This window comes from Platalea leucorodia (assembly GCF_965183815.1).
Source record: "Platalea leucorodia genome assembly, chromosome: 4".
Lineage (NCBI taxonomy): Eukaryota > Metazoa > Chordata > Aves > Pelecaniformes > Threskiornithidae > Platalea > Platalea leucorodia.
The window spans coordinates 77,319,608-77,463,786 of NC_138826.1; the positions used below are offsets into that span (position 1 = coordinate 77,319,608).

Genomic DNA, 144,179 nt, shown 5'->3' on the forward strand with positions numbered 1-144,179 from the left:
ACCTCTTCCCATCTTAGAGATGGAGGAAGAAAAAATGGGAAAGAAAACTTAAATGTAAGACTTTCTTGACATTATTATGTCTTTTCGTGGAATGGGCACTGACATGCAACGTTTATTTTCCTATATGGAAGATAGATTTTGATCTTGCTTATAGTTCAGGGGTTTATAAAATCAAATGGTAAGTGTTTAAGGTAGATGCATGAAAGATTTAGAGTGGAATGGTAGAAAATATTATATATTCAACTGTATATGCAAGGAAGGTGAGGCATTTGCAGTGATGGTGGAGATTTAACATTTTTCCTGTTTGAGTTTTACTTTGTACAAAGTTACACTTTGTCACTTTGAATTGCACTTTGTACACTGCAACCATGGAGTTCTTAGGCATCAGTCCAGTTATGCCAAAAGCTAAAATGGCAGAGTAGTTGGTTTCAAAGCTTTGCAACTTCCCTAAAATTCAGTTACAGTCCTCCCTCCCCCAGATCCTTTAGAAGTGTCAGTAATGGTCAGATTAATACATCTTGCTTCTAATATCGAAAAAAACTAATGAGGCATATTAGAATACTTCCCATTTCTCAGCATCTGTCAATTTGCAGCTTTCTCACACTAATCTGATATTGTCACATTTAGCAAAACTCTCTCTGGAAAGGTCACAAGAAACCACAAAATCAACTTTGAAAATGAGGAAGTGACATGTATCAATGATACATTTCAGGGCTGAACTTTGGGCAGGTATCTTCCAGACTGTCCGTGAAACCTTAACTCTTCTCCAGAGAGGGCTTGATAGGAATTCAACAGTGAGAATTATCTGCTCCTCTTCTAGCTGAAATGATGGTGTATTTAGTAGTACAACTTGTTAGGATAGCGTGACAGACTGTGACTGTGATAAGTAGTAGTAAAAGCGGTATGTGTCTGATGTCTGTGGCCTCTGCTTGAACTCTGGTTAACAAGGCATAATTAGGCATATACTAGCATCATAGTTTGAGTCTCAGTGTGCAGCATAAGTAAAAATAACATTTCATGTAATCTGTTGAATAGAAGTGCTTGTGCTTACTTTGCATTGACTCAAATAATCTTCATGTTTAACTTTATTCTTTGCCCCTGGAAGGGCTATTACTTTTCAGGACAGGCAGAATAAGCAAAGAGTTGCCCTTTCAGTAGAGGTTTCTAACCTGAGTTAACGCAGAGCCAGGGTTCTTCTGTACTGAAAGCAAAAGCAGTGCGTGAAATCTTTGAACTGTGAATGTACTTGACTGCTAATTATGTGTCCTTGTATTTGTTCAGGTGACTTGATCTTCTGGGATGTCAGCAGAAAAAGTGGATGGCGTTGTAGATTAGTTATCAGTTCATTTTTATTTTGTCTTCTCCGTACTCATCGTGAACAGTCATCACAAAATGGATGCTTTGGGCAGTCTCCTTCCTCCCGTGGTTGGAAATGGTGATACGGCTAATTCACAAGAATTACAAAAACTTCTGATTGATGAAAAAATGCGATGTGAACACCATAAAGCAAATTATCAAACTATAAAGGCAGAACATCTAAGGTACACTAATTTAAACAGGTTTCTTCATTTGAGCTGTTACAAGGTGAAGTTAAATGTTAGGTGCAAGGGATCTGTGTGTGTGTGTGTGTGTGTTAGCTATTTCTGTATTTAAGGACAGATTTGAGTGTTGTTCATATTGGAAAATAAACAATTCAAAATACCTTAAGACATTGCAGATTATGTTTCTGCAATACTTTCTATGCTTGCAAATATGGGATAACTTTTCAGTATGTTACAGGAAGAGGATATTAATAGCTTAGTTCTAACTTGGTATTTCTATGTTTGCTTCTGCACGTGAGTTTTTTGAGCTTTAAGATCTAATTTTAGAGGGTAAATATAAAATAAATATGTATTTTATCTTGCAGATTACAGGAGGAATATACAAAATCACAAGATGAACTGAAGCGGTTGTTAGTTGAAAAGCAAACTGTACATGACAAATTTCAGCTTCTTCTTGCTGAATATCGAGAGGAGTTGCTGGGTAAAACACAAGAGCTGGAAAAACTGAAGACGCAGGTGAGATAATTTACTGGCAGGACTTAATATGAATTTTAATCCTGTAATAGGGCCATGCATGTATTTCTGTTTATTTAACATGTATATATCTAGCTTGAATATATTTTGGATATCTTGAAATTCACCCAACCCAAGTAATGTTTCTTCTCTAGAGTGACTATGGATTGAAATTACTGTTTTCTTGTTTAACTGAATCTTCTAAATCCTGTCGTTATGTGCTGTGTTAATAGTAAGACCTTCAGTCTCTGTCTGTGCGTGCTCTCCTGTTATGGGGAGAATCATCTGCTCTGGAGGATAACTTAGGTGCCTAAACCTGTTAGGATAAGTGAATGGAAAAATAGAAATTTGTTTATCTTCGTGATGACAGCTTTTTCATCTTAAAAAAAAAAAACAAAACCAAACTCAAACACAAAACCAAACAACCCCCCCCAAAATTTAAGATAACTTGGATGACACTTTCTGTAACTGCTTGTTTCCTTAAACTAATGCAGGACATGTTCTTAGGAAACAAATATAGCATCTAACAAAGGATCCCAGACTCTGAATGGAGGAGATGTGCCTCGGTACCATAGCTAGAATTAGTTTTCAGGGACTTCAGGATACAGATAAGTGGAAGAAAAGTAGAATAAATTACAATATGTCACAGGCTGTGGATGAAAATTTTTTTAACATTCTTTCTTGGTAGATAGTTTGCTGTATTAACCATACCCAAGAAAACTTAACAATATACCATGCACCATGGAGCTTAAGGCAGGGAATCTTTCCTGATCTTAGTTTCATTTCAAACCAGTACCCATGTATCTGTTGGAGAATATGTATCTAATGTGTTTTACAAATAATTGGCTTGGTATTGCTCATTTTGACTCTTTGGGGTTGGTTCTCTGTTTAATTTTTTCCAAACGCTAATTCTTTATCTTTTATGTGAGACCACTTTTCCTTCCTCCCCTCCCCCACAAAGGAGATAAATCTCTTGGCAATTCAGCTTGACATTTGTATTGCTTCTACCAGTAAATACTGACATTTTAAATGCTTCTGTTGTCTTCCCAGAATATTTTTAGTTCACTAATATAATTTTTTTTGCTTCTGTAACTACTATTGAAAATGCTATAGAAAAACATAGAAAATCAAGCAGGATTCCTAAAATCATATTTGAAATACTTTATTCCTGGCTGTTTGTCCTATCACAGTGTAAATAAATAAAGGAATATGACTAGTTATTTATGATACCTTTCTGTCTTAAGGTGCTAACTCCTCAAAAATTAGAACTGTTAAAAGCACAAATACAGCAGGAATTGGAATCTCCTATGACAGAACGTTATCGGAAGCTAGAAAATGTAAGTAGTAAGTATTGAAATTCTATTTCATTTAGAGTAGTGATCACCAGTTCGTAGTTGTTCCTAAAACCTTAGGAAATTAAAACTGAAAGGGGCGCAAAGTATGACATTCTTTGGTACTGTTGCCCCAGGCAGTGAAGGTTGAAACCCTAGAAGAAGGAGAAGGAGGGATTCAGTTCATCAAATATAACTTGTGATGTGATAGGACATTGCATGGACATTTGAAGGAAATAAATCTGAAAACTTCTCTGACTGATGTTTTTGGTTTTTTTGTCTAACTTAGGAAGTGGAAAAATACAGAACAGACTATAACAAACTTCGTTATGAACATACTTTTCTGAAATCAGAATTTGAACATCAAAAAGAAGAACATGCACGTATTTTAGAAGAGAAGAAAATAAAATATGAGGCTGAGGTACATAGAATGTTACAGTAGCTTAAAATGTATCTGATGACGAAGCTGCTTGAACGTTGTGAAAACGTTGGTACTTGATGTGTTGTCAGTTTGACACCATTTCATAATGCAGTGTTTGTTTCCGTTCTCTTAATTCTCAAAACACTTTTATGACTTAGCCTAAAGCTGTCTCTGTAGGTTTGTTCAGTGATGTGTTGCAATATCATTTGTGCTATTAAAAGTAAGAATAGACTTGCCTTCGGATAAATGACAGCCAGTAGCTTTGCTTAATGCTTTTTTTAATCACATTTGTGATGGCATTTGAGACATTACGCCAATCTGAAATTAATAAGTTATCTGAGCAACCGATGTAAGTTTAGATTTTAAATTACTTATGTGGCAACTAATCCAAGAAGGCGGCAGCAGAAGATACTGTTAATACCAGACAAGGGTACATTTTGCAACTAAGTTGGATCATGACAAGGGTGGTCAAAAGGATACTGAAAACTTTGGTAACTTTATTCCAGTTGTATTAACTCTTGAATAAATCATTCATTAATTTTCTGTTTCAGAACTGAACTTTCAAAAGTGTAGCTAAATAAATTGCCAGCTTATTTATGTTTTAAATACATGCAGCAGTGTAAATGAGTGTTGCGTGTGTCATTTGCATATTCATTTAAGTATTTGTCTGTGAGTATATATCCTAAGATGCCAGATTTGAATGTATTAGTCCAAACATGAGGCACAAATCAGAGCAATCGTCGCTTTCAAAATCGATCCACATTTGCAAATGCAACGCATTAAAAACAGAACAGTTGTCCTTCTCGGAGCTAAACCCACATGCTGCTTTACAGCGTGCCTCTCTTGTGGGCTTGTTGAGTTTGTGCTAGTCCTGCAGCTAATTAGCACACTTACAGAGAATGAAACTACCTTGAGCCCACGGCGCAATGTGATCTAGTTTCTCTCTCTTAGAGCCTTTTTAACCTTCCATGCCATTTAGCACAACGAGGCTACAAAAGCATCCTAATTCTTAAATGATTGCTTGGGCATGTCATGCAGTAAGTGTTTGAATCTCCTCATAAAAGGGATTTGGAGGGCTTTTGCTGCAGAAATTGTCTTTGCTCCTGCCATGGTTTCAGCTGGGATAGAGTTAATTTTCTTCCTAATAGCTGGTATAGTGCTGTGTTTTGGATTTAGCAGGAGAATAATATTGATAACACACTGATGTTATAGTTGTTGCTAAGTAGTCCTTATACTAGTTAAGGACATTTCAGCTTCCCGTGCTCTGCCAGGTGCACAAGAAGCTGGGAGGGAGCACAGCCAGGACAGCTGACCCAGACTGGCCAAAGGGCTGTTCCATGCCGTATGACATCATGCTCAGTAATAAACTGGGGAGAGTTGGCCAGGGGGCAGCGATTGCTGCTTGGGGCTGGGCTGGGCATCGGTCAGTGGGTGGTGAGTAATTGCATGGTGCATCACTTGTTTTGTATATTCTTTTATCATTATTATTTTCTCTTCCTCTGCTGTCCTATTAAACTGTCTTTATCTCAACCCACGAGTTTTCTCACTTTTACTTTTCCGATTCTCTCCCCCATCCCACGGGGCGGGGGAGGGTGAGCAAGCGGCTGAGCAAGCGGCTGTGTGGTGCTTAGTTGCCGACTGGGCTTAAACCATGACAACTCCATAGAGATGACTGATGTAACTTCTTAAAGTACTGCTGCAGATCAGAGTTTTGACTAGTCTCCAAATATCAAGAGAACTCTTACATACCTCACTTTCTCACTCTTTTGCCCCCAATATTACATTTAGTCCATGTAACTCATTTTGAAACACTAGAATCTATATATTCATGTTTATTAGTTACAGTCTTGAGACTAGTTTGTACCTATTGTACTACCTTGTAACAAAATTTATTTTTTTTTTTGCTTTCTGTCTGACAGGGCCCAATCATGTTGACTGCCTTGAGTTACTAGCAGATTTGAGTTCTGTTGTGGTTATAGAATTGCAGAATCATAATATAAGTTGGAAGAGATGTCCTTCTAGTCCAACATCTTGCTTAAAATACTGAAGTGTAATGAGATCGAGTTGTTCAGGACCATATCCAGTTAAGTCTTGAACATCTGCAAGGATGGAGATTCCACAACCTTTCTGGGCAAACTATTCCAGTATTTAGCCATCTTCATGGTAAACTTTTTTCCTAATATCTAATTGGAATTTCACATGGTCCAGCTTGTGTCCGTTGCCTCTCTCCCATCACCGTGCATCTCCTCTTCTCCAAGCTGAAGAGGCATAGTTCTTTCAGGCTGTCCCTAGATGTCATGTTCCCCAACCCCCTGACCATCTTGGTGGCCATCCACTGGACTTGCTCCAGTTTGTCATTATTCTTTGTGTACTGGACACACACTCCAGATGCAGTCTTACAAGTACTGGAAGGGGACAAAGGATCACTTCCCTGGATCTGCTAGCTATCCTTGTGCCAGTCTGCCAGGATGCAGCTGGTCATCTTTGCTGCAAGGGGTACTCTGCTCACAGTGTTCAATTTGTTGTTCACTAGGACCCCCAGATCCTTTTTTGTGGAGCTGCTTCCTAGACAGTTGCCCCTAGCCTGTGCTGTTGCATTGGGTTACTCCATCCCAGATGCATGACTTGCTCTTGTTGAAGCAGTTCCAGCCTGTCCAGTTCGCTCTGAATAGCAGTTCTGCTTTCCAGTACACTGACCATTTCCCCCCAGTTTGGTGTCACCTGCAAGCTTGCTGAAAGTGTACTCCATCCCATCATCCAGGTCACTAATGAGGACATCAATCAGTATTGGACCCTATACTGGTATCAGAAAGACCCCACTTAGTTCCAGGCAGTCAGCTGGGCTTTGCACCACTGATCATCACTCTTTGCGCCTGGCAGCCCAGCCAGTTTTCTACCCACTTTCTCATCCGCTTTTCCAGCCCATACCTCACCAGTTTGGTCAGAGAGAAGATTATGGGAGACTGTATCAAAGGCCTTGTTAAAATCAAGGTATACAAGATCCACTGCCCTCTCCTTGTCTGCAGTGCCAATCACCTCTTTCTGGAAAGCAGAGAAGTAGGTCAGGCGTGATTTGCCCTTGGTAAACTCTGCTTTCCATCACCTTGTCTTTCATGTGTTTAGAAATGGCTTTTAAGAGGTTTTGCTTCATAACCTTCACAGACACTGATGTGAAGCTGACTGTCCTGTAGTTACGTGGATCCTCCTTCTTGACCTTTTTGCTCTTCTTGATGATGGGTGTGCTGTCTACCTCCTTCCAGTCATCAGGAACCTTCTCTGATCGCCATGAGTTTTCAAAGATGATAGAGAATAGCCTTGCTATGATACCAGTGAGCTCCTTCAAAACGCTTGGATCCATTCGAAGGACTTGTGTCTGTCCTGTGGATTAAATGATCCCTAACGTTTTCTTCTTCTACTCTGGGTACTGCTTTACTCCCGCAGACTGTTAGGGAGCTCAGGGACATCTGAGGCCTGAGGACAAGCCTTATCAGTGAAAACTCAAGCAAAAAAGGCATTGAAGAACGGGTCTGTTGATTTTCCTACTCTAAGAAAGAAAATAAATGTGAATGTAATTTCTTAATATTTTACATGCACACTGCTGCTATTCCCCGAATTGTGAACTGCTGTTTTTGTTGCTGCCTGATACCTAACCAATGTAAAAGCTTTTATTTTTCTGATTAATAACTATCAGATTGCAAGGCTGGATAAAGATAAAGAAGAACTCCATAATCAGCTGCTTAGTGTTGATCCCACGAGGGACAGTAAACGTGTGGAGGCACTCTCTAGAGAAAAGGCACAACTGTATCAGAAATTAAAAGGCTTAGAAGCAGAAGTAGCAGAACTAAGAGCAGAAAGAGACAATTGTGGTGTGCAAGCAGAAAATGTTCAAAGAGTACAAGTACGACAGTTAGCTGAGATGCAGGCCATGACAAGGTCTCTAGAGGTAAGATTCATTCTTTTGTTAAAATTCTGCCTCCTTGTAGAGTGTAGTGAGAATAACGCTTGATAGAACTGTCACTGAAGTCACTGATAATTTTGCCATTGACTCCACAATTTGAATTTGTACATTTTGGATTTAAAAACAAATTGTAAGTACATTGAGAGTCACGTACTGCCAATGCAACTTTGGAAAGGTGGAGATCTCAACTGAGAGATTCTGTTGAATGATCTCCTTTCTAAACATGGGAGTGCTATGCATGTTTGCAGCCAGTAAGATGCCCATGTCAGCACTTGTCACTTGTCTGGAGTTAGAAACTGATGACAATATGTTAATAATCTGCTACAGTAAATTTTTTATGCTTTTCAAAAATGTTCTATGATGCTCCCCTATTTCTTTAATCCTTTCCTTGTGTGTCATCTTCCTTCTTGCCTACCTTTGTCTCTCCTTTCTCCAACACATTACTGCAATTGTTTAGTTCTTGGCTGTTGCTCTCCCTTAAAGAACCTTTTGTATTTCTGGCCTGTTGTATGTTTCCCAGCATTCTACTGTATTCTTCATCTGTGGTCTTCAGTCCTCCTGTCAGTTCTTGCTGTCTTTCTAGGTAGTGAGTCTTTCTATGCAGACTTCTTGCACAGTTGCAGCATACAGATAGATGGTTCATTTTCCTTTTTACTGTTATCAGTGCTGTACACCTTTCTTACAAAATGCTCTGATCACAACTTAAAAAGAAAAGTGCTGTAATATTGTTAATTTAGAAAAGTTTAAAAAAAGTCCTGCTGGAAATAGGTCTGTTTGGAAAAAGGAAGGTGAAATCTTAGGTTTCATTACCTTTTTGATACTTAGTGAAGCTCCAGGTCTTGAGTCTATAATACTCACAGGAATTGCGTTTTACTTCCTCTCCATGATGTTAATTCTTCAGTTAGTATAACTGTACAGGCCAACAGATGACATCTTTTTGAGCACCACTTATAGCCGTACTGGTGTTTACAGCCCAGTAATTTACTGGTAGGCATACCTACTGCCTCCTAACCAAGTCAGATTACCTCTGCCTTTTGTGAAGTAGGATTGAAAATGTGTGTGATTCTGTGCAGGCAGCGCTAGTAAAAACAGTTGTGACTTTGGAGTAAAATTCAAGACCCTTGTTGTATTGGAACATATTGTTCAGCAGAGATAAATATTTATATATTATATTATTATATAATATGAAGGGTCAGTAATATCTGAAAGCCCAGATCAATTGAACCTTTCAAGTGAATAGCAAGAGACAGCCCTACTCCAAAAATCTTACAAATATCTCCTTTATTCAAGGCAGAAAAGAAGTCTGCTGAACTACAGATTGATCGAATTGAGAAAGAACTGCAGATGAGTCATGAGCAAAACATTCTCTTAACTAGCAAACTTCACAAATCTGAACGAGAAGTCAATTCCTTAGCTGCTAAAGTAAGTGCTTTTATGGTATCTGAAATACATTTTTCATATCCTGTTATGTTTAAGTTTTTCTGTTTATATTTTACATTAAGAATAAAGTAACAATGTCCTGCTGTGATGTAAAATAGGTTTGAATTTTTTTCCCAGTTTCAGTTGGAAGATACAGAATATGTAACTTTACAGGAAAAACGTCGTCCCGAAAACGATCTCTAAAGATCGAGGTTATGCTCTTTTTATTTGATATTCTAGATCTTTTTTCTAAACAGAACGGGGCTCGAAGAGGTGTCTTTATATTCATGTTTTTAGTACTCATGAAAATAGCCAGCCTTATTTGATGGAAACAAGCATTACTTTTCCATAAACTGTATAAAGTGCAATAGAGCTTTAAATGGATTTTTTTTTTCTTTTTTGTTTTAATGGAGCTATGGCTTCTGGAGATCTTAAGAGGTATCCTCTGAATGGACTGCGTTAGCTGCAGGAAGCAAGCTGCATTGGAATCACCTGCAGAGATTTAGGTTACATTAGAAGCAGGGTAGTCACATTAGCATAGCGTTCTCCTTGGGCTAATGCCAGCGTAGCTTGTACAGAAACATTTCTGTACAGCACTGCATCGTATCATTTTAAGTAGATCATTGTCTAGCAACATGTTTGTGTGTCTTAGTTGTTGGGTTGGCACCAGATCTTAGAGGTTTTGTTCTATGTTTGTATGCTTGGGGTTTTTTTAGATCTTAAAGAAATGTCTAGAAAAATATTTAAGAAAAAAGAGATCAGAAGGCTTCATGTTTAGGGAAAACCTGAAAGTGCTTAAGAAACTTGACATCAGTGTTTAGTATTTCAGCATAATTAGGTTAGTATGGATGCTAGATTCAGAGTTTTATCTGGTTGCCGTGACTCCTCAGCTACACAACTTAAAAAAAAAAAAGATCATTTATGCAATTTCTTTTGTGATTATTTGAATAAGCAAGAAAAACGAAACACTAGTAAACCGTTTTACCTTCAAATGTTGCAGAATACTTACATTACTTTATGTAAATTTGAGTCAGGATACTAGTCCTAATGAAATAGTTACTTAGCTAAATATTAGCTTTCTGCTGTCTCTTGTTCCCTCCTTTCTGGAGAGAATATTGGGTAATAAATTTTTATCACATCTGTCAGTTCCTGGTAGCAAATTTAATCCCCTGTGTGTTCTTACCTTTCTGGAGAGGCTTTAGTTAGTTCTGAACTAACTGTAAAGCCAGTAACTTTGGTCTTGTATATCTAGCTGAATGCAGAATTATTTTAAGCTGTCTGTTGACTTAAAGCTATCCTGCATTTCTGAATATACTTTCCAAAATAACACTAACATGCACTTTGTATGGGTATGACAGTTAATATTGCCATAATATGCCTCAAGAAAGATACAGTACAGGAAGAAAGCTTTAACTTCTACCATAGTTGTTCTTTAACCATCTCAGATTTAATTAAAAACAGGCTTTACAGTGCACATTTATGAGTGTGAAGTATTTCATTTTGGTCCTTAATCCAAAAAAGTTCTAATTTACTGTAAAAATAGGATATACCTGTAGCAGTATTTAAAGCCTCTTTATACAATGTGTCATACTTGTCTCACATGAATAATAAATAGGAGGGGAAAACTGTTAAACATTTTTTAATCAATTGTCTATCAGAATATGTAGAAGATTGTTATAGTCTTTGCTTTTTGTATCAACTGGTGTTCTCTGCTCACCTCCAGAAGCAGGAGAAAACTGAAATGTTCAGTGGTGTTTCTTGAAGGGAGGAAAGTAGAAACTAATTTCTATACTAACCTCCAACCGCTTCTGCACCCGCTCAAACTTATTCCTGAGCACAGGTGCATGCATTTGTCTTCCAGATTTTGTGCCTTAAAAAAGCCACCTTAAATCTTTGCAAGTTGCCATGAAATGTTCTCAACTTAGTATTTAAGGAACCAAATCCACCGTGTAGTTACTTAATAAGCTACTATGTCATTCTTAACCTTTTGCCACTTGTATATGCTAGCAGGTTGTAATTACATTTGTCATTGTGAATGGATTTTCATTATAAGTGCTTTCCTCTAGATATTTAATTCTCATTGACCGTGTAATTACTGCGTACCAATGCCTAAACTATAGAAAGCTTCCATGCAAGCAGTAATTGTCTTTGATTTGATGTTCTTAAAGCTCCTGCTTTTATGTGGCCATTTGATGTGTATGTCACAGTTGTAGAGAAGTATTTGGTTTAAAATGCACTTTAAAACTATGAAGACTTGGATTTTGAGAAAGTAGTGTAGCACTCCAGGAGGTCAGGGGGACTATAAGTAGTTGTAATTATATCTGAAATCTTATCCGAGTTCTCTGTTGATTTAAAGCCATCCTGCATTTCTGAATATATTTTCCAAGATAACACTGACATGCGCTTTCACAATATTTGAAATTCCTTGGAGGAGCAATGGATAATCTGATTTTGCATATCACTGTTTTGTTTTACTTAAGGAGATTAAATTTAACTTTATTTTAGCTTGACTCTGAGGGATCTTTAGTCAGGAGTGAAGTATGTGTAAACTGACATGCTAATGCTTGAGTTAGCAAGGCATCAGAGTCTTATGCAATTTGGATCAGTGTCATAGCAAGATATTTCCAAGGAGTAGTCTTTTCAGAAATACCCCAATATTTGGAGGCTAGCTTGTGGAATGTATAGTACTTACTCAGAAACCAAGTTTTCACAGGCAATCCTGCACATCAGTGGATGTATCACCAAGACTTCTTAAAAGTATAACTTTTCTACACTGTAGCTTGTAATAACTGGCTGGTTAAAGATGAAATATATGTTAATAGTCAGACAGCCTGGTTCCTGGAATATATGTTGTGTTTAATTTTTTTAATCAGGAAATATATAAAAATTGCATTTCAAGATGACTGACAACTCATTCAATAATCTTCAGTGTGTGACTTGAGGAATTAATAAAAACCTGTCAATAGCACTGATTATGATTTGGGGAATCAGATCATGTCAATAGCTTTAGTGTTACAGTATCAATATAATCACCATTAACAATTATCTACAAGAGTGGATATTCTTGATTGGCTTCAGGAAAGCAGTGGACGAAAAAAATATTTGAGGCACGTTTAAAATAAGCATAGTCTGTGATTATTTGGCAGATTTTCTTGCTAGCAAAGTATCACATGAAAAACTTACAGTAAAGCTGCAAATGTATGTATATTTATTTTAGTTGATTTGTTTTTTTTTTCCTAATTCATAGGTAGAAGAACTTAAACATTCACATAAATTGGAAGTAACAAATGTCAAACTGGAGGCAGCAAGAACAAAGAGTGAGGTAGAAAGAGAGAGAAACAAGATTCAAAGTGAAATGGATGGTAAAATGTGCAATTAAATTCTAATGATTTCTTTTGTAACTTCTAGTTAGAATACTACAATTATTTTTCCTACAAACATTCCCCAGCTTTCACCTTCTACTTCTGGTCTAGGTCAGAGATCTGACAATTCATTTTGTATCTGAAATAACTGTCTGGTCTACTAGGTTAAGAAGAACAGTTACAGAAAAATTTTGCGTTTATGTAAATTAGTGAATTTGTGACACAATTTGAGCATAATCTGTTTCAAATCATGTACTTCACATGGTTATTTTTTCTATTATTGCCAAATTCTAGAGTCTTTCACGCTCTGCTTGAAACCTTAAGGTACTATAGGGCTTCAGCGGTTGCTTTGTTTTCTGATTCTGTGTCCATGGAATTGATAACAATTGGGTAAGGCTGCCATGTGAAACAAAATACAATTTCTAGCTCGTTCTTTGAAGAAAATAGGCAATGTTCTAAGCTACCTAGTACAGCTGAGTTACGTAGGCAACTTGAAATAGCTTTCTAGAGTGAAAAGGCCAAAGCTTTCTAGCACTAGCTATGTGTTGATGATTTAAATCACTACACAGCTTTTAAGTGGACTGTCCTCACCAATCTGTCATAACCCCAAAATACAGTACCTTCATCTTCCTGGAATAGTTGTTTCTGTTCACTTGCTTTAATATTAAGTTCTCTAAGAGCAACTAAAAAGTGGTGTTTTCTGTATCGACAATGCACTTACAGTATATTGTGAACCAAAAATGTGGGACCCTATGAAATATGAGAGTAAATGCAAACAAGATTTAAGCTAACCTGAACTTGCTGTGGAATCCAGTTTACATCACTGAATTATTTAAGTAACCAGGAGTCATTGTTATAGCATGTTGGCTTATTTGCCAACGAATAGAGGTGTCTTGGTCAGAAATTTTTAATTTGCATCTTTTGTCCCTGCCTATAGAGTCATAATTTTAGAATTGTCTCATTTGGTAATATGAGTGGATTAAAATGTGAGATTTGTTGTAGCCAGGTTACTGCTGTTACACTGGTAACCAGTTACTGTTTACCATAAACTTTTCCATAAAAAGAAAATAACAAATTTTCTTGCTTGACCTTTTCGTAGCTATTGTGGAACACTTTTCTTCTTATTTTTTTTAAATCCACACACAACTGCTTAGCAGAAATTTCTTTAGAGTTTAAATCTATAATAATATCAACCGTTCAATTACTTTCATATGTTAAAATAATAAACTCTTGTAGACAGACATTCCAGTGTAACGGTTTCTTTTCAAAAGTTTTTGAAATGTTGCTGTTATACTAAGAAAGGCCATGTCTCTTCTGTTTTTCTTGGGTTTTTTCTCCATTCATTCATTCTATCACGCGAATTGTGATTTTTAGCTCCCTTTTATAATTTTGTAAAGTTATTTTAATACTGGATTTTATCAGGTTGATATCAATAATGACATTTTAACTTTTTTTAATGTATAATGCAGGATTGCTGTCAGACAAGGAAATTCTTAAGGCAGCTGTTGAACGTCATAAGGTGCTTTTAGTAGAAAAGGATCGGGAGCTAATTCGTAAAGTGCAAGCTGCCAAAGAGGAAGTTTTTGAAAAAATTGCAGCCTTACAGGATGAAAAGTATGTTTGTTGATTTACTGCTCAACTTCTAAAAGAGGAGTGTTTTGAGTAACTTTTAAAAATGTCATTCTTAGCAACTGTACACTTCTGGCATTGTTTTGTGATTCTTGTGTGCATGTTGAATAATGTCTCAGGTTAGAACTCGAGAACAGATTAGCTGATCTAGAGAAGATGAAACTGGAACAAGATACTTGGAGACAATCTGAAAAAGATCAGTATGAAGAGAAACTACGTGTTGTACAGATGGCAGAAGAATCTAGCAAAAAGGAACTTCAGCGTTTGCGGTAGTGTGGCTTTTCTAACCTCAATAAAAATTTCTCTTTTTTCCCCCCCTAATTTCTTTACAGTAGTCAGTATAAAAGTTTACTATTCATAGATACACAAATGTTCATTATGGTAAATTAAACTAAATTATCTTTTGCATTGTGTAAAAAGAGGGCAGAATTAAAAATGTGCTGTTAAAAAAAAAACCAAAACCAAACCATTTTTTCATCCAAACCTTTTAAAATTATATGATTTTAATGAATATTTTTAAGACATAATTTTGCAGTATTCATGTTTGTTAAAATTGGGCCCATGTTGGCTGCTGGCATAGCCCCAGCATTAGAGTAGACTGTTTCCCTTTCCACAATGGCACCGTATCAGCAACTGGCAAACTGGGACCCTAATACGGTATCTCTTTGAGCTGGTTATTATAGTTCTCAGTGAAGTTGTTTTACTATAGGATTTGTATGAAGGTCAGTATGATAAAATGAGCAAAATTCATACTCCAAAAGCAAACAAATCAACGTATTTCTTACTCCTATATGAATTCTAATAATCAATTAAAAATATTTTTTATTATTTAGTTAAATATTTATCAGCCTTTCAAATTTTGCAATATATTCTAGTGTCAGACTGATTTGTCCTAACTTCATAGAATCATAGAATGCTTTGCGATGGAAGGGACCTTGAAAGGTCATCTAGTCCATCCCCCCTGCAATGGGCAGGGACATCTTCAACTAGACCAGGTTGCTCAGAGCCCCATCCAGCCTCTCCTTGAATGTTGCCAGGGATGGGGCGTCTACCACCTCTCTGGGCACCCTGTTCCAGTGTTTCACCACCGTCAGTGTGAAAAAAATTTTTTTTTTTTTCTTCTAACATCTATATTTTAATTAGATAAAAATAAGGATGTCTTATACAATTTTAGATTAAAAATTCAACAGCAAGCTATTCAGACAGAGGAGCTGGAAGAAAAGAAACGTGAAAGTGCTGATCTGAAACAGGTAAGGTTTTATTGCACTGTAATGCTTTATAGAGAAATACAATCTTTCCTGCAGTTACCATATCCAGTGTTTCACGATTAGATTGAATTTTAAGGCTTTTTTTTTCCTGAGGGACAAAATGCATACAACAGATATTTAAAAGCAAAAGTGTTCAGAAATCAGTCATGCTTTCCTGGACCTTTATAGACGGATTACAGCTTTTTGCTTCATGCTTAATGTGGGTACCAAGGATTTCAAAGCTGAATGTTTATAGACTGGTATATTGAATACGGTTATGCACTATTTAACTGGAGATTCAGTTTCCATGGAGACTTATAAATTGTTTCTAGGTAATGCTTTGCATTTACACTGCATCTCTCATCTGAGGTTCTTCAAGTGCTTAACAGATGTTTCATAAATGAATAAACTAGTGTAAAGAGGTATATTTCTATTGCAGAGTGAATTGATGGCAGTGTTGAAAATAAAACCTAATTCTTTTAACTCCTGCTCGCCCATGATGTTATATTTAGGAGGTGAGAACATAGCTGTGCATCAAAGTAGCAAGCTGTTCAAGGCAATATTTATTTTTCCTCCGCAAATCAGAGCCTGGGGTATCTGAATGTACATGTGGGGAGAGGAAAAACGAAAGGGAAATCATCCTTTCCATGTGCTGCTGGCTGCAGCGGTTGGACTTTTCAGACTCTATGCCTGTTTTTGTGAACTGGTTGGTACAGCCACTGCGGCCTGTAGCGCATTGTGCGTTTTGAGAGGGAACAGTCTGGGTAGCTCCATAGCTCAGCTACTCAATGTTGTGTGGTGCTCTAGTTCTCTTCAGCCCTGGGGCTTAATGTCAGATTTCTTAAGTTCTGGGGCCACATCAACGACTGAAGACTCCTGCCTCCCTTTCTCATTTTAACTACAATAGAAAACCTTCCTTGTCTAGTAGTGATTTACTGTAAAGCTTCTGGAGAAGCTGTTGAGTAAGGAGAAGAGGAACAAATAAGAAAGGCTTACAAAAAGTGAATGCAGCCAGTTGGTGTCTGCATTTTGCTCTATCTCAGTATCTCAAAATTAGTTACTTGCATACCTTCTCAAATGGAAAAAATTCATTTCTTTGTAGCAAATGCACAATATGCAACTCCAACTTGCCTCACTTGCTCAATCAGAAAATGATTTACTGGAGTCTAATCAGAAGCTGAAGGAAGTAATAGAAAGATTGAAACAAGAATGTCAACATGCAAGGACTCAGGCAGAAAAAGCTCAACTGGAAACAGAGAAGTAATTTTTTTCTTCGTTTTGGCTTTACTTTTGCTTTTCATATTGCTTATATTCCTTGCACGTGGATTACTTACTATGGATTGTAGATTCTGTATAAAGTTTGAAATTAAAAATTAACAGGAAATATTGGACAATTGTAAAAAACGGCTGTACCTTCTGTTACGTTTGTGGTAACTTCAAAAACAGGAGTTTGTTTCCATTCATGTCTGTTACAATTCTTGACTAGTGAATTACACTATTTTTATAAAATGAGATCCTATGTATATTGAAGTGGATCCAGAGTTTCACACACAGTTCTTTTAAGAGCGTTTAAGGTTTGATAAGGTTTCAGGGACCCAGTCTGTATATGTGTGTATATACTTTTTCCCCCCAACCACTAGGTCCTTTTAGCTGATACGAGGCAAATAAAAGCTGATTGGATATCTTCTAGTTGCTCTCATCAAAATGAAAAATAATCCCTTTTTTGCACGATCTTGACCACATACAATCAAAATATGCTAATAAATGCTGAAAGAAACCAAATCTTGTTCAGAGCCCATACAGTAATGGACACTTTCCTGGAATTTCAAGATTAGTTTGTCAGTTAGTCTGAAATGGCTATTTAATATTTCCTAGACTGATAACCAAATACATGTCTAATTTGTACTGGATTATTGTGTGGTGGGTTTTTTAAAAAGTCAGCATCCTAGATTAAATAGAAAACTTCCAAGAGGCATAATGTGGCATTTTTTTGTTTTGACTTTGCTACAAATTGGTACCGCAATTGCTGCTTTGTCATTAGTTTAAGTATTGCTTTTCAGTTTAACATTTGAAGAAATTATTGCCTTAGGACTGCAGAATATGTTCACTTGTCAGCAGCATGTTAAATACTTCGGATGTTTACTTTGGGAAGGTGTATTCATATTTTGAGTGAGATTGTCATTGTTATTTGAGTGAGACCATCGATGTCATTTACATATTTGTGGGCCATAGACCAGTCAGGAGTAGGTTTTCCTGGGAAGGCAGTGGAAGGAACTTGGCAATCCTCAGAGATCATTGTATAAGTATGTAGATAACAGGAGATGCACCAAGGCCGATACTGCAGAAATGAAGCGGCTTTGCAGCCTACATGTAAGTCCTCCAGGTCTGTCCTGCTGTTACCCTGGGAGCCTTGGGCCGTGTTTCCATTCTTTTTCTGACTCTGTGGGTGATAGGACTTCCTTCCTCAGTTCAGTAATTCTTACGACCTTGAACTCCAAGAGTTAAGTTGCACCAAAGCAACTTGGCTTAAAGAGGAAGTGAAAAAAGGACGAAAAGATAAGAAAGCCTAAGATAAAAAATTACCGTTAAATGAAATAATGCCAGTTGAGCCATAAGTAGGCGAAGCAGCTGCCTGCCTGGCTATGTCAATCTTAGGCTTGGAAATGAAAATGTGAAATGAGAAAAAGGGCTGAAGGCAAACTATGAGACTGATACAGATCAGAGATGAGCTCAAACAGGCACTTGTTAAGCATTTCAGGAACAGCGTTAGTGGCATTTAAAAAAAAAATCTCATGGCATTTTTAACCACTGTCTCCGTTGACATTCTTTTACTTTTAAGCAGTGCTTTTCGAGAAAGCTCTTTGGGTCCTGGGAAGTAGTAGTTATTTACAGTCAACAGCAAGGTACAAACCAGACTGGGTCTACTAAAAGAACTGTGATGGGAACGAAGTGGGCCAGGATCCTGGTTCTGATATGAGAGTGGATGACTCCTAACGCTTCTACTGTAGGGAAGGGAAAGGCTGTTCCACGAGAAATTTATGGAGATTTATTCAGAGTCCCTGCAGGGAAACTGCCTCAGCCCAGGACTGGAGTGGTATGGGTGCACTGATACCAAGCCTTGGACTGCATTTCTTAAACACTGCTGCACAGAATCTCACCATTTGATTTCTTTTTGTAGTAATGTAGTTAAATATGCAGTTAGTTCTTGTCTACTTTGGCCCACAATGCAGATAGCCCAAACAAACAAGGCAGCAGAAAGAAACTGGCTCCTCTCCTATCCACTGCTAGAGAACACAGCCTAATTTTAGCATGTTTTAACCATGGAAAGGCCTCAACAGATAACATATGTTGTCGGTGGTGTGTGTTCAGCTGGATTGTTGTCTAGGAACCATATCGGTGGGAGCTTCCTGTTGCGTTGGCGTTTGTTCTGGTCGGGAGCACACACTAGTCAAGTCTGTACTTCTCTGTTACAAAAGCGTAGGAGACCGCACAGGGCAGCAACCTGTTCTCTTACATCTTTCTTACCCCCCAAACAGAGCAGGCAGTCGTCAGCTCTTCTGACTGATGTTTGGCATAGGTGTCTACTGTTGCATTCCAGTGTGATTATTTGATCTAAACGTAGAAATTTTCCATCGATGGCTTGGCAACATGCCAAACCAACAAACCACCCACAATTAACTAGCTTATTGGAATCAGGTTTCAAAATACGCTCCATAGTCAAACAAAACCTAGGAGGATGTTAATGCGCAGGTTCAATTTTGGCGAATCTTGAGCACAATCAAATTTAAATCAGATCCTTCAAGTATATAAAGGTAGGAGTTTTGAAAAAATGCCTCTATTTCAAGAGCCTTGAGGCATTAATCGAACACACTGCTTTGTCTATATAACCTCTTAATCTTTTTACCTGATTTTTTCAAAGGACTTTAGAATACAAACGTATAGAATGGCTGGAGGAGAAGCATGTGCTTACTCAGCGCATCACAGAGAAAGAAGAGAAATACAACGAAGTGAAGAACAAGCTATGTCGAGCTGCTGTTGCTCAGAAAAAGGCATGTTGACTCTTCCTTTATGAATGATCCAGCTTATGAAAAGTTCAGCTTTACTTTGGCCAGCTAGAATTGTCTTATTTTTACGAGTTTATTTGCAGTCTACTGAATATAGTAACAAAATATATCGGTTCTTCAAGAGTAGCATAGAAATATGAAGTGATGTGCAAAAGAATATTATAGCCAACAACTTTGTTATAATGCCATCAAAGATTTTGTGAGGCTTTGTGTGTGTGTGTGTGTATGTATATACATATATGGTTATTTAAGAGGTGGACTTCTTGATTAGTAAAGATGATGTTTTGGATACCAGACAAATGATGTTCTGTTTTTCCTTGATGAAATACTAAAATTTTATATCTTCTCCTAAGCTGATTAATTTTTTATAAAAGCTGGAGATCAATTGTTAGTTTTGTACATTGGACATATAGAGGTTATGAAACCTACCAGTAGCTTTTAAGGTTGTTAGAAGTTGAGGTCAACATGAGGAAAAAAAAAAAAGGCAAGCATACTCTATTTTTTTTTTTTCCATGTTTATACTTATTTATACATGGTCATTTAAAGAATGAATTTTGTAATTCTCAAGTACAGTTAGTGTTTGTTAGTACAGTTAGTCACTGACCAACGAGCGATTGACAGCTGTGCATCTTTCAGTCGCAGCTATGGATCGTTTCCCATCTGTTTCCCATCATGGGGATTCAGAACCTTCAAAACAACACAGCACTTCTTAAGGAAGGAAAGTCCTAAAAACTCTCACAGCTTTGAAACCATATACAGTGTAATTTAATTTTTACATGATCTAATCTATCAAGGCATTACTTAGCTCTGTTTGAAATGTCTGTTTGACAGAGAAAGACTCTCAATGATAATAAACAAAGGAGGATGCAAGAGAAACTAGAACTTTTGGAAGCCAAGATAGAAGAGCTAGAAAAAGAAAATCAGGTGCTAAATAGGTAATAAACTTTGCTTTTTCTTAGCTTGAAAAATTATATATGCCCAAGACGTGACTTACAAATATGAAGTAATTTTGAAGATACGTGACACTTAGTTTAGTAGCTGGAGTCCGATCTAATGACATTTTCAGCATTAGAATTCTTTGAATGGAGTCCATTTAGGATGGACAGCTAAGGGTCCATCCCACCAGAGAACTGCAGGGCTGTCTCTTCAGGAAGAAATGGAGGAAAAATATCTGATACACAGTTGCAGAAATCCCTTCAAAAGAAGGAAGTATGTAAAAAAGGAGGTGTGGCAGTGAAGCGGTGTTAGAGTTGAAAGTACATTATGTGAAAATAAATGGAAGGTGGGAAAGAAAAAGACTTCAGAATTGCAAGAGAAATAGGCTTAGCATCCTCTTTGAAAGACAAACTCCTATTTTTTTCTCTTCATTGAGTATCTGTGGAGGGCTTGATTCAAATAATTAATTTAATGTGGCTCCTGCGGCTCACTACTGTGAATGCTATTAAAAGCTTGATTTATTCCATGTAAATTCTAATCTGTAATAACGCAGATAACTGCACGTGTAGAGGGACTTCTAGATAGACATTTAGGCAGAAGAATATACGCAGATCTTCCACCTTCCCGTTCTTCTGGTATATCGTTTTCCTTTGTAGGCATAATAAACAGCAGAATACTCGTGGAGAGGTATGCTTCTGTGTTGGGATAAGAAAGATTTTGAGCGATAAGAAATTTCTTATTTCCTAGGCAGAATGTTTCCCATGAAGAATATTCACGCCTCCAGAAGAGACTAAAGGACTTGCAACGTAGGCACAATGAATTCCGGAGTTTAATTCTGAATCCTAACATACCGTCGCTCAATCCAGTCAGTATAATGTCATCATCTGCCTTGCCTCCTGGGCCTGAAGTATCCTTCCCCCTTCTTCAGGTGGTGATGTATTACAAGTTGTGAAAATAATGCAACGAAAGAGGGTACTGGTACAGTCCTTCGTTACAGACCTTAGTCTTATGGAAGGAGTATTTGATCTTTGAACGGAGGAGGGAAGCTTTGAGGAATCCTTCTGGTGATGTTCCCTTCCTCGCAATAGGAAGGAGTTCTTGGAAGACAAACGATACGTTACAGAATGTAACCAACGGGCAGTTTTAACCCGGTTCTCAAAGTTCTTTGTTCTTATCCTGAGAGGTTTTAAATGGCTCCTTCTGGGCAAGAAATACCACAGCGGTGTTCTCACGCCATGGTTTCTTTATTAAAAAGCAAAGCAGTATGGCTGCTCTTGATTTCTTGTGTGGTTAAAAGAGGTTTAGTTACTCTGGTGAGCTTCTGAGTGTGCAGATCTCTCTGGCTGAGGTTGACCAGGCTGACCAGACTTTACAGATTCTGGGTAACTGAGACCTCCGGCCTGCACGGCTCTTCAGCTGAGAGGAGGAATGCCTGTACGCGTATTTCTTGCTGATGCTGTTCATCATGAATGTCAGAACAATACCCACAGAACATTGCGGAGTAAAATGTAATGAATAAGGATAGTTTGGACTTCACAATTTCTATTTTAAAATCATTAATTAAAGAAAATGAAACGATTGCTCATTTTGGTCCCTTGTAGGTGTGCAAAATGTAATAAAGGCACTTTTTTTCTTTATTTATTTCAAGGAGGAACAGCATCAGAGAGAGCTTTCCCTGCTTCGCAAGCGGCTGGAAGAACTAGAAACCACACAGAGAAAACAGCTGCAAGATCTTGGACCAGCTCGAGAGCGAGTAACGGCGGGCGCGTACAGGGACTTGGCGAGGAACAAGATCACTGGAGAAGGCGATGCACAAAACGAGGACTCCAAATAAAATCTGCAAACTCCACATGCTGTTAGTTTTCAATAGCTTATCCTTTGTACGTGCTTTTAATATTTTGCCAAAAACATGCTCGTATGTGCCTGAATAGCATAAAATATATTCTGCATAGTTTTGTATTTATTTTTGATAGACTGTCATAAATTATCAAACATAATGGTTCAAAGCAAAAGCATGAAAAGATTAACTACATTTTGAAATGTTTTTATATAAAGGATGTAAAATTATTTGGAAGTCAAAACATATGAAATAATAATCTCATCACATGAAATGTTAAAAGAAAACACTTATCAAGGTTTCGGTTGTGCTGACATTTAAAATAAAAATTAAAATAAAACTTTTTTTGATAAATCCTTTAAAACTTATTTGATAATATCCTCTTACTCCTTCAATGTAGAAGTTACTGTATTAGCGTGGAGTTTTGCTGGGTTGCTGTTTTGATGGTTAACAACGCTGTAATCCACATTTGGATTGTTATTTTGAAGTTCCCACGCAGATAGAGAGGATGAAATGAAATGGAAAAAGTGCTGAGAACTTTTATTTGCTACCTTTGACGATGTGCCTCTTGTATTTTTATAACGGGAATAAGCAATAATCGGGTTTTTTTAACATAATGTAGTAGAGATGAAGTATAACGAATTGCCTTCACATTATGAGAATCTAAGTAAGTTTGTATTTGTTGCTACTGTAACTTGTTTACTTCACTACAATAAAATTATTTATTCAAGGTTGAATGTATTTATTGAAAATCTCCCCCCCTTCATTATCAGTTTTGTAACAGAAACTTGGAAAGGATCATTTTTTTGACTTGATAGTGGAAACTTTCCTGGAAGCGTAGGAATGATTTTATTGGGTTTTTTTTTGGTCTTTTGTTTGTCTTTTTTTTTTTTTTTTTCCCCCAAAATAGTGCAGTGAAATTATGAGAGCATGCGATATGCAGTGCGCTTTCTTTTAATAGCTTATTCGGTATTGGTATTAGACTGTAGTACTGGACAACTGAATAACTACAGTGCACAGGGTGGCATTGTCATTGATTCAACTTTTCTCTCTAGAGGCTGCATTTTTGATTTTTCCATACAGTACATAAGTATAAGGATTGTACTGCACTTTCTCGGGGAATTTGTTAGACGACTTCTCTGAGGAAAACAGTGTAACTGTTAGAAGTAACACAAGCTATTTCTGCTGTCTCCTGCAGGATTAATTTGGGAAAAGTAACTCTGTGCCTGAGCCGGCTTTGCCGAATGGGATCTTCAGGAAGGTTCACAGGTCTGTAATGGCTGCAAAGAGCTACCTCTCAGCAGCCGCCCGTTTCTGCCCTGACGCCGGGTAGGTGGTCTTCAGCAAGACTTCTGGCTGCCTCGGGGGGCGGGGGGGCTGTTTGTACCAACTGGGGAAGCCTTGGAGGGCAGAAGGGTACCAGCAGGAGGAGGAAGGATGGTTATCATCTACCGGTTTGTGGGCTCCCTTTTCTCCCTTGCGTGAGAGTTAATGTCCCGTCCCCGCAGCACCCTCTCCTGAAAGAGTGGTTATCAGGTTGGCCTCGTTTCTAACAGTTTGGGCTTTTTAAAAGCATCATCAGCCTCAGAGCCTTAAAGCAATGAAGTTGTTGCTTCACCACCCAAAGGAGGTGTAGCAGGCACCGCCTCTTCAGCCTGCCTCTGGCCTGCCGCTGCTTCCCAGAGGCGGGAAGGCTGCGGGAATCCTGCTGGGAATCCCCCACCCCAGGGAATCCCGGGCCCTGCAGGGAGGTCTCTGCTCAGCAGCTGCGGGGTGCGGGGCCGGTACCCCTCTACCCCCAGCACCACCTGCCGCTGCCCCGGACCGTCCTTTTTGCGCACGTCGCACGACGGCGGCGGTTTGTCCCGCCGGGCGGCCGCGTGCCTGGCTCTGCCTTGGAGCCTGCCGCGGTGCGGTCAGCGCCTCACGCCCCGGCCTCCGCCCCGCGACAAGCTGTGCTTGCTTGCTTTTAACCGTTTGCAAGTACACAAGTTAATCAAAATAACCTGCAAATGCATTTTATTCTAGACAAGCCCATACAAACACCAACATGTATTTGTCATTTGCACTTACTTTTTTTTTTTTTTCAATCATTCATTTTAAACAACCAGTTTAAACATTCAGTTTAAACAACAGGAATTACTTCATACATTAGGAAGATTTGACTTCAAACTAGATGACTGCAAAATAATGCTCTGTAAGCTAGTGTTTGTTAGAAAATACGCTGTTTGCCATAGCAGTTTGCCTGTAAACATGTGAAAATAAGTTAAAGACAAGTTTGCTTTCATTTCGGAGAATTCTATTAGAATTGTTGGGCTGCCGTAATACAGCTTTAGTCGGAGGCGGTCCCGTTTGTCCGTGTAACGGTAACAGCGACTTGCAGATGCGCAAGGTGTGCCAGTGTTTTGTGTGCTGACCCAAACCTACCAAAAGAGCCACAACCACTTAATTATACTTCACATCACTTCGTGAGATCCACTCGATGGGTTACAAAGTCCCAGCATGACTTTAAATGGTTTACTAACAGAGTGACGCTGCTTAGGAGGCTTGAATAAAAGGCAAGAATCCTACTGCAGGCTAAAGCTACAGGGCCTGCTTCAACACATACACGTAATTTCTAGAACGCATTAAAGCTAGTGTAGCAAACAAGCAGTAGTACAAATGCGACCGATTTGCGTTTCCTCATCATATAAACACATATAGTGAAGATCACAGGATCAGACCCACGCAAACAGATTATATTTTACAGCTTTTCAAGCAGAAATGTTGGTTTAGGTTTGTTTTTTTTGTTTGTTTTTTTCTTCCTGCCTGTACAGAAGGTTACTGTTGAACAAAACTATCACAGTTCACTCAAATGCACTGCCAGCAAACGCCTGAAGTGGCACAGGACTGTGGAGGCATCTAACTGGAAAGAGTAATCTGCTCATGCCCCTCCTTTAATATTAATTAATTACTGTGCTTCTTTTAAAGATTAGGTTAAGAATGATTAAAAATCAAGCCCTTAAGTACAGGTATGCTAAGCTTAAGTGCTACTCGAGCCCCAGTCCACTCCTTCAGGACAGAGGCCAAGATAGGTTAGGGTTGGGGTGGGTTTTTTTTTCCCGTTAAAATTAAACTTACCACAATATATTGTGCCAGGCAGAGAACTGCTGAAAGTACTGCAACACTGTAGTGCAGTTTCCTGAACAAAGCCATACATTCCATCAAGTATAAAGTGTAAACTTAATAAGAGCAAGTGTAAGACTTGAATTAAAAAGAAAAAACAAAAAAAAGCCATCACAGTATGAGTTGGTGGCTGCCCTCGCTGATATGCAAGAGGTACAATTTGTGCAATCACACGGTAGGGAGGGGGCAGACCGGTAGGCAATGCGTTTTTGTCTTTGCTTTTCCCCACGTTAACAGGCGGCCTCGCTTCTGCCAAAGCACGGTCAGCGTTCGCCCATGCTGGCCGACCGTGTGCCGTGGGATTGCGCCTGGTACCAGCTTCTGGTAGCCACTGCACCCAAACCCGCCAGCTTTAGTATTGTTGTACTGCAGCCTCTGGGCTCTTCCAAAGCAGCGGCGCACGCTAATAAATGTTTCGAGTGCTCCGCTGCCTGGGAGCCCTGCATGGGCGTCCCCGGGTGGCGACAGCCCCAGCATAGGCTTCCTGCGCTAAACTTGGACCACCTGTGCCGGTCGCAGCCCGTGGCACCCTCGCCACTGCCAAGGCAGGGGACAGCTCTTCCCCCTCCTGTGGGCCACTGCGCTACGCCGCTCGCCTCCAGCGGTGGGACCCTCTGGAAACGCATCTCCGCCTCATCAACGCCTTACCTCAAACCGGAGGGCAGGCTGCAGCCTCAGTGCCTCCGTGCGACTGAAGCAGAGCCCACGGCAACAACAGATGTCAGCTTGGAAGCGGAGGGTAGGACCGCGCTGGCGCGGTAGCGGAGCCGGAGCCACGGCTGCTCCTCCGTGGCTTTGCACGGCAGCCGCTGCGCCAGCCGCGTCTCAGCAGCGTGGCCGCGTGCCTGCTTTCCAGCTGGGCTAGCTTTGGCCACCAATGCAAATGTAACGGAGCCCCTTCTCTGAAAATGACCGAGCCTCAAAACGCCCCCCAGCAGGACTAAGGCAGTTACCTCCCCCTGCAACCCTATCGCATTTATATCAAGCGGTTTCTCATACAGCGTCAGAGATTACACCAGCCCTCCTGTGCTTACGTGTTATTAAACTAACCCTCTTTTGACAAAGCCTTTGTGTGGACAACCTGAAAAAGAAAAAAAATGCTGGCTTTAGATTTGTGAGGCCCTTGTACCCGAATGGCGAGACTGGCCTGGACCGTCAGCACCGGTGCGTGGGCCGATCACGCACCTGAGCACAGGCTGGTGCACCGGAGCGCAGCCATCGCCAGCTGCTTCATCAGCTCACAACCGTGTTCCGATGCGGCGCAGCTGCACGGAGGTTTCATGTGTGAAGCTGCTCACGAGTGTTTCACAGCCGATTTAAGGATGGAAAGGTAGAAATGTAAACACAGACTGATGGCGGCCTCGTGCCTTTCTCCAAAAGCCGCCTCCTCCCCCCGCCCCGCCCAGTGGTTGGCTTCGCTTTGCACGTGGAGCTCCTAACCTGAGGAAGAGAGGTCCCGCCACGCGGCATTTGGACTTCAGCCCTCAGACCCACTCTTTCTGCTAAACACACTTGTACCAAGTGTCACTTTGGTGCTGGTTGTTTTTTTTTCCCCCGAACAGGAACCAGCGTACATTTGTCTGGAAGGAAGGAAACAAACTGCAGCTGACCCGTATTCTGAAGCCAGAACGCATCCTCGCAGTTTGCCAAGGCTGCTGAAAAAGGATGTGGCGAAGCATCAGTTTTCTCTCTTAAAAAAAGAGCTAAGCAACTCTCCACTTGCAGTGTGTTTTGTGCATCCCCTGCAAGCTTGTTTTTAAGTAAGCGGAAGGCTTACTTAGGCAGTATTTTTGAACCAAAAGGTACATGTGTTCAAGTACCTAAAAATGCTGGCCCTGCCAACGCTAGACTCGCTTTCGCTTTCACATGCCCATGTTTGAATATCTACCCCTCCCCGTACTTCATTCCCAAACGTAGATATTACTTGGAATGGTCAGAGTGAAGAAGAGTGTCCGTATGTTTCAAACCCTGTACATATAGTCAGTCAAAACAGTTTTGGGAGCAGTAGCGCTTATTTAACCCCCCCCACAGTGACGCTGTGAGTCAGTGCTCTGCTCAAAGCCATTTGCATTTTTTCTTTTCATCGAATAACTCTTTTACTTGCTGGAGCTGTTTCTGGACTTCTTCAAACCCCCGTTCTCGCTCGAGTTTGCTGACAATCTGTTAACAATTATCAAAAAAGAGAATCATTTTTTTAGTGCTTATTTTACTTGCTGTTTTTTAAAGCCTGCTTTTCAGCATTCCAACAACTACTGGCAGAAAAATCCATCTGAATGCCTCCCTCTACGTAAACATTCTCTTCTGACTTTAACACTCTATTTTCGTAGTTTTCCTTTCAAGTCATTATAATTACAGGGTTTGCAACACTTCCACAAAAGAATGACAGAGCCAAGCAAAAAGAAACCCAAACAAATCCAACACACGTTCATCTCTTGAAGTGTGAGGCAAGGCCAGCGCTCCAGTTTTACCCTAGCGCAGATCTGCAAATGGTATTTTCTTTCTCTTCCTCTGCCCTATAAACTGAGGGCAATGAACTGCCTCTCTTCCTCTAACTGGCCCACTTGGCACCGGCCCAGGTGATAGGAAGGAGCACTACCGCTGTCTGAAAACTCTTTGCTGGCAACTCTACAAAGCGACGGAGGTCTCGGCAGACAATGAATGAGGTTTAGCTGCTCCCGGTCAAAAGCCAGAGGGGGAAGAGCAGAGGGAGGGTTTCTTTCTAAGGATGGGGTAAGTAAGTTTAGCCAGGACTAGCTTCAAAAAAGCAAAAATGGGCACTAAGAGTAGAAAGTATTCTGAAGTCTCCTGTGTCAACAATTTTAATGAGCTTAATAAAGCACAGTGCCACTCTGAGTATCATGCCAAGCTGCTTTTAAGAGGCAAAGATTTGATGCCGAACCCAGGTAATTTGAGATGTGAGAGATCAGAAGCGGTAAGCTAGCTAACAGGTGACTGAGAGCTGGATGATTACAGCAAGCGCTGACGCTGTGCTGCTGGGGATGAAAGAGAGAAAGGTCTGGTTGCTGGGAGACCCAGACAACCTGCTGGAAGTGGTAACGAGGCCTTCAGGCAACACACCCCAGCTGGCTCTTCTCTGCGTCCCTGCGCAGGCACACGCAGCCTCTGTTAAGGATGCTGAGCAAAATGGAGTGGAGAAGCCTATCGTGCAAAGCGCAGGGCAGGGATTTTCTTACAAAGCAGCTTAGAGGTAGCCTGCGACTAAGTGTTTTCAGTTGAGAAAAGATTTCTTTTGTTAGCAATAGCAGGGACTGGAAGCTATAGCTTCTTTTCTTTAAGACTATTAGAGCAGAGGGTAAGAGGGCCACGATGGGAAAGGAGCAGACGCCTCTTGCTGTAAGGCTGAGTGTGCTCTGCTGAGGTGTTTGTACTGACTGTTAACTCGAGATCCCTGGTGCTACAGCCTAATCTGATTTCTGAATCTCCAGGGAAATGGAGCGCATGCACAGGAGTTGTGACAGGCATTAGCAGATACTCTGCAACCACCGTAAAACAAGAAGTCTAGACTATACAGGAACTTTCTCAAAACTGCAGGGAGAATTTTATTGCTACTGTCTCTGCGGTGACAGCAAAGGTGCATGTACAAACCTTGGGCCTGCGACCCCTCCGAGAGGACGCACTGCTCTGGCCCCGCACAGCTCAGCGGGAGGAGCAGCCTGGGCTGCGGGGCTGCCTCTGGAGCGGCACCCGGTCAGCCGCGCACCAGGCCAGCCCTCGGTTACTTTGTCAAGCCCAACTGTCAAGCCTGAGGTAGCAAGTTGACATTAAGGGGTTAAGCAGGAATAGAAGATGTGCTTACCTCATCATAATATTTCACTATGTATCTGTAGATTTCAGTCAAGGCCACTTTCTCATTAAATTCATTTTCATGTTTCTAAAATAGAAAGCAGTTCTGATCAGATAGTTCTCCTTTTTAAAAAACTTAACATGAAAGCAAATGAAGTTGCCGTTTCTCAGCCATACCTTAGATTCCTGAGTTAGAAATTCTTCAACCTCTGAAGTGGTCAATGGAGGCAGATCCCTGATGGCTTTATAGTACGCTTTCACCTCCTTCTTGTAGAGTGGAATGTCCTTAGCATAGAGAAGTTTATTTGTTGGTGCTTCCTTAAAAGAAAATATTTGAAGCCTTGTCAATTTTCACAGCACAGATTTCCTGAGGTTCCACCTCCACATAGTTAATTGCATCTAATTGTGTCTGTTCTCTGTGTGACTCATTTCTCTTTGCGGTGGTTATATGCAAGGAATCAAGGTTATGAAATAAAGATGAAGAAGAGACGCAGGACCTCAGTAACAGTGCATTGGGTTTCATGACAGTTGCCATATAGTTATTTCTATTGGCATCAGGAGTGATGAACATTTGTCCCTTAGATATATTTTTCTTTCTTACTTCCTCCTCACCACTCCCCAGACCTGAAAGATTGTGAAAGCCGAACCAAAGGCCTTGAAGCTGACAACGTATTTGCATACAGGATACAGCAGTGCTGTGGGAAGTTCCCCTAGGAAGCTTCCCCTCGGGTAACATGCCGGAGAGCCTTGCTAGATCCTGTCCTGCTGAAAGGAAAGCCAAGATACATAAAGCCACTGCATCAAAATGCCTCCTGAAAAGCCTAGGGGCAAGGAGGATATTTAAATATCTTAAGTCACTTCACTAAACACAAGAAAGGCCTTTGTGATTTAGGGAGTAGTTAGAATGGTTGTAAGATAAGGGGGCTCCGGGATAGTCCCATCTCAGACAACTGGGCCTTGGGAGAACAAATGCATGGAAGATAGGAAGTCACAAAAGAATGACAACAGCCTTGAAGGACACCGTTTAGGTGATCCTAGGACTGAGTTTGCGCAGAAGCAAAGGTCAGTCAGCGAACACAGTGAAGAAGACTACGAGCCTTCATCTGAAGACCCCCAAAGACCACTTGAAGACAACCACGGGAGACACTGCGCATGCGGATCGGACGTTTGCACATGTTAAGTTCCAGGAAATCTCATGTTTATGTAAATGATTTCTTGGAAATCCTGTGAATATGTAGGATTTTATAGTATATAATCTCTGAAAGTCTACCAAATCGGTGGAGCACTTATGGTGGAGAATCCCCAGTGCTGCCCAGCGCTGCAATAAAGGATACCTGCTTAATAGTAACTTCGTTGCTATCGAGTTTCATTTCAGGGACTCTCTGAATACTCCTTTTCTCCCTTGGGGAGATTCAGACTGTGAGGAGAAGCATCCGTGAATTTTTGTATCACTGGCAGAGGTTCCCCTAAAACTCTTCGGTCTCTACTACTCCCTTCGCTCAGGGGTTCGAGAGCATGGAGAGCTGACTGCCAGCCATGCACAGCCAAAGGGATATTTTTTATTTTTCCCCAGGGCTTCAACAACCCGGGTCAGCAGTGACCTACCAGGCAGCTTTAGGCTCAATCGAGGAAATAAATGCTGATGTTTGTGGTAGGAGCCGAAGCCCCACCTGGAAACCGTGTTTTCAGAATGTAAAAGTGGGGGCTGGTAGTTTCCTGTCACTGCTCTAGTTTAAATTCTGGGGAATAAATGACACAACCGTGTGATGTCTTGTCACTGCTGTTTCCACTGTGTGATGAAATGATTTAAATGGTTGTTTTCTAAGTGGCTAAAGAATGTTTTATGATAAAAGGCTAAAAATCATGAAAGTAAATACGTTTTAGTACTAAAAGGCCACAAGATATTTACTGCACTGCAAACCTTTATCAGGTTTCAGCATCCCTTTTCAAATGGTTAATGGGAGCTGTTGTATCAACAGTACTTCACAATGGATGTTAAGCATAGAAACCTAACAGACCATGCTCATTTGCAGGTTTTCCATCAAGTAAGTGATGTGATTAGTTTTAATTCATGACACTTCACTCCTAAAATAAGATGAATAAGCACATTATTTGTTATTTACCTTGAACAGATGAGCCATTGGTTCAGATCACACAGGAAATTACTCCATTATTATACACTTTTTTTTAGGCTAAAAAATCTCTAGCCTGTTTTTCTTGGTAGTGTGAGCCTGAACAAATGCTTCCTGCTTTGGTCCAAAGAAAAGGAAAATATCCTCAGGAAAAATGAAGTATTTCTGATCCCCAGGGTTCTGGACGCTGTACTAAAGAGCTTTTGAATGTAAGATTTCTGAACTTGTTACTCCACCAAACAATTTTGCATATAAAAAGGGAGCAGCTAATACATGTGAAAGGAACTGTTTCAAACTTCAGAGCTCTTTCAAGTATTCTTACAGCTCCCAGTAGCTTACTATGTGTGCTTTCTGCACATTGGTGTGTGGCAGACAAAATTTGGACTACTTATCAAATAACGCTAATACTTTTAAGACTTTTGGTTAAAAATTCTTTTAAACCTCATTAAAATCTTACAATTTCCACCCTCTTCCACATATTCTATAAACACACTGCGCAGAAACTAACTGCAGAGAGACAAGCAGCAGTTCACTATAAATATGGCATTCTAGTAGCTGTATCTGTCTACTCCAGTGAATTCTTCAAACTCATGTGAGATGGAAGCAACAAGGAATGGAAACCCAGCTTAATTAGGCCCCCACAGTTTTGCCCCCAATGTCAGCAGATCCAGGAGTTCATCCCCTAAATCATTATACAGTTGAAAAAGACATTGGTTGAGAAGTTAGCAGAAGACTGGAAGGGCAGCATTACCTTCCCCATGGTTTGTTCTGCTAGAGAAAAGGCATCCATGAAAGCTTGTGCGATTACAGACAAACAGCCGTCTATATGTGAAGTCTTCTTAATATCAAAGACGAATTGGGGATTCTTCAGTATGTTCACCCAGAAGCGGAGAGGAAGACTAGACAGAGAAAGAACAAGCATCTTTAACCACTCAGGCAGCACAACTGCTTTAAAATGGTAGTTCCATTGCACTGCACTCACGGAAAGAAGCACATTTCTGGGCTGCTTATTCATGTTAAAAAAGGAATCAGGGAATAAAGGCTACAGAGCAAACACATCAGTCAGTCACCTTTCCATCTTCAAATAATGCTCTCAACCTGCAGATACTCCTTTCTGAGCGTGAATTCAGTACGCAGACTTAGAAGTCCTGGAAGCTGTGATGGTTTGTATCGATATCCAATCGATACACTAAAATTACTGGGATCTACAAAGCCAAACCACATCTTCACCCAGACATGCCAAAATCTTGTTCTTCTGACCACAGGTGAGCTCTTCCACTTTTGCAACTACATTTTCGGAGAGTGCACGCACTCCTGCGCATATCGTATGGGCATACCTGTTGGTTTTCCATATATGGACCACATCAGGGTCAGTAATTTTTTTGCTCTCAGCCTGGGCATCCAGAAAGTCAAAAAAGTACTTGATGGCAACAGGTGCTTTATTGTTGGGTAAACTCCAAATGCTCCTGAAAAGCTTTTCAACAACTGAATGAATTGCAACCTGAAAAGTAAGAAAATGAACAGTGCTATTATTACACAAGAAAAGGATTTCTTGTCTCGGAGAGCTGAGCATGCCCCAAAGCAACCACACACAGAAACTACAACACGTTTGTGGCAAACATCTAGGCCACAGGTTATTGGCAAACAAGACAGTCAATAACAAAAACGAAACTGCAAATACACCACAATGAGCTGCTTTCAAATGTCATGTGTCCTATCACTTTACCGACAGGAGAACTGTGGTGAACTTTGTGATAAATCGTAGGTGGACGGAATCACTCATTCCAACAAAGACAACATCAACTCTTCGGATACTGTTGGCACCGTTGCTAAAGGCGTTTGGAACTTGTGACTGGAAGCAAGAGGGAGGTGAGCAAAAGGAGTTTAACCAGTTTTCTAGGGCACTGGTCTTCATGGTGCCATCTGCGACACATGTTGAACACATGCTCATTAGCACTCCACAGCCAAGCGACTGTGGCGCTTGATCTAATTCTAGGATAACAGCTTTGAGTGGCATACGAAGACACTAATATTAGAGAGAAGAACTGAAAACTGTGTGTTTCTGATCCAGAGGTGAAACTGCTTGGCTCACACAAAAGCAAGGGCTTGGTTGCTGATGGACTCACTGACATCATAAGTAGAGGCAAACAAAGCAAAACACTGTTTTGTGCTTTTTTTTCTTCACATCTGTTCTGAAGCTCAGTTCAGCCCAATCTTCTCTCCACAAGAAGGATTTAAGTGTATCCCAGGGCCTTGGTGCGCTACTGGCCAGTTCATTTCATGTGGCAAACTCTGTAATTGTGTCTGTGTGCGGGTATGGGGGAAGAGAAAGAGAGGGAGAGAGAGGTGGTTCGATGCAATTTCCTTTAGCGCACGGCACATCATGGGTGGAATTTCACAGTGAAGGATATCACAGCACTGTTATTCAGAGCACTATCCTACTTTGGATAAGGAGATGATTAATTTAAAGCCCTTTAAAAGCACCATTTCTTAAGAGCCTGATCTTTCCTTTTGTACTTCAGTCTTCCACCATAAGATACTACTGGTTTACTCCAGCAGTTCCTAAGGGCTTATGTTAGCTTCCACAGCTAATGAGAAATGACCAGTCTTCACTCTCACTTTGGGCAGTGTCCCAAATTACTTCAGATGCTATCAACAATCTAATTAAATAATGATTGATAGATTTTTAAATGCAACGCGGCCATAATCATCATCCCTTCAGGCCTCTTGTATTGCACAGCTCTCAGTGCTGCGCACTGATTAATATTTTAAGTAATATGCTGTTGCAAAGAGTTTTATAACCCTTTTGAGTAAATCAGAAACAAGATGACATTACCGGAGGGAGAGAGCAGGGCTTATTCCTAAGGAATGAGCCTTGTATAAATTAGGTAATCGTATTATAAATCCTAAGGACCTTGTTTTCAAAATTAATCTAGTTATTTTGGATGCTTAATTTGAGACTCTAAAAAATGATACCATTTCACAGGCAGTATTTTGTGAAACTCAGGCCTTGGAAGTTGTCTCTAAGCTGGGCAAACTCTAGTAGAGAGTGAGGAGATTGTTGACTGAAAGCTGTCTCTCCAGAAGAGATCATTCTCACTCTATGGGACTCAGTAGCAAAACTCACTTTCTATAAGCTCAATAACTACCCTTTTTCTTTAACCCGAGGAAAAAGGTTGTGCTTACTGAGGAGATAGAGAGTGCGAGTAATAGACAATTTTAGAACCCTAGCACTAGGAAACCTGCAATGTGTCCGTCATTGCAAATGGTCATAATCCACAGCTAGCACAGTGAGTTTTATAGGCTACCTTTTTATTTAACATTTGACACACATACAGGAAGTCTGCGTAATTTCTGCTTTAATTTCTATTTCTGTTGTGCCAAACTAGCCAAGCCTAACATCAGCCCTCCCCCAAAACAAGGCCTTTACAGTTTACCTTCGTTGACAGAAGCTTTGTCAGATACATTTCTTTCACTTTGAATTTTTGCTTTCCTTTGTGACCTGCTCCTTTCACATCTTTGTTTGCTTCGGAGTCTGGTAAAATCTGTCGCGAAGAGATTAGAGAGATTACACAGATACAAATACAGCTCAGTAATAAATCCACCACTTAACAGTGTAATGACTGAACTCACCAAATGACAGTGTTCATCCGAGTAGTCCACATCTAAACAACAGAAGGCAGAGAGCAAACAGGCATTAATGAAACGCACAGCTACAAACTTGTGAATTCTGCTGGGCTCTGGGCTGTGCAGCGGGGTGCACGCCAGGATGCTGAGCAAGCAGGCTCGGCGTCACGCTTTCCTGCCTGCAGCGTGGGGGAAGCCTCTGAGAAACGCACAGCTCCTGGCTCACCTCCCCAGTGCCAACCTGTAGCTCGGACCACTAAGCTAGGGCATCATCACCTGCTGCTGGGGTAAGGTGGCAGCAAATCACGACTCCTCTGAAAGGAGGACAACAGACAGCAGATGAGGTGACTGCATTGGTTTTGTCTCTAGGGCTACTCAGTGCAGGCGGGCCGGGGTCAGGCTTGAAAGCAGTGGCTGAGAACAGACAACTGAAAGCAATGGCTGAGAACAGGCAACTCCTTCTTGCTGCGGGAGAGAGCAATGCCAACCCAGTGACTTGCACCTCAGGGACACATCTCTCCTAACTTTCAATGCCCACTTTGACGGTGAATCACACCCTAGGAGTGTCTGTTTCTCCCCAGGGGCTACAGAAAGTCCACCTCCCCTGAGCCACCAGCTGGGCTGGAGCAACCTGCATCACAGGGGTAGGTGAGATGAACTAATCCCTTGCAAGTACCCTTTAACTCCTGACCTGCTGTTGACACAGCCAAGTCAGAGCTTTTAGAAACACAGTCAAGAGAATAAGGAAAATTCCCAAACTGCATTTTTTTGTTATGCCTGTCTCCGGACAGTGCACTACTATGTCCGGGATGCACAATGCCGGGCACTGGAGCAAGGCACATTCCCTGTGTTGTTCTCACCAGTCAGCACTTTGTGTCACCTGGGCTTCCCTGCCCTGCTTTTCCTGTCCTTCATTTTCTGAGGACTATAAGTCCTTCTGTCCTTCTTTCCTTTGCCTTCTTCCCTCCTCCTAGGCCCACTGTGCCTGCCAGAGGCCCAGAGCCAGGGTAACATGGCTCTTCATTTGGCTCAGCTGTATCAAAGTGCCAATTTTTCTGACCTCCTATTGACCAAGATACAACCTGTCATAGCTCAGCTCTCTGCGTTCCCAGCCCATTCTCCACAAAAGATTAACTACATTGCAGTTCCTTTGTTACCTGATTGGGTATTTGCCTTCTTTTTAAACACTTTTATGGTTGCTCCATTTGAAATCTGAAAGCAAAAACAAACATATTATGCTGAAACAAGTGTCTAGAATTCGCAAAACCCTCAGTTTCATTTCCTCCGTCCTTAAGTCCGTGGCAGCGCAGGAGCGTGCCAGCCCACTTCGTTCTCACCACGGTGTGCACGGCTCTCAGCAGGCAGCCAGGGCTGGGCTTTCAGGCATGGGCAGCAGCTGCAGTTTGCTAGCCTTACCCGGCAAGGTGGGAAGGCAGCTCTTCCAACAAACCGGCCTTTAAGACCTCGTCCTTTCTTTGATTTTTCTGGTTCAGCCCCTATTTGGACATTTTCATTTTCATGTACTGCTTTGTGCTGCTTCTTGCACCCATCTTTCTACAGATTGCCCAGGCTGAATTCTCCGGCTCCGGTGCAATAGGATCTTACAGGAAGGTGAGGCAGGGAGGGGAACGCAAGGACGTTTTCTCTTCTGGTCCCCCTCCTTCCAGCTCAGTCCATTCCCCTCTATGGAGGGGCCATGTTGAGGGTCTAGCCTGGTGCTCCCAAGAACTATTTTCAAACTGAGCAAAATATTTACGCCCCATGGACCGTAAAGTCAAGATCCATACCTAGGTACCTTGGGATTTCTAGGAAAAATCTTCCCCCCTCCCTCCCTGAATTTATAGTGCTGCCAGGACGGTAACTATTATCTTTAAAAGAAACTGGCAAGTCATGTTTTTATTGTCAAAGAATAACTCGAAAACAGCTCTCACTGAGAACTACACCACTGCTCTGCTGTCAAATGTTGGGTCTTGCCAAGTGCTAGTGTATTTCGCTCTATAATTACAAAAACAACTGGCCAGTTCTAGGAAGGGATGTCTGCCAAAATAATTTAAGTGTTTTTTAAACCTTGGCAGCCAGCCTGGTGTGAGAAACCAGTTTAAACATTAAGATACTCTATCAAAAGCTCTGTCTTGCGCCAAAGAAATCTGCACTAACACTTGGTCCTGGAAAGTAAATCCAATCTATTTTATAAGTATGATTTTTTGCAGGGTTTCCATTTATCATACAGCGTGTCAGAGCTCTTTCAGATAACACAGAGCACTTTAAAACCACACTACAAGTGGGAATATGCTCGAAGGCTAGCTTGCGAGGTGACACAAACACCCAGACAGTCCTCCTACTTGGCCCTGAAGGTAGGTAAACAGGAACAGGGCTACCCAGCAGCTTACCCCCTCCCAGAGCGGCGCAGGCAATACGCTGCCTCCACTTCCTCTCCGAGAAGCAGGAGAGCAGCTCAACGCTGAAATGTGTTGGCTCCTGTCCTGAGGGAGACGGGCAGAGCTCGGAGGGAGAACCATGCCTTCCTCCGGGAACCAGAGGTGTTGGTACAGTGCAGGCATGGTCCAAGCCCCCACTTCAGGTTTTATTTCTGGGACAAATGATGCTTTTAGCATTGAATGGAACATGCTTTCCCTTCTTTATCATTATTGCAGCAGCCATACTTGCTGTTTCTTTCAGTGTGATCCAATAAAAACAAACAAACAAACAAAAGCCCTTCTTTTTGTGTCCTGCTGCCTAAATCACTTTTCATGGTGGGCTGCTCCCACGGGCACTGCAAAACATCTTTACTTTGTCAGGTGCGTTACTGAGGGGGACAAACAGGGAGAGGGGAGATCTGTTCAGATCCACATAACATGGAGTACATCCGCTTTGCAAAACAGAAGATATAGTAGTGCGGCTCTACATCTCTTCCTTGTTCGCCAGGCCTCCTGTCCTCCCTATAACCCAGTTCTTGTCAGTGAGGTCCCTGGATCACACATTCAGATTCACTCTCTGGGGCTGTGCCTGCTCCTGGAATGTGCGATGCTGCCGCAGGTTGAGAAATTGGAGATCTGTGACTGGACAGCAGATATGAAAGTGGTTCTCTAGCTCTCTTCTTGCGTGGAAAATAGGACATCATGACAATCAGCAACTTTCTTGTCAAGGCCTGTGGTTATTCTCGTGCAAACCATAGTGCAGACCTCATAAATAATCACATCAATAACCCTACTAGGACCAAAAAATTAGAGCAAAAGGAACACACAAGTCAGAGACACATGGAAGTCTAATAAGAGTACAGTGGATTTTTTTTTCCCTTCAGAAACACCACACAAAAATGCAAACATCCTCTACTTGCACATTTTAAAAATCAGCGTAGAAGCTAGGCTTGCTTTTTCAAGAGTGATCGATGATTCTGGGACCTTTACACGCAACCCTCATGCTCCAGTACCTGAAAAAGATTTGACGGTACTTCCCAGTTTCAAAAATCTGGTTACTTTCTAGCATTTAAGGCTGGTGAACACAAAGAAAAATTCAGGCTCGCCACAAAACTCTAGGCACTGTTGAAATGTAAGTTGGAATTCCTCAGGCGATGTTACTACCCTCACACTGTGTATGCAATGTTCCTTTTTCTTGCTAACTAGACACCTTTACATTCCTTTTCGCATTAATACGTATCCAAGAAAATAAACTAGATATGCTAATGGCTAGTACTTGCCACTAAGCCACTGCCTAAAATGCCACTAAGCTTCTGCTAAAATGTACATTATTTTGTCAGTATCAGAAAAAGTGAACTAAAATATCTAACAGAGATACACAGCACAATTTCCATAAGGCAGCTGCTAAGCTATAATTAGTGTAGTTACATCTTTGCAAAAACAACTGAACCTCCAGCCTAACTTCCATTTGTCTGCAGAAACCTCAGATGAAAACAAGGGCTGGGACAAAGATACCCAGGGATGACAGTGACCAACCGGAGCAGACTTATTTGCCATGAGGTATGGCACCCACGAACCACGGCACGCCATGAGCTCAGGAAGTGCAAAAAGCTGCCAGGTAAAATCAGGGAGCACTTGCAATAGCTGCCTGTAGCAAAGAGGGTGAGTACTATCACATTAGACAGAAGTTCAGCTATCTAATCAGACTCAAATCTGTGTTGACCTTTGCTGCATAGACTCTGACTGCAACGCTACAATGTCCTAATTTCTACAAAATCTTTACAAGTGGAGTGGAGGAAGTCTCACATTAATCTAGAGACAAGATTCAAGAGAGCCACCAGAAAAGCTGTATTTAAGACACTGGCTGGTGACTCAGGACATCTGGGTTCACGGCTGCCTCTCCAGGAGGTAAGGAGCAACAAACGCCTACAGAAATCTGTAAAGTGACTGCAAATGAGCTTGCTCCAGATCCGTGCAGCCTTGTGCTGTGCCCAAGCTACAAACAGTCCTGCTAGGAGTCCTTGCTCCTGTCTGTGGACAGCACTGTATTTGCTCATGCAGGCAGAAACGTGTTCAGGGCTGGCTCAGGTTTCTCAGCACCATACTGCATTGCATGGCACAGACCTACACTCACCAGCAAAACTTCTAAATAAATAAAAATTTACTATCACATTAAGAGCCAGACTTTCAAATTCAACAGCGAGGCATGAAGAAAGCTCATGAAAAACACCCAGCATACTAACCTCATTTCCAAAAATCTATCTGTAAGCATCCAAATGTGAGCTACCATATCACCTGAGGCCAATCATCTGTTGCACATTTTACCCCAGCCTCTCACCTCTATTTTGACTAGTGTCAGTGGAGACTTCTTAGCCAGGCAATGCTGCTTGCTATGATTTCGCAACATGCTACACCCAGAAGGGCTCTGCCACCAGTTGCAGCCTTGTATGTTGTTGCAATGACGGACAGATTACTGCAGCATTGAAAACAACTGGTTTACAGGTGGAATTGGCAGTGGAGGGGCTGGCGACAGTAGATGGAAGCAGAAACAGAGAGAATAAGGGAAGGAGACTGACACAGGAGGTCTCAAGAGAAGAGCGAGCAAACTCATCAGTCCTTTTTATTCTCTCAATGAGCTTTCACAAGTATCACTACCGCCTGTTCAGATAATCAAAATATGAGGTGGAAAGAGGTAAACAATTGCTCATGGTGCAACAAAAACTCAGCAGCAGAGACTAGAAAAGACTCAAGGCAATGTTTGTAGCTCAAATCAGATGCTGTTTTAACTGAAAAGCTCAACAGAAGTAACAGTTTACCTGGTATGCTTGAAGCAAGCAACCCCGCAACAAGCAAACCTCTGAAAAGTAACAGGAAACATAGGACTCATTGGCAAGAGAGTTGTGTGCCACACATTTCTTTCCTTCTGTTGATGATGCTCAGCTATCTCTTCAAGATTTTGATCAATCAAGATACTTCTGTGCAGACAGCATTTCGGAGTTGAGGAGAAACTGCTTCTCGATTCATTGGTATGGCTTCCGTGCTTACCTCATAATGACCGATGGTATTTAGCTTCCTTATCCCGTCCTCCATCACTTCTGAGGAACCATCAATATCTAACAATTCTCTTTGCTGCTCCTCAGACACAAGTCCTGCAGTATGACAGCAACAGAAAACAATTACAACCCAATGGCATTCTCACTGTACAGATGTTTGTAAAGAAAAACAACACCTCATTATTTTTGGACCAGTGGCTCCCAACTGAACTGTTTCTCTCTGTCCTTGTGCTAGGTCACATGAGAGTGGCTTTGCACTCCCACACGACAGATTCCTTTTCTGAGGTGACAGCCTGGGTGGCTTCCACTACCGCAGGCTATTGGTGCTTCACTTTGTGTTGGTCAAGGCCAAGTTTTTGGAGGTGCTATTGTTGCACAAGCATGCCCTGCTGTTATGGCCACGTTGGGACTGGAAGAAAGGTTTCACAAGCCACTTCTAAGAGATCACTAAAATGAGCTGTACAAGACTGACATAGTATTTGTGAAGGGTGGTCAGGCACAGGTGGTGGATATAAACATCAGATATGAAAGTAAATTAACATCACTTGCCGACATAGTGTCTGAGAAGGTGAGGAAATATCAACATCTTAGGGAGCAAGTCCGGGAGGTGACAAACGCCAACAATGTAGAGTTTGTTAGATTTCCTGTTGAAGCACATGGGAAGTGGTATGGTGGCAACTACAGGCTTTTATCTGACCCTGGGCTCTTGAAAACCCGACAAGAAAAGGTGGGTCGACTCATCTGCTGGAACGGCCTTATTTACATCTGTATTATACCTATCTTTGTGAGTCACATGCGAACTATTACATAAACCTAATCTGACTGTAAATAAACTATATTTGTGGATTCTCCTGATCAAGGGAAATGTAGGCCTGTTGGAAGGAAGGGCGGTAGGAGGGATCGTAGGTAGGGACTAAAGTACTTGGTAATCATGACACGTCATCTTGTCTGCTGACAAAATTTATCAACCGTCTGTACTTAGGTAGACAAGCCACCTTACTTAACCCACAAAAGGAACATATAAATTATACATGTTCAATAAATAATATGTGTTTGTTAACTGCATGCTGAAGTCCTTGCAGAAGCAAAGGAGACGTAGTTCCAGTGTTCTAACTGGCAGCATAAATGATCTAGTATTTCCCTAGAAATTCCTTATAAAAGCTATGTTCTGCCTAAGTGCTAAAAAAAAAAAATCAAAGCCAAAGGTAGGAATTCCTAACAAGAAAACTCCACAGACAGACCAGTGAACTCCATGAAAATATAACACGGTGACACTCTCTTACCAAGACCAATTTCATCCAGCTTAAGACCATAGAGAAAGCCATTCTTATTAAAGAAAGCCTGAAGGCTCTTCTCCTTGGCTTGGCCTATGCTGTCACAGTCCAGAACGTTAACTTGGATAGTTTGACAGGCATCTCCACTCTCGTTTTCTGGGATTTCTTCAAAGATAACGTTCACTGTCTGGGGAAAGAAACACAAGTTATTCTGACTTACAGGGAACACCTGGCATGGGAAACCTACAAAGTCCTGACAGCAAACCTGAGAGACTTTCAGCATATTTATTATTAAAGCTATTTCAAATGAAGATTATTTGAAGGAATTATACAATGAAGCATTTAGAATTCCTCATGTCTGAAGAATCAAAGATATATATTTCCAAAAGTGTATTTTGTATTCTACTTTTGTGCAAATCTATTTCAGTGAATTACCAAAAAAAAAAAAAAAAGACAGGAGACTAGGAAAAATGACAACGCACATCCTAAAAAAAGCAGATATTTAAAATGAATGCCTTAAAAGCAAAACTGTAAGCAACTAGAGATATGCTAAGGTTGATAAGTAAGTCGTCATGGTAAGCATGATTGATTTTGAGTGGATAGGAAGCAGTGTTAAAATGCATATTTACACCAGCAGATTATGCTGAGTGTCTTATATCATACAAAAAAATACACCTCCCCTGGAGACATCAGTGTCTGTCTGCATACAGCCATGTCCCTAGAGACAGCAGAGACAGCGATACTGCAAAAGCAGTGGAAAGGGAAAGCATGTTGCAGCAGACAGAACCCAAAGTGGTCCAGATCTGCACACAAAGGCCTGATTTATTCTATTAGTTATTACTCCAGGTCAAACACCCACACAACCTGTCCAGTTACAATGCTCACAGCTACTCTTAGCTGGGACACAACTCATCTGCTAGGCTGCACACAAGGTGAGTATGGACTGGACGGAGGTGCCAATGAGACTGGGCGACCATCTCCAGGGAATCATTTTAGTCAGGTCGTATTTCTGGTCAGGTCAGGCAGATCAGCTGCCAAAAGGCAGGGAAAAAGGGAGGAGGACAGAATTGCTAGTGCTGAGCAATAATAGCAATCATTCCCAGTGCCGCAGCCTGCTCCTTGCAGAGAAATCACTGTTCAGCTACATGGATACAGACGTTCTGCTGGAGATGTCTTGGGACAGAATTAAAACAAGTGTTTTAGGTGCTGGCACTTGACTGCAAGAGGCGTAGGAAAATCTATGTACACAAACCATTCTGGCTGTTGGACATTTCTGGTATAATACATATCTTTTGACTGAAATGAGATGACTACAGGTGTGACTCAGTGGAGTGATCACTGAAAGAGGAAGCAACTAAAAAGATTTTTTTTTTTCCCTGCTGTCATGTGAAGAACTTCTGTCCAGGTTGCTGCAAGGACAACTTTTCTCTCTTCTCAGAAAAATGGGTAGTTACTAATAGTTGTAGAATGCTGTTTTCTGCTTTATTACCCAGCAAATTCCGGCACGCTGGTAGTGAAAAAAAGTAGTCCAATGAAACATAAATTAACTTTACTGTTTCTGTAGAAGCCAATGGAGTATTAAAAACAGGGTTGCAAAACTATGAAGATCAGGGTTTAACAAAGACTAGGATGTAACTGAAGTAACTGAGAATAACTTAATCAGGACACCGAGGTCTTTAATTGTGAGGAAAATGAGTCCATGGAAAGGACAGACAGAACAGAAGAGGATGAAATGTGGGAACAGTGCCTGCAGAAGGAGAAGCAGACTGGATACCATGCCTCAGGTTGGGATTTCATGCAGAAAATTAGTAAAAAATATATTGGCACAGGAATGAGGGAGTCATGCTTGGTTAGGCCCACAGACCAACTGAACAGACAGCAGTTCTGTCCTTGACTTTGACTGCCCTGAGGTCATGGTCTTGTAGGATAAAAATGTGGACAGGGACTAACTGTATTTTGTCTTTGGAAAACTCATTTTAATCAAAGTCTCTGTCTCTTCTAGCCTCCAAACTGATCTTTCTGGAGTAGCTACTCACACTTAAACTGATGTTGATTTGTCTTTACATCCTTGGAAGCATTCCTTCCTTTAGTTGATCCTTTCCTCCTAACATTATCCCTACACTGCAATATTCATGTTCCTCCTTCTCCTTAATTTCCTCTTCCTTTCAGACTGTCAAGAAAAACTCTTTTTCTCTGCTGTATTTCCTTTTCAGCACATGCTCTCACACAGATTGCACATAAACATGCAGCCTCTTCAGTTATTTGCATGAGAGAGTCCTCCCATCCCCGCTCAACTCATTGTAGGATGGCAGGACTGTAAAAAGAGAGTAGTAGTCCTTTATGTAGGTGGAATACAAGTCATTTATGGACTCCTTAATCGAAAGTATCCACAATGTGAGGATAACAACAACACTTTATGACTCAAAGAAGTGGTCAGATGGGAAGAAATATTTAAACACATAAAAGTCTCTAAACCAAGAGAGCCAGACAGTTTTGCTCATATGATTTGCTGCAGAAGTTTATCTTAAGTGATGAAGCAATTGATGGGGAGCTAGGAAAGCCAATTATTATTAAGTATTCCCTGTGTAGCTGAAGTTTTCATAAATCGTATTTCAACCTGTCTGACAACAGGCTTTAGAAACCCTGGCTTTAGAAACCATTAATCAGAAGCTGACAGTCACAATCACTGCATTTAGACACAAAGTGTAGAACTGGAAAAAGAATCAGAAATTACTGTAGAATTATGAAAACCCTTTTATGATCAGCTCTGAAGGTCAGAAAACATTTAAGAGAAATCACAGGAGGACACATGGAAGTCATGAGGAAACATCAGGCCCTTTTCTAAGCTCTCTCACTTTGCAACGGAAACGAAAATACAAGTTAACTTAAGGAAAGATTCAGGAGGAAATTACAGGACATGTGGTTCAACCTAGTAATATCTAGAGTTGAGACTTCATGCACTAGAAATTACTGATTAGCAACACAAAGTCACAGTGCTCTTCAGCAAAGGTTTAACAGGGATTGCAAGAATTGTAAAAGGCTACTTAAGGAGAACAAGGCAAGCATCTGCAACTACTTGCATAGGAACTAGCTTGGAACCTAGCTAAAAGACAGGAACAAGTTTCAAAAATATTCTTTCACTCATGCAGTGAGTAGTTTTCTTGAAAATGAATTTCAAACAATGAATTATTTAGTAAAGCTATTAATAACCCCAGCAGATAATAAGTGAGATGTGGTTTAATAAAGAAATGTGATAATACCATATTTTCTTAGAAGTAAAGAAAAATCCTCTGGGATATTCAAGGGCTCTTATTCATCACCCTGTTCTCTATTGAGCTATGGATCTGAACAAAGCATATTTCCATTTATCAGACAGAATGAAAAAAACATGAAAAACTTTTGACTGGTAAAAGTTAGAGGATTTATGTACAGGAGACAGCACCATGACATACAGCACAACAAAATTGTCTTAAACCTACTCCCCTGTCTCCCAGACTATGAAATACAATAAATACGAAAAATCAGACTAATTATATGATCCTTCTGTAGCAGCCAGAACACTTACCCACGAAGAGGTTATAGAACAGCTAACAAATTGGCATAGAAAGTGCTACAGGAGTCAAATTTAGGCTAGATGGACACTATGCAAAGCAAGGGCTGTACTCGTGATGCTACAGTGTGGTACTCAATCTGCATCTAATTCAGAAGACTCTCCTGTAGCCAACATCTGCACTTCTCGCTTTCTAGCGAGGGCTGTTGTGTCCTTTTCTGCTGACGAAAATCCCCATATGTCACATGCTTTTAATAGCTTCCTTATCTCTCACAAAGCGTGCCTAATAATACCACAAACATGGCGTCTTATTAGGAAATTGGGTTCCCTGTCTCTGCTTTACTCCCTTACAGCCCTCCCACTTCTTTTAACACCCTTCTTTTAACTTGTAAAGCAGCTGAACAACCTGCCACCACGTGGCTTTGCTTCACTTTGAATAAAAGGCTGTTGGCCGAACAGGTGAATTAGACCATTTCTTCCCATCTAAAAATGCAAACTCATTTCAGCAAAGAATTCAACAGCCCAAATCCCCCTTTCAAAATAAGCCGTGACTATTCAAAGGAATGCCAGAGCACCAAGTCTACCACATGAAGAAGTCTCCCCTGGTTTTCCACAGGAGAGATTCCACCGAGAACTTCTCCCATGCCAGGCTGTCATTGTATAGCTTTTCTATTTAAAATGAAACATTTCAGTGAAATGCTAACACTCAGCTGTGCACCACGCTTCTTCATCAGTCATTAGGCAAATTATCCACCGAGGGGTGCAGCTGCTTGTCTGCCTGTGAGAAAGCAGGCTTGCTTCCTCAGCCTGCAAAAAGGCTCCACGACACATCCAACTCTCTTTCAAGGCAGTTTTATTTCTCAGTACTCAAATATAAGCACAGCGTGAAACCACACAGCTCCTCAGCTCATACTGGACCAGTGCTTTTAGAAGCATCTTTCCTTCAAACCCTCTGCTTGAGTATTTACTTCAGCAGCCCGTCTCTGTTCAATATGTGACCCTTTCCAGCAGAGAGGGGTAACAGTAAGGGGTTGGCTGGTCCCAAGGTCCATGGCCTTTTTGAAAAAGGCACGGGGCCCAGCCAAGGGACAGCTCTTATACAATTCATAACCAACATGTTTCCTAGTTCTCTTTTTTTCCTATTACAAATGACCTGAATTTTAGAAAATCTCTCCCATCCTTCCTTCTTTCTCCATGCTCAGTGCTTCTTCCTTCTCCTGCCCCAAGAGTTTATCTGCATAGTGGTGTGTTTAGAAGACCTGTGGAGCTCCCCCTGATTTTTAGGAGCCTGTCTGTATCCTGCTTTTATTCGTTTGGAACTGAAGTCCCAATTCTGAAAGGAGAGATTTGCACGCAGAGTGCCTACACCCTTGTTTGTGCCCTGCCACTGACTGAGAGTTGAACTCCCTACCAGATGCATCCCTGTGTCTTCAAGTGCCTACATAGCTTAAAAATCTGGACACTGAGTGTCTGCAGATGTGCTTCAGTATCTATCACACTCTTTTTGGCTATGTTTTTATACTTTGCTCTGGACAGGTACGTTTTAACATACTGCTATTGTGGGGCTGTGGAGAGGGGCAAAATAAAATACCAACAACATACTGCAAGACTCAGAATGTAATTACAGTGAGCAAATGTGCAAATCCATTTGAAAACTCAGCTCAGAATTTATTCCATTTAGAAAACAAAATCTGCAATCCTTCAGGCAGAAATTTTATTCCAAAGAAAGGAGAAAATACTTGGTTCCCTGTCTGTACGCTCACAGGTCCTGCATGTCATTGCAGTGCATGTGAAGTGGTGTTAGTGAGAGAAGAAAAGCTGACTCCTTCCACTTGAGCATCCTGTTAAATGGTATTCTTGAAGAGAAAACGTGCACAGCTGGCCTGCTTCCCCAGCCCAGAAAGCCTCACTGTTCCACCTAAATCTCTTTCACAGCACAGTTTTAGTTTCCAGCGTAAACCTTAGACAAAACACCAAACAAAACTGTTTCCCTGTCCAGCCAGAACTAGCATCCTTGGGCTCCATCTCTGTAATTTTACTGCACGAACCTCTCTTCTTTTCTGATGGTTTTAAAGGGAACATTCAGCCCCTTCTCAACTAAGTCCAATAAACTGCTGGACCTTAGCGGGGAAAGCTGACTTATTAACCCTATAATAGTATCATTATCTCCTATTTAAAAGCAGGAATACAAAGTACAAAGGCAGCAAACAACATTCGAGAAAGGCTATCTGCTCTCTCACTTCCTCATCCATCTGCACACAGCCTTCCCCACAGATACCGAGTCCTTCGGACCACTTCCCCTCTCCCCTCTTCACTGCAGGCTGCCCACAAAACCCGATCAGCAACTGCATGCATAGCAGTAGCACTAGGAAAAGTATTTAAGGCAGTGTTCAGCAGTTTCAGAGTCAGCTATCCCCCCAAGGTGCTCTCAGTTTGAATTTGTGCTATAAATAAGAAAAGTCAATCAATTCCAAAGGACCAGATGTTCCTGTGCAGTCTACTAGTAACGGGCATATTGAGCTTATTTGAAAATTGTTGCTCTGCATAACTACTGGGTGTTGTATCCTTTGGCTATATATAGCAATACATTTAAACCTACCCTGGATCCCAAATGCATGCCAGAATGCAGTGCACAAACAAGGAAACCAAAGATACGGTATTACGCGTTCAATTTTTAGTCACAAACTCCCTGTCCAAATGCACACTGTGGAAACTTAGCTTGAGGTCCCTTCAAATGAAGCTTCCAACAGCAGCTTTGTAAATAGCTATAAGAATAGCTATAAGAAGATTTGACTATAAATTTGTCAATCCAAGAGCTTTCAGGAGAAAATGACAATTCAGAAATGTTTTGCAGAGAGGTTGTCATTTCAGTGAGCCTCCTACGTGACCCAGTGAGCTGAGTCCAATGGACTGCTGACCAGCCAAAATTTCCAGGGTCACGTAGTCTACTCCAGTATGTGGCATCATAGGACCTCCAGGTTCTTGCTGCAAAAACGGAAGATGGGCAGACCTGGAAGGTCCAGCCCTACCTGAGGCTCACGATATGGGCTCTGAAAAGGACTGAATTCTCCTCCAAAGCCACCGGCGCTTGCAGTGTCCCTGCCATGGCAGCTGTTGCCCTGGCAGCTTCTGCTCCCAAGCTCTGAAGCCTGCTATTCAGTCGCACTTCTCATACTCCTAAGTATGTGTGGTAACTCTGACAAGAAGCCAGGAGTTAAGAAGCAAGGGATCTATGGAAATGACTGGAAATGCAGATTTTTAAGTTCTCAGACTCAAAATCACTTGGAAATTCTGGGAAAAAAAGTGCTCTGGTTATTCTGAAAACCTTTTTCAGACCTCCTACTCAAAACGTCACAATTTTTACATGCTCCGAAGTGCAATAATCCTTGCTGTCCCTTCTCCCCTCAGTGTCAGAACGACAATCAGTAAGGGAATTCCAGCTTTCAAAGAATTCTGGGTGTAACTGTGAAATAGGAAGCACTTTGCAGTTGCTTTGAGAAAGGCAAGAAATCTATGGTAAAGTTCAGAAACTTAGCTAAGCTTCCCAGATACCTTGTTTTTAACCAAGCAACTAATTAAAATCCATCACACTGTAACCTTGCTAATTTGGAGCTAATAAAATGGAAACCCACAGCAAATTATTGCTGCCTGAAGATTAGTCACAAGTAAATACAACAGAAAAATAAAACCTCTGCATTCCATTCTTTCATTCATTGGAAAAGTGTAATTTAGTTTAAATTCTAAGCATATGTTTATATTTTTCTAGTACACTTTAAAATAAGAAGGAATTTTAATACCCTGAGACTTCATTAAACCTAACCTTTGGCAATTAAGGCATGCTGTGAAGCGAGGAGTGAGTGCTATTTGTGAAATGTATATTGGTGAAATACCAGCTAGTTAAACTCTACTGTGTTTTGAAACTTCGTCAGCAATAACAATTTTATTATCTGGGTACTTAACCATCACCTTCGTGTCTAAGACCCTTAATTTAGCTTCCTAGAAAGAGAGAAAACATTGTAGTTGTCCGTGCTTGGAGGGAACACAAACTGGCAAACATACCACTGTTTTGAATTCAGACACTTGCCACAGCAGCCAGTCTTCGTTAAGCGTGTACAGGGCTTTGCAAGTTATCGCGTCAACAGGTCCTTTGTTTATCCTCTGATTGAGGGTTGTCACTAGCAAATAGAAAGGTTCACCAATTGTCTCCTAGGACATGAAACAAACGCAAGGAACATGTTTATTAATGGGCATTAAATGGGCATGAATAACTAGAAAAAAATCAAGTGTAACAAATTAAGTTATTGCCTTTTAACTAACTTGTTATCTTGAAATTAGAAAAGAAAATCCCTCTGAACAGATTTATCTAGTTATTTGTTTAACCTCCATCCTTTGCTTTTCAGCGCGAAAGCCTCATGCAAATAGCAAGGGACAGCTGGAGCGTGTGGCAAGATAGCTCGCAGCCCCTTGCTGTGCACAAGCATACTACAGGCAAGCTGCTCCTGCTCCCCGTGGCAGATGCTTCCTAGTGCCACCAAAGAGCGGGTGGGGGGTGAGACGTGCATGTGTTCACACGTATACTTCAGCTATGTCTTCCTTTTTCAGTTTTGTGAGAAAACAAGCTAACAACTAGTTTCCTTTTGAATTGGCGACTCCTCTTGTTTTCTGCGAAAAAAGCCTTGGGAGCAAGGTGGTGGGATGTACACTGGTGTATCAGCGAAAGGGGGAATGAAACTGGGGCTTCCCTCTCCTGCCTGAACTCCAGGCTTCAGAAAAGCACCTGAGAAAGGAAGGATGGATCTTTGTTTCCACGTGACACCACTCCTGCAACCTGGCTAAGGCATCTCACTAGCACAGCTCTGTAAAGATGACTGGTGTATCGAGAACACATCTCTGACAGTTCCTTGGCTCTCTCCTGGGGTCTCAGGAAACCGGTGCGAGCTGCTGAGCCTCAGACAACTCTGCCACTGTATAAATGCGAGGACTGATATAAGCGATACCAACAGTGCGATACCATCACACTGGCAAGAGAGACAGGAAGCATAACCAAGCACTGGAACCAAGAATGAAGTGCTACCAAGTGGCTAAAATAAACAAACAGTAAAACTAAAGAAAATGCATACTTCGTTTCCACTTGAAGTCATTTAGGTCTTGAAATCTGCAATGCTGTTTGGAGGCTAAAAAGTTTGGAAAGAAGTTTAGTTTTCCAAAAGATGGTATTCCTTAAATCTCTATTACGTGGTAGCTTTCCAACAGCTTGCATAGAAAGGTACAGCTGCATTTTAACAAGTGTGTCAGTCTTTTAGTATGATCACAATACATCTCATGGAGATGAAATAATGTCTGACATGAGGAAAGGATATGCTAGAATTGCAAAATTACCCAAATCTCAGCCAAATAAATGACATTATCATCGCTTACAGATGCGCTCTTTTCCTACATCCCATTGATGACAGCTAGTTAAGTCACCTAAACTAGAAGACTGCACGTTAGTAATGTTAAATGTTAGACTGAATGCTTTAAACTGATCCCTTTAATTCCTATGGAAGAAATCAGTTTAAAAAATTCTTTGCTTATCTTAGATAGTGAAAAGATGTACACGTACCCGGAGAAATCCAGAAAGGCAGACAGACATCCAGTTTGTCAGTAATTTTTCTACCACAGATTCAGTTCGTCTGAGCAGGAGCTTAGGCTGTACATTGCTTGATTGCTCCATCAAATCCTTTGTCAACACTTCCAAAATATGGGTTAGATAAACTAGCTTAGTTTGTAGTGCAATAGTCAAGAAGGATGCAAACAAGCACCTGTTAAAAAAAAAAGGGGGGGGGGAACAGGAATCCTATAATATTTGGAATTTCTCTTCCCAGTCATCTTTAATAAATGAAACACACTTTAGTGCAGTTCATATCCCAAGTTCTCCCTCCTCAGGCACAGAAACTGTCCACTGATATGTACAAAAATATAAAAAATGCAAGTCCATCTGCTCTTGTGATTATTTTTTAAACACAGAATTTGTGTCTCTAAATTTAATTCTTCAGAACAACACCTTCTTCAGCGACAGAACAGTTCTAAGCTGTAGAACTACTGATCTAACTGCAGGAAGTGTTTACAGTTTTGAGTGAGTTTTCCCGCTCCTTTGCCTCTTTGTTTACATGTACAAACATCCTGATTTCTCTTAAATGGCTTGTTTTAATGGCAATGTTTTTTCTTCCTCAGTGTGTGCAGATGGAGAAGATGGAAAAATGCTCTGGAGTAATGCAAGTTTGTTTTGCAAGAAGCAGAAATTACATTTTTGTGCTACAATCCATGTTGTTTTTTCCCGCTAATTCTTTGTCTTGAAGATGATAAGCATAATCATACTATACCTGTCTTTCACAGAGAAATTTTTCTGCTTTTCAAGGGTGTGAATGAGAGTAACAAGAAAGTTCTTGTTACAAATTAAAGCATGCAACATGTTGAAGCTTTCATCCTTGCTCGTTTGGTCTCTGCTCTGGAACAGTTAAACAAAAATAAGCAAACTGTAGTTTGGCTATGATGGATTCTTAATGCTCAGAAAAATGGTAAGCAACATATGGGATAAGAGCCTGGCCTCATTCAAATCAGTGGGAATTTTACATTTATTTCATGGGTCTCAGGATTTTACCGAAGATGCATTTGCGTTTGTGTACAACACGGAGTACACACATGTAAAGCATACATTTTCTGTCATATACACAAAGTAATGCCAATAGTTAAGTTTGCCTGTCATTTCCCATGACTAGATTCTGTTTATTTTATTTAAATAAGTCATAATATACATTGGGTAACAGCATCTTACACAGCAAATTCTTTTTATATATAAATTCATGTACCTTTCCTTATGGGGGAAAGGGAACATATTGAAAATGCAATCTGATGTGTTCTAGGACAATGCTGAGATACGGGATACAATCACTCTTGAAAACATATTTATTAATTAAGGCATATCACACTACATCAACTTACCTGTGGCATGTCTTCACTGAAGATGGATGCAAAGCCTCCTGACTAAAATATAAGACAGGTGATATTTATCATTCTTATGTATACCAAAAGTTTCTAACACATGTACGTTAAACACGTCAAGCATGTTCCTGATAGCATAAAACCTGAAATAAAACAATGGAAATGCTGGCTTCTAATGAGGCTACAGTATAAAAACTCTACGCAGTAACTTCTGCAAAGGTGCTGCCAAGGTTCACTGAAAAGCAGACTCTCAAAGATGACCTGGTGTTGACTTCAGCATTACTGTGTGTGTTACTCTATGCTGCTGAGCCACACTAAGCACAGCAGTCAACTAATGCTCTGCAGGAAAAGCTGTTTATTACCCTCATCTGCAAATGTCCTGGTGTGCAAGGGGTGCTGCAGGCTGCATCCTTCTTGGACAGCAATGATAGCCTTTGGTATACGGGGTTTCTGTAACAGAGTGACACTTGAGTTCATCTGCCTCCATTCATTTCAAGGCACTTCATGAATGTTCCCTAATGAACTCTCCAGGAGGTCCATGCTGTCAGTCTCCAGAGATGCACAGCTGCCACCACACATCCAGTCCTAGCAAAAGCTCTCACAACAAAGAGAAGCCCCCAGTTCTCAAATACCTTGTCAATGCCTCTTGTCTGACTCTTACAGCCTGTAAGGCCCCAACACAGCTGTGTGTTCCCAAAGCAGCACCCTTGAGCAACAAATTCACACTAGGAACATTTACTGTCATCTGCTTTATCTGTGATGCTGGCAGCCCCTAGTTGCCTTATAGAATCACAGAATGGTTTGGGTTGGAAGGGACCTGCAAAGATCATCTAGTCCAAACCCCTGCCATGGGCGGGACATCTTCCACTAGATCAGGTTGCTCAAAGCCCCATCCAGTCTGCTCTTGAACACTTCTAGGGATGGGGTATCCACAACTTCTCTGGGCAACCTGTTCCAGTGTCCCACCACTCTCATAGTAAAGAATTTCTTCATTACGTCCAATCTAAATCTACCCTCTGTCAGTTTAAAACCATTGCCCCTCGTCCTGTCACTACAGGCCCTGGCAAAAAGTCTCTCTCCATCTTTCTTATAAGCCTCCTTTATATTGAAAGACTGCAATAAGGTCTTCCTGGAGCCTTCTCTTCTGCAGGCTGAACAACCCCAACTCGCTCAGGCTTTCTTCATAGGAGAGGTGTCCCAGCCCTCTGCCATTTTTGTGGCCCTCCTCTGGACCCGCTCTAACAGGTCCATGTCTTTCTTGTGCTGGGGACCCCAGAGCTGGATGCAGGACTCCAGGTGGGGTCTGACCAGAGTGAAGTAGAGGGGGAGAATCACCTCCCTCGACCTGCTGGCCACGCTTCTTTTGATGCGGCCGAGGATACAGTTAGCTTTCTGGGCTACAAGCGCCCATTGCCGGCTCACATCTCATTTTTCATCTACTTATCTGATTTTTCACCCCTCCCTTTCCTCATGCCTCCTGTTCTCTTCTCCCCTACCATGCTCTTCTTCCTCTTCCTCCACTGGCTATTCCCATTTTTCCAGAACTTCTTCAGCACCCCTAACACCACCTACCAATTAAAAAACCACACACACACACACACAGAGTGAAACAACGGGAACCACGTTCAAGGTTAAAAGTGCTTATGAAGAGGAAACAAGCATGGTAGCATTAAACCAAACAATGTGGGAAATCAAGGGAAAACAGAAATAATAATCCAAATTTAACAAGTAAAGCAAAAATCAGGCTGAACATAAGGAATATTTTAAGAATAGATGTAATATCCATTTAACACCTATAAGCATTAAGCACGAAACAAAAGCTATCAAGCCAGAATAAATATAGACAACTGAAGCAGTGGGAAGCGAGAAGCTCAAAATGAAGACGGGGTCCATCACTCTTAATTGTAGGTATCTGACTCCCTCTTTAAGCAACTCATCCTGTCCTGAGACAGATGTCTCAGGCAAGCGGGATGACTCACTTTCTTGAGCTGCCTGTCTCTGCACTGACTACAGAAGATGCTCAGTGAACAGCTTTGACTTCCGTGTTTAAAAACCTTAGATTAGATGAGACAAAACCCATCGAATGCACTGGAAGGCAGAGGGAGTACAATATGGACATCATTCAAACACATGAGGTTAGTGAGGGAAGTGGTGGTTTGTCACTTCGACCCTTCTGTCAACCCTTCTGACACTCGGTTTCAATCTACTACCCCATTGCCTTTTCTGTTCATCTGTAATATTTGTTTAGTAGAGCACTGCTCTCCTACCACATTCATACAGCACAAGGCATGTTTGGACACTCCCGCAATGTAAACGATAAGTACTAGGCAGGAAAAATTGGTACACAATACATTAAATAACTTGCCTGACACTGCATGTCTGCAGAGAGCTAATAGTGGCAAGTTTACCTTCATGGTATCAGTACTTCAAACTGAGACAAAATCTAACTGGAATAATTTCCGGGATGTGCAGTGGCATGAGACTCACCGAGGCAAAACAGGAGCCCTTCCCTTTCTGACCTCACATCATAATGCAACAGAGTGGCAGACTTCATGCCTTTTTTTCTTTCCTTTCTATTTGCATAAAGCAAAGCATTTCAACCCAGACAGCTTCTACAGATTGTTACTGTTTTGACAGGGGACTATCACTAGAAAAAGACATATTCCTAAAAATAAAACCACTATTTTAATGCTAATATGCCTGACAACAAAACAAACTGAAAGGAAAGAGATGCAGAAAGTAAGGTTTCCTTGGTCCACTTTCTTCAGACCTCCTAGTGACCCCATACAAATTAGACTGGGGACATCACACCAGTACCAGAAGAGATACTCCCAGTTTCCTTTGGTGTGAGAACTGGACTCAAAGTGTACAAGGACTATGCATATGTAATTGTTAAATATTATTCTGCCTTAGTATCTGGTATTTGGTGTTGTACAAAAAAAAGGCCCTGATTCTGCACTATGACATGTGTTTATCACAATGAGCTTTTAGCAGGATCACACATGGCAATAAAGTGAAGCAGTGTGCAGATAAGACTGCAGGACTGGGCCGCAGCAGTGATGAGTAACACATAAAGACTAGTACAAAATTCACATACATACCAGCTATACCCTAAAACACCACAGCACTAACCAAGGGTTTCTACTCATTGGTGTCAGTTACACAGCAAAATATCACCAGCTGAGATCACAGATTCTGCCAGTTAGTAAATGCCGGTAAGCACTGGTTAACATCATGACATAATTTTGGAAGCTGTGGCAAATGCACTTATCAGCATCGTAATGTGCCACATACGCAAAAAAATAGCAAAAGTAAAACATTCAAGAGAAGGCCTCTTTGGTCCTCTGACACAGTGGCACAAACTGCTCCAAAGAACAATGAAAATGTCCTCCTCTAAACTGGACAGCACATAAGTACTTATGTAATTTTTAAGCATTTGACCTGCACTCCTTTGAATCAAGGTCTTACCATTTCTGTTAGCAGCTTGAAGTAAAAAGACAGCATGACCTTAGAACCACTTCTTCATTCCACAAGTCTAATTACGAAGTGTCATGATGTTAGCTAGCATGTTAGCTAGCCTGACCATTACTTTAATTAGCTATAGCATGGAATGTGAAAGCATGAGAACAAAAAAAGCAATGGATAAATTATAGCTTAGTTAGGATGGCCTGAAAGGCAAGCAGCTTAGTGAGGCTGGGCAAAAAAGAAATGGATGCACACACAACCCTTGAAAATTCAACAACAGTGCTTTATCTACAGCATTTAGGCTTGGTTAAATATAGAGATGTATAGTGTTAAGTGTTCTCTGGTAATTCTTGATTTAAGAAAAGTTTCTTGTGAAAACAGTGTGCAATTACTGTGCAGTATTTACTCTAGTTATTTGACCCTGACCTTCCTAGCTTTTTCATTATTAGACAGGACTGACAACTGAAAGATTTGTAAATATTTACCTCTGGAAAGAAAGTTCTAAGAGCAAAGTGTTTGTAGTCAAGGAAGGGAACGGTTCCAAAACTATCCACCACATCCAATTCATCCATCTGCAGTTCAGCAAATCCTGAAAAAGCACCCCCCCTCCCCACCCAGAGAGTTAGTTTAGTTGACATAAAATCACCTTCACAATTATAAATTGGCCCCAATAGATGTTCCTTAAAAAAACAGTTTTCAGGGAAGAGGGGTTGTTTTTCTAGCTGAAGCTCTTATGAGCGGGAAAGTACCAATCCATTTTTTTCCCACTTGTGTTGAAGGAAATATTACATGCAATATTATTAGGTCAATGCTGTCTGCTACTGCAGTGCACACCAACATTAAAGAGGAACTCTGATACAACACAAAAATATTCTAACAGCTGTAAAATTAAAATGTTTATATCATGTGAGCTTCTTGACAGTTTCAGTTCAGAAATTATGCTGTACTTAAGCTCTATAAAGCTCTTTAGACCTACCCTCCCGTATTTCCTTCCGAATCTCATATTCCAGTAGTTCAAGTTGCTGACTCTGTTTACGAGTTAACTCTTTGGATTTGTATCTAGTAACTATGAATGCCACTAAAAAGGAAGAAAAAAAAGATTCTGAGCACAGAAACGGCAGAACAGACAACCCCTATACAAGACATATTTCAATATTATTTTAATAAATAGAAAGATTAATATAGACTTGCACTCTCCAGGAGGATTACTGTTTCTACTGTCGTCAGTGTGCTAGTACCCATGAGCTCTATTTATCTGGATCTAAACCCCAATGTTTAATAAAAAACATTCCTTTTAACAAGGTCTTAGAATTGTCAATCCGACTTTATTTGAAAGTACAGCACACCCTGCTATGTACAACCCGCACAGTGAGACACAGAATCTAACAACCACTTCTACTACTAGCAACCTGCTGAAAGTTGCACTGATTAAACAGGAAAAACAGTTGTTTTGAACAAGAAATCCACTATTTTGAGAGAGTAAAGGCACAAGATATAGTTCCTGTAAAGGTAATGCCCTTTTTAAAAAGAAACCCAACCAAACAAAAGAACAAACCCCTAAATTTATTACAATAAATGGAAATTTATCGAATATATAACCGGGTCAAAAAAAAAGGAGTGACAGAAAGAGGAGAGGATAACTATTTACCCCCTCAATTTAGTAATGACCTACAAATTCATGAATGATCCAAACGAGACTGAGCAGAAGCACCACACGCACTGCCTGAGGATAAGCAGTTTGTTAGGGAACATCTGCCCCAGGGACAGGAGAGGGGCCCAGCTCTGATAGCTGGAAAGGCCCCATTTGTGACACAAGGAGTCAGTCCTATGGCTTGCCTCGCTAAACGGTGGTGAAGAATCCCAGCAGAACAGCCAAAACTACTCTCTTGTAACATGCTGTAGTCTGACAAGACAGACTTCACCACCAGACCAGAGTTAACTTTGTCCACTCTTATCGGGAACAGGGGAAAACCACCAGGCTATCTGTGACAGTCCCAAACATGTATGTGTGTATGTATATGTGTTTATGTTTCATGATTATACCCTTCAGCAAATCAAAAATTGAAAACACATTATTGTACTTACCTATAATGACACACACTACGATAGGCAGCAAAATAAGAACATATAAATATATGTGTGATGATGTTGGTTTGACTTCATGCTCAAAATTTCCTAATTTGACCTGAAGAAAAATAATGGCTGTGTTAATAGAGGATAGGTATTATATCAGTACTTAAAATGACATTTAATGTATAAAAAAAGATGTATTTGAGGCGTATGAAGGACCCTGGTTCTGCAGATTATCGGGAAGACAGGAGCAATTTGGGAAAACATATGTGAACCGCAGAAACTTAACTTTTACTGTATTTGATGTTTAAGCAGGGTAACAGCAGCGACAAGAGAAAAATTTGGAGGTCCTCATGCAGCACCAAATTTTGCCATTGCTCTCACTGCAAACTAGAGCGCACAAATGAATGGCAAGATCGAGCCTCCAGCTGGCCAAATGGCTCATGCACTTCAGAATCACTGCTAAACGCTCTGGCATTTTGAAGCGAGGAAGGCACATGTTGACAGTTAAAGTCATTCCTTTGCACTCACAGTGTTACTCTGCTGAGCAGAAAAGTAAGATAAAACTCACGCTAATAATGAGGGAAGTAAAATTTTTGATAGATGCCTGGCCCACAGCCCTCTTCCCTATTTCTTTGCAGAAGTTTCAACCTCTTTATGTAGGATGTAGGGCGTTCCTGAAGGTCCGCTTAAGAACAAATACAACATACAGTACATGTACAACATCCCCCAACAGCCACTGGGCTTGTCAAAGGCAGGACAGGCATTAATTCTTAGGAATACACGAAAGCGCTGAAGTCTGCCAGATGCCAAACTGAGGCATTCACCACTGATAATTATGGCAGAAGAAATTTCACAAAGGAGGATCTCAAAGAGGACTGTGAAAGCACATAAATAAAGGGTAGCTAAGACTATAAACAAGCTAGAAGTAAAAATACGCTGTGACACAGAAAAAGAATACCACCAAGTGCCAGGGATAGAAATGAGCCCGAGATAATTGAAAAGGAGAGTTGGGTTGAAATTATTTTGGGTTACAGCAGGGAAGGCAGAGATCTGGTGATTTCAATCACTGGCTTGTCACAGGAGGTGAGCAGCCAGGGCAGCTGGATGCTGCCAACTGCATCGTCACTTCGCAGCTACACGGACATGAGCGAGCAAAGAAACCCCACAGGACTGGAAGGACACAGCCCTCGTATTTCTGGGGCTACAAAGAACAGAAGACAAAGCAGACCTATTTCCTCCATCAAATGTATTTTTCCCTTGGTTGTTTATGTGTTTTCACAGTTCCTATACAAAGTACTTTCAGTCCGAGCCTTCCTAGGATCCCATTTGCCTTTTCTAAGGCTGAAATGCATTGGTGCCTACATACATGAATCATCCCATGACTAATACACCTGACTTTCTGCACTTGTCATGTCCAGCCAAAGCATTCCTAATGCAGAAATTCCTGTTACTCATCCCTGCTTATTGAAAACTGAAGCAAAGCATTCATTTAATTTTCTGTTCATACTTAGATTATCTTTAATCTGCACCATAACCTTCCTACTCAATGGCTCCATTTCCTTCCTTATCTTTTATTTATCTTGCTTATGAATCACGGACTAAATAAGGTACAACTGAATTCATCTGATTCCTATTCCTAAATTCATTTCATTCTTCCTGCATGACATTATAAAACCTCCTCTGGACTGGTAATGCCTTTGAGCTTTATGCCATCAGCAAATGTTTTTAGTACATGCCTTATTTTTGTGCTCAAGTCACTACTGATATTAAATAATACCTGTATGAAAATCAACATTGTCCAAAGTCAGCTCCCCATACACAGCATCTAGTTTTTCTAATCCCTAGCATCTTCATAATCACCATGTTAAGTAGTTTACTGAATGACTTCCAGGTACATGTGATCTACTGCTTTTTTGCTGTTGAGGAAATCACTCATCTTACCAAATAAAGATATCTAGCATAATCTGCCTTTATTAAAAAGAAGTTGACAATTATGCCATTTTCCATTTACCTCCAGGTCTTTCATGAGTCCCTCATTCAAAATACATTATAAAGCTTTACACAGAGCTAGGATTAAATCAGCAAGCCTTTATTTGCCTAGTTATTTTTTTTTTCTTTTAAATACCGGTTTTATATTTGCTGCTCTCCAGTCATACAGTATCTCTCCTGACTCTACAGGTTTATTTCAAACCTTTCCTACTAAGCCTACAATATCATGTGCCAGTTCTTTCTCAGTGCTGTTATGGGAATGATCCTGTTCCAGCTGCCTTGAGCCCCTTGATCTGTCTGAATCTTGCTTCTGTCACAAGAATGGCATTTTCTTCTTTGACACCTCCATTCAGACTGATCATCCTGTCTTTGACCCCACACTCAATATCCTCTTTCCTCCTGAAAACTAAAGCAAGAGATATGATTATTCTTGGGCCATACCTACCTTTTATACCCAGCTTATCCTTTCTTCAGAGTGGCCCTAGTTCTTGTATGATGATTTATTTATAAGATTAAAAAAAAGTGTGATGATTTCCTACTTTTACATTTTTCTTTATGTTGGAAAAAACAATTTTTAAGGTATCAGAAGTGAAATGTTACATTATAACTATTGCACTTGATTTGCCTTAGCGAAGTGGTGACCTTTCTGTGACAGTCACTCCTATGAAGCTTGCAGGATGAACATGTGATATTGCAAGGCAACGTTAATATTTAAATGCAACACCAATCTCAGAAAGGCTTTTCCATGCCATAACTGGCTCAGACGGCAGGATCCACAGATGGGGGATCAGTTAACAGTGATATGAAATTGAGAATAGCTTCGTTAATCTTTACTATGAGCCATATGCCTTGAAGTCAATAGAGTTATTTCAGTTTTCTACCACCATACACTGCAATAAGAGTCTGGCATCATTCTTCTCCCTCATAAATGGTGATGATTGCTTTTTAAAAAATTCATATCTTCATCTTATTCATGGAGCAAATATCTTAAGCTGCCATTTAGCTTTGACATCCATGCTAATGTTCTTATATTTGGGCCTGGCTTTGTGCCATATGTTCACAGCATTTTGGCCTCCCCAGTGCATGCTGAATTTTACCCCCTTTCTCATCCAGAAATGCCTTCTCTTCTGTCTTAGTGGTGATCTGTTCAAGATCCTTACCCACTTTAGTGGGAAAAAGTGAATGGGAGAACGCAATCCTTTTCCTTATTGCCACACTGCAGCAGCAGATTACTTACAGATCTAAGATGAGGGGCTCTCCTGGAGCCAGTGATGCTTTATTGGTGATGTCTGCTGCAGCCAGAGGTCTCACAAGCTACTGCTCTCGTGGAGCTCAGCAGCAGTGAGCTCAGCTTGGACTGCAAAGCCTACCTCTGACACTACGGCAGTAACCAGGCAGTAAATGAACTCATACTGTTAGTGGTCCCTAACCTAGGCAGGCATGCTCAGATGTGAGGAAGATAACCAGATTACCAACTACCAGGAGAACAAAAAAGGCATCCAGTTCCTCCCACTATAAAGAGTATTCATGACCAGAGCATTAATGCTACATTTTACTACATTTGCATAAACATCCAAACATTGTTAAATTGCAACAAAAGGGAATTGTACTTACAAAAACTTTCACTGTGGAAAAGTCAATCTTGTCTGTTCCTTCCCTTTTGAATTTGCACAGTATGGTGCTACGGTCTGGTTTTTCGGTAATATTTTGGACGCTGAACCATACCTTTTTGGTCTGTGCACCATTCATATATGACAGATAAACTTGTACCTCAGTTTTAGAAATATTCAAGTTGTCATTTTCTTTCTAGAGGGAAAAAATTGAAGATAATAAACAGTCACTAAACACAATAAGAAGTAAAATGATCCTCAACAACTATTTCAAATAAGGAATTATAGTTTATTACTTTCAAACTTACATATATTTTTAATTCCAGATCAGGATCCAGCTCAGTGTGCAGCTGGTAGTTAATGAACACTGGGTCAGGGTGATAGTGTAATTTGACACATGGTATAAAGGTAGTTTCCACTTTTAACATCATATCAACAACTTTACCCTCTGTTGCATGGCTCAGGCTTGGCGTTAAGTAATGATATTCAGATTCATTTCCAGGACACCTAGAGACCTAGAAATGCAATAGCAAAGCTGCAGTCATTAAGCACTCAACAGTGGGTACAATTACAAACAGAGGCACTCAAAATCATTTTAACATCTTCCTGACTTCACACAGGTATCTGCTAAACCTCTTCTCTGCCATCAGGGCTGCATGCAGAGCACCTGGGAAAGTTTTTTTGTTGAGCCTGTGTCTACATTTGCGCACGTTTATCACACACTCTGCATGCTGCTTTAAGGCAGATTGCACGCTGCTAAGGCAGCTATTTCCTGCAGTGAGACAGGAATAGTCACAGTGATTTCTCCTTCCTTCCCCTCAATGCAGGTGACAAGAGAAGAGCAGGACGAGCTTCCCAGCACCCCTGGGCATTGGCTCTCCCCAGCTTAACTCCTGATAGAGGGGAGTTGCTACAGACACCCCATTGGTAACGAACGCCATGCTGCTGTTTTCTGGTCTCTCTGCTGCAAGCCCAGGAGGGCAACAGGGTGCCCACCTCCTCACAGCCTCAAAGGAAGGGTTTCGTCCCAAAATCAGCTCCAGTCTCCTGCCCCTTGCTGAGGCAGTGGCACCATTTGGGTTCTCAACACAAAGCCAGAGAGAAGTACAGCACTCCCTCATCCAATAGACCCCATATATGGAGGGTGGGGAGGCTCAGAAAGGATGGATTTAGAGCAAGTCTCTAGAGCATAACAAAAAGGCTCAGGGAATTATGCAGGAGAGTAGCTTATGTGTTTCCATGATCCTGTCCAGAGAATGTGTGCAACTGTAATCCTACAAGCGGTCATATTTATTTCAGTATTTCATATTCAGTGACTGCTGTGTGCCTGCAAGGGTTTGAAAAATATTGAGATCCTCCTGAAACCTTAGGAATAAAACCTAATCCCTGAAGATCCCTCCTCTATTTAGTATCATAAAGGAGATTAAGACTTACAGTGAAGTTTGATCTCTGGTCATCTGAAATAATCACACTGTCCACCACATTAAAATTTCTACCAATTGTAGTAATTCTGCGACCACCACTGTAGAAAAAGAAGGGGGGGGAAGGAAGGTTAATATCATCTGTTTTCCCACAGATAAGTCCTACATTAAGGCTTCAGCCATGAATAAACTACGCATGCATTTTGCTTTGGTAGCAGCCAGTATAATGAAGTCAAACTGCAGGACAAGATAATTTGAGCTATACAGTATACTTCTATTCTTTCCTCATAATGTAATGGTAAATGCTTTTGCTACCGCAAAACCAAATGACTTGATAGCATACTTCTTTTCAGGGACTCTCCGCCTTGTTTTCTATTCATGCAGCCAAAGAACTAGACCATGATTTAATATTCTGTCTTGAAGACATGGTATTTCACTGCCCCAGAGCAGTCCCACCTGTGCTTAATTCTTGCCTTCTTCAGGACAAACCGATGGTGCCAGGCACCTCACAGGAAACGTTCTCGGCAGCGTTCAGACCATCTGTCTCAGCACACACAATGGTGCTTGTGTCTGAGGGCTCTGGCTCACCACCTCTGCTGAACGCAGTTGGAGTGGTTTAAGGTATTATTAATTTCCAGCTGCCTGAGCTGCCCCTCCCCTTGGAGATGAGGGCATGTGTCCTAGCTGCTCAGCTGCTGCAGCTGCCCAGCCCAACTTTTTACCTCAAATCTACACTTGCCAGCGCTTGATGCCAAGATATCAGATTAAGAACGTGAAAGTGGGTAAAAACTGTGCAGGCAGAGGGACAGGTGGAAAGCTGTGCCTGAGAATATCTTAAAACCACTCTGTAAGTCTTTCACCGGAGCTGTGAGTCTCCCACAGAACACAGCAGAGGCTTGAAAAGGGCTCTTTTGGCTTCAGGGAACCTGGTCCTAAAGCAAGTCTGCACGTATCACTGCAGTAGTGATTATTTTCACTTCATTTCCAATTCACTGATACTTTATACTGTTTTGGAGGTGAAGGGTATATTAGTATCAAGAAATCAAAGTTAACTGGAGTTTGAATTTATGTGTGCTACCCATATTTTGGATTTAGCTTTAGTATGAAGAGACTATTTTTGACTTCTACAAAGGAGACCTGGGGTGGGCAGGAAGGAGTTTACAGAATCCTGCAGAATTCAGAATTTCCTGCAGAAACACAGAATCTGTCTTGCAGCTATCATGACCCTATCTGTATGTTAAATGTTAAATCAGTTCACCGGCATAAATTCATCCTCCACCACAGGTTACAGCAGTCATCCAAGTTTACATCAGCTGCAGTCTGGCCAAGGAAGAAGGCTTATATCAGCTCAGTGGGACTACATTTTAAAAAATACATAAAAAGTACAGAAAGACAAATTTACCTGATCCAGGAGCTATTTGGTGTGATTCCAAAACACGATGGCAGTGAAACATAATGTAGGGTCATTGGTGGTGAACATTTTTTCCCGTTAGCCAGTATACGTATACTTTTGGCCTCTTTACGTGTTGGTGGGAGAGCAAACGTCATTTGTGTATCATTTAGCACATTTCTAACTTCAACGCTGGAGGAGAAAGAAAACAGTCAGATGCTGAAACACAGATGCCACTATGCCACTCATTGGTGTTACTACACAAAGCCGATAACCTAAAGCAAAGGATGAGGAGAGAAGAGGAATGAATCTCTCTTTGAGCTGCCAGATGGAAGTGGAAAGAGAGAGCAGGGAGTTGAAAAGACGAAGTAGTGCCTCTTTTGAATGAAGTTGCTGTGTGTCACAATAATCACAGAAGATGGTACAGATACTGGTCTTATGGCCTTGGGATGAGGCTATGTAACGCAATGTGTGACTTTGCTGTGTAGACCGTACTTTGCTGTGTACTTCTGTGTGCTACCAACACACCAGCTAGTCAAGAATGAGAATCTTCAGTTTCCTTTTCTTTCTTTCCCTCTTCCCCCCTCCTTTTTCCCTTTCTTTCCTTCCTCTTTGTCTCTACTCCCTCTCTCTTTCTCCTTTCCCTCTCTCCATCCTTTTCTCCTTTTGTTTTCTGTGGTCCCCAAGAAATTCAGGGTTGAACTAAAAATTGAACTGTACCATATGAATACTTTTTCAAGTGCTAGCTATGTAAAATGGGCTTGGTAATCACAGACAGCCATTGCAGCTGCACCTGAAAAGGACTGATTCAGAATAAGATAGCCTAATTATCTAGGGGGTTACGCTGTGCAATCATCAACAGAGAAAAGTACGCGCTGTTGCATGAGAGATTCCCTTCCCTGGCATGGTGTCTGTGCTTTCACAAGCAGAATCCTAGAATATACGGGGGATATTCTGAAGCAGGGGAGAGTCAAACAAAAGCTGAGGCTTTCCTGTGACCTAACTTCTTGTCGCTTGCTGCAAGGCACAGCGGGCCACAGCTACAGAACTGCCGTAACTACTGCTGAGAGCTGCCCACCTACCCACCCATCCTTTGTATTGTACCCAAACACCAAATTCATCTCCATCCTTCCAGAATTTAAAGTGGAAGTATAACCAAAGGAGTGCAGAGCATCTCCCCCTCTGCTGAGGAGAGCTCCAAGACAATTGTTCACACAACTGTATTACTAGGGCAAAATGGGCATAATTTTCACCATGCAAAGTAAATAGTATTATTTTTCAGAGCTTAACTTACATGTCTGGTTTACAGCCAGTGATTCCAGTCAATATCAGTTTTATGCCTGATGCACGTGTAAAATTTTCTCCTTTGACTGTTATTTCACTTTTGCCTAATGTAGAAATCCACAAAGGTTCAATGGAGTGAATGCTGATATGCTATTAGAAAACAAAGCAAAACAAAATCTGGTTATAAAAGGCTAGGCAGATAAACAACAGCTGCAAAACCAACCACCAGTCAGGAATGTGGGTTTTATGGCACTGGGATACGTTTTTCTTATTAATTTCAAATCTTGTTAAGCTTGATCCTGGGAAGTACTGTCAATCACAACTTACTTATGAGCCAACTATTTTTACCTACATATTTTATATTTCAATTTATCTCATAACAAAGTTGCCCAAATGAATCACAATCTGACATACTGGAAGGTAAGTATCATAAAAACCCAGCTTGAAATGATACACTTTGTGTGACCGTTGAAGAACTAAGAAACAATGCAAGACAAAACCCATCGTGCTGTCACTATGAGAGATCAGAGAAACAAATGAAGGCATCTCTAAGACCTGAAAAGGGGAAGCAGGGTCAAATCCTAGAATGAAAAGTTGAGAAAGAGCCCCAGAATTAGCTTTACTAGAAAGTTTTTTTCAAAGTGATACATAGAGCTAAAGGTACAACACAACTGCGGGGATTTTTTGGTATCCCATTTTGATGCTAAGAAGTTTACAAATCCGTTTTCCAGCATTTAAGAATAATCCTAGTTTGCTCTGATGCTGTCACAGTCTTGCAGAAATGTGGCCAATTTTTAAACTGTGCTTTTCTTTGTGTATCTTTATATTTACTTATTCTAACTTATAAACACTATGGAGCAAGAAGAGAGATTTTTTTTTCCCTAGTATATTTACTTGATACATTTGACAGCATCTCATGTTTAATCAGTTTTGCTGCTTCCCCTGTTTTATAATCACACAGACGGTTTCCTCTCTGTGTATCTTTCAGACAACAAACTGAAAACATTCAAAAAAACAGGAAAATATGCATGTGAAACCACAAACTGTTTGGGACCTTCTCAGGCAGATTTCTAGCATGCTTTTAGACTGCCTATACTACTAGTTTAAAGTGAGTTTTTAGAGTACTGTGATTATCCTGATTTCTGCTGTGCATCTGCGGACACATCCACCAGGCAGTTCAGCCTTCCCGACCCTGAGAAGGGAGCTGGTGCAAAACCTCTAGGAAAGTCCTTGCCACAGGGTTTTTTCTCCCCACTAATCTTTTCATGTACCCAGAGCAGCACCAAGCCTTCAGGCTGGTGGCCTGAGGAGACCACCACGGTCACATTGCCATCCACTGCAAACACAGCACTTGCCCATTTCAGAAAGGTCCCTGGCACATTGTCCCCACATGCTACCATGGCCTGCTGAATGCCAGGGCACTCTGGAGCAAATGTGAGACCTGTCACAACTGATTGAAAGCTGCAACTTGTGCCTTAGGAAAGGGCAAGAGAGTGCAAAGGCTGGGGCCAGAGGGCCTGCAAAAGGGCCTCCAAGATGACCTCTGGTATGGATAATGGAGGAGGGCAAAGGAAACCCCTGACAAACAGCCGGAGGGGGAAAATTCACTCCCGCCCTGACCTGGAGATCAGTTTAACCCTTAGTATGCAAGCAGGACAACTGAAGCAGAAATCTGAGAGATTACAGCCAGTGAAGCACCAGTGCTTTTCTCCGCCCACATCCCATCCCTCTGCTTGTGCTCAGCCTCCAGCGCACCAAGGACAGTCAATATCCTCACACAAATCCAGAAGCCAAATATTACAGAAAGGAGTAAAACACTGCTTTGGGGCTCTCACTGGTAACCAGCAGGGAGCCCTGAAGCACAGGAATAACACAGTATCACACAAATAGACGGAGATCCCCCAGGGCTGCATCAGGGCTGTGAGCCCCGGTGAGGGAAACGCCAGACATGCCCTGCCCAGGGCTGCGGCAGGACGCTGCGGCACTTCAGGGCTCCCGCTCGTCCCTCTGCCAGGCACCGCGCACCACAAGGTGCCTCAGCTTAGCTTGCCTTGTTTCTTTTCTTACACCAAGAAGAAATGGCGGGAAGAAAGGTTCACTCTGGAAGTTTCAGTCCCCCCTGAAATCATGCCTTCCCTGCAGCTACGCCACACGGACTCCCTCGCCGCGTCCTGCCTCGGACTCACGGCGTCAGCGCAGTCACTCGCAGCACTGAGGCAAGCTGACCTCAGCTACTCGAGAGGCTGCTTCCCGGCTTGACCGCCACGGTCCACAACACCTTCCTCAGCCACAAAAGAAACCGTGAATTTCCTCACTGAATGCAGGAGGGACCAAGCGTCCTCGCTGGGGTCTGCGGTGCTCGTTTCCCCAGTGCCAGAGAGCCTCTGACCTTCCAGTCGCTGCATGGCAGGGGGAGAGATGATAGCAGCAAGAGGGAAGGGAGACAGCGGTGAGGCAGAAGGACATTTATAAAAATCACTAGTTGTGAGGCATGCGATGAAAGCAGCATAAACACACAGAGAAACATACAGAAAGCGTGCGCCAGGTCCTCAGGTAATGTAAATCAGCACAGCCCTGTCAACTTCAATAGAGCTCCACATTTCTGAGCTGCAGCCCCGTGTCCCCTGGACAGCCTCATGCTTCCCTTGGGCTGCGTAAATACGCAGCCACATCCTCAGAGGTGTGGTTAGCATGGCAGCAGGTTGCTGCTGCAGGCAGCAGCCCAGGTTAAGCAGCCTCTGCCACCCCGGGGAGTTTGTCCCCGCTCTGGCACAGCCCCTCCTGTGGTGATAGCACGGGGCCCTGAGGCCACACGAAGAACTGGATCAGGGAACTGGCCCAGATGAAAAATAACCTGCCGAAAGACAACAGTTATTTCCAGCCAAATCAGTTCCCCAGCCAAGCGTACTCGTGCAACCACTCCAACTGCTGCTCTGGCGCCGGGAGGGGGAAGGTGCGTGCGTGGAAACCAGCAGCTGGAGTCAGGAGGAGGGCTGGGGCTGCCACTGAAAAAAAAGTATATTAATCTAAATGCTCGGCTGGGGTTGTGGGAAAACACAAATCCTCTTTCTCAGCTCTCCAGTATGTTCTCCTTAAAGCACCAGCAGTCAAAGGAGAGCAGGATTTCAAATGCAATTTCAAGCCCTCTGAATGGATCAATCACTTCTAAATAAACATCTGCCTTTGGACTGCCTCTAGTGCTTTCACTGCCCTGTCCATCACTGTCTTTCCAAGATAAGGCGTGTGGAAGAAAGCCATCTCCCAGGCAATTCCAACTATTTACCAATGTCAAATTAATGCACTTGGAAGCAGAGCAAAGAAGAATTTCCTCTGTTCTTTCACCAGCCGTAATGCTTTGTATGCAGACCAAATCCAGAATATTAATGCTCAGAAGCACAAGTATTACAATCCCACTCATCTCTGTGAAAAACAAAATGGATTTTGTGATTTTGTTTGAGAAACCTCAGCTGAACAGCTGAATTTAAGAGGTAATTCCTGTCCTCAGAGGTAAAAGTTTGGGTAGTTCTATAAACACATTTAGAGATAAGAACACAGTTGCTATTTATACCAACTGTGCTATCACTCACAGAAAAGCAGAAACCAAAAAGTGTAGGCAGCAAATCTCTATGTACTTACTCATCAGTCAAATTTCTCTTCACTACTCATTTCTTTCCTAACACCTGCATGTCATAAGCAACCACTGATGACAAGATTGCTCAGTTTTATGAGAAAATAAAACCATTTTGGCACCATAAAGAACGAAGGGATAACCTCGTGGTTAAAGGGCTAGCCTACAAGGCAAATAGTATAGGCTGTGCGCTCAGATACAGTCTATATGATTTCAACAGAGAACTCAACAACCAGATTCAGAAGGTACTTTGGCACCAGCAACACTCCTTCCTTTCCAGTGATCCAGCTTGAGCGGGATGGATGGAGAGTAGCTCCATCTCCAGTTTTGTCTACAGCCTGGAAGCAAGGAAAATTTTTCTGGAAGTGTGAACCAGGGATTTACTAACACCCAGGGATTTCAGTTCCTGGATGCATCCTCTAGCCACTTGTCTGTTATGCAGAAACTGGGTGGCACATCCTCCCCTTCCTTCTGGTCCCTTGGCAGCTATGTTTCAGGAGAAGCTGCGATCTGGCTGCATAAAATGAGAAAGAGGTCTGAGACTCTGAAACGTATTTCCACAGAGTTGTCTGTGACAGCAAGACTCCAACATGCACGTAAGTCTAGGTAAGGGATTAAGCCCGAGATGTTCTCCTTAGCTTTTTTCTTGTTGTTGTTGTTGGTCAACTTACATGTCCCAGCCCTCAGCACACTGGCTCCTGTGGAGTGCCTAAATACAGCATACAAGGACTTTGGCATTTAAAGCAATATTGTAAATACCGCATCTAGAGGTAGGCACATGACTATTGCAGCGTTCACTGTTTCAATGCCTGGATCTGAAACACAAATGTTTGTTGGTACCTTTACGCACCAACAAAGCACTAAGAAAAAATAGCATCAATCCAAGCCCCGCATTACCTTTCTACATAACCAGCTGACTGCCTCCTCATCCATATCTCTATTCTTCCTGCAAAGTCCTCTCATTTTATATAAGTTTCTCCCCCAACCCACAGAACCTCAATAATGCCCATCTTAAAATGCGAACTAACCTCCGTTTTCTGCACGGTGGCGATCCCCTTGGAAGCAGCTGCATTACAACTATCCTGAAAAAAAAAAAATCAGCATTTCTCCATGTCAGGACAAGGAAGAGACAGATTGCTGCTCAGATGTAAAAAATACAAGGAAAAGGCATCACAGGGGATTCCAGTCCTCCCCAACAAACTTCACCTGGCAGGTGGTGGCAGGAGAGACACGTGTCCATTTACAGCTGGCACACTCACCCTTGTGTATACATCGTGAGCAGCTGGTAACACAGAAAAGAGAGTTTTTGTAAGACACAGGAACTCGATCTAGATTCAGCTATGAATGTGAAATTTCAAGTGACAGAAAAAACTACAAACCCAAGAGAACAACCTGGCAAACATGTAATGAAATGCATAAAACACGTAACCTGCATTTACCCTCCAAGCCTATTGTTCTGTTGTGCTTATTCTGAGGACAAATTTAGTATGAAATACAATCTGTGCTGAGATGCTGAGAGTCATAAATTTCCAAAAAGCATGAAGCAGACGGAACACTTCGGGTTTCATTTTGCTGTGGTGTTCTCCAGTACATAAGTGGCCAGAGAGTACTTCTTAACCAGAAAAGGGCAGAAAACAATCACTGATTCTTTCACACCTTGCCTAAACTTCTGTTCTGTGTGCGTAGTGCTAGAAAGTATTGCTAGTTTGCTATTGCCTTTCCCTACCAAAAAATATGCCTGTTGGAGACTAGTTAGTCCCTATCTTGCTTTGCAACGCATCTATCAGCATGGAGGAAAGCCAAGAGCAGCACAGGCCCTCTCCACGCATGCTGAGAAATGCTCCAATTTAGAGAAAGGCAGTTCCTTCCCTGTGTTGCTCCAGGGACAGGGAAGTGATGTGCCCCTTCCCAAAAAGCAGGAGTTCAGTTTCATCCCAGGTGCCTATGAATTAGCCTCTTTGTATAGGGGAGGAGCGTTCCGAATGGGAACGCTGTAGTCACCTACAGGATATGTAAGCCAGATCTTTCTAAGTTTTAACAACCACGTATCGTAAAGGGTTAGGCCATGTACTGGGCGCAAATGCTTTCTACTGCGAGCTCTCAACAGAGTGCCACTCTGAAAAATAATGTTTACAGAACAATAGGTATTCATTATTCCTATTAGCAGATTAGATGTTACTTTCTGGTTTAATTGCATTCATGTTACTCATGGACCATATTTAAATCGCATCTGGCTCTATTAAAAAACAGCTCCTTAAAGTGACTTTTACAGAATCTCTTGACTCCTCTGATCTAGGTCTTATTCTGAGTATCAGGGGCCCACCTTTTTCACAAGGACAAAAAGGATTTTAATGTCATCGTGACATCCTTTATTATCTCTTCAGGCACTTGTCATAAATTCTGTCATTGTAATGACTCTCCTACAGCTAGCTGCCAGGGTCCTGTTAAATAAGAGAGTCATCAGAAGAAGTAGCTTTCTAATGACAATAAAAAAAAGAGGAGAAGCAGGAAATGGGCCAAGAAAAGGGATTTGACTATCTTTAGCGAAATGCATTTCCTTAATAAATAATAAAAAAGAAAAAGAATGATCATACTTCCGCCCCCCTCCCTGCACACACACATAAACCCCTCAATGAACTTCAATAGGAACCAGGCTCTTACTTTTTCAACCGAAATGTTTCTGTGATATTCCAAGAGCTTGAGGAGAGCGATGCTTCGAGAACTAGACAATCTGGAAAAATGTGACTGTTAGACATATGCTGGATATTACAAGAAATAACTGTAAAAAATAATTCAGTTGAAAGCTCATGTGCCTTCAGGTACTCTCTACATGGTATGCACCTTCTCTTATACATTCACTCACACTTTTGACTGATAAAAATAACTAGATTTTGTCCTTCCATAGCACCCTTCAGCTGAGTTATTCCAAGATTTTATACACACTCATTAATTAAGCTTGATGCCATCACTACATGACATACAAAAGTAACGTTATTGTCAGGATACAGATAAGAAAATGCTACTGTGGATCAGGGATATAAAATCAGCTCCCGAAGAGCACACAGCGGTATACTGTGGCACAGCCAGACCCCAAATTCAAGCCTTCTAACACAACAGATTGTTCTAATGTGAGACCCCAACATACTGTACTTCTCTCTGTCTCAGAGACTTGGTTTCAGAGTCGTCTTCTGTAATCTATGCAGTAGCAATTTTCATCCTATTTAAATCTTTTATGATTGCATGAGTCAATTTGCCATTATTTCAGCTAGCAATTACTATACCAACAATTCACTGACAGCTGTGGAATGAAAGAGTATCTTCTCCCATGAGCAGAATACCACATCGAAAAGTAGAGTTAGATATATACCACTTAAGCCACGGTCTCTTTCATCTGTGTGCCTGCAGATGCGTACGTCTGTGAAATGAATGACTGTCTGAGATCAAATGAAACCCATGCGTGCAGACTTTTCTGGCTTCTCTATGCTAGGAAGTAGATACCTTTTTAATCTGGGAAAGTTACACAGATTTAAAGTATATCTACCTTGCAAAGGCAGACAAAACTTTGTCTTTATCACAGGCTGGCTTGTTCAGATGAAAACCAACTTTGACTACATCTACATTGTTAAATCAGAAGTATCTCCTAGCTCCACACGTCAGCATGCCACTTGGGTGCTCACCTCAAAGGTCACCTGCACTGCTTGTTAGAAACAGCCCTTGGGACTGTTTGCATGCTTAAACACCTTACTAAACAGATAACAGAGAGTCTGATTTTTAAAGGTGTTTTAATGCTTGAAGATGTGGATGAGCATACACAGACATTCTGAAATCCTTCACCAAACACCTATTTGCATCTCCAAAAATCTATGTATCTGCAGAAATCTGATATGTTGGCACAGAATTGCCTAAATCACTTGCCTAGGTCATTATATGTCTCAAGCCATGAGCTACTGAAAAATAGTATTTTACTACGAGTAGTAAGTAAAAGTAAGGAATTTATCTGCTTCTGGCAGAGCCTGTCTTCTCTTTTAAGTTTGTATAAATACTTTAACAACACCACTGTCAAATATGTTTTCCTGATTTTGTCTGTGTTGAAATTAACATAACCTATTATCTTCTGTATGGCCTGGGCTGACCTTTCAAAATGCACCATACTGCACTGAGTAGAAGTTATTTTCAAAATGTTTTTTTCCTGAAATGATACCTGAAGGAGTTTTGCAAGTGCATCTTCTTATGAGACTGAGGTCACATTACGCGAGGTACCATAAATAGTCAACATAACTTTCACACTTGCATTATCCGCTAATGTATCTCAGCTCATAGGAGCATGTGAGTGGCAGTAATACTGATGGGCACAAGCTAAGCTCACAGCCTTCTGGTTAACACTATCAAAGGGCTCATCTTTGACACAAAGCATAGGCAAGATGAGCTGGCTTCCATAACTCTATACTCTGAAAACCTGCTAATGGCGTAAGAGAAAGCCTTAGCCCAAGAAGACAGAGAATCAAAACAATGTACTCCATAATTATAAGAAAACATGGCTTTTGGGACTGGGTCAATAAAGGACATTTTTTTCTTCTCTAATGCATTTGTCCCTCTTAAAAATCCAGTAATAGTGTTTACTAAAGACAGCTTAATAGACCAGAATACTCCTGGATATCACCCTAGCTGTCACCTGCTAGCGACAAAGTTTTTTCTTCTCAATTCCGAAATCAATATTGGACAGGAACTTGACACAACACTTGTATGATGTCAGAGGAGCTTTTCCCATACAAAGGCCATAGGATGAGCTCCTGAGATCCCAATATTCCAAGGAACCTCCTTCTGGGGCAAGGGTCCCCAAGAGAAAGAGCTCTTTGCAGCACTGAGCTCTTCAGAACAACAGATCATTGTAAGTTCTGCTTAACATTTCATTCCTCTTTCTACACAAAGGTATTATAAGAGAAATCAGATTCATGCAGAGTATTACATGTCTTTTGGGCTATATTATCTAGGAAAAGATAAAGGCAGGCATTTATCTGAATTTTCTGTTTCCTCTTCAAGTCCCTTAAGAGCACAACGTATCCTTGAGCTTGCTATCTTTGTCCCTCAGTTTAGATTAAAACTCTCTTTTGTATTCTAACATAAGCAACTTTTAAAAGGTACAAGGTCAACCTGTATTAAAAAAGCTTTGTGTTTCTATACAGACCCTTGAAGCAATGCAAGGGGGACGTTTTCCTCCTATTAGTCAAATAAGACTCTACTGTGAAGGATTATCATCTGATCTTTGAGACCAAAGCCTAGAGAACAGCTCAAAAGTCTAGACATTCAGTAATTTACCACCTCATTCTAAAACCTGTAGTTGCCCATAAGATGCACAAAACGGATCACATGCATCATGCATCCGATACAAATGGCTCAGGTCTCCAATTCTGAGAACTACTGGTGAACAAAGTAGTATAAGAATTATTGAAAAATGATTCAACCAATAATTCAGAAAGATGAATGAAATCAGGTCAAAAAGATGTACCAGCCAAACTGCCCCTGAACCATATATTTTTCTGCTAATCTTCCACATGGGACAATCACTTTCTCACGAGTGTCTAAGTTGGGTTGAAATAGTTAATTGAATATTAAGAATATTTATTGGACAGACATCCATAGTCAGTTTCTCTTCTTATTTACGCTAATACAGTGTCTTGCAAAACCAAATTCTGTCTGCAGATGAGAGAACGGTTAAGACGGGTTAATTTGTCAAGGCAGAGCACTGGACCAACACTGGTTTCATAGCTCTGCCAGCCTGATTGTCACTGCAGCTATGCTAAGGTTAAAGTGATTAATAGCACCATGTAAATATACTCCTAATGCTAAAACACTGCACTGCTATAGGCTGAACTGAAGAAGCTACTTCTAGCCATAGGTTAACGTTTTATTACTTCTAGAAAGGATTCCATATTAACAAATCTTTAATTATCAAGAATAGCGTGAGTATACTCAATTCACTTGACAAAACATAATTTTTTTTCTTCAACAACAACGTAATAAAAAGCATTACCTACTCTCACACTCATTAGGCCTGTATGTACGCTCAGTTCTCCTCAGTAATAAAGGACAGTGAATAAGCATTAAATAGATGTAATAGTAAAACATACCATTATCAGTTATCACTGGAGTGGTTAGATTGCAGAAACAGAATGAGTTTGTCAGCATTACATTTTCACAAAATATTTCAAAAGGTTTTACAATTTTTATCATACAGGAAGTAAGGCTTTTGTTTATGCTTGCAGCCACAGCAACCTATAAAACAATAAAAACAAGAATACAACAGATTTCTTGTAATACTTGTGAAGTCGTCACCTTGTCTTTACAGAAAACTACAAATTATGAAATGTACAAAATGAAAATTTTTGTGGCAGAAGCAGACAATTCACTAGGTAGCCTCTCAAAGGAGAGGGCCTCTCCCAACTGAAGAAGCAATGCAGAAAGAGTCCTAAAAGGAACAGCATTGCTTACTTTCAAACATTAAATGGATCTGTAAGGTATATTAGGGGAGCAATCTGGAATAATTTTGGATTTTAAAACAAGAATTTTGCTATAACAGTGTTATACGCCGTTATAGTCCCTTACAAATATTTGAGCAAGAATGTACGAATCCTCACAGAGAGACAACGTTTGCATCCATAACCAAAGTGCACTTAATTATGAAACAGAGTTTGTCTTGTAATGAATTATCCTTTGTTTCTGGCTGAGAGCGCTTTACAAATATGATCACATTAGTGCATTCAATCAGGAAACCAGAAACAATAGCATGTAGATTAAGTGGCCAGTCACAATACTTGATAATCAAATACTCAAGGCTGTGTGTGCTGTGAAGAGATACTGAATAAATACTAATATCAAACACTTAAAGACGCATTTGTGTTAGCATATGTGTCCCAGTGAATGTTTTGTAACTTGTTACAAAGCTCAGAACTTACATAATGCACTTATTATATAGTCACTGAAAATATTAAAATAGCTGATAAAGTGATATAACGGAAACGTTGCCTTTGTCAGCATAGTGAATTTTTGACTCAACATCACGAAGTATAGCTTCAGGATACATTTTATAGGAGAGGAAGAGAACATCTATTTGATGGACACATTCAACTTACTGGGATTTCTAATACATTTCCAATTGTTGAGGTAAGAGGGACTAATATATGGAACATGGTGACAAAAGAAGGGAAGCTGCAATAAGCAACAAAATGACACATTTTAAGTCACAATGAACAAACACGCATAAAACTGGGTGTACATACCTGATTTTTGGCAGGGAAATGTAGCAGGATTTTCAGATCTTTATCAGGTGCATGTGAAATGTTATACCAACCTTTTATGCTGTTTGAACGTGTACAATTTTCTTTTAATGTGCACCTAAAAGCATACATAAAATTATACTAGCCTCCTTATCGTGGCTTTGACTTCAGACACTGTACTTCAACTTATTTAGTGTTATTGTTTTTTTACAGGAACACTATTGATTTTTTACAGGAATATGGTTATAACTGCAAAAAGCTTCAGGAAAACAATCAGTAAAATCTTCTGCTTGCCAAAATGAATTACAATGCATTGATATGTGCTCTAGGGTCCTGATTAAGTCAGTGGGACTCAAGCAAATATTAGATGCTTGGCCACTAACAGTGGACTTGGTAGCCTGGGATGGGATTCATCACCCCCAACTTGATTGCTCCATTGTACAGCTCTAGATCTGACCCTCGCAGTTTCCTCTACACTCAATGGGGAGAAGTACGCTCTTTCAAGGTGCAATTCACCGAACTTAGTTTAGACATTCATACAAAAATGAAATGAATCACATTATACAAGCTGCTTGTTCTCTCCAAAGAGTAAAAGAGGAGATGGGGGTGACGCTCAGATGTAGAGCTATGCTACGAATGCGTACAGTTGATGAGATGCATCCTCCTTCCTTAATCTCCTCTGTCGTCCACTGATGTGAATGGTAATCTTTCCCTTTTATGTCAGTGCAATTGGTTAAAAACAACGGGTTTGAAAAGGTAGTTCAAAATATATTCCTCTGTCTTCAAGAATAAAATCCATTTCAGAAGTAGGATGGAACAAAGTTAATAAAAATGTTATAGATGCCAAATTGTAGGAAACAGAAACTACACAACAGAAAAGGAAGAATGAGGAAACACTGCAATATACAAGTACTGCAAAGATTACATGTATTAAAAACATGTGGTAAGAAAAGGAGAATGTAGGTATACAAATTAGATGGACAACCACTGAGTTTGAAAGGTGAATCCTTAAAATACTGTCTGCTGTGAACAGTTAATGAACAATCCATGGATTAACTTCAAGTAATTTCATATAGCTAGCAATTAAAGACACTTAAGTTCTAACTGCATGTATCTTAATATTTTAATATTAAGATTGAATATTTATAAATAAATGTAACATTTAATATTGTTTTAATAATACTACTTTTCTACCAAACATAGAAGCATGTATAGCTTCAATCATGTGATCAGTGACATGTGCCTTAACGAACTACTCCTTCGCTAAAAACTAGAAATGAGTACCTACTTGCAAAGCATGGGCCTTTTTCATTAGGAGCTCACTAAATGTATTTCACAATGCGTTTTCTCTCCAGAAGGAATAACACAAGAATGACTTTCAAGAAAAATATCTATCGCTTTCCAAAATGCCCAAAATAACCCCACAAACCATAGGAACCATAAAGCTGTCTTCTCTGTAGATCAAGACGTTGGCAACTGGAATGCAGTTAAGCACAAGGTCACTTCCTTTGCGGTCTAACTCAGGAAACTGAGTTCCTGCTGCACAAGAACCTGGTGGGGCTTTGCATCTGAATACATTCAGATCACAACTATACTGTAAGAAATTGGGACTATGCCTGACATATTTCAAACTGTCTGAACTAGGACAAATCTCAGTCTCATTTACATCTCTCTTCACCTTGCTGAGATCACAAAGGTCCATTAGCACCACAGTCTTAGAACCACAGAGGATGGGATCTGTCATCACCAGATGTGCACAAACCAGATGCTCGGATATGTATGGGTAGATAACTCTCACTGGCAATGAGAGAGACATCCTATAGTTTCTGACAGGCTGAGGATTATAATGTTGAAGATGCAAGGCACTAAATGAGTGTATGCATTCCAATGACACTAATATTAAAATATTAAAAAAGAAAATTGTTTATAAAGCTGAATATTTAAAACTGTCCTAGGACAAAGTTATTTGCCTTCTTAGACTGCCCGAGAAACACAAGCAGTGAACTTGTTTCCCTCATCTACAGTGAAGAATCTGAGTTTAATGGCAAAAAAAAAAGTAATGCCACTCAGGACCCAGGGTCATGCTTGTCTTCATGCCAGGAAAAAATGTGTCTTTTGTTGCTCTAAAAGCTGACCTTTAACACTCAAACAATGTGCTATGGAGAACGGTCATTTTGTAGCAAGCAAAGGGCACAGTCAAGCATCTGATGCCCCCCGGCAGAAATTCTCACAATTGCCCTGCACAGGCCAAGAGTAACATGAATTCCACTCACCTAAAGATGAGATTATTTTGTTATATCCCTATGTTTAGACAATTGATACTGTTTGCAAGCACACTGGAATGAATGTAACAGATAAATATTATTTGTGAACCACAAAATTAACATACAGACTCAGACAACTACTAAGTCTGGCTTTCTTGGAAAGGTGGACTGGACTGGACCCTAAACAAGTATGAAACTATAAGGTATGAAACCCTAGGATCAGATTCCAGACATGCATAGATATGTGTACAGAGGAAAGCAGAGTCAAGATTTTTTTTTAATCTTTCACAGCAAGCTAGTTCTTTATACTAGTAAAGATTCCTCTTCACAATTGCAACTGAGTTCCTTTTATTTCATTATGCCAACATGATACCTGTGCATACTGGTTCATTTATATTTACTTAAGTCTCTGCTTCACTAATCTTGTATTAACTACAGATCCTACTGACTTTGCCCTCTCTGTCTTGCTAAAGCATACTGATTTCCTCATGGAATGAGAACATGGATTCAGAGAAAGTTTTGGCTTCCTTTTCCAAGGTACCAGCCCCTGAATGAAGTCCACAGATGTCACGCAGACTGACCAAATTCAGAAGTCTGGTCATGTCAGATAACTAAGATATATTCTGTTATTTCCATATGGAAAATACATGTAAAACATCAGTACCTTGTATTGGAATCATTTCAGCATACTTCAGGTAAATCTGATTCATCTATAGAAAATCTATAAACATTAAGAGAAATCACACAATGCTATGACTAATTGTTTTGAATGACTGTAAGTGAAAAGAAGAATTTATATATTTGTCCCTATGGAAGAAAGAGTAGAAATAGGAACAGCAGAAACATTTTGTTTCATTTTGTTTTCACTCGCAATAAGATGTGCAGATTTTTTCATCAAAATACTGGATTTGAGTTCACACTGTCTTTAAAATGAAGCACTGCTGGTAAATTTTATTTTAAAAATATAGTACATATTTAATATAAAATTTATTTCCCAGTAAGAGTAGAAAGCGTATCATTGATCTCAAAGTTATTATGAAATATAGTGCTTTAGTGGACACGTATGGACTTACATGAAAATACTGGCCTAAAACTTGTCTTCCTCTTTTTCTAAAGCTTCGCTCAGAGCTCTCTCTTCACAAAACCAAATATTTAATGACGCTAAGTGCTTAACGGTGAAAAGTTACGTGGGTGTTGAACGGGATTCATATTATAGTAATTCATTTTTTCTCCAGAAGAGTAAATTATTTCTGTTTCAACCAGATGGAAACTTTTGGTGATTCCCCTCATAAACAGGGGATTTACTGACTAATAACTGTTATTCGCAAACTCTTTACAAGGTAACTAAAAGCCTGAAAAGCTTAGCACTGTAACATATACAGTTTCTAACAAGGTAGCAAAAGACAGTTTGAAGAAAACACCTTACAGAATAAACACCTACTCTCTTCTAATAACTACCTTTGCAAACACAAAGTAGCAGATCTTCAGCAAAATCACCTTGACATTGAAACAAACCAAAATAGGAAGCATTAACCTCCTAAAAGAAGGCTACTAGTAGAATTCCTCAAAAATCAATCTTATAACCACTTTTGTTTAATGTTTGAATCACTGATGAATTGGCATTAAAGAAGGTTTACACTGTCGACATCTGCTGATGGTACAAAATTGGGAACATTACCATGCAGAGGAAGATGAGAATATCACACAGGAAAACTTGGATAACCTTGAAATGGGATGACATTTCAAAGCATGAAGTACAAGAACATATATCTAGAGCAGTAAAAATCTCACAACCCATATGTGTTATAGACTGGAAACTCATCAGTTGGAAAGAAAACAAAGAAAGAGAAGGACCTGGGGGCATTATTTGATCATGGATGACTGTGGCCCGTCAATGCGATGCTGTCATGAAAAAGACGTTTGTGATCCCAGGACACATAAAATAAGGCGAATTCTGGATGGACTGATTAAACACCATTGAGCAAGGCACAGCTGAAATCTCTTCTGGAATACTGTGACAGTCCTGGCCATCCTTATTTTAAAAGGATGCATAAACTTCACAGAAGGGTTACCAGAGCAGTGTTAAGAAAGGAGCGTCTTATGTGAGAGGATCTTAGTGAAGTTAGCTGCTTGAGCACACCAAAGTGAAAGTGAAAAAAGAGACTGCTTTCACAAAAACACTGAGGAGATAAGTGTGAGGGAGGGGGAAAACCTATTTAAGCCAAGGCAACGTGAGCACCAGAACAAATGAGTACAACCTGCCCATGAACACACACGTGATGAAAACGAGCAGACAGATTGTAACCAGCATAAAAATGAGACTCTCAGATAGCCACACAGACAGGGCAGGGAGGACAAAAATCTAAATTTAGGATGGACCCAGGAATTTCGCCAGTCCAGGCCAAAGACGTACAACAGCTTTCAAACCTGCTTCAAAGAAAGCAGAAAAACTAATGACTCAAATATGAGGATGAAGCATTTAGAAAGAAATTCTCCTCTGGCCTAAACCAAAGGCAGTGGTTCCAAAGCAAGAAACTCTGAATACTGAAGACAACTGAGCACTCTTTCCCTGTTCTCACATGCAAGATGCTCCCAGCCATTAAGATGCTTCAAGTAAGAGGATATAATTTTATCCTTCAATCTGGAAAGCAAAAACATCTGTTCTAAAACCAAAATAATTTCTTCTTCTTAGCCCAACATATATTTTATGGGTAGATCTCAAAAATCTGAGGATTAACATGGTCTTTAAAAGGTGCAGAGCTCCCTTCCACATGACAATAAAGTGTCTCACATTTATGGCTATGACTGATTCCATAAAAATTCAGTAGATACAATCTTGATGCTGAATAGCCCCAAGCCAGTCAAAATGTACACTGACTAATAATGCATTGCTTTTATATGAAAGTCTAAAATACCAAAAAATACCTTTGGTTCAAAGAACACCACCCACAGTAGGGATCCTTTGCAGATAAGCATTCTTGCTCAGAAACGTATCTACTGCAATTTGCAACTGGTATTCTTCTCACCTAAAACCAAAGAATGCAATAATACACTGAATTAAAATAGCCTCCATAACCAGAGAAATTGAGGGTTACCATTAAAAATCTGACAGCAACCAAGCATGATCCCTTTGGGAAAGTTTCCTTATGGACTCCCCTCTGCCAGACGACCTTCGGATAGAAATATGCAACCTATTTTATGCACGCTGTATTTTGCCATCAGATAATGAAACGGCTCTGACAATGACAATTTGGTTCTACTGCTCAAAGGCCAGCATGGACAGATTAATGCAAGAAAGACTGATTAGCATAGCGAATTATAGATAACAATAGAAAGGAGGTATATTTTACAAATAATGCTCTGCTTAGCAGAATACTGTTTTCCTCTCATCAGAACTGAGATTATTAAATGATTGATGAAGGTGCATCCAAAAATGCATGCACAAAACAAAATGCATCTGTGTTTGCATCACCATATCAGGTTACTGCATGTGCACACTAGAACAAATGCATGCAACTACTTAGCATGCATGAAAATGCCATTTCAACAAGTAAATGTAGATAATTGTGGCTATATTGTATGTAGCTATACTTGTACATTCAGCTCGAATATCCTAGCCAGCCATTTTCAGAAAAGGAAAGGAAAAAGAAAAAAGAGAAAGCTGATTACAAATACTGAATACAAATATAAATAATGTTATTAATAACAATGTTAATGAATAATCTTAGTAAGAAAAATAGTCCTAATTCAAACCATTTTTTTACAAATTTGCAAGAATTAAAAGTTCCTATATTTTATGAACACAAGTAAGGATACATGGCTTTCTGTAAAACCGTATTTACTGTTGTTTCCAGACATATCTTGTAAATTTCAATTTATCTGAAGGTGTGTGAGATAATCAGTGCAGAAACCAGCCAACGTCATAGACTACTAGCAAGTTGAAAAAGACAGTGTAGAAGCCTTATTTAAGCTCCAAGAGATGATCAGAGAGAGGCATTTATTCCTAAAAGCTGTTGTTCCTCTATAACAACTTGCTCTTTTACCAAAGCTAAAGAAAATTCAAGTCTTTACTTTGAATATCTACATATACTTTTGACTGAAATTTTGATTCCTTCTGTAGTTGTGATAGATGGTTCAGTCAGGAGTTCTACCAACTTACCCACTCTCTCAGACAGCAGGCTAAAATGCTATGTTCAGTGCTGGAAAAGTGATTTTATTGTAAATGAAGGTAATCAAGTGCTGGGTGAAATCCTCTCCAGCTAAGATGGACAGCCAGCCCTTATATTTTCACTGCCATCTTCCCTGCTGCTGGTGAAACAAAGGAATTTGCTGAGTTGGTGCTCAGTAGCCTTGCTGCAGGATGTGCTGCAACAACTGCACCAGCTCCTGGGAGCCACTCGCCGCTTGACGCACAGCGCTGATGCCTTTGCTCGCATGCAGTAGCCCCCAGTGATTGCTGAACTCCTTGGCCTCACTATGCATGCACATATAGTGGCTTCTGGCTGTGTTTTTGTTTTTGTATTTTAAAGTCTATGCCTAACTGAAGATGATGAGAATTTTATCATTGATTTCAACAGAACTAAGACTTCAAACCCATCTCTCAGATTAAGAGATTTCTTCACATTAGAAACTCCATAACTGACTAGGAAACCCTGGCCTACCAATACTTGGATTGCTAATTCAGAGGAACTCCGTCACCAAAGAGTCTACAAGTTTTGTTTGCTACCTCCAAGCTTGATTCTGCATGATGACTCCAGGAAAAAGAGAAACAAAGACTCTCTCAACAGAATGACATAAAATAAGCATGGGATTAAGCGTGCCACTGGATCATAGCAACAGTGGGCAGCACCATGACAGTGGAAGCTCTTCTAAGCTCTGCAGAACGGCAGCCCAAATTTAGACAACATAACCAGGTATTAGATGTAAAGTTGGTAACTGCAGTTTGGATATTTAAGGTCTAACTGACCCAAACTGATGCTTCACTTATAAAGTGGCAGAAACCCTTAAAGCAGTAGTTTACTTCAATTTATTATTTTATTTAATATTGTGCTTACCTTATTGGCAGAGGACAGATAGATGTAGTTATTATCTCCCGGATCAAGTCGAAGTTTGGGGAAAATGGAGGTTTCTTCCTTAATTTCATATAAAACCTCTGGGCAATTAGATTCCATATCCTCATTAAGAACAGCCTAAAACACATGAAATTAAATTATTCACAAGTTCTTTTATTGATCAGTCAGCATTTTAAACAAAAGCCTAATTTCAGCTACATCACAGCTTCTGAGATGATTTACTGTGACCTGATTCAATTCACCTACTGCACTGGCTCTCACACTGCAGAAAGATGGAGGAAAACACCACCAGAACAGAATTTCAACAAAATCCATGCCAGACACATTTTGCAATGAATCTGGCACTGGTTTAGTGTATGAAACAACCCTCCCACCAAGTACGTTCCTGATTGATGCAGAAAATGACTGTGGAAGAGACGCCTATATCCCAAAGTCATAATGTATTAAGTACTCCTATGAATGGAGAAGACAGCATTAGCCTTCAGAGAACAAACTAACGTCCAGACACCCATAATGGAAAAAGGAACCTATGCAAGTCAGTGACAACTGTCTTCAGGACAGAAGTTTCTTTATGGCTTCTGTGAGCATACATCTGAGGTGGTACTTCTTTTTCTTACCTTGCCCAACTCTACAGTTTTCCGCCACCCTTCGCACAGAATTCAAGAGAACCAGAGACCACAGAAACTTTATTTTGCAAGTTAATAAGCACACCAACATTGATACAAGGTTTTCCATAAACAAGACTAAACAAGAGAGATATGTTCATGGTCTTTACTGTGCTAAAGAGACACGGAAGATTTCAAATTCATTTTTCATTATCAAAAGCACAGTGAAACATATGGGTAAAAGCTTTTCAAGCTCTCTACTATATTCCTCTCCAACCGTCTGCTTAATAAAAACAAAAAACAAGAGTCATCCTTTGCAATGTAGACAGGAAATGCATATTCTTGCAAAACCCAGAAAAAATGAAAGCATAAAAGACATTTGACTGGATGGTTGAAAAGTTTGATAATGAGATAAGATGACTTTCACTTCCAGGTGATTGATTTAAGCTAGCGTAGGTCAACTATTCAGAAGCTAAGGCAAAATTAATCTTGACTTTTCTCTCTAATGGACAGCTATTCACATCACACAGATGTGCTAACAAACAAACAAACATGCTTCCAACATCTAACAATGTTTAATATTTCTACTGGAAAATCAAAGCAAGGAAGGAAACAAAAAACAGAGTAACAGAACTCCACAGTCCATAAATTGACACTGTGGGCATTAGCAGTTTAACAAAACATTTCCGTGAATTTTAAGCAGGGTACATAATTGCTTTTGAAAGTTATCTTGCTCTCCAAGTAACAATACAGCAGTTACTTCACAAACAAACAAAAAAGAAATAGAGATTCAGGGGATTGTATCTCTTTATAACACAGTGCCTAAACCAGGAAACATTTACCCTCTTGAACGCAGCAGCAGCTGATGGAGAAGGGAAGAACTGCCATGCCCAGCTTACCTTCAGTAACTGTCCATCATCTGTTCCCAGAAAGAGAACTATCTGATTCAAAACAACTGTGCCATAAACAGCCACTAATCCAGAGCGAATCAAGGTAGGTAATTTCTTGATTGATCGTTCCTTCTGAAAATCAGATATAAGAGAAAGCTATTACAAAATCATTCACCTATACTGCAAAACATTAAGAAAAAGAAGAATCCCTGGAAAGATTCTCAGAGAACTCAACTTTAGACAATACTTTGAGTAACATTTTAATTCTGACACAATTTCAGAGCAACATATCATTGGAAATGGCACATGAAACTACTTCTTTTTTATACGAGGCAACTGGTCACATCTGTGATAGAGATTACATCTACTGCAGCTAAATCACTGACCTCAGTGGGACACAGACTTGGCTGAGCAGCAGCAAGTTACTTTGCAAGAGAATTTCCCTTTTTTGGGACATAATGCCCTGGGCTTATTCCGAATTGTCAGTTCTTCTCAATGCAGCCATGCTGTGCCATCATCTGACTACACGTACCATGAAGGCTACAGATACACTCAGCAACCACTCGGCATGCAAATATCCTGGAGAAAGGAGGCACTTCAAACACACAAACTTTTTGTGTGTGTGTGTGCATGTCAGAAAATGCAGAGCTTCATCCTCCCCTTTCTGGTTTCCTGCTTTACACTAAAGGAAGTAGAGACTTGCATATTACATAAATATAAAAATGAGATAAAGCAGCATAAAGTTCATGTCAGGGAGAATATAAATGTAGCCATGTGAACTTTAAAATCAACATGTCACCTACAATTCTCTGTCCAAGCTGAAGAAAGTTAAGTGACAAACACGTGTAAGCAGCTCAGGAAAGTAAACATCATGCAGGAAATCCCTGTGTCTTGTGGAAGGAAAAACCAAACAAGGTAACCCCGAGTGTAGACAATCAAGTGCTGAAAGGAAGCCCTGATGTGTGAGAATAAGGTCATTCACCAGGTGAGAGATGATCTCTGCCCCAAACTCCCTACAAGCCCAGATATCTCCTTAGCAAGCAGTACCTCAGTTTTGCAGTCCTGTAATTGCTTTAAGTCAATCTCCGGGGCAGAGGCTGCCAAAGGTGTGATCACACCTGCTCATCAAATGGGTCCAACCTCAGCTGAGCTCTACCTCCCCTTCCCCTCTATTAGTATAATGCTTTCCAGTGAGCTTCGTTAAGGAAATGAGGTGCACCTAGAAAATGGTCTGTAAATGCATCTACCTACCTAAATTTTCATTTGAGTCATTCTTTCTCCTCATCACATGAACATGTGGCTGCACGGATGCCAGTGCAGGCACAAAGGAGTGGCAGGCATGGAGAGGTGGGAGGAAGAGCTCACATAGGACCAGGTCCTTCGGAACGAGCCCAGTAGCTCAGCCTCAAGGACGGATTCCTCAGCCTACAACAACCCTCTGAGTGCAGGAACCTATTTCGCTTTAATGCACAAGACAAAGTGTGAGAATGGACCATAAAACCTGACATTTTGCAGAAAGGTGAAGGCATTTCTCAAAGTTATGAAGTGAATCCATAACATAGTAACAGCTGAATTCAACTCTCTTGCATGCTAGGATGCTGGCTTAACCCCAAAAAGTCTTTCCACATAGAAATAATTTTTTTCTGAACTGCAAACCTCAGTCAATTAAAATGTTTTTCAGTCGTATGAATTATTTTAATTAGCTTGCAAGAACAGCCACTTGGAGTAAATGAAGACTTGATTAACTTTCATATTTAAAGATTTTTTTTTTTTTTTTCATGCAGCAGGAAGAAGACACAGGAACTGGCACAGAACTTCAGTGAAACCCATTTAGGCATGAGACTCCACTACCACGGAGGTCTGTTTTAGATGGGGCGGGGGGGGAAGTGATTGCAAGCATTTTAAGGTGGAAAAAGTTAACTCACTTTTTTATTAGATCAGAAGGTAACAGAACTCCAGTACTGGTACACACAGTCAGCCTTCACTCAGGCTGAGGAGTGAGGAGGTGAAGCTTCCAGGCTTTCATTTCCACCAGAATTAGGATTTTTTTTTTTTTCTGCAACGCACCATATAGTGGTGTAAGGAAAACAAACCACCCTAGGTTCCTCGTAGACTCTGTACAATAAGATCGCAGAAGAGAAGAGGACTCACCCAGCCTCTGAAAAGCTTTGCTGCCAGATTTTATTTTGACCCACATACTAGTGAAATAACTAGTGTCATATCAGTGCATCCTCCTCATCTGACTGAAGAACCAATACTGACAAGTGTGGAAGCCTCCTCCCCTCACTCTTCTTGCTAGAGGGAGGGTCAATGTGACACTGAGCTAATACAGATAAGAAGAGGGGGAATTTAGACGGTGGGCAGTCACAACAAAAATTGCCTTCTTTCTTTTGCAACCTATTTCTCCAGCTTGCCTGTTCCCTCCAGGGTGCAGCTGCTGCTGACCCTTCTGTCATCCCTTTTCCATGTGCATTTATTTTTCTAACAAGCTCTTTTACCTCTTTCACTGTGACTAATGGGGTTACAGCACTGTAGGGCCTTCCCAAGCTTTTCCTTTCACAGCTAAATCCATCCTTAAAATGCATTTACCGTCTAAACTTCCTTTATACTTGAAGAGTCACTCATGTCCACAATCATCTGTCTGTCTATCCTGTAACATTTTCAGGCTCATACAAAAACAAGAAAAGCAAAAGAAAAGACAATACTGCTCTAGAAGACCTTTCTTTTTTTAATTCTTCAGTTCCACCCTCTGTTCTATTCTATAGTCCCCCAAAATCTTGACATGCACAGGTCAGCCTAGAGATCTCCTGAATTAACTTACATTTTGCGTTTATGTTCACCCCACTATGCTGTTTGGTTATTGGCATGAAAGGTATTTATACTAATTTTCTATTTTGCATCTCATTTGCAGATTTATCTCCATATGATTCCAGCTGCAGCAACCGTATTCACACTTCTACTGTCTGTCTTGATTTCCTCCTGATAATTTTACATTGCATGCCTCAGAGGGAAGGGCAGCATTTTTAGCTCACGCAGCAATCAACATATTGCAGCTGGCCAAAAAGTAAAAATAAGGGGGTTGAGCATCAGCCTGAATGAACAGATGCAGCTATACAAAAGGACACAAGACTTGTGAGCAGCATATAGCAATAGTCAACACTGGAACAATACATAGATATTTTTCCTAGAGGGAAAAAACTCCTGGAACCTCATTCTTCTTTCTTAACTTCACCACCCTTTGACCTCCTTCCCAATTTTTATTATATCAGAGGGTAACAAATATTGGTGCATGCAGCGAGCCTTTATTAGGGCTAAGGAATGAGGAGATGAACTGTTCCAAAATTTTATTTCCATGAGGTTTTTTAATTTGTGCACTGCATAGCAATGCTAGGTGGACAAATCATCCCAGGCGAGCAGACTGCAAAAAATCAGGGAGGATGACCAGGAAATGAGAGGGTCTTCACAGAGACCCACAGAAGCAAGATCCTGAGCCTCATGATGCAAGGCAGGAAGGACAGTCAGAGGCTACACTTGAGCAAGAGGTTGATGGAGACTCCGGAGATGGGGGAGGCTAGAAATTTGCGGCTTCTTGCAGCAGCAGAAACGCACTTAGATTTGAGTTTACAGAATTGATAAAGTGTCCTAATAACCAATGAGGGAGAACAAGCTCCATTAAGGAAGGCTTTGAAACCAAATGAGCTTGAACAGAGCATTAGCAGAAAGCAAAAGGAAGTGGTGGGTGACCGTGGTTGGAGCTTCCCTCCTGCGAAGGACGAAGGCACACAACTGTGAAACCGTCATGCTGACACAACAGGTTTCTTTATTTTCAGGGGCCCCAATCCATTACATTGCAGAGAGACTGCCAATCATTTTCGATTCCTTGGACCACTACCCATTGTTGCACATCCACGTGGACACCAAAGACATTGCCTAGTGCAGATCAGGCCTACAGAGCTCTGGGGGAAAGTGAAGGAGATGGGACCCAGGCTTTGTTAACCCTATGGGGTCAGTGAAGGGTGATGCTCTTCTGGATTTGCTACTCACAAACAAGGAAGAACTGACTGGGGATGTGATAATCAATGGCAGCCTTCACTGTAGTAACTATGAAATAACTGAGTTCAGGATCCTTAGCGTGGTGAGGAAAGAACAGCAGAGTACAGAGCCAGAGACCAGGCTTCAGCTTGTTCAGGGAACTGGTTAGTGGGATCCCCTAAGCGACAGCTTTGAAGGGAAACAGAGCTCAGGAAAGCTAGTAGGTCTTTCAGGACAACCTCCTCCAAGCACAAAACTCAGGAAAACAAGCAGGGAAGTCATGACTGAATGACAATGCAGAAAAACAGCATAGAGGAGGTGGAAGCAGGAACAAGCGACTAAGGAGGAACTGCCTGGACATGCAGGGATGGTGTTAGGAAAGCCCAACCTCACCCGGTGTTGAAACTGGCAAGTGATGTATGTTATGGGCAACAAGAAGAGTTTCTACCACCACATGAGCAATAAAAGAATAAACAATGAAAATGTGTGCCAGCTGCTGAATAGATCAGGTGATTTACTGACAGGGGATGCAGATAAGGCTTTGACTTCACCAGCAAGGTCTACAGAGTTCAAGGAGGAGAGAAACTACCAGTACTGGAAGAGGATTAAGCCAGATATCTCTTAAGAAATTTCAGCTCATAGAAGTCCCAGGGGAACCAGATGGGATCTGTAGGAAGATGCTGAGAGACTGTCTGATGACACTGTGAGGCCATTCTCTCATATTTCAAAAGTTGTGGAGATCAGAGGAAGTCTCCAACAACTGAATAAAGGCAAATACTACACCCATCTTCAAGAAAAGACAAGTAGGATGACCTGGGGAACTACACATTGGTTAGTCTCATTTTTTCCCTGGGAAAACCAGCAAAATTCTCTTGGAAAGCCATTTCTAGGCACAAGAAGAAGAAGAAAGTGACTGGGGAAAGCCAGCATGGATTCCCAAGGATAAATCATGCCTGACCAACCTGATTGCGTTCTGTGATGATATGACTTGATTTGCAGAGGACGGGAGAACAGTGGATGTCATTTACTTTGACTTTAGCAAGGCTCTTGGCACCCTTTCCCACAGCATCCTTGTATCAAAGTTGAGATGTTACAATTTAGACAGGGGGCCTACTGGATGGGTGGAAAAACTGGATGGACCGTCAGGCTCAAAGGGTATTGGTTAATGGTTTTTACTCTACCTAGATACTGGTTACAAGTGGATTTCCTCAGGGAACCTATGCTGGGACATGCTCTACTCAATATCTTTATCAATGACCTGGAGGAAGATGCTGAAAGCTTCTGGGTTAAGCTTGTGGACGACATCAGAATAAGTTGTCATGCTTGAGTGCAGGGCTGCCATTGAGAGGGACCTAGATAGGCTGTAGGAATAGGCCAACAGGAACCCCAAGAAATTCCACAAGGACAAATGCAAAGTCCTGCACCTGGGATGGACTAACCTCCTGTGACGGTACAGACTGGAGAGCAGCTCTGCTGAGAAGGACTCAAGGGTCCTGGAGGGCAGTAGGCTAAACGGTGTATCCAGGCAGCAGCGAAGGTTAATAACATCCTGGGCTGTATCGACAGGAGCACAGCCAGATCGAGCGAGGAAAGTGATTATCCTCGTTTACCTGGCACATATTCAATCGCGTCTAGGATACTGCACTCAGTTCTGGGACCCTCAGTACAGCACTGATCTTGATAAATCAGAGTGACTTCAACAGTGGGCCACTGTGACGGTCAGAGCCTGGAGCACCTGCCCTGTCAGGAAAGACTGAGGGAACTGCGCTGGTTCAGCCTACAGAAGAGACAGTTTCAGAGGGACCAGAGAAACAGAGCCAGGCTCTTGACTGAGGTGTATCCAGGACAAGAAGAGATAAAGACACAAACTGAAACAGGGGATGTTTCTAGTGGACAGGAGATTAAACAATACCACTATGAGGACAATTAAGCAGAACAGGTTGTCCAGAGAGGTTGTGCAGTCTCCATCCCTGGAGGTTTCAAGACCTGACAGGACAAAGCTCAGAGCAACTTTGTCTGATCTCAGAGCTGACCCTGCTGTGAGCAGGCGGCCGGACTGGAGGTCTCTTCTGAGGTTCCTTCCAACCTGAATGATTCTGTGATCCCAAGGAAATGAATCCTCTGTTCAAGAGCCCCCAGGCTCTCAAAAGTTTCCACTAAGAGCACCTGGTGAAGCCAGGTGACTAAAAGCAACTCTTCTTCTCACTGACAATGTAAGAGTTTACAAGTCTCCTATGGCTTACTTCCCACACCAAACAGGGATGAACTGGAAATTCATTGTAACTGGACAGAAATATTCACTCTAGAAATGTTAAATCTAGAAATCTGTCAAACATCAGATGAAATACTAGCAGTCTGGTAATACACAGGAGATTACTACTAGAAAACTATTACAGAATCAATTTTGATACCAAACGATATTTAGAAGTCTGTAATTCTTTCCTTAAATAAAAGACTATGAATCATTTTGGAATGAGTTACCACACAAATTCAAATGTCATTCCTGCAAATTAATGGCTGTGATTAAACTGATGTGACTCTGTTGACTTCAAAATCTCATTTCAGTAGAGCTTATACCAGCTAAGATTTGTCCTAGGATTCCAAACTATGCTTGATAAATTAAGGGGCATATACCAACCCACATATTCATCACCCACTGAAAAATGCAAAAATTCAAAGAACAGACTGTTACATATCTTTACTTGCATTAAATAGCAGATGAAAATCCAACCGAGATAGCTTAGCATTCAGTAGCTATCACAGCTACTTAGCCTTTGCATATCATAAAATAAACACCTTAATTTAACTACAGCAACTTGTCTCTGTCTTACACGTATATGCCTAACACTTTTTTGGATCTTCTCCCTGAAAAATTGTAGAATACTTTTCTTCCCATGCAACTTTTTTTAATGGCAAAACTAATTTCCAGATTTGTCACTGAGGTTAGGTAACATCCTACAACTCTCTCCTGTTGATGTTCTCTAATTTGAGCACCTCTCCTACTCATCTGCTTGGCTGTGATCCACAAGATCCTGGGAGATATCTGAGATTCTAGTAGATATCTGGGAGACATCTGAGATTCTAGTGGCTCCTGTTCAGCCACGGAACAGAAAGAAAGGCCTTCTTAAAGCTCACTAGCTACTGGAGCAAGTTTGTGACAAATTCCAGCATTCGTCCTACGTATTGTTTCAGGAGCTTGGATTTCATAATTGTGATCCACGAAAAATATTTGTTAGTGCTCAGTCAAGTTTCTGAAAAGAAACGGAGGATGAGATTTGGCAAATTCACATTTATTAACTAAGGAAATTGTGAAGAAGATGCGCTTATGTACATGTAGGTTATGCTAGCGAGTCCATTAACACATACACCTTGATGGTGCATATAAGTAGATGCAATCAAAACTAAGAGACATGTGGATCAGAGGAAAACAAGCTGAATATAAAACTGCAAAATGTCTTCAGAGTAGTTTCATCTAAGACACCACTTGCCTCTTGCTAGTTATGGATCGTGTTTCTGGGAATCCAGTATTATATATGTCCAGAATAAACACATCCAACTAGGACAAAATGCTTTGTGCACACTACTGCACAAAACGAAAACAGAATTAGCTAGTTCTCATAAGCAGAAATTCCACAAGAATTTGTAGCAGTCACCTACTTTTTGATGAAGTTGGTAAGCAAGGATCTTAAAAACTACTAATTTTCAACGTCAGGCTCAAATGCAGCAGTAAAACTTAATGCAAATGTCGACTTTGGCCTAAGTAGCAATGCGAGGCTAAAGAGATTACACACCTACAATGAGTTCCTACAGGATGTGGAACAATTTGGTTACAATCCAGTGAAGTACTCAAGTTCATGCTTAACTTTAAATGCATGAGCAGTTCCCCTGAAGATGATGGAACTACATCCCTAATGTTAAATATGCCCTTAAGTGCTTTACTGGGTTAGGGCCAGAAAGCTCGGTTCCTTACAGGAATGAATTCAGAGCAGAACATGCAGCAGTAGCATAGCAGGGAATTCAGGACCACAAATACTTCAGGCTAAGTCCCTCTTGCAGCGTACTATTGAGAAGCACAGTGCCAACACAGTGCAAATACAAGCAGTTGTGTGAGTGCAGACAGGTAAGAGGATGTCTTGCCTAAAGGTAATCAGAATAATTACAGAAATCTGAAGAATGACAAGATCAGAAGCAAAACAAACTGCCACTACTCCCTAACGTATACTCTAACTATAAATTGTATTCCTGCTGTGAAAAAAATTTGTGTTTTCAATTCCTACATAAAGTGACAGTCCGTGCCTGTGATCATGATCGCTGTACCTAACATCACACCGGAGCTGCAGAATTCAAGTGTACTCAGCAAAGAAGACTAAGACCCGCAGCACCCTACAACACATGGTATCTGCAATGCAAAAGTCAGGCTGACATTCAGCATGGTCAGCCCACCACAAACACCGTACAGGTCGTGTACTCCAGGCAATCATAATGCTGCAACACATTCATTTGCCAAGTACCAACACTGTCTTTAAAAGACTGGACTTTACAACACACGTTAAGTACTGTTGCTTGCTGCCATTCCTACACATCGTACTACAACGTACTCGTGACGGCTCCGTGCTACGCGGCACTCCTTTCTGGCCAGAGCCACTGCTAGCTATTGCACACACTTCTCCTACAAGCTGCGCACTGACGGACGTGCCGCACACCATCTTTCTGCCAGTTCTGAAGCCCACGTACTTCTGAGTCCAAGAAGAGCACGTTCCATGTTTGCAGGGACTCCCATGATTTGGTGAGAGACAGTAGAAGGATCTGGACTAAAACAACCCAGAAGCAGCAGCATATGGGCCTGTCATCTCCAAACTTACTCTGCAATAGCCTAGCCTAACCTTCTGTACTATAAAAAACATATTAAAGCTGAACTACATGCATTTATTTCTATGTTTATACACCATAAGCACATATAATTAGCTTAAAAAGGGAGCATAATTAGCCATGTAATGTTATAGGTCATACTACTACACAACACCCAGATGTCCTGCTATCTCACCAAATATTAAAATACCACTTTCCTGTCAGTGGTAAACTGTATTTATTGTTGTGCCAAAATATCATGATTAATAACATCACCATAGTAAGGGATATAATGTTAAGTAAACAATCCTTTTAATAATTTTTAAAGTTGGGATTCTTCAGCATTGTAGCCAAATATAATCTACATTTCCAGGAGGGACGAGCCTTTTGGGACACGAAAGTAACTTTGGAGTCACAGGAGCCTGATCTGAATCAGATCAATCCTTGAACAAGTGGATCATTGATTTTTCATATTCAGGCACTGGGAGGCAACGGAGACGGAGGATTGAGAGGAACACCAGTGAGACAGAAATACCTACTGCACCTTACATGCACTATCTTACTCTATGAAATCCATGAGACTCTTCTGGCATTTCTAGTGTGGGGCTTTAGAAAGTGTTTATAAAGGATCTGCTGCCCAAGGAGGTTTCTTTTTTTTTGTTTTGCAGGCTCAGAAAGCACCTCACAAAGAAACCCCATGAGTAATTAGGAACAAGGAATACAAATTAAAAATCCAACTAGCAAATAAGCATTTTGGGATGAGGATGAGACTTCAAATGCATTCAGCAAGTTTGTCTTGCGAGAACATAGAAATCATGCAGTAAGATACAAACTGGCACTGGAAATCAAAGGACTGGCTCCGGCTCTGTTGCAAGAGTTTCACTATTTACTTCAGCACAGTTGTTTCACCCACATATGGGGTTCTCATTCCTAACTATGTCCTCTAACACTGGCAATAGTCTCGCAGCTCAGTAGGGAGACAAGCAGACTGAATCACACCTGTGCTCCAGTGGTTTGTATTTGGAAGAATCTTGGCACTGCGCTCTGCTGGGGGCTAGATTTGGGAAGCCAAGGAGCGACAGTAAATCTACCACACTTCTTTGAAGGAGTTTCCAACAAACTCCCATCTTAACACAGCAAGGATTCAGGGGTTAAGCTGCAAAGTCCCTGGATGGTGGGGGAGCTGCAAAAGGCCAGGGCTTGCTTTATGATGGCTTGCTCGATCCCCTACGGCTGTCCCTGATACTTTTCAGTGTTGTTCCTTTTGCAACAGCTCTGAAAAGACTTCTGAGTGTGACTTAAAAGCATGGATGGGCCTTGCAAAAGCACCTTCTTCTCCTGAATTACATTTTTAGCTTCTTGAATTTCATTTCTAGTTCATTTCTTTACTAGCTACCGAGGCCACAGCAAAGCCGGTAGCCTTGCCCACCCTGCCCTCCATATGCACAGCCCACCCTCAAAAGGAGGAAGGAGCTGAAGAGAGAGTGTTAGAGAAGTAGGTGACCAGGGGATCTCCATGAGATACCACTGCCTGTGAAAATGTAACCACTGCAACAACAAAGACATATCTCCTGTTGCTGTCTGCTGCGCATATGGGTTTGGGGGGGTGGCTGTGAGCCCTCTCAAGCAGGACCAATCCTGAGAAGTGTGGGAAACACCTACCACTGAACAAGCAACCATAACTAACTAGAGAGCAATGTGGATAACAACATGCACCGCCCAGTGCACAGCAGTCAATCTGATGGGCTTTTTTTTCCAGTTCTGATATAGTTGCAATGACATGAGATGTGAATGCACTGAATAAGGTAGGAGATGCTTTATCTAGGCTGTACGGAAAATACAATGAAATACAACTAATCCTTGACAGAAAAGGGCACATTGAGTCAGGAGCCTGAGACTCGGGCCTGACCCAGGATGCCCTCAGGTGTCCCGTCAGACATGTCCTTCCCAAGACATAGGTGGGAAGGACACTCCAGGATCTGGTAAGGGATCAGCTTTTTAGAAACAGAAAGTGCTGGAGAAATCATTAGAGCTGATGGAGCCAGGGCTGATGCGCAAAGCCTGGCACGGCTCTGAAGTTCCCTGCAAACTTCATGTGCTTTCAGGTCAGGGACACCCCACAAGTCATGCACAGTGACACCAGCCACAACGACAACAGTGACAACAACGGTGCGCAGGAGGAAAGCTTAGCAAAACGATGGCCAGACTTACAGGGCTACCCTTGTTCGTGACGAAGTGCGTCACCGCACGGGCTTGTTCCTTCACCTCCTCCATCCCAAAGATGCAGACGGCGCTGGCGTTCCAGGACTTGGTGTCGTTGCTGTGGCGGAAAACACCCACCCACCATCCCTGCTTGCCCTGGCGGACAAGGCTGGAGGAAACGATGAGGTTCCTGCACCCACAGTCCAAATACACATGCCCTTGCAAAGAAAAGCCTCTCTCTGAGGAGCCCAGCTGCTCCAGGACAGCCATGCTTGGTGACTCCGTGTCGTTGCCCAACCTGGCCTTCAATCTGTAGTAGGGAAAGAAGAGGTGATCTCCCCACTGGAGCGCGTCAACAAAGTGCAAAGGCTCCTCGTTGCGCTTGATGATGCCCAGCTCCTCCTTGGACTCCAGGTTGGCTATGCTGCGCACCGTGATGACGGTCGCCTCGTCCGACTGGGAGGGCTCGCAGCCCAGCCGGTGTCCGTAGCTGCCGGTCGAGTAGGTGGCCGCCACGGCCAGGTACCAGGCGCCGGCCTGCTGGAAGACGACGCCGGCGGTGGAGCCGTCAGGCAGGCAGCTGACCACCTCGCTGCGGTTCAAGCGCTGCCGGTAGGCCGGCTGCTCCCACACCTGGCAGGTGCCGTCCTTCTGGGTCCAGCCAGTCAGCAGGACGCCCTCCCCTCCGGCCTCCTCGTAGGGCAGCAGCAGCTTGCTGCGGACGCCGGGGGGCTCCCCGCAGCCCTGCCCCGCCGCCGCCGGCAGCAGGCGGCGGGGGGACCACAGCTCGGGCCGCAGCTCGTAGAGGCAGCTGCCGCCCGCCACCAGCACGCCGCCGCCGCTCACCTCGATGTTGTCGATGGGGGCCCCCGGCAGCTCGAAGCTCTGGGGGCCGGCGGCGCCCGCCAGCGCCGCCAGCAGGAGCAGCGCCCGGCCGAGGGCGGGCGGCGGCGCCGCCATGGGCGCGGGCTCGGCTCGGCACCGCGGGGCGCCTCAGGCGGCGGCGGGCGGTGGGCGCTGCTGCGCCATGCTGCGCCGGGGGGCCGGGCGCGCTGCCGCTCGCGCTGCCGCCGCCGCCGCTCGCGCTGCCGCCGCCGCCGCCGCCGCTTCTCCCTCCGCCGCGGCCGGGCTGCGGGCGGGCGGGGAGTTCCTCTTTCGGGGCGGGGAGGAGGGGGTGCCTGTACGGGAGAGGTGGGCCGGGCTCCTCCGGGAGGGCTGCCGAGCCACCTCGCCGCCGTGCGCCGCCGCTCCCCCTCCGCCCCCCGGCCCCGCCGGCCCGCCTCGCCGCGGACGAGGGGCGGCGGCGGCGGCGGCGGCGCGGCGGGAGCCCACCGCGGCCGGCGGGCTGGGGGGGGGCCGGGGCCGGGGGCGGCCCCTCCGCCGCGGCGGAGCGGGACGCGGAGCGGGGCGAGACCCGCCTCGCCCCAGGCGGGCCGCCTCGCCTGGCCGCCAGCCGGGACAGCGGCCCCCTCCGCGCCTCCCCGGCGGCGCCCAGCACCGGTCACTCGCGGGGGCCCCTCCGGGCGGGGCGGGCCCCGCGCACCCCGCTCTGCCCCGCTCCCTGCCCGGCTGAAGCCTCCCTGCGGCCACCGTGCGGGCAGCGGGCGGAGGAGCGGGGCGGCGCGGCCGGGGGTGAAGGTGCCGAGCGGGGGCAGGCCGGGGGACCGGTCCGCTGGCGGGGGCAGGCTCTGCGCGCTGCAGGCTTGGAGCCCCGGCTTGTACCCGTTAAAACACTCCGCATAACCGGCCTGCTAAACGGCGCCCCAGCAGCCCGGCCAGTCGCTGCCACCCTGAGCGGGAAGATTGAGGTGTCAGATCTCCAGTTTGAGATCTCATGGTCTTGCCTGAGGCAGAGCAAAGGCTCTCGGCTTTCTCCCGAGTTCCGCAGGGCAGGCAGAAAGCCCCCTCCAGCTGTGCTGCTGCGGAATGGACGCCCCTCCGACGCGTCCCGGGGGGCAGGACGGGCCACACCGAATGGCACCAAGCGATTCACTTTATTTCCCGCTGGGGCATTGCTGGTACAGGCTCAACAAAACGAGAAGTATAAGCTGCACGCTCAGCTAACGGTAAATGATCATTTTGCTGCATGTTAAATGAAAAATGGGCTTATGAAAGGTAGCAAAGATGCATTTTAGTGTTCTCTCATGGGTGTCTCTGGAAACTCTGGGTGAGGATGGGCATAGGGCCCATTGCCACTCTTACCGAGAAGAGGGCATAATGTTCAAAACGAAGAGGCCAGTTGACCCTCCATTTACATCGCTTTTATCTTAAAGTAGCTTTACAGCGGGAATAAGTGGAACTATTAAAACTAGAACAAAAGTAACCTCTGTATAAATGAGTCAAGCACAACATTTTCAAGTAGGAAGTGTGACATAGTTAGCAAATTTTTATTATCTTTCTCCATTACTGTACCCAGCAGCAGTTATTGTGCAAGAATTGATGTTGCTCTGATCAGCAAAAATATTTGACCATCTTGCAGCGATCAGCATCTAGGACAAATATTACCATGAAATTTCGAGCCCTCCGCAACTCATCTGCTTATCTCTTGTACAGTGACTCTAAAACGCGTCCAAAATCTGCAAAATGTAGCAGAGGATGTGGAACAGAATCATTGCACAATTTTTCTTCTTGCCAGATGCAAAGAGATGCTCTGCCTACTAACAAACACTGCCTGCAGCTCCCCGTGCAGGACTGAACTTCTAGTCAACATGTAAGCAAAGTAAATCCTCATGCCAATATCACCAAAACAGATTGTGTACAGAAATGCAATTTATACAGCTTTGCAAAGGAGGCTGAACATGTCACGCTGGAGTGCATTCTACACTACCTTGCCTTCTAGTGGCTTTTCAGTGCAAATATAAAGCTTTCCGTGATCTACGTCTTGCTCACAACCTAGGAGGTTAACCTGGAAAGCACACCAACCTATCTGCAAGACATCTTTGGTCCTGGCCACAGAGCACGTCCAGCAATAGGTCTCCTTCTGCAGACGTCCCTCCATTCGCAAAATCACCGATCTCTGCATTTGTTGGCTTTCAGGACTGACCAAACAGCCTGTTTCTCAGGCTTTATGTTTAAAATAAGCCATGTGTACTTCACCGAATGACTGATTTGGTTAAATGGGTGAGGCCAGGCTTATTCTAGTCTTAGAGAATAGTGACAGCTCCTAAGGCTGCAGACTTCTCTGACTGCCAAAACAGCAGTGTTCTGCTTCAAATTTTGCTTATTCTAGGACCTGGGAAGGCTGGACTGCATATGGGTGCTCTCACAAGAAAACAGTCTAGTTGTGTGGGGTGGCAGGTACTAACGAGATGGGATAGGATAGTGTAGGGTAGGGGAGGGTAGGGTAGGGTAGGAGGATAGGATAGGATAGGATAGGATAGGATAGGATAGGATAGGATAGGATAGGATAGGATAGGAGGCTGCACCCCACCTGTCCCAGGGACAGCCATCAGATCTCAATTCTGCAGAGTCTTCCCTGCCTGCATGACTTTTCTGTTTCTGTTCTTTCCTGGAAGCAGTAGCTCGGTCCAGAGCCTCATCTTGCAACGTCTAATTTTGCACACGCTTCTGAGAGCCACTGAAGCAGCTTTGCGCTGAGAATTAGTGCATGAAGTTTTACTCATGAGTGGCTGAGTTCTTGAAGTGGCAAAGTATTCTCCATTCCTTTCAAAGCCCGTGAAGTAAATAGGAGATCCTATCTTCAACCCGTTCTTCCAGAGATACCCAATAGGATACAGGAAGAGTTGAGCTTCCACTGATGTTATGGAAATAGAAGGGGAGGCTACAGGTTTATTTTGTAATGCTGCAGAGTGTAATATTTGTTATTAATACAGCAGACCAGAAAACAGTGCAACCAGTTCAGGATTGAACTGATTCCAACATGAACATTAGTTCATTAGAACTGGATGATCTTCAAAGGTCCCTTCCAACCCAAACCATCCTATGATACTTTTATAAAAACTAAGCAGACAACGGCAAATTGTCTTGCTGTATTTTCTTGGCTGTCAGTTCCATAGTTGGTGTTTTTATCCTGTTGTTGCACTGTGGTTTATTTTTCAGGCACCGAAGGAAGGGCAAACAAGGGAGTCCGCCTGTTAATGTTAGACTTTACAAAGCATTGCTGCCTAACTCTGGCACTCTGGCCAAAATTTCTAAAAAAGCCAGGGAACCAAACTGAGCTTCCTTCTCTGTCCTAAGTCAGCTTTATATATTTCAGCACAGCGTATGAGATCTGAAGTTAGAATGTGAATCACACCAGGACTTGGTTCTACATGTACAATTTAAAGAGCTCTCATTTAGATCTTCATCAGTATTAGGCAGAACACATCCTGAATTAACTTACGATTGCTTTCCCACTAGAGTTCATCTGCCTGATTCCCTCCTCCTTATTTCTCATCTGCATGCTAAATTTCTCTGAATTTATGACTCCACAGAGAATCTGACAAAATATTACTCAGTAAATGAGATTTATTTTTTATGTTTAATTTATTTAGCTTAACTTTGATAATTTTCCCTGTTTTGAAGCTCCAAGCCCAATTAAGGTTTGATTTGATTTGTTTATTTAATGCATGTGGTTACCTTAGCTTGGTTCTGAAATGTTTTTTCTCAAAGGGTAAATAACCTTCCGTTTACAAAGTAATAATAAGTAGCATTAATGTTAACATGCATTTTATCCTCAGTGTAATACTTGAAATAACTGCTTTTCTCATTATATAGTTAAGTCAATTTTGTACTGTAACTAAATGTTGACAAAATAAAAAGAAATGCTGGGCAATTTTTCACAAGGCTTTGCTGAGAAGGATTCCCTTCTTGACGAAGCGCATTTGACTACTGAAACTGAGTTTGCAGATTTGGATTTTAGTTCTGCTTTTCAGTTTCGTTTCTATGCATCGTTTAATCTAAAAGTTACTGACCCTTCTGCATTTTTTTTGGTGGTCTTCACAATGAGGAAATGGCAGATTGAAGAACAGGCGCCTTTGTGACCCTCGAGAGGAAATTCCAGTCGCTATTGCGAAAAATGAGCAATTAACTGTGAAAGGTCTGCAAATAATGCAACTGAAGGTAGAGGACATTGACCTGAATTCATGAATGTACTAGTCACATATTTGCCTGTGTTAAAATATTCACAAGTACTAATACTTTCTGTATTGTAGGAGAGAGAGGGAAAGAAGGGAGGGAGGGATGAAGAAACAAAGGAAGGAAGAAGGTTTTAATCCTATCTCCATTATAAATACTATAAAATTTTGGATAAGAAATCAGGAAACCACGATTATATATCTAAACCACTTTTTTTTCAATCATATTATGTTTCCTTTCTTTTCAAATGTGATATTTTTGAGATACAGTAGCAATGTTACAGAAAAGGAACTGAGGAATATACACAAAGGAAAAACATAGTTTGCTCTTCTCTACATTGAAAAATGTTCATACTCTAAATTAAAGCGACACTGAGAAGGTTGATTTTGTACCAGAAACACAAGCAAGAAACCTGGGCTCTAGATGATCTGTGCCACCTATATAACCTTCCTATATAACCTTGGACAAGACAAATCCCTCTCTGAACCCCATGTTTGTCTCCTCAGTTTATGAAAGAAGTAGAATTACTTACCTTTCAAGGAAGCTCTGGGAATCCACACCAGTGAAGGCATTATATGCATGGGAAATAAAATTACAGGATTACAGGAAGGCACACATGACATATACGTAACATCATTACTGAAAATAATGGTTTTTTATCCTCAGCTTATCTTAACTTCCAGACCTGATGATACATATCAACAGCTATGTTTTACCTAGGATGTATTTTCTTTTTATTTTATTTATTATAAAAGTTTGTACCATGGCATCCAGCAAAATAATGTCTCCATGAATCAACTAAGAGGAATAAGAGTTGAACAATACCAATCATCTCCTTTTCTTTCCTTCACAACTGGCAGGGTTCATGGGTAGTGCCATCTGGTTTGTATCGCGCTGAAGCAGAACGAGGCAACCGGATGGTACCGGCCAAAGCATGGTAATATACCTGAAGCTGGTATTTGCTGGTGTATTTGCTTCGGCCATTTGGATGCACACAAAGAGTACACAGCACAGAAGGACTTCTGGACAGAGAGCTTTGCCTATAGTCACTTGGGGATGGGGTTAGTGTATCAGTGTATCTTGCCAGCATCCAGGGCAATGCAGAATAAGGCAGGCACAAAGGTGTCTCAAAACCATGGCAGGTCCCTCCATCCTCTGTAGGCATGCACATTGTTTCATTTTTCTGGTGCTGCCTGTCTGTGAAGGTATAAAAGAACCCAGCTGGAATAAAAGGTTCCAGGGCTTGAGCAAAAGAAAAGGTTTGTGGGTGTGACAAGAGGGAATGTGGAGAGACTCATATGAGGATAATGCTGGGGATTACTGAGAGAAAGAGGTTGAACCATGGAGGATGAGAAAGGATGTGAGGCAGATGAGGGGAAGGGAACAATATCTTTTTAGATGAGAATGAGCAGAGTGTAGATAAATCTGAAGAGAAGGCTGATAACAGCCAACGAGGACTATGTTGTCGTAACTCCTTGGGGATCTGTGTGGGGTGGTGTCAGCTGTAGTCACCGGCGATATGTCCATGGGCTCCAGGGAAAATGTTGCTTTGCTGGAGTCCCACTAGTGCATCTGAGCCACTTGCCCAGGGAGATGCTCCCTTCTGATGAAACACTGGAGCTATATGCAATGCCTGGGCATCTCTGACCTAGCAGAGTGCTCCGGATGCTGGTTAATGCTTCCCTTCATGGGACCAGCATGTTATAAGCAAAGACTCAGCTTCCAACTAAGCAGGGCTGGAAATTTAGGGATGGCTTCTGACTATCATAACGTGGTCCTAGAAAATACTTTTAACAGGAGCAGTGAGTACAGGGAGTGGCAATGCTTTTAGAGTAGACCTTTGTGACTTTATGGTGGGGGTATATGACATGGAAACCTGCAGGAATTTATGACCCAGAAGGCTCTTTCCAGTGCTTCAGTCTTGTGTCAAACCAGCCAGGAAGGTTGGTGCCTGGTGTTACTCAATGCTTTTAAAAGTGACCCAAGCTCTTGGCCTGGTTGTGTCTTTGGTCAGTGATAATAATCACACAATGGAGGGACCTAAGATCTAGAGCAAGGTGTGAAGCAAGAGTGATTTTGATCAAATGAGAGAAGAGTAAACGCTGTATGGTTTGGCCCTTCCTGTGTGTGCCAAAATACAAAACAGAAACTTCCGTATCAAGTCAGTTTCTCAGTTTTAGACAAACACGCCTTGAGTAAAACAAGGACAAATTTAATCTGCCGCATCTAACTGTGCCAGTAGAAAAGGAAAATCATCAAGAACCTGTCCTGAACTCCTCCTCATTTTTCCCCTTTGCACCTTTACACCTGCAGAGGAGATACTCATCCAAGGGTTTACTAAACCATTTCAAACAAAAGCTGCTGGGTCAGCATGTTTGCTATTTAAGCTGTCTAAACCAGCCCATCCGATTTGAATGAGACAGCTGTAGGAGAGCTTGTGCAGGTTTTTCTGTTGGCAGATCTGAAGGGATGATAAATTCAAGCGGAGGGTTGTGGTGGTAAATAGCTGGGTATGGGCCAAGAAGTGGTAAAGGAAACAGTGGCTGACCCCCCAGGAGTCTGGGTATGTCTCTGATAGTGTCTTGTTGATGTGAACTGAGCCTGAGTGAGATGCATACATCCCTTTCACAGACACCTTGAGTGTTTCTTAATTTACCTCTTTATTAAAGACTCATCAGCTGTCATCAAGAGCATCTCAGCACAAAACCACCGTAGTACCGTCTTCCGTCAGCACAGCCATTTGCAGAGTGACCCTCTGCCTAAATCCTTAATATTTTCTCATCTCTGGCACCCTTCCCTTATTCAGTTTTGCCCTCACCCTAGTTGCTTCTAACAAACATAACCAATTTAACAGATTTACAAACAATCTTTAATAGATAAGTTTAGCAAGAGCTTTTTTAAAATAGAACTTTTTGCACTTGAATTCAAGAAATTTTCACTTAGTAGAATTTGAAAAGCCTGTGTCATTCCATTAATAAGAACCTTCAAGTCATAGAAAAGTCTTAAAATGCATGCTAAAATTAGTTCATTGAATTTATTTCAGATTAAACTCGCAATACTCACACAGAATTGAAAAAACGCCAAGTGCTCAAAATTGGGGAATAAGATGCTGTAATCTTCCTCAGGGACAAGCAAAATGAATGATTGCTTTGAAGAATAGTCATCTCACCTTTAACTACAGACCTGGTGCAATAGCTGTCATGGTATTGTCACATATTGATATGCTCTGGGATTACAATAGGTTCTGAATGGATCAGGTACTATTTGTTTCCACCATTCTTTTCTCTGATTTCCCCAAAAGCCACTGATTTTGTGCAATCCCACTGCAGATGTGTGCAAACACACTCATTTTTATTTATAGCTCAGGCTCCTTTAGCCTGGGAGTCCTACCATTCTACAACCCAGACGCTAACTGTGGGAGAGATCCCAACTGAAACGCTGACCACAGAATCCAGTCGTTACTAAGTCTGCAGGCCTCCACATACCCCATTCAACAAATTAAAATACTTACCTATGTTAGAGAAAGGTCCAACATGTCTGCAGAAAAGCATCTTGGATTTTTCTTTTGTAATTAAAGATGTAAACAGCACACTGGTGCTAGATGGGTTAATTCAGAGAGATGCATGGAATTAAAGTTTATTTTGGAATAGAGAACAAAATGTTTTTCAAATGCGTGTTCATTTAAGGGACTGTGTAACTAAGCACCTATTTATGTATGTATCTACTTCTCCTTGCATACTGACCTTCATCTTTTGAAATACTGTTGGTGAGAGAAAGAAAAATAACTGTATTGTTTCCCAGAGTTAAAGATCTATGCAATTATGCCGTGAAATTAATGGCTTATCAGGAAAAAATAACTTTGCAATTATCTGTGCGTAGGAAGGCAATGAAAGATGTTAACTCCACTCAGGGGGTAACCTGAAAACCAGTCTTGATCTCTCACTGCTGGTGCTTGACCTTTCCTCCCTGACTCCATGGCTGGTTTCCATGAGCAAGCCTTCAAGGAAAGGTAAAAGCTGACCCAAGTTTAACTCCTGATTCATCATTCTGGTGATTGTTTTTCTTGTATCTCAGTCTCACTTCCCCCTTTTTGTTGGTGGTGAAGCGACTTTTGCATGGAAACAGGACGTTCGAGGCAGACAAGCTAGCCCAATGCTGCAGGATGTTGAGTGCCTGAAGGCTGCGATCTGCAAGCTGATATTTTTTTTCTTCTACAGTCATCTAAGAGGACTCAAAAAGACAACAGAGTGAAAGACAAGCTTGGCACATTAAAAAACCTCCTATTTCTATACAGAATATTTTTCAAAGTTGTCTGGGTATCAACAATATTTTAATGAGCATTTTTTCAAAAACCATTATCAACACGACAGCAGTACTTAGTTTGTTTTTTCATTGGTTTTAATGAAAGTCTGATTAATTAAGTTAGCCAAATTAATTAAGCTAATGAAATTAACCAGGAGAACTTTCAGTTTTGTGTCCAGAGGCTACAAAGATAGTTTTTGCCAAATTATCTCCTCAGTGTTCCCACTCCGAGCTAATAGAAAGACCCAAGATATACACTACCTTTGCCACCAGAGAGCAGTGGAATTAAGTATTTTAATTACAACAGTAATTGCTTTTAATTAGTACCATGCACTAAATGCAAGAGCTTGCCTTTCCTTGAATGCTGTTGAACAGCAGTGCCTCTGAAGGAAACAGGGACAAACCCCTTAATTTGATATGAATTTGCTTGAAATGGTTTCTCCCCCGCCCTGATCTTTCCCTTCACTCTGTTCATTCTGAGAAGGATCTGATTGAGTTGCCATTGTCTCTGGTGATTCACCAACAAATTTACCCGTGAGAGCTTGTTAGTTGGTGGTTGTACCCCCACTACATCAAGCTGGAATACCGTTTGGAGAGCAGATCTCCAGTCTTTTCATTGTTGCCACTTTTGCAATGAAGAGTCTAACAGAGAGATCGCTCAACCTATTTCCCTTCCTGTCTTTGTGTCTTTTCATCTTTCTTTTTCTCTTTCTTTCCTTCCTTCTCCTTTTCCCTTTTTTTCTCTTTCTTTCTTTCTTTCTCTCTTTCTTTTTCCTCTCTCCCACTCTCCTGCTTGCTCTTTCTCTATTCCTATTCCTCTTTCTCCTCTTATTTTTCCCTTCCTAATCATGTTTGTCTTCATGCTTCTAAAAATGCTGCCTGCTCCTTGCAAATTCCTTCTCTCATGGGAGATTTTTACACCCCAGTATATGACCATGTTCCCACAGATTCCCACTCTGTTCCTCTCCTTCCATCTGGGACATTGTTCAGTGCCAGATCTGGGCAACAAACCTGTGCTGCGTGCCCTATTTGCCCTCTTGCTCAAATGAAATCCACAGTGTGAATATGAAGCCAGGGGACTCTGGGTTGCCAGAGGAAAACAGGGATGGTGGATTCTATACCTGAATGAAGGTCAGTGGAAGTAAGAAACCTTGGTGTATATGAGAGTGGTCAGCTTCCCCATTACAAATGCCATTGAGCCTATTTATTATCTTCAGAAATATCTTGCTTCTTTTTTATCTTGTTACAAACACCCGTGGCTTTTCTCATCACCCACAAATGCATCCAGGATCCCTAATGTTCCCCATATCCTCTAACTTCAGTAATTCACCACATAATCTGCTAGATCTCCTATCCAAATAACCCTCTGGGTATTATAATGACACCAGTTATACGAAATGAAATATTTACTGTACAGTCTGAAACTAAAATAGAGCTTAAATTACTGAGGCATACCATGATTTAAAACCTTCCATGACTTAATCTACATGAAAGGATACCAGATACAGTTGTTTTTTGTTTTTGTTTTTTGTGAACAGTATATTGCTTTTAATATTCTTGTTGAAGTATAACAGAGGCAGGTCCTCAGTTGGTATAAAATGTCACAAGTCTGTTGTGGTCAATGAAGCAATAGCAGTTTATCCCAAAGGAGGATCTGAAACAGAGGAGAATATTTAGTCTGAATTAAAAGAAAAAAAACCCCATGATTTGTTTGTCTGCAAAATCAATGTCTGAAAGGTGATGGTGTTCTCTATATCTTTAGATTCTCTACGTACTTATCATTTTATGTCATAATCTCTATATTCATTAATTCACCAAATAATCTATTGTGAGGCCTCTCATCCAAATCATCCTCCAGATAACATCACTGTCGTGGTTTAACCCCAGCTAGCAACTAAGCACCACACAGCCGCTCGCTCCTCCCCCCCCCCCCCCCCCCCCCCCCCCGCCCCGGTGGGATGGGGGAGAGAATCAAAAGGGTAAAAGGGAGAAGACTCGTGGGTTGAGATAAGAACAGTTTAATAATTGAAGAAAAATAAAATAGAACAGTTAAATAGGTAAAGCAAAAGCTGTGCATGCAAACAAAGCAAAGCATGGAATTCATTCGCTACTTCCCATCGGCAGGCAGGTGTTCAGCCATCCCCAGGAAAGCAGGGCTCCATCACGCCTAACGGTTACCTGGGGAGACAAAACGCCATCATTCCAAACGTCCCCCCCTTCCTTCTTCTTCCCCCAGCTTTATACGCTGAGCATGACGTCATATGGCATGGAATAGCCCTTTGGTCACTCTGGGTCAGCCCCCCTGGCTGTGCCCCCTCCCAGCCCCCCCCCCCCCCCCGCCCCGTGCACCCGGCAGAGCAGGGGAAGCTGAAAAGTCCTTGACCAGTGTAAGCACTACTTAGCAACTATTGAGCAACAGCTTAGCACTACTTAGCAAGAACCAAAACATCAGTGTGTCAACATTATTCTCATCCTAAACCCAAACCACAGCACTATACCAGCTACTAAGAAGAAAATTAACTCTATCCCAGCTGAAACCAGGACAATGACACTAAGCCAAAAATACACATTGGAAAAAATGCTAATCTGCGATAATATAAAGTATGCTATAACGACCCAGAAGCTAAGAGGTCATCCTGATCCAAAATTTACCATGGTGAGAACTAGTTTTCTGCATGAGCACTTCTGTTAAGTATTTCTGTGAACATTCAACATGTACAAAAAGCCTTTGAATCATTGTCTTAAAAAAAAAATATGAATAGACATATATGCAGTTAGTCTTCAAAATGATTCAAAAAGGCAGTTCAAGAATTAGATCTGTTACAGAAGTGTGTGAAGGCCAGACAGTGGCTCAAAGAGCAAAACAAGAAGCTTGCTTTTTAGACAGGGAAGAGCCGCAAGAAATAGAATCTTTGCAGGACTGCTCTGGATTGACATAGTTTGCCAGCCCAGATGTCTCTTCCTTTAGAAGAGTAGCAGTACATAAAGTCTCTCCCTTTTCAAGGTACTTAGAGTCTCTTAATCCAGGCTAAGGAAAACACTTTCCAAAACTGACCCATAGGTGATGCAGCTCAGCAAAAAGTCAACGTTTAACAGCTGTGTTCAGAAGTCTCCTGGGGACATTGTTTGCAATGAGCGTTGGCAGCCACCAGGCTGGGAGGGGCTTCAAACATTTTGGAGGACAGGATTATAATTCAAAATGATCTTTACAAATTGGAGAAGTAGCCTGGGGGAAAAATAGAATGAAATTCAATAAAGGAAAAGAAAAACCCACATAATTAGCTTGGCTGGAAAACCCACGGCTAGAAAGATGATGTAAGTTCCTTGAAAGTAGAAGGTTCCACATGTGACTGAAACAACCGGCATCGCAGGCACAAGATTGGGAGAAACAAGGTAACCCACAGTTTTACAGAAAAGGATCCATGGGGTATCCTATCACAAGCTGGAATATCAGTCAACAGTATCATGCTTTTGTGCAAAATCACTTCGAGATGAAACTTCTGTATAAGCAGAAATACTGTCTGCAAGAGCATGAAGCAATCCTTCTGCTCTGCTCAGCAGCGGCGAGGCAGCAGCTGATGCGTTGCCTCTGGTTTTGGGCATCGCCCTTCAAGGAGGAGGAGAACCAGTGGAAAGCAACAAAAACAGAATGGGCTTTTGAAGAAAAGACTGAATTAATTAGATTTTTTTTTTTAATTTGTTTTTCTCCAGAGGAAAAGAGAAAAGGGTAAACTGAGAAGGGTTGTGATGATCTTCAACTATGCAACAGGAGAGGAAATGGCTTGTTCCCCTTGTCTGCGGTTGATTGCATGACAGGAAAAGTACAGTGAGTGAGATTCATATTTGACATTAGGAAATGTCAGGAAAGCAAAGCCTCAAAGGGTCGATTGCTGGGCAGTATTTAAGAATGTAAACCTCGGTCAGGAATGACAGGCAGAGCTGGTCTTGCCTGGGTGCTGAAAATAACTGGGCCTGAGCAGACATGAATAATGAGTAACTCTAAGAGGGAGAAGGGGGTGTGTGTATAGGGATGACACCATTTATTGGGGAAGATGTGTTATGCATTCATGTTTTGTATCTTCATCCCAAATTCAAGCCAGTAACATTCTGTATGATGTCAGGATGACATTTGCTTCTCTCTCTCATTCTCTATCAGTTCTGCGTCTGTCATTCCTTCTCCCCATTCAAACTGTTTTTTGGTTGGGGGAGGAGTGGGGAAAGGGGTTCTCACTCCCTCATCCTATTGGAACATCCTGCATTTTCCAGGGATTAGGAAAAAGCTCTCGCAAGTCCACCCAGGGATGCTGACCTCTCTTACCACTGTGAAAAAAGGGAAGGTCCCTCGTAGTGTGACAGCTGCAGAAGCCGCTGAGCTTGATGAAGGCAAAATAAGGTCAACATTTTGCAGGCAGAACATTTTCAAAGTATTGCCTGGGAAAACTGATGAGAAAATATCTCACTAATACATATTTATTAAAGGTAGAAGAATTATTTCGGATATGAAAGACAGCAATTACTGAAGCATGAAAAAGGATGTTGATCCTCTTTTAAGGGCAAGTTTAAGTGCAACACAAACTTTGTCATATATTAAACTTTTTTTTTTTTTTAAATTGACCACAACTAATCAGCATGTATTTTTGTGCTCTTAATGAGCTTAAGACAGAATAAGACTCTACATTTGCTACAAAGAAGTATCGCTGTTCTTGGTGTACTGGAGTTTTTTTGTTCTTTTTTTTTGTGTGTGTTGTTGTTGGGTGTTGTAATCGATGTAGAAAGTCACTTCACATCAGTCAGAGATCTCTAGAGACTGAAAATTTCAGTCACAACTAGAAATCATGGAAAATAGGGCTGAACAGTACCTTAAGAGGTCCATCTTCTTTCTCATAATGGAGGAACAGCTACAAGTAAATAATTCTCAAGAGATTTTTGTCTCTCCTATTTGTAAGAGTCATCAGCGGTGGAGAGTCCTCTGCCTCCCAAGATGAGCTGTTCCTGTGCTTCATTAACCATACAGGCAGAGCCTGAATGGATAAGCCTAACCAGGTCTTCTCTGGCTATTTAGAAAACTATCATTAAAGGTTTGCCGTCCTGTTCTGCAATCTGAGTTGTCTGCCCAGCAGCTGGAGAGTGAAAATGGAGAAGGCTCCAGTGCATCAAGCTCATGGTCCAGCCTGTGTAAGTGCCCATAAAGGTGGGTGCTGAGATGAATTTGCTTCAGCTGTGGGTAGAGGAAACTCTGGACGAGAGGTGGGGATTAGAGATGGGGCTGTCTCCAGCTGTTTGCTTCTTCCTAATTCCAACAACTTCCACTTAGAAGTGAGCATTCATATGGCATTCTCTCGGCCTGTGGTTCCCAAAGGAGGAACAACTCACCAAGTGAGGATCACATCTGTAGCTAGTTGAGCCTTAGGTTTGTTTCTCTCTGGTGCTTAAAGTCTGGTGTGGTAGGAGGGAGACTTACAACTAGGTGGAACAACTAGAACAGAAACCAGTTTGGAAACTGCCCCTCCAGGCCTTTTATCTTGGTGCACAAGGGACAGAACAACATGGCACCTGCTGGTGCGTGTTTTAAAGCTCTTTATGGTGAGTGTGCTGGGCAGCTTCCCCTTAAGCTTCATAGATGGCTTTGCGAGGGCAGCAGTGATCTGTAGTTATGATCACCAGCCGGCAGGCGAGGTCTGGGCTGTGGTGAGCCCTCAGCGACTGCTCACTGTCACTGCCTCTCTGCATCAGCCAGCTTTTCCCTTTTTTTTTTTTTTCTCCTTCCCAGCTTTTCACACACTGGGTTATCTCTCTGAACTACCATGAGTGGCCACGTATTTGCAACCACCTGCACCTCACACCAGCTGTGTTCATTATCTCATATGAAGGGTGTGTTGGTGGCTCTCATACTAGTAGTGATCTTGCACTGCCTTGAAAATGTTATTTTACTTTTATGTGCTGCACTAAGAGCTGTGGCTGGGTATTTAGAAAGACATTTATTATTATAGCAAGATATTTCTGGCTGCTGCTGTCAGAGTAGATGCCCCTCTATGGACAAGCACGCTGGGGTCCACCCCAGGGTTCAGCCCTGAGGGTCCTGAAGGGGTCCTGAGGATCAGTCCAAAGGCCCAAGGCCATGCGGTGAGAAGCCCATGTCTCAGGGAAGTCCATGAGAGTTTTGCCAGCAGCAGGGAAGATACAGCAGCCGAAGCCTTCCTACACACGTGTAAGGGACCCAGCACATCTCCAGTTAACGTAGGTCACAGACTGTGCCATTGCAGCTCTGCTGCCCCTGTTACCTGGAGCAGGGGGACGAAGCCTGCAGGGGAGCGCGAGCATCAGCTGCCCTTGTGCCTATGTGGGGTGGATGCATTCAGGGGGCCAGTATTTCAGCCCCAGTGTTTCTTCCACAAACACTGATTTATGAAGTGTAAATACTGCATAACTTCATGTCAGCTTTTAGGGAGTGAACAACATGGACCAGCAGATAGTGGACTCTTGGTATTGATATTCTGGGTCTGCCTATTTGTTTTCCTACAAAATGGTCCGTGTGCATGTGCACACACACACACACACACATATAATTATACGTAACATGTATGTACATACATAAAAAGAAATACATATAATGTCAAAGGCAGGGAATATTATAGTGTGTTATAGCATAGATATAGCCAGGAGCTCACTGCAGATATTTTGCTTCCTATTTGCAATTACGTGGATCACATCCCTTCCCACAAATCATTATATAACTCTCCCATGGCAACTGCAGCATTTGCACAGGAAAATAACGTTAGGAAAATATGTATACTTAGCCGTTTCAATGAAAAAGGGCGTATTCCAAGGGTAACCAGATTCCTAAATGCCTAACTTTTAGTACTCATGAGAGAGGCTGGAAACAGTTTCCCCTTGGTAGGATCTCCCTGGGCTTAGCTGGAAGCTCTTTACCTGGTGGACACGAGTACACTGGAGTTGGGAAATCTTTGGGCTAGTAAAATTTGCAGTCTGTGTTTTAGCCACTGGGTGCCGCTACCAATTCAGTTGACAAAACCAGTGTCTCCAGCAAATATGAGATTGTAATTTTAACAGCATGCATTGTTATAACGCAGCCTGGGACACTAGGTTTTGTGGGGCTGCCTGTTATCCAAAGGTTTATACAATAACCTTCTTCTTGCAATCGCCAACGGGCTTCAGTTCAGCTGCAGTCAAGATGTTTCTTCACAAAAGAATGACCTTTTATTAAAGTGCACAAGTGAAAGGTGGGCAGAATTAATAATAAAGGGATCTAAAAGAGAACTTTAAGAGGTATTTCATAAACATCGTATGGTTATAGAGGGTTAAAACCCCTGATTCTTATGATATGATTTGAGATGAAGCCGCTGAAAATAAGCTATGCATCTCTGCTGTCATACAAATTCATTAAAAGTGTTAGTGAAGCAATTAATCCTATTCCAAACTTCAAACATCTCCTTCATCTTCATTAGAAAAGTACCATTTCAGATATTTTTTTAGTCAAATGCAGATTTTTTTTAAACAGATTTTTTTTTTTCACATTATCCTCACTATTTTAGCGATTTTTATTCTGTCAGGAACTGCCGGTTGTAATTGCGATACCATCACGGTAGTCTAATGATATATTCAGACCTGAAAACATTTATTTGCAGTCCTCAGTGGTTAAGAAAATGCATATTTTCTAGCATGGGAAAAGCATACATCTCAACATATGCAACTACTTACTGAAAAGCCCATCAGCATTTTGCAGCATCTTCAGTTAGAGGGAGAAAATGTGATGCTGTTGAGTCATCTCTCCAACAACAGCTGGGCAGATGCTGGCTGAAAACCACTGGCAGAGCACTCACCTGGGTCTCCTTTGAGAGGCAATGAGAAAAGGCAGGGAGAGAAGGATGTGGTGGGAATCCTTTGTTGGGTGACCAGAGAAGAAGAGGGGAGTGGTGGTAGCAGCAGCACTGGGGACAACTGGCGGGAGTAAAAGGAGCAGGATTTAGGGGGAGAGGGACATGGGCATATAATATTACCAATTTTCTCTAGTGAGCCTTTCTTGCAAAACAACTGGGAGCCACTGACCTACAATTCATGGTTTTGCAGGTGATAGAGACCATGTTGTCATCCTGGAAGTCATAAATTTTTCCTGGAAATCATAACTTCTTGAATGCTGCTGGCATCTGGCCAAGTCAGGTATAATTTCACTGATCCTCTGCCTGAATTCAATTTGTGATAGTGCAGCATGGCGACAGGCTGACAAATAACCTCACAGAGCTGTTCTTGATTGCCGACGGGATTCCATATTTTAAACAGAAATTTGCCTCTATTCATAGCCAGTTGCTTTCACTTGCCTGATATTAGCTCATGCAACAGTGAGTTTCAGGCATGCATTTCAATGTCAAGCCTCTGAAAAGAATTTCACATTTTTCTGTTAGTTATATATCACCTTGTTTCACTTCCCTGTATTCTGCAAGATCCTGAATTTTAAAAAGTAAATAAAAGAAATTAAGGGCGACTTCATGCCATTTCCGTGCAAGGTACAGGACTGATGTTCCCATAGGAAAATAGTCTGCTCAGTTCCCTAAATGTGAGCTCAATAAAAATCCCCAGATTCTCATTAAATGGCTGGAATGTGTCAGGCTGTAGAAATCAAAACACTCTGCTGAAATCGTTCAGAGAAAGCTCTGGCAGTCTCCTGCCTGACGTGCGCGTGAATGCACGCATGTATGTAGGCATATACGTACTCCTGCCCTACTCCATGGCAGCTCAGCTGCCGGATGGCTTTTGGTATTGAATCCGACCAATCCATGGCTGTTACCTCCTTTTGGAGAACATGAAGCAGTTTGGTATCTGCTCCTCACCTTCCAAAACACCCAAATCCTCTTCTAAACAAGTTCACCTTCCTCTGGCAAATCCAATCACCATCTCAAAACTCTTTTTTCCCTAGAGAGGTGCTGCAATGGGGTGTTATTTGCATGAGCTATTTACTCACAGGTTAGCTAACGCCATGTGAAGTCATTATTTCTGTCCATGAACTTGTGTCCTGAGAGAACGGATGGCCCTCAAGACCTCATATCTTGGGGCAAGCAGCTCCTTTTGAAGCTGTTGTGACCACGCTGGGTCTCTGCATCCTCTTGCATCTCCCTTGTGAGGACTTTGGTGCAAGGGACTGTTTTGCTGGCAGCTAGGGTAGGAGCGGAGAAGGCACTGGCAGTTACTGGAAAAGAACAGGCATTTGGCCCTGTTTGCAAATGTAATTGGTGTTGTGTTTTCCCAGACTGATAACAATGTCACCTTTTCCTTAATAATAGTATCTGCATTGTTTCTCACCTGCCTGCTTGTAGCCGGTGTAAGGGCAGGCTGGGCCAGTGCCTTTAGTTTCTGCAGGTCTTGGGATGTGGGCTCAAGTTGCTAAGCCACTTGGCAGATGATTGACAATTGCATTCACAGCGGTGGGAAAGAACAATATTTATTTAAAGAATTAAGCTAATGAAGAATACAGCAGAAGGGTGGGGGAGGAGGGAGTAACACAATCCAACTGCTGCAGGACCTGCCGGCAGATAGCTGTAGAAAAACCATAGATACTTGTGCTGCACAAAGACAACCATTTTTGTCCTTCAGAGTTTTTCTAGTTAGAGCACTGGTCAAACTCAACTGTGCTTTTTTTAAAAGATCTGACAGGAGCAAAAGTGCAAATGCATGGAAGGAGGCCTGGGTCAGTCGCTTTTTATTGATGCCCCACACAGGCAAGCTGGCAGGAGCAGGAATCTGAGATTTCCTGAACAAAAAAAATGCAGCATGGTCTTCTGTAGCGCAGACTGGAGAATAAAACAGTGAGAGACCTACTAAACTCCTCAGCAGGGGGAAGAGCCTGCCCACCTTCACGTGCACAGCTGAACAAATACTCTGCCTTTGCTGCGATCCAAAGATACAGTGCTTGAGCCTCCTTCCCGCTATTAGCTTTCTAAGCACGGCACAGCAACAGCAGGCTTCAGCCGAAGCTTGCACAACTCTTGCAAAAAATCAGCGCTATTGCTTCTTGGCGAAAGCTGGTTCGGATATTCCTGAAATGCATTGCAGAAATAATCATAGTCTGACTGCCTTCTGGAGATCTTGTTCTGACTTGAAACCAACAAAAGCTCGAGCCTGCAGGATAATCCGAATGCTTCAGTCTCCCTTACCCCATGTGGATGGTCCCAAAATTGGGGCCTGAACGTAACTGCCGTTACAGTTGGTGGCTTCAGGGGAAAAAGGAAGGGGCTCTGTTTACTACAGTGAGACTGGTAAGATGATCTCTTTCCCAGCCCTAAGTTCCCACTGGTCCAATAATAACCAATAACTGGGATTTCCATCACTTGCATCCTCTGGGAGACACATATATCACTGATTCATATTGCAAGTTTCCTTGTTATGTGACTGCCATAAGCCTGGCAAATCAAAGCACGCTGACAGCTTACTGAAGAAAGGGATACTGAGCAGAGCCGGACAGGCATTTTTCAACAAAACAACGTGTCAACACCAAAACATTTAACGGAAACAATAGGAGTGCCAGTGAAAGTTTAATGAGGAAGGTATTTCGGAGACAGACGCATCCACTTCCGACTGATAGGTACCCCATCGTGAGGGACATGAGCTGGCAAGCAGGAAACTACCGCTCACTGAATTTGTGCCCGGGTGTCTCCCTCCGCCCAGAACCACCGGAGCTGCTGCCTGCAATATAAACTGCGGGCATACTGCCTTCAAAGCCAGTATGCCAGATGGCATCCTCCCTTCCCAAATTAGAGATGAAGCGTGTTGGCAGAAACTCCTGGGGAAGGAGGAAATGTCTGCATGATGCTTCCCGCTCCCTTCCCAGCAGATCTCCTCGCTGCCTCACCGCTGCCTGAGTCGGCAGCTGCCAGCTCCCGCCGGCATCAGAACTCAGAGTTCCGTAGTTTTCTGAAATTACAGAAACACCTCCATATAGCTGAGCCCTCTGTTCCCACCGTTTTATTTCCAGTGCTTCAAACCCCTGTTTGATTATGTGCTACAAAGACAGTAATAATTTTGCAGATCTAATTTGATATGATATATTTGAATCCTTAAAAGTAAACTGTTTTGGTAGTACCTAGAAGCAAAAAAAACCCGCCTCTTAAAATATTCTCGTAATAAACAACTTTCTAAGCTTTGAATTATTTGCAGGAAGTTTCCACAATGAGATATTTGGGACCAAAACATTACATTTGACAAAAAATAGGAGATAAAGTAGATGTAGCATTTTGGTCCTGTGGCAGTGATATTACAATCATGCTTCTAGCCCAGAACTGCTCACCTGATTTCCACAGGCACAGTTTAAGACGAGCGGCCGGCCTATTCCCTCCTGGAAAGACCAACTTTCATGTATTAACTAAAGCACTTGCAACAGGTGTAAACAACTTTCCATTAGAGGTAAAGTTCCCGATACATTAGACAACATCACACTTTAACCTTCCAAGATCTAATTTAATTCCTAGGATCAACAGCTCACGTTACTAATACATTTTGCCAAAACCCTGGGATCATGTCCTACATATTATAGTAATTCTTTCCAGAAGAATTTCAATTTGTAAATAATGAAGAGCTCATACAAGTCCTTCTGTTAGCAGCGCTGCCGGGCCTTTTGCCAGTTTGTAAGCTGAAGAATTTTGGTGTTTAGTGCTCCCATCTGTTCGGAAAGCCTGAGGGTGAGTAGTTATCAAAAGCAATATGTGGGCTTTTTTATTCCATGTCTGAGATTTTATGACACACTTTGTCACAAAACAGGCCACTGGGGAGAAGAGATTTCCCTCCTCCCGAGTCTCTCTGCCCAGGGAACCTCTGAAGTCCCACATACTTGATTTTTTCCCAGTCTTGATCTAAACAGACCAAAATTCACACAAATATCTAATAATTCCCATCCTGATGCCGCAGATAGAAATACGACCGAGTGTTTCACAGTTACGAAAGAATTAAAATCTCAGGCATGTATATACTCAGCGCAGAGGAATTCGATAAACACAGCTCTGTTTGAACGAAGGCTTTGAAGGCAGCCCCGCTGTCAAGGTATAAGGAAGCTTTTGTTCCCCAAATGAACACTTCAAATGTGCCCTTCTGCTGCATCAAGGTTTGGAAGGTGAGGGTTCCTCTCCCCGTGGGGACGGCGGGGCGCACAGGGGGGACACGGGGCTGCAGGCAACCTGCCTGCTCCTTGGGGACTGGTGCAAGCCCATCGGATCCACCCGGTGAAACGGCATTCTGGCTGGCTTTCTGACGGGACGCCTCAGCCCTCCCAGTTTGAATGCACTCCAGCATAAAGGTTATTTTCCACAAGTGACCGTTTCATTAGAAGTCTCTCAGGACACCTAAGGGCAGGTAGTTTGGCAGCTACGAGCTCTCTACATGCTGTGTCAATGGGCTGTTTGCCATCTGTCCTCTGTCCCACTGCAGGGACACCCTCTTCTCCTGCCAAAGGTGCTCTCTGCCTCTTCCCCTGGGGCAAGCAGGTCATGCTGGGGTAGCCTTCGCAATGCATCTCCTGCAAGCTCTGTCTGTAGACCTTGCGCGAAAATAAAGGTTGTCATTGACTTCTCCTTCTGGCAGCGCTGGAGGTGGTGCAGATGTCGATGGGGTGGCTCCAGGGCTGGTGGCATCCACTGCAGAAAGCAGAGGTGGGAAATGTCAGTCTTTGTAGAAACCTCTTCCCGGTTCATCAAAACAAGTTACTGCACCCAGTGGTCCTGAACGCCAGTGCGATGCCAGGGTATATAGATGGAGTAATTCCTCCTTCTGCTTTTTATTTCTTCAGAAAGGCTTAACTGTACAAATTAAGAAACTGAACTTCTGAATTGGACAAAATAAGGGAAAAACTCCAAGGGGCTGTAGATGACAAGTAGATTTTTAACTGTTGTTTAAAGCCTACAGTTTGTGGACACCAGCTTCTTCGGGGTTTGTTCTTGGCCTGCTATAACTCAGAAGACTCACTGGCAAGATAATAACGAGCCGGGTCCTAAATGTCTCCTGAAGTTCCTGATCTGTTTGTTGTAAATGTTAAGTGTTGTAAATGTTGTAAATGTTGATAGTTTTTGTTAGGTTCATCCACTAAAAAACTGGTGGTTTCACGTAGCTGTGTTTTAGCACAGCAGAAGCCAGACAAAATCCAAATGAACTATATTACTAAAATTAAAACCAGTACTAAGAACTCAGAATTCAAACAAGCTCCGCATTTAGAGAAGCCTGGCACAGCAGGCACAAGGTGAAAAAGAAGTGTCAAAACATGAGCCTGAGAAGGAGCTCCAAGGAACCGTTTTTAACACCCTTTTATCTCCAAATCAGTCAATTTCCATATTCATTAGATATAGTCTGTAAGTATAACTCCACAGTAACTCAGAGTACCACATTCGACTGGTTTCACATAACTTTGCCTGCATTTACTTTGCAATATCATTACAGTTATGAAGCAACCTCCACTCAACCCTGCACACATCTATTGAACATTTGAAAGTCAGGCCAGCTAGTCTCATTAAAAAAACCCTCATCAGTTAAAAGTGTCAGAGCTGCTTTTCTTTTCCTTAGTCACAATGCATTCCAGTCCTAACGAACCGGCACAGCAAGAGGTTTATTACCCTCATGCTTGGTTAAGAAACAACAGGAGTCTTCCCTGTTGATGCAGATCATCTAAAAACCATTCTGCTTTGTATTTGTTATCAGATCTTCTAACACACCACAGGTAATTAGGCCTTTGCCTTCCAGACACCAGTTCTTCTCCTACTGCTGTCCTTCAGTTCCAGTTTTAGTTGGTTTATGTACATGCAACTGAACAAGCCTGTTTTTGTTAAATTTCCCGGCTTAAGAAAGGTTGTTTGGAAAGTGATGAGAAGAGTCTAAAACCAGTACCTGAGCGAGATTTAGGCACTTATTCCTCTTTTTCATCTGAATGAGAGGCCCACATTTTAAATATCCTCAAAAGCCAAGGCCTTCAGGGCAGGAAATTGTACATTTAGAGTTTTATCCTCAAGCTGGTAGAAATCATCGTAACTCCAGCCATGCGTGCGGCTGGGATAATGAGTAACACCGCAGCCGGCAGTCGGTGGCCAAGCCATCCCCAGGCATGAGAGGCTGCTGCTGCTGCTCCCCGTTCAAAGGGCAGTGCTCAGCACGGCTGGGGAGCCCGAGCTCTGCCCGTTCTGGAACCACGACAGGTTCAAGATGCTCGGCAGTCGGTGGGGAGAGGTGGGTGCCGACAAGGTCACCGCACTCTGTGGGGGCCAGCAGCCCCCGGAGCCCACCGGCTGGCTGAGGATGGCAGGGGGAGCTCCCACGTGACATCTTCTGGGAAGCGATGCTCTTGGTATCCGCTGTGGGTGCGAAGGGCATGGTCCAACAGATAAGGCATGGGCTTTGGCTCCTTACCGCCACTGGGAAAGGTGGTAGGAAAGCAATCGGTTCAGCTCGCTGTGTGGCTGATTTAGCTGACTCAGCCGCGGTGCTGCCAGCGGGCTGCCCAGGAGAGCAAACACACGCAGCACTGGCACAGCGAGGTGTCAATAGATGTTTTATTTGCTTGCTTGTTTTTTTTGTTTTCAAAGGGAACCTACTTTCCCCCTTTCTCCAGAGGATTTCAGCATGGGCAGAAAGCACGTCTATAGAGAAGCGAGATGTGCCATGAAAGGCTTTACAGAAACGTACATCTCTGCGATTGCCGTGATTAGGGACGGGAGCACAGCGCATCCCATGGGAAAGGGGAGGGCTCTGGAGGTGCTGCTTAACAAAGTGAAAGGGTCTTTTTCAGCAGCCAAGAAAGCATATCAGTGTTGACTGCAAGCATTAGGTTTATATCTATAGTTTTATAGTTTAGAAAGTTTGACTTCCTGGAAATTAATCAAATGTTTCTTTTCCAAGAATGAGCACAGTACACCCTCATCGAGCATCCAACGGATGAATTCATGCTTTTGTATGCTTTGCAGCGTGGTGCTTGCCATCTGTGACACTTGGATACAAATCTCTGCGAAACCTGTTGGCACTTGAAAAACTGAAGGTTTTGGTGTGTTTTTTTCCATCTGAAGATGAGCTACAGGAACTCCAGTTTTATTTAGTTGAATACTAAATGAAATGCACATGATTTGTTTGTCTTCGGTGCCTAATATGTCAGCTTTAAACTTCACAGTTAACAGCAAGGAGGCACAAAGTTGGAGGTCATGTTTCCCAGCCACTGCCCAGACAGCTGCAAGCTCAAGCTCTGGGATATCTATTTTCAAGAGTTTCTTTGAAATCGTGAGAACTGGTGTGATCATTTCATCTTAAGTGAATGCCGAGCTGTAGTGGAGGATGCAATGGGCACAGGGAGCTTCCACAGGGAATGGCAGAGTTTCCAGGGGTCAGCCCATCCAGAGATGTGAATCCAGTGACTGTTTTATCTGCTAAGGTGGGTGTGGGCTACAAAAGTCATATATAAATCAAGGTTTTATCTGCAAGGTTGCCAGAAAGCTCCAGATTAAAACCCAACCACAACAAATCTTTCTGAGCTCACCAGAGATTCCTATGCAAGGTGCTAGAATGCAAAGTTTGCTTTTAAAGACCATAAAGAAGCAGAACGCAACACACAGAAACAAATAAATGACACCATTTTAGAAAAGATTTTTAAAGCAGCTATAAAGGGTCACGGCCAATTAGAAAATTACTAGAGATCTATTAGAAAACTAGAGTAATGACTTAAATCCGCTTTCAGATTTTATTCTTCTACGCCTTATCAGATTTTGGGGTGAAAGCATGATATTTCCCATTGTTTTAAGAAGCAGTTTCCTGAGCAGAAGAACCGATGAGCTCTGGTTACTTGTGCCTCAGTAACTAATGACATTCTGCACCTCATACAGTGCAAGCGCTGACAGAAACATTTCCTATGGCTGCAGTATTTAAACTTCCCTTCTCCTGGGTGGCTTCCCTTAACGTCTAGTCATAGTGTTCAGAGCTCACACTAAGAGCACTATTTTAGGTCTTTCTCCTCCACCCAGTCACAAAAGATCACAAAACCTGTAGGAATTTAATATATTTAAGAATTCTGCATCTCTTTTTGATATGGCTGCAACCGGCCAAAAGTCATTGAGGAGCACAAGGAGAAAGACAGACAGATCTCCAGGCTACGTAATCATGTGAAGAGCCAAATAGCTGTAGGAAATTCAACTAAAAATAGGTTCTCTGTAAGCTCTTGCTGTGTGACTGTCCAACCCAAGCCACAGGATATCCTCATTAAAGGACTACACTAGGAAATGGGAAAACTGACTTAAAAGCCACGTCAAAGGTCCAAAACACACTATATAACACTTGATATCTTTTCTCCAGCGTAGTCATCCTGAGTGTTGCTTGTCACTGCTGTAAGTTTGGAAGAATAACCTTGAAATCAGCCTGTCATCTCCCTCTCTGTTGTTTTGTTAAAGTTCCCTTTCTCTTCCTTTTCTTCAGGGCTCACACACGCATCTCTAAAATCTACTGTCTGTATGAACGTCGCGTAGGTGCACACACAAGAACATGCGCACTTGTTGAAATGTAAAATCCATACTAGTAAATTTGTGGTGTTAGGTTACTATTTCCAGCATTGCTAACAAATCACACTACCTATATATGTATATAAAAATACATATATATACACATTATGTGTACATATGTGGTAACTGTTCCTTTAAGGTGCCAGAAATGAGGCAGCCAGGGTTCAGTTTAGGCGACGTAGTAGGCTGTCTGTAGGCAGTGGGAAGCAACCTAGAATATGAATCCTGGCTCAGCTTTGATGTAATCTCCACTGAAGTTGAGGGAGTTGCTCTGGATTTACGCTGCTGTTTATGAGAGCGGAGTTTGGCGCAGAGCCCTGTGGCTCAGCCTTTATAATACATATAAAATATCATCTAATTGTACTTGCTTCTACAAGATTAGCCCAGCTGGTGAGATTTCTGCATGTAAATAGCTATGAAATACATTGTGTAATCCCCATGATTGATGTTTTTGAACAAGTTTTGGGGAGTACTGTGGTAGCTGTCTACACCAGATTCATTACCCACCAGAGGGCTGACAGTATCAGGACAAACGCTGGTTTGCAATGTCTCCTGCACAGTCAAATCAAGCCAAAATGAACCACTTCAAAGCAAGGATGTGTGGAAGGCAAAAATTTCTGACTCACTCTCCCCTGAAGGAGAAGGCGTAATGCTGGCATGTGTGTGGCTTTTCTCCCACGTGCCTTCCTCTCCCCACCTTTCCTTATTGATACATTAACAAGCTTCCTGACATAGAGATAGGAATTTACGTAACTATACAAGTTCAACAGCTCTTGCTACTCGTTCCTCAAGTGACTGAGAAGTCTCTTTCTTTGTAACATCACTGCTACTTGCTGTGAACACAATCAAAGATTAGGTTGACATGTGAAGATTTACGGCCAAGGCAAAGATGGGTGGTTTTAATGGGAGGGTTTACAGTGATCTTAATCTGTGCTGGTTTGTTCCCAGTTAACTTTGCGTGGAGTCCCCAGCTCATGTAAACTCAGAAATCACAGCTGAAAAAAAAGAGGTCACGTAAGACCATGCCCTTCTCCCTTGGGTTAACCCAAGTCTTGAAAGCTGCAAGTTTGGCCTCTTTTATCTAGAAAACCATAGAAAGCATGCTGTAGATGCAAACAAACAAGAGCGTGCGAGCCTGTGATGAAAGATGGGTTTATAACACAAGCCCAGCAACAGGTGAGCTCCATAACAAGCTTGGTTAGAACTGAGAAGTCTAAGTAAGCAGCAGCCGAACAAAGAACAAATAACTCGGATTTGTGCTCATAGCGCTCTGCTGAGAAAGAGTGAAGAATCCACCCAGCTCCCACCAAAATTAAAGACATGTTTATAATCAGAGTTGTTTCTAACAAGAAGACAAATCTCATCCTTGTGTAACTGTCCTGAGGTCAATGGAGAACCCCAAGGGATTAATTAAAATCAGAATGTTCATAAAAGTCTTCTGTGAAGTGCCAGCTGGTCTTAAACAGGGAAGCACGTTAATGGTTTCTCAACAAACATGTTGCAAGATTAGCTTCTTTTAGTCAGCAATCCTGGTGTTTGGAAACTGTCTTTTTTTTTTCTTTTTTTTACAGAAACAATACTCCCCAGTACTGTTGGAAAAAAATAACTAAAGTCTAATACTCCTTGGATGGATTCTAAATCTTTAATTTGTTCTGGCATTGTTCTGGAAGTTCTGGAATCTATTTTTTTTTCTTTTTATTGTAATTTTCAGAAAAATTCTTGATCTGTAGAAAATGATAAAGGTGTTTTAAGTCATTGATTAAAAAAAAGTTCACTGCTTTGGTTAACTGTGTCTAGACAAAAAAGTCAGAACATAAATGTGGTCTTAGTCACAATCCACTTAATCCTTTGAGCCAGATTTCCAATGCAAGAGTTCATGTTTATACCTTTAAAATTCTTTTGAAAAGTGTTTTGCAGTTTCAATGGAAATTACAGTGTTTCTTTAAACAATTCTCTCCAGCAAGATTATTTTTACAGTTTCTTTTAATTTAACATAGAAGAGTATGCATAAAGTCTACAGAAATCCATTAAAATAATTTGAGTGAAGAAATTTAGTCATTTGAAGGAATATTCTCATGGCTTCTCTTATTGATTTCAGCAGCTATAAGAAATAGCTCATTATGAATTTGTTGTATATCAATAATCCTGCTCCATATGTGATTTTCCTTCCAATTTTCTTTACTTTTTAAAGAAATTAACTTTGCTTATGAGACCCTTCCAGTTCCCTGAGCTTCCAACAAAAAAGTAGAAAACATTTAAAAATCTATTTCCGTTTCAATATGTTGTAGTAGCTTGATATTTATTTTAAATCTGAGTGAATGGTACTACATTAATATTTTCTAACCACCTCTCGTTCCTAAATCTCAGATTTTTTTCTAACTCAAAGTAGAATATGAATGTAAAATACAATGATGCTGTATGTGCAGGAGCAAAAGGGTAGAATACAAGAATCAGTATAGGGAAACAAAAGCAGCAGTTGTACACCTGAGATTTTACTCCTCTGAAAACTGAAAATTTCAACTTATTTTTCTCTCTCTACTCTCCATCTTTTTGGAAGGCACAAAGACATCTTTAGAAAATACAATTATGGGAAGACGTGCGCCTGTTGAGTCAGGCACCACTGTAATATATGGCAGAGAGATATAAGAACTGTAGAAGAGGGGACACCCTGCTGTACATTTGTGGACCTATTTTGTGGCACAACAAAAGGTCTCTATAGAAACATTATATCCCGCAGCACAGTTCCTGGAAGTTTAAGAACTGGCTACAAACCCTTATAGCTGGTTTATTACGTAAAATCATAATGACTTACTACTGAGTATTAATTTTAAACTGTAAGAAGCTCTGTTTTAGGAATGTCTTGACTGGACTTCCAGGGGCTTATTTGTACGGACAGAAAGCAAGCTTCTGAACTTCAGCCAAATCCAGAACCATGTTAGACTATGTAAGGACTTCAGGCCTCGCTCCTCAAAGCCGAGCATTTTACATACAAAACCTTTTCAATATGTTGGTGGTTACATTCCTGCTGGCTTCATGGAAACAGCAGTCCATTTTTCTCTGGGCAGAGCCCGTCTCATTTTTGGAGTAGCAGAGTATGATAGACAGCAGTCAAAAAAGCCTTGATCCAATTGCCAGGGATGTTCGGTGGGAATCTTTTATGCCACCAGTTTTGGTTGGATTTGATCAGAATCAAAAGGATTTTCAGGACCATTCAGTCTTGGCATAACTCTGTTTTTCCAGTAACTGTACCACCAACCTTAGAGGGAGGCAACCTGAAGACCGATCATTTGATGGTGTCTCCATGGCATTCCAGCATGGATAATGTATTGCCCGGTGTCACGTGCAGCCGTCTGCTTAACAGGCACCAGCGTTGCTTTCCCTCTGTCAGCAGTCGGCAGCACAAGGACAGCAGCCACTTTGCTGCCATCATACCAACACAGCTGTCCACAGCTGCAACGAAAATGTGTAAAGGGGTTACTTGAAAGAGTGTCCAGAAGGAGATGTGGAAGGCAACATTAGGCAACACTCCTCACCTCCTGAAGTATGTCTTAACCTCCTCCCATATCTTTCCTCCTCTTGCTTCTTACCTTTCCCATGTATCTACCCAGGTCAGATCCTCCGAGATGCCACTGGAATGAATACCTCTTTCATCTCCACATAGGCTGTTTTCATTGCTTCTGCAATCCCACAGCATATGAGGAAGGCTTGCGAGCAGGAAAAAAGGAATACAAAATGAAGCCAAACCTCACTCATCATGTCATAGCACATCTCCACATCTTGGAGCCAGATATGGTTCAGGAAAGAACAAGTCAAGGCATGAACGGCCCCGTCCTCCTCATAAACCCCCAAGCTGCAAATCTGAACATGGAGATACACATGGAAGGATTTATATGAGTCCATGCACCCAAAACAACTGTCGGAAGTTATGTATCCAGTACAATACCTTCTTCATCAACAGGGCAGCACCAACACCTTGACAACTCCAGTGAACCTTAATGATGAGTTTGCACCTCTGTTTCCCTCAGCATCCTTTCAAACTTCAATTCCCATTGATCTAACTCTATTTTCTCCTTCCTAATGGGCACTCTCTCCATATCTCTTTCTTATATTTCAGGGCTAGTTGCAGGTTGTGCTCCTTTACCTATTCCACCAATGTTTCAATGTTTACCTTGTGCTCATTTAAGGAATACACAATAAGCAAGAGACAACAGCTTCCTCTCCCCCCAATCACTCAGTGAATTATATGGTAATCATTTATTGGAAATGACCTCATAGTTTCCTAATTTTACGGGGTGATCTGAAGAATAATTCTATTGCAACCACAACACATAAATGCCTTGGAAGTGTTCAGCTAGAACCTATAACCACAGATGATTCCTGTGCTGTTGGCAGCTAAAATGTAGCCCACATTTGTAAGTGACAAATTATAGGATAATAATAACCTTTGTGGAGTTAGATATCCCAGAACACATGATGCCAAGAGCTGATAAAAATTACTATGTAAGGATGGTCTGGAGAAGTACTATTTATATGAAGTGACTGCATATTCAAAAGAAAATCAAAATAAAACAGGATACTTCTGTGCTAACATTTTACAATCAGTAAATACTCACGACAAGTGTATTTTTGAATTTTCAGAAGTATGCATAGATTTTGCCAGCAGAAACACATCTTCCTGCACTCTTCCTCTTAGCGCCCTACCTCTCTTGTTGAATGGTAGGTAGGTTTGACCTGGTTACTGCTAATTTGCTGATTTTTAACAGGAAAAATAATCTCTAGCATTTCATAAACATTTCAAGAGTGCGCTTATCTTCTTTTGCCACCTCTGGATTCTTTTTTTGCCATCTTTTTCTTCTTTTTGTGGTACATGGCCATGAGGCTTATTCACTTCAGAACAGGCTCTGAGTGAATGAGTAGCTTTTAACTCAAATGCAATCTGATTAGAAATTGCATGAAAATTGTGCCTTTGGAAGACACACTTGTAAAAACGTGATTTCAAGGTTCTTCTAAAGAAGGGTTTTTCTGCAAATGGACAACCTTTTTCTGAAAAATGTCTTTAAATCCCAAGCCTCTTTCAAGAAGACAGATCCTTCCCCTTGTTTGCGCACTCTACTTATGCAGTCCACATTGAATATATAGTTTTATCTATAATTTTAATAATTTTAAGTGAATGAGTAATGAAGTGAAGCCTATAATTTCAAGTGAATGAGTACTTTGGTTATTCAAGGGCACCTAAACTATTTGAGCCTTGAATAGCTGTTCTTGAGGGACTCATTACAAGAGCTTGCAGCATGCTTCTACCTTGCATATCCATCAGAGTTATCCCAGCAAAAGCACTGAATTCAGAGTGGTATGTGGTAGCTTGGGACAACCCAGACCACATGTTTAACAGTAGGAAAAAAGACAGTAATGTAGGTATTCTGTCCTACAGAAAAGCTTTTCGTTAATAGCTTTTTTCTAAAATTAAAATACAGCTAAAGAGGAGGAATGCTATTCACAGGAAGAAAGTTTGTATTTCATAACTATTTTGCATGGGTCTCTAAATAGTGCTTTTAAGTGATTTCGCTTTCAAAGCCAGCAAAGCTCTTAACACGGGCTTATATTAAGCATGTAAGTGAGGTTCTTTAAGGCCAATGGAGCTGTTTTTACAGTAAAAGGATAAGTACTTGGTTAGGTGCTTTGTTCAACTCTAAGCCCTTAATCTTAATTTTTCTGTACCTGAAATTAGTGCATATAATATTTAAAACACAAGAATTTTTAACATAAACAGCACAAGTAGGAAGTAGAAGTATTAACAAAAACTATATACAGTTATTACAAGCAACGAATGTTGAAATCACTGTGAATAACAACACGGGATGTTTTGACTGTCAGTTAAAGGTGAACCTAATGCTTCTACAGTTTGTGTAAAACATAATTGCAGTAGCCCAGAAAGCAGGAGTGCTGCAACTTTCATTAAATATAGCTGTTATACCTCATAGCATCAACCTCTTAAATCTCTGTAATGAGCAGCAGGCATTTCAATAAAGTCAGAAATAACTATGACTTTGTAAAGTATTGCTACTTCATGCATATATCCATTTTCAGCAGTTAAAGACACCATCAACAGTCCCTTTTTCTACTTACTGCCTCTGATTTACTGGCTGACTTTGTTATTTCCTTTGTGCAGTTGATAGGACATAATTATTTACAATGGAAAAGAGAGAACTTCTAATAGAAATTTTGCTGCAGACAGTTTCTGCTTTATATTTATTTAGTTCACCAGTCTCTAACATCAAGGAAGATGTACTGACTTGCAGAGGGAATAAAAATGGCAGAACTGTGATGAAAATAAGCAATAAATAGTGAAAGGTATATTACCAAATCATTCATTATTTCAGCCATGTAGTTTCTGTAGTATAAAATCAAAACAGAAATTAAGCCATCACTTGCAAAATGCATCAGAGGCCCTTGTGACTGTAGGGACCCAACACAAGATTTATACTTCTTTTAAAGGAAACAGTCTCTTTGAGAAACAATGATTCAACCATCCAGCTCCAAAAAGGAGTGCTTTGTTTCGTTTTCAGGTTATTTAACTCCATTTTCAAGATGCCTCCACCAATTTCAGAATGAAAATAGTTTTGAAATGAGGAGTCCAGATGTTTTCTATTGAAAAACGTTTAAATTAAGCTACCCGCACTAACAAAATTAGATTTTTCTTTGCCATTCATATCACATGTGTAGAAGACACCATGCTGTACAAAGCCCAATTTGCAAATTGACTCAACCTTGTTTACATATTACATAGGCCCATTTTACAATTCAAGTGCATATTATTTGCCAACACTTAATTAGAAAGGATATGCATCTGAACATGAGTTGCTACACCTTGATTCTTCTCTTGATGAGGTGGTTCAGTAGCAACATCAAAAGCAGAGCGAGGAGGATGAAAGAGAAATTGTCCCGGTTTTTGTTTGGAAGATGGGCACCAGAGAGCAGCAGTTCCTAGGAGTTGGAGAGCTGTCAGTCGGCAGAGCAGCTCCTGCCATAGTCATCATTTGTTGTGGGAAACAAAGCTGCAACTTACATCCTTCGAACAAGCTTTTTTAGTTTAAAAATAAGATTTTGTGTTATTAACAATGACTGTGACCATTTTACAGACTAAAATTTTTAATGTGTACTAGAGCCAGCTCATCACACCTTTCCTCCATTCCCATTTTAGTGATTTCTGAGTCTGTGAAGCTTCAATGTTTGAAAGGGAAAGTGCTAATCCATACGTTAGATATGGTGCAAGGCAATCCCAAAGTACCTGGTGACTGACCCCAACACTTATTCTTTAATGCCATTAGAGCTTCATCAGTAACAGCTCAGGCTTGCATTATTAATTTTCCTCCTTCCACCTACAGTACATTCTTGTTTTCTACCCAAACCTGCTAACTGTGTGTCTCTGTGGGTTGAGGGATTACTACCTTTTAACATGACAGGCTTCAGTCTCAGAGAATTATCACTTATTTTGAGCTGTTTGGAAGTATGAGAGAACCTTGCTCTTTTCCTCTGAGCTTTTCCATGCACCGCAGCATCAGCACAACCATCAGGCCATCTCCCTCTTGCCTCAGCACTGCCAAATAACTAATTGCTAAAGTGAACAAAAGCACACAGAGAATTTAAAGATGACATGCTGAGTCAGAACAAGGGTCCATCTATCCCATCTGGTCACAGCAGATGCAGGGAGATCCCTTGAGAAACAGGCTGAGTATAATCCTTACGTTGTTACATTTTCCCCGTTTCTGGAAATCAGAGGTTAGGGACTTGCTGAGCAGAGTGGCTGCTTAAGAGCCACAGATCTCACTCCATGTGGCTGCAGGATTTTATTTTGAACCTGTTTAGATGCTAAACCTCCATGGCATCCTATGGCAATTCCATAATTTTATGTGTGCTGTATGGAAAAATATTGCTTTTTGTTTGTTTTAGACATGCTGTTTAGGCTTTCTGCTGGATGATCCCAGTTCTTGTGTTGGGAAAAACAGAATTGTTTCCTCCTCCTCTTCTCCGTATCATTCAGGATTTTTATGCATCTTGGGTGTGTCCTGTCTGGACCTTCTTTTTACAGTGTTAGCAGTCTTCATATTTTAAGCTCCTTTTCGCATAGAAGTCTTTCCTCATTTTTGTTACCTTTCTTTCTTAAGTTTTCTAATTCTTCTGCATCCTTTATGAGACAGAGGCTGAGACAGAAGCCGACCCGGTCTCTAAGCTGTGACAGCATCACTAGCATAATGCTATTTTCTCTTAGTCCATACCTAGTGTTGTTCACCTTTTTGACAATGGAAGGTTGCCAAGCAAATGTCTTTGGAGGCCCGTCCTAAGCTCTCCCTCGTCTCCAAAACAAAACCAGCTAAATTTGGATCTGATCATTGCCTAAGTACACTTAGGACTGCGTTCCCACGGTGTATTGCTCCATATTTATCAAGGATTAATTTTATCTTCCATTTTATCACCTACTCAGCATAATGCAAACTTTCGAAATTCTGCAGTCTGCTTTGGTTTCGATTGTCCTGACTACTTCCAAAACACCAGCAAACTTTCTCGTCTCGCTGTTCTTCAGCTTTTCTAGGTGATTTGTGGCCATTCCCAGCCATATCCCCCTGGGATTCCCCGAGTAACTGTTCCAGGAAGAACAGCGACCGTTTATTCCTGCCTGTCTCCTTTGAGCGGTTATTAATGCACAGCAATCTCCCCCTGATGTTAGGTTTCTGTAAGAGTGTTTGGGAAGGGATATTATAGAAAGGTTTAGGAATCCAAAGGTAATTTTTTTGCTGAAGTTGCCCTTGTCTACAAGCGCAGTGATCCTTTCAAAGAACTGTACAGGATTTGTGAGGCATGATTTCTTTATTTATGAACCCTGTTCACTATCTCCAGTAAGTTGTATATATTCACGTCTACTAATTCTGCTCATTATTATAACTTCCATCAGTCTGCCTCAGCAGGAAGTCAAATTTACAATTCTCTGGTTTCCTGGCTCCCCTCCGGAGATTATTTTAAAAATTGAGGCCACATTTGCCACCTTCCATTACTCTGGAACTCGGGCCAATGTAAGCGATAGGTTACACACTACTGTGAAAAGTTCAGCAATTTTATATTTGAATTCCCTTAGATCCCTCGAGTGATTGTTACCTGCTCCTGGCAATGTGTTGCTACTCACTTTATTGATTTGCTCTGCAACATCTACTGACAGTTCAATTTGACACAACCCCTCAGCCTCACCCCTGTAAATAAAGACTTTGTTGTGCAAACTTCCTTATGCCTCTCTGTGCTGAATCCTGACACAAAGAATCCTCGTGGCTTTTCTTCTTTTTCTCTCTTTCTTTTTCTTTTTCTTTTTCTTTTTCTTTTTATTTTTATTTTTATTTTTATTTTTATTTTTATTTTCCTGTTTTTTTTCTTTTTCTTTTTCTTTTTCCTTTTCTTTTTCTTTTCTTTTTCTTCTTTTTCTTTTTTCTTCTTTCTTTTCCTTTTCTTTTTTTTTTCTTTCTTTTCCTTTTCTTTTTTTTCTTTTCCTTTTCCTTCTCCTTCTTTCTTCTTTCTTCTTTCTTCTTTCTTCTTTCTTCTTTCTTCTTTCTTCTTTCTTCTTTCTTCTTTCCTCTTTCTTTTCTTTCTTTGTTGTTTTTTTTTCTTTTTTGCTATGGCCTTACTCCTCTGAACATCTGTTCTGCATCTTTACCTGTCCAAATCTGATGAGCTTCCTGCTTCTGATACATTTGGAAGGACTTTTAATAGTTTTCATGCCATTTGCTTGTTGCTTCTCAAGATCATCTTAGCGTGCCCTCTCATACTCTTGCATTTAACTACCAGGATATACCTTCTTGTCTATTTTCCTCATTTGGAGTCAACATGGATTTTTCAATTCTAGGCAGCTCTTTTACTCCAATGTTTAATTATAAAGGCTATTATATTTTTGATTTTTAGGCCTGAGTTTGGGGTTGAGTCTTTTTTTGTAGGTGATTTATGTTTACTCAAGGACTCTGATAAGGTGCCTATAAAAAAAGCCCCTTTTAACAAGCTTCCTTGTCTTTATTAATCACCCTTCTTAAAGTGCCGTGATAATATAATTGACTTTTTGACATTTATGTCCTACTGGAACATTGAACTTTGGTAGTGTAGGCACTACAGATTATCTTTTCTATGATTATATCTTGAATTGTGTCTTGTACAATGCCCACAAGATACTTTTTTTCTTGTACATATCCAGTATTCATTTAGATGAGGGTTTTTTTACTGTTCTTGAGAAAACACAGTCATTTATGATGTCTACAACCTTTGTCTCTGTATGATGCCTGTAATGACATTCCTCCATTGTCATGGGGATGATAAGCAATGACTGAAATTTTCCATTATAGTTCTCTTTCTGATTCTGGAGGCTGTGGTCACCATTGTGCTCCATTGATGTGGACTGTTGCCCCAGTATTAACCTATAACCCACAATTCCAATCCACAGTGATACCCTAGGACTTGTTGGTGTGGATAACTTAATCATATTATTTGACTGCCAAGGCTTTCTTTAACACAGATACTATTTCTCCACCAACAGAGACAGCTATACTTCCTGATAAAATTTTTACCTTAGTGTCACACTAATCTTCCTTCCTTTCTCCTAGTTTACATACGATCTCATATAACATTATCTTCATTTAGATCTAAGCATTTCTGTTCATCTGTCTCTGGTTTTAGACCATTAACTTTTGCCTACAGGCATTATACATTTTTGCTCTTATTCTCATTGTATGCTCTATTTGATTGTAGCTTTATTTGTTCTTCAATATTGCCCAATGATTTTACTGACTTCTTTTGCATATTCTTTTTCCAGAAGACAAGAGATTTTATCTCTTCCCCTCTTGAAGAGGAATCATCCTAAATTGAGTGTGATAGATTGTTCATTTTTCATCATTCTTTCACTCTTACACATCTATAACCTTTAAAAGTGAAGTCTCCTAAACTTCATTTCACTTGCAAAACAAAGTACAGAATTACATCAGGCTCGATACTAACGAGACTCTATTTACAAACTGGTCTGTTCAAATAAAGGTAGAAATTGTGTTCTGTGATAAAATATCCTTGTTCTTTTCTGATTTATTTGATTCCTAACACTAATCTGGTAAGAATTCAAATGTTTTCCATGACCACTGTATGACCTTATTTAATAAAATCTGAACTGGTTAGTATAAGGCAACCCAATTAACAGCAATAGCAGAGCTGAACCCCATTGGAAATGCATGCATCTTTTAGAAATTTTAGGAAAGACCAATGGAAGTACATCAGGGGGGCACAAGCTAATGTAAATTACACCAGATGATACCACATTCATTTGGACACCACAATCCCTTGCTTTTCTTTTTTTCATCCTAGAGAAGCATGCTACCTTTTATTTTAAGAGATGACCTTGAAAAGCTCACTGACTTCAGCAGAGTAGTTCTTCCTTCTGGCCTGGATCCTATTAACTGATCTGGCCCAGAGTGGGCAGGATCTGTGCCAGCACGGAGTCCTCCTTGGCTCTGGGGTCCTGGGAGAAGGTGGGCTCCTTGCTGGAGTTGGGTGCCACATGGGTGTGCTGGTGAGAGCTCATCTCAGTGCTGTTCATCTTCCCGATGGGAATAATTTCTCATGTTCTTATAGTTCCTCAGTTCAGAAACATAAAAATTATACGTAATTACTATTTCACTGTTAATTTACAATTGTAGAGCATTCGTAATGACAAACAATATTCAATATGTATGTGTGTATGTATATATAATATGTACATGCATTTGTGGATGTAAAGCATACATAAACACACATATATACATATGCTGGCCCTTACACACAGAAAACCACTAATTATACCTTTGAAAAGGAGAACAGAAAAAGAAATAAACTTTTTCCAGGCACTGGGTTCATAATGGAGCACAGCAGGAGGAGGTAAAGAGCAGCAATGGTATTAGAAAAAGTCAGTAAAGCAAATAATCAATCCTGTAAAATGTCATGAAAAAAATTAAACACATAAGCTAAACACTGTTTTAAAAATAAGGATCTTTCCTTGCTTCATACTGAGTCTGAAGAAAAGTATCCAGAAGTCAATTTTCTTACAGCAATTTATTTAATCTCTTCCTGGATTTAGCTCATTTTTGGCTAATCTTGCACAAAGTGTGTGTGTGTCTATATGTACTTATATATATATTTTTAAAAAGTTTATAACCATATATATATATTAATTTATCTATGTATCTTGGAGCCCAACACTTTTCACAGGGAATATGCCTTTACAATGTAAAGGCAACTCAAACCATGCATATATTTAGAGAGCTGAAAGAATGTTGTTTTTTTTTAAAGACAAAAGGTATTTTTCAGGGCAATACCTTAAACACAAATGTTGAAGCTTGTGGCAGGCGAGCCTAGTTGTTGCATACCTCAGGAAGGAAGAAAAACGCTCCAAAATCCTCCATGAAAGCAGAACTAACATGGTAAGGAGGGGAAAAAGAAGTTCGGAAAACCAGCACAGGACTGCAAAAAGAGAAGTATAACTCCCTGAATCTATGAGACTGAACTCTCATGGGCTTTGAAGCCAAAGAGATACTCCTGTCTTGCTCAACTTGCATTTGTTTAGTTGTCCTTATGTGATCCAAGTGCAGAAGTGAGTCACAAGGTTGTGATAAGGCTGAGAAGTTTGCAGAGGATCATTGTCAGCAACAGAGAGGCAAAAAGCTTCTCAAGGTCCTAAGGGTCTTAGAATATAGCAGCAGGCACTGAGCTGACAAAAGTCTAAGTAAAAAACCAAAATGAAATTGTTCCTTTCCTTATTAAAAATAAATGCACTTTAATGGGTTCAGTTTAAATGCATTTAAAGAATCATCATGACCTATATTAACTCCTGATCTCATGCTATTAAAAACCTTTAGGTTATATAAGAAACACTATTTAGCCAGTATATATTTGCTTAAATGAAATTTACATAAAAGTCAATTTACTTATGAAATCACTAGCTGAGCTCTGGAAACAGAATTTGCTAAAGCATTAAATTTCTTTTTGGCAATCTGTAGTCTCTTCTGCTGGAAGGATATTTTCTTCCTATCAGATTTGTTCAATTCAATAGCAACTTCAATAATGTAATAGAATTTGAGAAACCAGCTGGGATTTGAAAAAAGGAAAAAAGCCAGGTTTCCTCTTCCAATTTACTTATAAAAATGAGGTGCGAGACGGTGACAGCTATTAGTTCTAAAATGCTGAAAAACACGCTGATCAGAACCATTAGTTCGATTAATTTTCTATGAATAATTCTTTCTTTGTCTAAGGTATCATTTTGTTGTAAATGCATAGCAAGTTCCAATTAAAACTTTTCTTGTTCATTCAGCACAAGAACTATATTTTTAAGCTATGTATTTAATATGTGTATAGTATATCACCTTGGCTACAAAAAGGAAATACCAGTTGTAGTTATAGGCTACTTTTAGAAACAAATCAACATGTTTTAATAGCTACCAACTGGTGAGAATCAGTCCATGTGTAGCAAAATAAATCTAAAATCCAAATATGAGTAGAAAGTCAAAACCAAATTAAACAGGATTATTTGATTTATGATTAAAATCAGGTTATTTCAAATCATTCGGTGCTGTCCTGGCATGGACAGCACAAGACATCTCCTGTTGGCCAAGAACTCGGCCCCAGGACAGGTTCAGAGAGAACTGACGTGTCCTGTAACGGGCTGAGCGCTGGAGAACCTGTCTGGGACTGCAGTTTCCCTACTTGATGTGCTGGCCAGCAAAACTTCTAACTTTTTCTGTATAATCTCTGCTGGTCCTGAAATAACTGGAGTCGAGAGCTGAGTTAAAGATTGCGTAGGCTTTAAAGACCCTTAGGTATTAGAAAAGTTAGCTTGGGACTTAACTTTAGAACAAGTACATTTAAGACACAAATTGTATTTTATGGGGTTGTTGGGTTCTATATTGATTTCAAAAGAGTAAGTCGGTGAATTTTGTTATAGGCAGCTACCTTCGGAGAGTCACAGAGTTACTTGAAAGCCAAGGAAACCAGCAGTTGCCTAACTCTGTCCCCCAGTCTATCACAAACGCTTTCATTCTGGCCTGCCAATCATTTCCTGGGGGGTTCTTCAGTTAGCACTTGATTAAAACATGCCTTCTTCAAAGCCTTGCACTTCTGATAGGAAGACATCAAGAGATGAGAACTTCACCATGCTCGTGGCAATCTGGTCCTGTTAGTTAAACAACCTTGTTGGTCAAAATCTAAATTTTATGTCTCATTTGAGTTTATATGGCTTTGGCTTCCAGCCACTGAACTTGTGCCATTTCCCATTTGAGCAGAGAGCACTTTTGTAGCTAGTATTTCCATCTCCTGAAAGCATTTATATGCTGTAATAAATTATTTACACATGCTTTCCTGCCTAATTGTCTCTTGCTAGTAGAAGCTCTGGTACAGCAGTCAGGATGGACACCGATACTTTTGTACCTTGGATGGGGATGCAAACTCCATGCTCACATATGTAGATGAGAAGCCAGACTGTCGTTCTTGATAAAGGAACAAGTCTTCACTATATTAAAGAGCACAACTTTTTAGTATTCCTTTCTGTGCTCAAATGGAAAGATAAATCAACTCGAGAGGAGCCTGGGCGCTGCTGGGGCAGGTGCAGCTCCCAGGACACCTGCTGCCACTGCCTCAGCCCCAGACTCGCTGCTTTCCCTCTCTTTTCTGAAACCATAGATAAGAAACTTGTTCAAACCAGATTGCCGGAGTTTATTTGTTGTACTTTACTAAACTTCCCCCTTTTAAGCTCTCTAAACAAAGAGGCGCTTCATAGCAAACTTCTGCAGCTTCCTCAGTCAAACACCGTGACCTTTCACAGCTCAGCAGTGATTGAAGAGCATTTTCTGAGCCTGAAAAGCTCCTGCAGGATCTCAGTCGCTAACCCACATAGCACGGGGAATAACCCAGGCAGCCCTTGTCTCTCCACTCCGCACACTGGTTTAGTTTGGGGTGGTTCAGTTGCTCTGTTCCTCATCTCTCTGCAAAGCCACCTGAATTAGCACCGAGCATGCACACCACCTGGTATTGTAGCCTTTTAGAAAAGCACATTGTAGTGCACTGAGGGAGCAGGGTGAGGCCCTATCGGATGGGAGACCAAGATGCGAGAGACGTGGTGGAGAGGAAGGAGAGATCCATGCCAGCCTCACCGTGGTGCTGGACACTGGGAATGGCGGCTCCTTGCCTTTCACTGAAGTCCCTGCTCTCCTCACTGGGAACAATCACAAATTTGGCTCCCAGATGCCTCTTTTGGGCCTCCTGCAGGATTGTCATCCCATGCCAATCCTTCTGAGGGATAGTCGGGAGGAGCTGCTGCTTTGAAGCAGGAAAGGACATGCCCCAGTCCCCCAGAGTTTGACCCGTGTTGTTTCTTCTCAGTTCAAGGGCTATTTTTAAATGCCATAGAAGTGTAGGAAAAAAGGTTCTGGTGTTATCATTGCAGGACCCGCTGCTGCCCGACCTCCCGTCAGGGCACTGCTGGCTGCTCTGTTCAGGGTCTCCCTCTGGTGCCGTGTTTATCTGTTTTTCATTCTCTGACTCCCACTCCTCTCCCTTCTCTTCATTCTTATACCCCATAATCATTTGAGTTCTCCCTGTTTTCTCTTCCCTTCCTCCGAGAGGGAAATAGGACGGACAGTGGCAATGGAGATGCTATTTAGGGAGAGTGTACAATCCTCAGTGGTCTGTTTTCTGGTACTCCCCCAATCGTTACACTAGGGCTACTACAGGGTACTTCTCTGCCTATTACCTTTAGTGTTGCTTTATGGCTGTACCATAAACCATTTTAACCACTTTTTTCTGACTCCATTATGTCCTTCTGCACGGGGAATGTTTTAAAATCTATTAAGAAGGAAGGTGTCTCAGTACACTTTCTTTGACATCTGCCATGGATGTTTTTAGTGCTTCTTATGGGTAGCTAATTGCTTGAAAATGAATAGGGTACTCTTTATGCCATGCACTTTCAAATTACTGTTTTTTATTTCCCTGCAACATCTCCTTGACTCTTGCCAAGTCTATAATCTTATCTACAATATTGATTTTGGTAGCATCCCTGAGTACAGTGTGTCCAAAGTAAGCAGAGGGGTAAGTAGCATACAGAACAGTCTTTCAACAGTGAGTCACCAAAGAAAAAGTTGTCCTGGTCGCTGTGTTATTAAGGTACTGACAGTTCTGCCTTTTTCAGTGCAAGCCACAGAAATCTACCTTGTCCTTAATTACTCAGGTTCCTGGACAATATATTAATGCCCCTTGGATGGGGAGGCTAGCCAATGTTCAGGGTTTGCAAGGAGAATTGATTACAGAAGTTAATTACTAGCTCTCTGGGATTGTACTGATTATGTACAAAGAATGCAATAATTTACACAAAACCTGTTTCTGCGAATGCAGTAAAAACAAGTATCTGGCAGTTTCCTTGCTCACCATTTCCAACATGACTCTTCCACGGAGTAAACACTCTGCTGCTTTCTCTTTGGGACATGAGAACATTGGTCCTCATTTGCTGGCTTTCTGCTTCTTACTGCAGCTTTTTACTTGTGATATAACTAATGCATCCTGGGCTTGTGGTTAGTTTTCAGAGAATCTCTGAATTTTTGGTGGTGTCTCAGCTTCTGCTTTGGCTTTGCAGTGATGGCTAGCCATTTCTCTGAGCAATGGCTTCAGCTATCTTTACATTAGCTGTTTAACCATTCCTTCTTATGGCCCAAATGAAGGCATCTGCATGCACTGGGTATCTACAGGTCTGTGTTGACTGACTACTACCATCCACCATAGTAATATTGTCAGAAGTCTGAGACAGAGCATGACAACATTTGTCAAAGTGCATAAAAATGGGAGTCTACAAGCTGCTGTGCCATTCTCATCTTATGTTCATTTCTTTTTATTAGGTTCATTTAAAACTCCATTGTCACTGTATGTCTTAAAAGATGAAGCCAGGAGGTGGCCCAGTTTCCAAACCCCATTATCACCTAGGAGGGATTTGTTGTTCTCATGTCTCAACAAGCAAAATGCAGTCATGCAGCTGCATTCAGTAATCCCAGCTCCTGGCTGGGGCCAAGAAGTTGTTATGTATTGCACATGCAATTTGTATGAGAAGGAGCTTCTGTCTGTGATTTAAACATTTTCCAGGAAACTGGGATGTGGCACTGTGCTTCAAATGCAGTTAATGACTTGTTGGAAGCTTACTGAAGTATGGAAAGAGTCATTAAAGATAGAGTTCATCTTGCCTATTTTAGATTCCTCTGGTGCAGATATCCATGATTGAGAAAATAATGCTTGAGAAAGCGTGATTCATCTGGTCTCCTTGAGACATTGCTTTAGTATGCAGCCAGTAGAGCCTGGAAGTTCATGTAAAACATTTATCGGCTATAAAGGGAGCGCAGATCCTGGTGTCAGCTGCTGCTATCCGCATTAGAGATGTTCACATTTGGTCAGACAAACCCCACTATGTCCAGCTGGACAGGTGAGACTGTTTGGGCCACACATCGTTGGTCTCACGAAAGCTTCTCCAGCAATGGTTTGAAGGGAGAAAGATACAGATCTTTTTCTACCTCAGCTAATGGAAGGTAAAAAAATGGGTGGGGAGTTAAATGTGAATAATCTCCAAACACTGATCTCAGCTACCAAAAGGGTTAGCAGGGTTTGTTGCTGTTCAGGCCTGGGGTCTTGAACACGGTCTTCAGAAGTAAGACTGAGTGAGAAACGGGGTCCCTGGCCAAGGAGCGGTGGCAACGGCAAGATGCGTCTCCTGCCCTGGGGAAGTGGGTTTGAGAGGTGGCAGCACAGGAGCCTGGAGGAAACGGGGTTGTCCTCTGCTCAGGAGCAGGTCTCTGGATGTGGCGAGGCAGCGACAAGCACCTCTGAGCTCTGGGGGTCCCAAAGGGAGTTTTCTGTGACTCCCTGTAGATGAGGCCTCTGCCTGTTGTGCACCATTCTACTCCGTTACGCTTCTTTTATTACAGCCTCATTACATGGAAATTGAGCATTAAACTAGCAAAAAACCGCTGGAGTGGAGTGAGGAACTGGGATCCTCCCATTTTTATGCATATAGTTCTGCTGTGAGCCAAAGTGTGGGTTTCAGATTTTGAAGCTCTTGGCCTTAGGCTTTATGTATGCATTGCTGTGGCATAACTGTAGGTTTGATGCTGTCTCACTAGGCAGTATATTGGCAAAACACAGCAAAATCGTTTGACTCTGGGAAGAGCCTACGGCACGAGTAGAGAAAAAACCCACGCAGTGTGCCTGTCTGACAACTCCCCTTGCTGCTGAAGGGGCTCCACCTCGTCTCACAGACAGCTGCCACCCCCGTCCAGAGGAAGGGGAAGAGAGGAGAAAAAGAAAATATGAAAGCGAATCCCAGGAGTGACCACAGCATCAGTATGTGGTGTCCCACAGGACCAGGGATGTGGGTGGTGAGGCCATTCCCATGGGAGAGGGCTGACACTGCCTCCTGATTTCTCTGAGCCTCCTGGAGCCCAAGCACTGGGAGCTTTTGCTCCCTTCGCACCCTGAGAGCGATTGCTCCTCCCCGAGCACAGGGGATTTGCAATTATGCAATACGAGAAAGGAAGATGAGGGTATGGGTGGTGGTGCAGGAACATGCCCCCAGGGTGGCCTTGCAGCAATGAGGAGGGTGGTGGGAAGGGCCAAGGGAAGCTGGTTGGTCTGCTTGTGCCCGAGGCCAACCCCTGATGGACAGACACCAAAGCAAGCCTTCACAGACAAGCGTTGTAGAAACGTTTGGCGGTTTTGTTGCCCGAGGCAAGGAATGTCTTTCTCAGGACATCCTGCCAGCTTCCAAGCATGGTGTTACATGCCACCATGAATGCTCCAGGACAGGAGAATATCATCGTGCTCTAGGTTAATTATAATTGACATTTGAATAAAAAATCCTCCAGTCCTCACACCACTGATCCCTTTGCTATTTGATTCCAGTGCGTACATCTAAAATTAGGCCTTTGAAAGTATTTCATGGCAGGGGTTGTAAATGGTATATTTTCCTAAGCCTGCTGCTCTCGAGGCTTATGTTTTGCCATCTTATGACTCGGCTTGTGGCCAGAATTGCATCTGCGTAAATTTGGGACATGAAGGCTCAGTAATACACTGCGACTTCAATAGCAGAGGAGCTGAAAAAATTCCATTAAAGCATATCAGGTTCATTTAAACAAAGAGCATTATTATTTAACCCTTAGACTTGTGCTAGTCAGAATGTGGGAAATAAATCCTCAGCAGTCCAGGATCTACCCAGCTTTCAGTGTAGCATTATACCCCCCCGAGGTTTCCTTGAGACACCGGCAAGTAGATTCTGACACAGGGCGTATAATCTCAGTTCAGCACTGCATGGATGTGGCAGGACCTGCTGTCACTGTGTGCACTGGGGAGGGGAGAAATTGCCTTCTCCTTCACTGATAACAGCCTGAGCACCCCACTTTTCCAGCATCTTCAGAACACATCAGCTAACTTTTTGTGCAATCATTTTTTAATGATAATAAAAATTAGTCTACTAAACCATCTGCACAAATAAGACAAGTTTTGTAGTCAAAGATTTGGCTTCAGATCAGGTTTCAGTGGGGCAATCCCTGAGGGGTATCTCAAAATAAAACCAGGCTATTAAAAGAAACAGAGGTCTATTTTTGTCACAGGTTTTCTAATTTTAGTTCCCACTAGGGGCCTCAGGACTCTTGTGGGGTTTGGACCAGAGATGGGCTGATACTAGAGGGTGAGATTCTCCCATGCAATCTATATCCTCTGATGCGGAGCTTGTTTACTTGAAGAAGCTAGCAATGCGTATGCTACGGGTGAATGTAAAGGGCAGCAGCACTTGCTTCTTGGACAGTCGTCATGTGTGCGCCTAAAACACAGCCATCGTGCAGTTTATGCTGATCTCTTTGGTAGCAGATTACCACAAACTGCGAAAAAACCACTTGCAGCAAGAAGTCCGGGTACGATACACTTGCTCTTTCTCACCCCCTTGTGCTCCCACGCATCCTTCGTCCCGCTTTTCTTCTGACGTCAGGGTAACACCTCTGTCATTTAATCTCTCTAATGCGTGGCACACAACAATGTCCTGTGAGATGCTATATTAGCTCTCTCCAAGCCTGCCTTTTTAGGGCTTCGCTTGGCTCCCTGCATTTTAGCCGCTCTTTACTGTGGCACCATTCTTGTCATTCCTTCTGATATTTTTGTCTTTGAGTTTCTCCACATCCTGTCATTAAGTGATTTCTTGAAGCCACACTATGCACCCCTGTTATTTTCTTTCCTTTTAAGTGCTTGTCTTTGTCCACCGTCTCAGCTAAGATAACCAGGATAATGATTTGGTGTTTACAATAGCTAAAAAAAGTGAAGACCGTAGAGGATTTAGGCATACCAGTGCCATGATTTCACTACCAAATCATTGATGGAAGTGACATGGTCCGAAGGACAAGGGCTGGCTGGAAAGACAGGACACTTTTACCCTCCAGTTCTTGTGAGACCCAGAGCAACTGCTTAACTTGCTCTCCTCCAGTTTCCCCAGCTGTAGGATGAAGCTAACAGGGTGCTGCTATGCTGTGCAGGAAAGAGGCACTATAAGTGGCAGATAATTATTAGAATTGCTTGCTTGATTTCAGGCCGTGACATTTCATCTCTCTGGAGACAGAGGTCAGGGAGGGGGTTCATTAGAAGGAAATTCCACATTGCTTGAAGGCATTGATGGCATTTCCATTACTGATGGAGAAGTGTGTAAAATAAATGACATAAAGTTAAAAAAAAAATCACACTAGTGGCTTTATATATTAATTTTTCCCGTTTCTATCCCACTGGTTTGAATTGTTCTCATCTTTTTACCTTGACAGCTAGAAATCCCCTCAGGTTGCAGATGCAACTTTTATGGCTGTCTATCTCTAGCCCTCGTGATACCCTTCACTGGAGTTTTAGAAACCGTCGCCAGCCCAGGCAGGCTCTGTGCATGGCCTAGGGTCTGGAGGAGGCTTCACCTCCCTGCAGGCACCCCCACATTGGAGACACTGGAGCCCTACCAGTGCCTCTTGGGCTGCTGAGGTTGAGCTGTCCCTGCTGTCGATCTTTTTTGGGCTCTCCAGGCTTGCACTGGAAGTGCAAACCTCTGCCTGACATCTCCCACAAGGATCTCAGCTCCCTGTTTCCCTGAGAGCAAGTGCCACCACTGCAGAAGTGCGACCGCTTTCCTGCCCGTCCCACCACTGGTGCTAGGCTGCCGGCACCCTCTGTGCACAGGCAGACCGATGGACTCACGCACTTGGACAACTTCACACCAGTGTTTCTCGTGCAAAGGGCAAGAAAGACAAGATAACGTTAAGATACTTCAGCAGGAGAGGGTCTGCTGTGCTGGGAAAATCAGGGATCCTTTATCTGACAGGGTGCCAGGCTGCAGAAGTCCTTCTCTAGTTTTCCCACTGCCATGGAGCACGCCACGTCCTGCCACAGCGTACCATATGCTTTCCTGTCCCAGCATCTCCAAGCCCCTGTCAGGGCTGGCACACTGATAGCGAGATGCCTGCAAATAGCTCTCCCCTCCCCCTGCAGAGGGGCTGTGCCCCACTTCTGCAGCACTGAGCTGCCATAGCCCCTCTCCCAGCCCAGGGTCCCCTGGGAAGGTTGATCTGGGCTCCATTTACCACCTGCAGTGCTTGTGGCACTAGGGACCCCAAGGCTGCTCCACGCTGCATGTTGCGGGACAGAGAAGGTTGTTGGGATCTTTCATCTTTCTTGGGTACATCCAACTTACTGCATATGCACTGAGTGCTGTTTCTGCTCTGACTGGGCTGTTTGACATCCGGCCAAATTTCTCTTTTCCCATCTGGACAAGATTTTCAGGCAGAAGAAAAGGATATTTCACAGAAACTCTTGATATAAGGGCAGTCTTGGGTGAGGGAATGGGTCATGTGCCTCATGGGCCTGAAAGGAGAAGTGCCAGGAG

General features: G+C 41.8%; 2 protein-coding genes across 3 annotated transcripts; one reads left to right on the forward strand and one right to left on the reverse strand.

The window, feature by feature from the left end:
* Window positions 1-1,377: 1,377 nt before the first annotated feature.
* CEP83 (centrosomal protein 83) lies at window positions 1,378-23,587 on the forward strand. The gene is made up of 16 exons (XM_082308995.1): window positions 1,378-1,541; window positions 1,907-2,057; window positions 3,299-3,391; window positions 3,675-3,806; window positions 7,498-7,749; window positions 9,055-9,186; window positions 12,431-12,545; window positions 14,015-14,159; window positions 14,294-14,443; window positions 15,349-15,424; window positions 16,524-16,681; window positions 19,341-19,470; window positions 20,317-20,420; window positions 21,169-21,349; window positions 22,070-22,301; window positions 23,457-23,587. Exons 1-15 carry the CDS (start codon window positions 1,393-1,395, stop codon window positions 22,253-22,255), a joined length of 2,154 nt encoding a protein of 717 aa, XP_082165121.1. The 5' UTR covers window positions 1,378-1,392; the 3' UTR covers window positions 22,256-22,301; window positions 23,457-23,587.
* Window positions 23,588-24,471: 884 nt separating this feature from the next.
* On the reverse strand, window positions 24,472-97,268 carry PLXNC1 (plexin C1; the record flags this gene model as incomplete). 2 transcript variants are annotated; one of them, XR_014227884.1, is made up of 32 exons in its annotated part: window positions 24,472-26,504; window positions 26,609-27,583; window positions 29,241-29,315; window positions 29,405-29,545; window positions 32,111-32,258; window positions 32,697-32,860; window positions 34,797-34,904; window positions 34,993-35,024; window positions 36,144-36,198; window positions 40,449-40,552; window positions 41,740-41,917; window positions 49,340-49,486; window positions 50,883-51,081; window positions 51,643-51,767; window positions 52,262-52,303; window positions 56,212-56,315; window positions 56,703-56,804; window positions 57,812-57,911; window positions 61,403-61,594; window positions 61,707-61,913; window positions 62,833-62,920; window positions 64,222-64,401; window positions 65,504-65,643; window positions 70,150-70,203; window positions 70,328-70,403; window positions 71,783-71,852; window positions 75,250-75,394; window positions 76,399-76,513; window positions 81,585-81,685; window positions 83,714-83,848; window positions 85,236-85,358; window positions 96,318-97,268. XR_014227884.1 is itself a non-coding variant. In XM_082309094.1 (31 exons), 31 exons carry the CDS (start codon window positions 97,266-97,268, stop codon window positions 27,479-27,481), a joined length of 4,506 nt encoding a protein of 1,501 aa, XP_082165220.1. In that variant the 3' UTR covers window positions 24,472-27,478. The 2 variants fall into 2 exon arrangements, 1 of the variants encoding a protein (XP_082165220.1); XM_082309094.1 differs by having other exon boundaries at window positions 24,472-27,583.
* Window positions 97,269-144,179: the final 46,911 nt, after the last annotated feature.

Bases quoted from the DNA above. Each gene is read 5' to 3' on its own strand.
- CEP83 (XM_082308995.1), top strand. From the start codon at position 1,393: ATGGATGCTTTGGGCAGTCTCCTTCCTCCCGTGGTTGGAAATGGTGAT. The intron at 9,187-12,430 runs GTAAGTGCTTTT...CCTAATTCATAG, and splicing joins TCAATTCCTTAGCTGCTAAA to GTAGAAGAACTTAAACATTC. The intron at 14,444-15,348 runs GTAGTGTGGCTT...ATACAATTTTAG, and splicing joins AAGGAACTTCAGCGTTTGCG to ATTAAAAATTCAACAGCAAG.